Source organism: Pinus tabuliformis, chromosome 2_1 (assembly GCF_031772625.1).
Source record: "Pinus tabuliformis cultivar Carrire ecotype Pingquan chromosome 2_1, CPIR1, whole genome shotgun sequence".
NCBI lineage: Eukaryota > Viridiplantae > Streptophyta > Pinopsida > Pinales > Pinaceae > Pinus > Pinus tabuliformis.
Window position 1 is genome coordinate 833,571,110 of NC_142299.1, and position 144,179 is coordinate 833,715,288.

At 35.8% G+C, this 144,179-nt stretch overlaps 2 pseudogenes; both read left to right on the forward strand.

The window, feature by feature from the left end:
- The first annotated feature begins 23,943 nt into the window (after positions 1 to 23,943).
- LOC149203230 (stearoyl-[acyl-carrier-protein] 9-desaturase, chloroplastic-like) lies at positions 23,944 to 73,518 on the forward strand (annotated as a pseudogene).
- A 93-nt stretch (positions 73,519 to 73,611) lies between these two features.
- On the forward strand, positions 73,612 to 119,790 carry LOC149203231 (stearoyl-[acyl-carrier-protein] 9-desaturase, chloroplastic-like; annotated as a pseudogene).
- Positions 119,791 to 144,179: the final 24,389 nt, after the last annotated feature.

Genomic DNA, 144,179 nt, shown 5'->3' on the forward strand with positions numbered 1-144,179 from the left:
GGTGGGCGGGCAGATGTTTTAATGAATGTTTTTTTAACAATGCATATATAATATACAAACGCACTAGTGCTTTATTATACACATAAGCATTGGTTCGTTATATAACTTGTTGCACCATGGAAAATTTATTTTTTTTAAATAAAAAAATGGTGCACTAAATAAAAAAACAACACTAGTGCATATACTACTTGATAACACCATGAAAAGGGTTAAATTTACAAAAATGTTCGTCGTAAAATTTATTTTTCCTAGTATGGTGCTATACTATGACGATGACTCGGTGCTAAACTTGTACTCTAATGCCTTGGTGTGTACACAGTATAGCGCACCATCAAAGTGTTATTTAAAACAATGGTGCACCACCTATATATAACGCATTATTACTTACACTACTAGATAGCACTGAATAAATGTTAAATTTAAAAAATGTGGTTCTTGAAATTATTTTCACCATGTCGGTGCTATATCCACCCGAAGCACCAATGTTGTTGTTGTATTAAAATGCTTCGACGCATACATAAAAGATCACTATTATAGTATTTTTAATTTAAAATAAAAATGTGGTGCTTTATTCCAATGAAGAACTGGTGCTATTCATGTATTAAAATACCTTGGTCCATCTTAAAAGGAGCACCGTTATGGGGTTTTCAATTTAAGAAAATGTGGTGCTATATTCCCATGAAGCACTAGTATTGTTCATGTATTAAAATGTCCTAGTGCATCTTAACAAGAGAACTGCTATAGGGTTTTTATTTTTTTTAAATGCAGTGCTATCGCCCCATGAAGCAACAATGTTGTTCTTGTATTAAAAAACCTAAGTGTGTCCTCGAAAGAGCACCACTAGTCAGTTTTATTTATTTTTAAATGTGGTGCTATATTCCCATAAAGCACCAATGTGGTTCATGTATTCATATGCCCCGGTGCATTGTAATAAGAGCACCAATATAGGGTTTTTAATTAAAGAAAAAAAGGTGGCGCTCTTGGAGATAGTAGGCACCGATGCGGTTATTATAACACATCAAAACAAGGTTAAATAAAAAAAAAAACCTACTAGCAATAAATTTATTTTTATGATCTACAATGTTGTAGATATCTAAAGCATCGATGTCAGCCTTACCTGACGCAAGCACCATGTTGTTGATGCTTCTCTTGCTCACCATCCTTCCATACCGTGCTCAGTGCGTGGCTTTCCAATTTTCTCAAATGGTGGTGATTTTTTTTTTCTCAAGTACGTGTCAACAATGCCTCCCCAACATCCAAATGTCTAGGTAGTGTCTATGTTTCTCTCTAATTTAATTTTTTAGTAGATTAGAATTGCAAAATAGGTAAAAAAATCCATTGTTTTTTAATTTGTTTTCCTTGCATGGTGCATTCGATAGGTTCGGATTGCGCCGATAATGATGCACCCTGTAAATTTACAGGGTGCAACACAATTTGGTGCGTGAACCTAACACGTTGTGGTATTTGTGATGCATTTTATAAATTAAGACACACCAGAAAAAGCTATAAATTGTATGCTCGTGCGTATATTTTTAGGTTATGCCTAGTGATCCAAATTTAAATAGGAAAACAAATTATAGATATAACCATAAACACAAAGATGCAGTAGAAATAACACATCATTTAATTTAATATCAAATACTGAAATATGCTTACAAAAAAAATGGAAATAAGACTAGCTCTGGTGATGGTAAGTTATCTCTTAGAAGAGATGTGGCAGCTACATGCCTCTAAACTGTGTTACAATGAGGCTTAGGGGCCTATTTATTATTGGAAAACATGAGAAAACCTTAAACAATCAAAACCCTAACCCCAAGAGATGTAATGCTAAGAGTTTGTGGGCCCCGTTGCGGTTAGTTGGGAAGCCAACTTCTTGGGGTCATAACTTGGTCATATCATCTCAGTTTGGCGTGTACAATACTTTGTTGGAAAGGTCTCCCTCAGTACTACAGGTTTTACCATAGACCCTTGCCTATGGCTATGGGCCTACTACATACCTAAAAAATTTCCATTTAGGGGGGTCAAAATTGCTCCGGGAGTTCAAGACTCGAAAAACTACTAAAAGTAGTAAATGCTTAAATAAACAAGGAAACAAATGAAATTGATTAGAGGTCTAGGACGTGGATCATTCTTCCCCCTTAGGAAGAAATGGTCCCCATTGCATGCAGAGTCTCCATGAAGTGAAGAAGTGAAGAAATTTTTGTTGAACCTGGTCCCTAGTCAACCACTTGTCTTAGTGCAAGAGTTGGACAGCTTTGACAACCTGATATAGTTGGATCTTCTGTTGGTGAGTGTTCTTGACCTTTGTGTCCATAATATGATCAGTTGTGGCCTGTTTCATGGAGTCTCCATTTAACTCTATTGATGTGAGTTGTTCTGCAATATCTGGTATATCCAATAATAATAAGAAGCATAGTCGAAAACAATATCTACTTAAAAAAATAAACCATCCTAATATCTAACTCCAATGCCCACTGCCTTTATAAATAATCCTTTGACCATAATACAAATGGATGATCCCAAATAATGCAAAACAAAACAATAAAATAAAATAATGGTTTTTATTTTTTGTATTGATGCATATCAGCATCTACTAATTTAATTTATATAACTGCGTTTTTATTTTAAACTTAAACACACATCTCATCCCGCAAGAAAATAACATTTTTAGTTTTCTGGTCTAAAACGAAATGCTAGCAGCAAAGAGCTATCAAATAGCCGTCTAGAATTTCATCCCTCAATCATCGGATTTCTAACCACTATATAATAAAATAGTGAAACTATGGAGTCATTTCGTGAGTGATTTCTAATGCCTATAATTAGACTATTCAATATGAAGACAATGCAATTTAAGCAATTTCTACAACTTTGAACTAACAGTAACTCAATACTTTTGCTACAGCTCTTTACTCTTTTAATATCTCTTACATTTTTGTGCATGGTTGGCATGGAGGGGGTTGACGATTTTCTCGCACCCCACCCGTCATTGAATCTCGTCTATGTGTTGCTGCGCGGTCAGTCATATGCTGGAGTTAAATTGTGATCTGATTGACAGTCGATATGACATTTGGTGTGTACAAACTCAGGCCTAATAAAAGCTTCTGCAGCAACTGCCCCTTTTTTCAGATTTATTCATATGTCATTTGATAAATGTTAAAAAATTTGATCAAATTGCCCCCTTTTTTTCAGATTTATTCATATGTCATTTGATAAATGTTAAAAAATTTGATCAAATTGTGTGGGTGCATCTTTTAAGATATTCATCCATCTTTAATCAGAATAATATATAATAATCCAACAGTTAAGTTCCAACAGCTAGTGATATGGTTGCTTAACCATTGTGAAATAAAGAGATGATAGCCACCACCTTTTAGCGTTTTCATTATTAAACGAGCATAATAAATCAGTTAAGAAATTGGCACTACACAGCGTTTCAATTCAGATTTATGTATGGAACAAACTGTCTTTACTTTAATCATAACAAGTTATTATCCGGGAGGGGGCACTAAGGAGCGCTGGAGCAAAACCGGAATGCTACGCGTCGCCTTCCATGGAACCTCCCTGCCGCACCCACAACCAATCCACTCTCTGCAAGTAGCTTTCTCCACCGACCACTTGGCGCCCATGCGCATTTGACGTCCAGCCTACAAGAACTCTCCGCCACCTTCGCATGCAGGTTTTGGCCCTCCGCAAAATGAACGTCGTCACTTCCATCTCTGTGCCTCTGCTCCTGCACCAACTGGACCACCTGCAGTTCCTTCCCTGAATACATTTTGTTTATACTCTGAACTCACGCCTAAGCTTGCCTGCAATTTCTTTCCCTGAATACATTTCGTTTATACTCTGATCTCTGGCCTCCTGCGCAACGGTTTCTCCGGTTCATGGGGTGCGTGCGGTTCGTGCATATGGGTTTCTGCTCCAGGTAAGACTCTGCAATCGTTTGCTTGCATTCTCTTTTTCATTTTTCTGTCTGTCACAGATTTTTACAATTTCTGCTATCGTATGCTATCGCCTAGCGGGTATGCGTAGACTCTAGTATCCCTCCCAGAAGCTTTTCACAGGCTTTTCTATGTTTTCGTATGGTGCTTCCCTAGCCAGTTTGCATAGACTCTAGGTATTTACAAGTTCTGCTTTCGTATGGGCTTTTGCCTAGTGGATATACATACCCTCTAGCTTTCTCCCATCCTGCCAGTAGGATGTTGAAATCTTTCCTCTGCAAGCTTCGGAACCACTTCATTATTTACAAGCCCTGCAACGATTTTCGCTTTAAAATTGGATATTGGTGGTGCATTGTAAAAGTCTACTGCTGCTGCATCCTTTGTGATGAACAGCCTCAGTAATTCTGCTCCCTGCAGCCTTAGTTCTCTGCTCTTCCTCTGCAAGCTCCCTTGGAGCGATTCGAACTAGGGTCCCCTGAAAATTTTTCCGATCGTCGCTTCTGGCCGATTTCCGTTTTCCGATGCCTGCTGCATCCAGGCATTACTCTCCGCAGCTACCCTCTGCCTGATCGATCCGTTTCTGGATTTCGATTTGTCCTTCGTACAATCAAAATCTGTCTTCCCTCGTCCTTTCTTCCAATTCACTTGCTGGAACATTCATTCCTTCCATACGTTGGAAGTGATTGGTAGCTGAGCCTTGTCAGAACCTTCCACTTGGTCCATTTCTTTTTTCTCCTCCTTTGTACTTTTTCCTCGGTTATGCCCATTTTGGCGGTGCATGGAGGAAGCATACGGCTCCATTCCATCAGAGGACCTCATCAATGCCACCGTCAATGCGGAGAACGCGTGGTCATCTGCCACCTTGGCAACTATGAATAGCCTGCTTGTCAATCCATCTCTGGCCAAAGCAGCTCCACGTCACAAGTATATGGATCACGGGCCCAAAAGGCAGCACAAGGCAGTGAACACCTCCTCCCCTCCACGTGCGATTCGGATTGACATCGCACAGCTGGATGAAAGACTAGAAAGTCTTCAGCAAAACGCTCTTGTGGGGAAATGGCATTTCCCGGAAATGACCGACGCCGAAATGAGGACCTGGATTGCCAAATATTGGAAACCGGTCATTGGATATGTCCCGGTTATTTCTAGTCTCATGTGTGACTGGTATTGTTTTCATTTCCTCACAACTGAAGATGCAAGCACAATCCTTGGTCGGCCCTGGGTTTATAAGCGCAGCTTCCTTGCTTTGCACAGGTGGTTCATGGGTTTTAATCCGCTGAAGAACACCCCGGTTAACAACCTAATCTGGGTTAAATGCCCAAATCTACCTCTCGAATTATGGTCTCCGGAATCCCTTCAGATGATCGGCAACGCTATTGGCCGATTTATTTATGTCGACCCCTGGTGCCTTGGCGAACGAGATAAACGCATCGCCTGGATTCTTATCCAGCGAACATATAAGGGGGGATTCCCCGACCATATTGAAATCAACTGGAAGGATCAATCCATCTCCCAAAGATTGGATTTTTGGGGAATCCCATTCCGTTGTGCTGCTTGCAAAAAGACAGGTCATCTTGTAAGGAATTGCCCCAGCGCCAAGTTATATGCAAACAGGAAAGGCCTCAGGAAATCTTTCCTCAATGGCAGCAATTCGCCCCCTTCCTCCCCTGTCAAATCCGGGGCCCATAGTAATACTCCCCCCCGCCCGACTCAAGCTCCCCCCTATGTCATGCAATCCCCTCCATTCACTGAACCCCTCGACGACCCCCCTGTCCCTTCTCCGCAACCGGTGGACCCAAAGAATTTCTCCCCCGCCCCCCAGCATATACCTCCGCTCCAAAAGGATTTTTCTGTTGGAACAATTCCCATTCCCATCTCCTCTTCGTCCCCGGGGGCCAGGCCAGATAAAGGGAAGGAGAAAGTGCAGTCTGTCGGTCCCACCCCTCCAAACTCCCCTTTCTCCTCCCCTGTCAATCTATTTGACAGCGACCTCGACCTCTCGCAAACCAGGGCTTCTCTTCAGCTTGTTCCCCTGACGATTCATAAACCTGGGCCTTGCTCGCCTGTAATCAGTCCGGCATCGGCCAAGAATATCACGGTCCGGAAGAGGGGTCGAGGCAGCTCTCGTCACTTCAGAGGTAGAACCATTGTAACAAACGAAGGCATCCGAAATCTTTCTCTTGTTGAAGTCCCTGTTCTTGATGATACATCTTCACAGCCCCTTAGAGCATGCAAGGCTGCCAATTCTCCAAAATGATCTCTGTTTTATCTTTCAACATTCGCGGTCTTGGCGTGGACCCAAAATTCAACACGCTAAAGAATTTTTTCTTCCATTCCAGGGCCTCAATTATTCTTATACAGGAAACGATGCATGGGAAGGAAGACTCTCTGTCATATTTTCGTAAGATGTTGCCCTCCTGGCACATGGCTGCTACAGAAGCGACCGGTCTTTCGGGTGGCATGATCTCCCTCTGGGATCCGACAAAGGTCAAGGCAAAGGCCTACAGTTGCTTTGCTGGAATTCTAATAACAGTTTCAATCCGGGGTATAGATCTTCCTATCAACATTCTCAATCTATATGCCCCGTATAAGTCCCGTATCTCTTTCTGGCACAGGGTTTTTGCCTCTGACCTCTTCAATCTAAACAGTCTAATCATTGCGGGAGATACAAATGTTGTTTTGTCTTCAAACGAGGTTTGGGGTATGGGCAAGATAAACAGCACCTTGGCGGATCTCATCTACACTGAACTGATAAACAGGAACATGATCGACATCAACCCTGCCCGGAACAGGCCGACATGGTCTAATGGTAGAGTTGGAAAGGCCTACATCGCCAAACGATTGGACAGGGTTTTCATTCATTTCAGCCTCATTGACAAATTTGGCCTTCCAAAACTGTCTGTGGAGAATGTCATGATCTCTGATCACTTCCCCATCCTTTTATCATGGCCAGACAAGATCTTCAAAAGGGGCTACTCATTCAAGTTTGATAACAGCCTTCTCCTGGACCCTGCCTTCAATCTCTTTATTCAGACAGCATGGAAAGATATAAAGATCCGGGAGCAATCGAATTTCATTTTCTCCACTTTCAGAGAAAAATTATCTGAGCTCAGGGACCTGGTGAAAAAATGGCAGTTCAAACGACACCAGGAAGATAGGGCGGCCCTTAATCGGGTTCAACTGGAAATACAGTCCATTATGGACTCCACTGATTTTTCCTCCTGCTCTCTCGAAAAGAAAGCTTGCATCAGGGATCTAGAGAAGCGAAGATCTTGCTTACTAAAGCAGGACGAGGCAAAATGGCGGCTCAAAAGCCGTGCCACTTGGCTTGAATTGGGGGACAAAAACACAAAATTTTTCCACAAGTTCGCCAATGCTCGCAGAGAGAGGAATTTCATTTGGAAGATCAAGGATGAACTGGGGAATGAGGCTATCTCGCAGGGAGACATCACTCGGCTTGCGGTAAGTTTTTTTAACAAACAGTACAGCAGATCAAATGATATTACTTTCAGTGATATTCGATGGGGGATTGATCCTATGCCTGTGATGTTTGATCATGATATGAATGAGGAAATTCTCCGTCCTGTTGATGAGGATGAACTCCTTTGCACCATGAAAACTTTCAAAAAGGACAAAGCCCCCGGCCCGGATGGCTGGACTATTGGATTCCTCACCCACTTTTTTTATCTCTTTAAAAATGATCTGCTAAGTATGGTCTACGCCTCCAAACAAACTGGTCAAATCCACAGCCATACTTCCTCCACTCTCATAGCCCTCATTCCGAAGAAGGATGAACCCGAAGCTTTCTCTGATTTCCGCCCTATCTCCCTTTGCAATATCTCCTTCAAGATCATCACAAAAATCATTGCGCTCAGAATTAAGGATACTCTGGCCCGCCACCTCTCTCCAAACCAGCATGCTTTCCTCAAAGGTCGTAACATCCATGATGCTGTCGCCTCCACTCAGGAATGCCTTCACTCCATCGCTGTCAATAACACCAAAGCTGCCATCCTAAAAATTGATTTACAGCGGGCTTTTGATGTTATCGATTGGAGATACCTTCAATGTCTCCTCGCCAAAATTGGTTTATCTCCCGCTGTCATCCGCTGGATTATGGGATGCATTGAAAATGTAAATTATGCGATCCTGGTGAATGGTCAACCTTCCCCTTTTTTCAAGGCTGAGAGGGGCCTTCGGCAAGGATGCCCTCTGTCCCCCCTCCTCTTTATCCTTGCAATCGACGCCATGAGTCTCCATATCAACCGTGCGGTGGCCCTGAAAGAATTCATTCCGATAAGGATCTGCAAGAACATCAAGATGTCTCACAACCTCTTCGTCGACGACGTGCTCATCTTTGCTATGCTCTCCATGGCTACCTGGATATGCATCAAATCCATCCTCGATCGATTTCACAGAGCTTCCGGACTGGCCATGAACAAAGCAAAAACAATCCTATACCATAATGGAGCCGATGAACTCCTCATCTGCCGGATCGCCCAAATTTTCGACATTCATCATATGCCACTTTCAGATGGAATCAAGTATCTTGGTTTCAGTTTAAAGGGTCGCTCCTACAAGTCGACGGACTGGCGCTGGCTCGTAGATCGCTTCCACAACAAGCTCGCTCTTTGGAGCTTCCGCACCCTCTCTTTAGGAGGCAGGGTTGTTCTGGTCAAATCCGTCCTCTCTCAACTCTCTGTCTTCTGGGGTCACCTTTTCCTTCTCCCCACTTGCATTATACATGCAATCAACATAATTATTTCCTCTTTCATATGGGGAGCAAAGGCTGGGCGGTACAAAATCCATCTTGCAAAGCTGGACTCTCTCTCACTGCCGAAAAATTCTGATGGATGGGGCATTCTGAACATTAAATTTTTTGGCGCTGCTCTTATCTGTAAATCCCTGTGGAGGGGTATTTATGGAACTAACCTGTGGAGCGACATCGTCCGACAAAAATATCAAAGAGGCAAGGGAATGGAATTCTGGTTCAGATTCGATACAATCGGCATCAAACGAGGCTCCGCAATCTGGTACAGTTTTCGAAGGGTTCAACATTACTTCCTCAGCAATCTAAAATGGAAAATTTATACAGGTAGCAAGATTTTCATTGGGCTGGACTCTTTCGCTGGATACAGGGGAACTTTACAGGTTCCTCCTCCTCTTCTTTTCTTCCTCCGCAGATCTGGCTTGTTCACATGGAATCGAATCATAAAGGAATGGAATGGTTCTCTGCCCGTGCTTCGGGATGCTGATGATATTCGCCTCCCAATCGATCTCATCCCTCTTTGGTCCGATCTGTCTTCCTCTCTCCAGCGGGGTGGCTTTCTGCGTTCCACTGTTGATGACCATCTGATCTGGTCCCTTCCTTTCTCTGCTCCGCATGCAATAGTAAAGGACATATACTCTGATCTCATTTCTGTTAACGCACCAGCAAATAGGCGCTTTCCAGTCTTCTGGTGGAAGCTTCGATGCCCCCTTAAGATTATCTTGTTCTCCTGGTTGGTGCTTTTCAACAAGAACTTAACTTGGGACTCCTTGAGGCGGCGGTCATGGCACGGCCCCAGCAGATGTGCTCTCTGCAAGATGGATGAGGAAACAAACTTCCATCTCTTCTTCAAATGCTCTGTCGCCCAACAAATCTGGTATGACCTTGCACAATTTTTCTCTTTTCAACATCTAAATTTCATCTCTGTGGATGCAGCTTTTGCCTGGTGGGGGCGCCAAAAATCTCTCCGACCCATTCTGCCCATCACCATCTGGTCACTTTGGAGGTGGCGGAATCTGAAAATTTTTGAAGACTCTTCTCTTTCTGCTAAATTTGTCCTATCATCTGTGTCTGCTCTTTACCTCCCGATCAGCTGAATGTTTCCTATGGGTTTTGTTATTCTTCTCAAAATACTGTTAAACAGGTTCATGTTTTCATGATGGTTATCTGCTACATGGTTTTTCAGATGCTTATCTGCTACATGTTTTCATGTTGGTTATCTGCTACATGGTTTTTTCAGATGATGGTTATCTGAACTTTTTGTTTGTATATCTCCTCAATATAATATCAAGATTTTCTTTCTAGAAAAAAAACAAGTTATTATCCACAATTCATTATTTATTTAGTGAACGTGATGGGTGCGCTAAGAGTTTAAATTTATTAAACGATGAAGTGTGAGAAAAATAAATTTTCATATATATAGAATTTTAAAACAATGAAAAAACAAATCAAATCAATTGTTGCAGTAATTCGTAATTCTTTGACATGAAGTAAAAACAAGGTACACATATAACCTCTAAATTTAGAGTAAAGTGTTGTGATTAAGGTGGAAGACTCAAATCAAAACAAACTGTGGTTCCGCGGGTTGCTGGATATGATAAGAAAGATGTCCATTAAAAATAAAAGACAGTAGTCATGTTGATGGTATTTGGGACCGTTGCTATTATTTCTGCAATGTTTGCTGTAAGCAGTCGAATTTCTTGGTGTGGCCCTTAATTCTAAGAGTGGAGAGGTATCGAGCTAGGCATAGCACTTTTTCGGATTTTTGTTATATTTATTAAATTTTAATTCTTGGATCTTTGTTATTTTTATTAAATTTTAATTTCAAATTTATTTAGGTATATGTGTGAGGAAATTGTGAGTGGCTTTCATTGTGGGGAGTGCAGATGTGAGGAGAAAATTAAAGAGAAAGTTAAAGTTTAATGAAAGCTGTGGAGGTGGTTTTCATTGTGTGAACTGTCGAAAAAGCACGTGAAAATGCAGGGATAATGATATATCACAGAGATAATTGTGGAAAGAAAGCACTTTTGAAAAAGATAAAATGTGAATCTCGTATTGTCTTAATCAATTAATTAATGGTAAAAGTTATAAAGAAAAAGAAATAATAAAAGTTATAAGGAAAAAGAAATAATAAAAGTTGTGCAGAAATAGACTTCATTGTCTCAAGTATAAATGTATGTGTGGAGGCAAGAATAACAATAAATTGTAAGTGTCGAATATGAATGCATGTGTAAAGACAAGAATAACAATAAATCGTAGAGACGATTAGACCAACAAAACGACACTAATTTATTTAATTAATTAATAATAAAGAGAAAGACTAAGTTGAGTTACCCCTATTAATCTTGTTTTTTATACTATTTGATAAACATTAAATACATGCACTAAATATATGGAGTTAGCTAAAACTTTATTTGCCAGTGAGTACATGCACTAATATATATGGAGTTAGTTAAAACGTTATTCGCCAATATTTGTGTAATATAAGAAAACCTTACGATAAAAAAGGCCAAATTTTGTTAGTGTGTAGGACTTTTGAACATTAAAACATTATATGATAAAGATGAGGAATAACATTAAAACATTATATGATAAAGATGAGGAAGCCTAAAACATTGGGGCATGAAAGAAAACAAATTTTCATGTAAAGGAATTGGAGAAATATTAGTGAAAAGACAGGGCACGTTATCATAAAGGTGAAGTTACACCTGTGATGTTGTAGCTTGTATTGGTATCGCTGCAAGTTAATCATGTGATGTTCTTTTTTTTCTTTTTCAGGTGGTTAGAGTAATGACACCCACACGTGAACATTGATAATTATCTTTTATTTTTATTTTTTGAGGTGGTTAGAGTAATGACATATAGATCAGCATAGCATGGCATTTAGAGTTAAATGTAATATGGATTAAATTATTAGAGTGATTATGATATTAACTTTAATGTTTATGGTACAAGATAAAGTCGATTGTTATATTTTTTTATATTATTTTAGAAATAATAAAAAATTAATTAAATATTAAGTATAGATTTAATATGATGTAAGAGATTAAATTTTTTTAGATGTAAATTTATTTTAGAGTGTAAAAATAATATATAATTTTTCATTATTTAAATTGTATTTTTGAATGTTATAGAGATTATATAACTTAAACTTGTAAATCTAAAAAAAATTGTTTAACCATGAAAACTTATTTTTCTCAATGACCCTATATATATATATAGATAGATAGATAGATAGATATATTAAAACAATATATAAAATATTTTACATAATATGTATATTTAGCCATTTTATGAGATATATTAAAACGATTTTTTTTATTAATATATTTTAGGGATACTTCAATATTAATTAATATTAAAATATTGTTCATTCATAACTCACATTGGATATTTTATTATATACAAAATTAAAATATTTTCTATATATATATATATATATATATATATAGGTTCGTGTCAATTTCAAATTTAGCACAGACATACTTACATATCGACTTCACACTCGGTTGTAAAATAAGTCTCTCTACTCAATTACATAAAATGGCTATTAGGGAAATATTTAATTATATATATATATATATATATATATATATATATATATCTCAATTAAGACTAACCTAAGTACCCACAGGGAATTTGAACCGGTAACCTATCGCAAGGAGTGCCTTAACAGTGCACCCAATCACCATCAATCCAAAGCCCCGTGGGCGTTATATATATATATATATATATATATATATATATATATATATATATATCATTTTAAGATTAATTAATTTATTAAATTATTATACTTAGGTTTTTTTTAAATTATAATTAAATGAGTGTCTTTTCACCAAAAATATAATAAAAATACTACCTAAATTTGAAGTATGAATAAAATTATATTACTTAATCAATTAAATTTCAAAATATTCTCATTAAAGTAATTTATATAGGTTATTTTTTTAATCTTTTTATTAAAAATTAGATGACACAATTCTTTATGAGATTATTATGTTTTATTACATAAATTATATTTTTGAATTCAAAAATATAATTTAGTATTTTTGGAAAAAATTTAGAGCACTTAAATTGTGCAAATATGACAACTTAAACTATAATTATTCCAATTTTTAATATAAAATATCTTTAAAATGTAAAAAATCACCTAATTACACACTATACCCTTACACACTTAAAGTAAGAAATTTTTTTATAAAATGCAAAAAAATAATTTCCTTTTTAACAACAACAAATCTAATAAAAATATAATATAAATCTCAAATATTAAAAAAAATTACTGTTACATTTAATTTTCAAAAATCAATTAAAGGTTAAGAGAATGCTTATGGAATAATTATTTATATATGACTTTTAAAGTTTTCAAAAATCAATTAAGGGTTGTAGAGAATGCTTATGAAACAATTATTTATATATGACTTTTAAAGTTTGGTAAAACTTGTAAGGGAAAAAATATTTTTAATTACAAATATGAAAATAACCTGACATAAATATCAAATATAAAACACATTTATCATTCACTCAATCAAAATTGGAATTTTAATCTTTTGAGTTACAAGTTGTAAAAGAGCAAATCATTAAGAGGGAATTAACATTAATATTTATTTATGAGAAAAGTGCCTTATATTTTGATGTAGGAGCATAACTCTCTCCCCAAATCAAATATGATATTCAAGAGCTCGTAAAAGGCACATCAAACTAGGAGTGGAGACCCCCTGGCCCCCTCTGTTAATGTCACGGAGGGAGGGGCCCACATTACACACTTGTTGGTGATCTCATTTGCTTGATCATGACCGTCGATTTGAGAGGGTCAATGCATTAGAGGACTTGAACCTATTTTCGATCGTCGATTGGTTTGCGCGGTCGGTCCCGAGCCCGTGGTCAAATGAAGGTTGGAACACAGGGGGAGTGGGGTCTCTCAATCAGTATAGAAGTCGAGTCAGCTGGATTCTATTAGAGCGTGGTACCGTCCGTTGGTTAGCTAGTGCTGGCATGATAGAACCTTGATGTTTGGGTTTGCAAACTTCATAGCTGCTAAGTTCTGTTCATGAATTGAACCATAAGGGGTTTAAGATGATAGACCTCTATAATTGGTTTTCATCACATTTTGACTTTTTACTTTTTGTACAAATAGATGGAAAGAGCTAACCAGCCATATATTGGGTATTTAATGCCGAAATATATGCACGCAAGTTAACGCGATAACACGGGAGCGGGCAATTTCGGCATTAAATAATATTTGCCCCCTCCCGTGTTATCGGGCTAACTTGCGCGCATATATTTCGGCATTAAATATCCAATATATGGCTGGTTAGCTCTTTCCCAAATAGATGGTGGCGATGGCGTTTCAAGGAATATACTTCGTCTGAGTCTGGAACATGGAGCGATGGCATAGACTTACATCGTGGCGAAAGGTGAAGCGTTTCAAATTCAATGTTCGTAGTCGAAGAGGCCGTGCAAGAAAACGGTTTGGACTCGTGCTCCTCTATCTGGCCAAGGATTTCTTTGGAAGTTAAGCATATTTGTTTGCATTTTTTTCATGGTCTTCAATTTTATCATGATTTCTACTTATATTTGATTGCTTGCATTAGATGTATTGGTTTTAGTGTAGATATTGATTTCTATTTCTATTTGATTGCTTGTACAGGATGCATTGGTTTTAGTGTAGATATTGATTTCTAATTCTATTTAATCTCTTGCATTAGATGCATTGATTTTAGTGTAGATGTCAATTTCTAATCATATTTGATACCTTAAACTAGATGTGATGCATTGATTTCAATGTAGATGTTGATTTCTATTCATATTTGATTGAATGCAAACAAATATACCTAACTTCTAAAGCTAACCTCCACCAGATAGAGGAGCATGAGTCCAAACTGTTTTCTTGCACACTCTCTTCGACCACAAACATTGAATTTGAAATGCTTCACCTTTTGCCACAATGTAAGTCTATGTCGTTGCTTCATTTTCCACACTCAGAGAAAGGATATTCCTTCAAATGTTAATGCTTATTTTAGAAAGGCAGTAAAATGTATTTAACTTCCTTGAATTATTGTGTAAATTTAGGGAAGAAGAAATACATAAAGAGAGAAAGATGTAAAGAGAGGGTGACAAGGGAGAGATGGACAGAGTGTGAGGGAGAGAGTAGAGCGAGAGGGAAGAGAGATAGATCCAACCTACATATGATATGTGTGTATGCATCCATCTTAACCATGAATCTATCAAGTGTTGAAAGGGATAAAATTTCTTTTCACTTTAAAAGAGGTTTGTATCTCAAGAGATTTGATCACTCTCGGCATCCATCTTAACCCCGAATCTATCAAGTGTTGAAAGGGATAAAATCTATTTTCACTTTAAAAGAGGTTTGTATCTCAAGAGATTTGATCACTCTCGACGCTTGTTAGATCCGGGGTTAAGATGGATCTAGGTTCATTATTTTTTAATTGAACCAGCATATAAATGTTAAATGTTCTCTTTTCACTTTAAAAGAGGTTTGTATCTCAAGAGATTTGATCACTCTCAGCCCTTAATAGATCCTGGGTTAAGATAGATCTAGGATGGTTATTTTTTAATTGAACCAACATATAAATGTTAAATGTTAAACATTTAGGCCTACACATCTACTTCTGTATAGATTTTTAATTAGGGGAGACATTGACATTAGATCAAATTTGTTAAATGTTAAATTTGATAATGTTAAATCTTAAACATTTAAGCTTGACATCTATCTTATACTGGGTTGTAGAGTGCCTCTTAGCGCAATAACATAGGCTTTAGATGGCATTTTTAATTAACAAAATTTCTTAGATGGCACTGGGTTGTAGAGTGCCTCTTAGCGCAATGACATAAGTTTTAGATGACATTTTTAATTAGCAAAATTTCTTAGATGGAACTGGGTTTTAAAGCGCCTCTTGACCCAATGACTTAGCTTTTAGATGACATTCTTAATCAACAAAATTTCTTAGATGACACTTTTAGTTAGTTAACAAAGTTTGCACGACTTATTACATAATATTATGGATAAACTCTAGTGTAATGGAAACCATTTCAAATCTCATTTCTTAGAGAGTGGGGAAAATCCATGAAACATTAAATTTTTACATAATATGAAATTGAAGGCCTTTTTTTACTTTGATTTGTCAATTTCTTTACCCACCATTACCTACATAATTAATAGAGATTAAACTACAAACAAATAATTACATGCTTTCATGATGTTATTTCTAATTGTAACCATAGAAACCAAGAAAACAAAACATTATTGAGATTATTAAAACATTATTGAGATTTTAATAATGGTTGGTTTAAATTTAAGTCTCAACAATATATAAAATTTTAATATTATAGTTTTGTTAATTTTAATTTAAATGGGATATTTATATATATATATTTTTTTTTTACTAGCAATTTATTTAATAAGATTATTATTGTTATTTCTGCTTTTTAACAAATAAATTTTCATAATATAATTTTTTTTTTATAATTGTAACATTTTAATTGTACTTTTCCTTTTTATAAATTATATTTTTTTTAGTCATATTAACGATAATTTCTCTATTAATAATTTCCATAATCACGTAAGTTTCCTTTTAATGAATAATAATTTCCTTACTTTGTCTAGAAATAATTGGCACTTTAATGCTTTTTATCTTTATAAGACCACAAAATTTCTCACAAAATAAATTGAAACATAGTTTATTAAAGATGCGGAATATAAATGGTCTCTTCCACTGTATTTGTATTTGGTAAGGTTCATTGTCATAAATAATGCACTTAAATAAATGTTTTATATCAACATGTCAACTTATTAATTTTATATCTTATTACTTAAAGATAATTGTTATATTTAATTTTTATATCAACTTTTCAACTTATTAATTTTGTATCTTTTTACTTAACAATAATTGTTATATTTGATGAGTAAGAAATTATGTTTTGAAATTGATATGGTTAAAATTTTAAAATTAATAAATTATAAAGAATTACTTTATATAAAATATTATATTACATATATAACTTTTTAAATTATTTTTAAATTACATATAAAACAATAAGATTATTTTCAAATTGTATATACCAGTTTAAATCTCTCAAGGTGAAAACTTATTTTTTGAGTGCAAAATTTGAGGAAAGGTTTGCACCTCGAGAGATTTGATCCCTCTCGACACTTGATAGATCCAGTGTTAAGATGGATCTAGGTTGGTTTCATTCGGTGCAATCATACAAAATTTGTTGAACATCTAATTATTTTGATCATTTTAAATATGCTAAATATGTCTAAGATTAATTTGGTCAATTTAATTTAAAATTTGCTTAGCTACCTCAGTTTGTTGAGATGAGAGAGACTATTAGTAACTTAATGATGAATAGAGATGAAATTCAAATTTTGAGTGAAAAGTGTCAATGTAACAATTTTGATAGATAAAAAATGTGAATACAAAGAATATAGTCAATTACAAGAAATCTTCATTGTAATCAATCTGAAACTATTTTCTTCTATTGTTCCTATTGTCACACCTATTAGTTTTTCCATTTTCTCATATTGATCAGATGAAAAAAGTAGTTGGAATTATAGGCCGTTCAAATATTTAACTCGAGCTACTATAGTAAACAACATACCTTGTGTCTCACCTATTAGTTTTTCCATTTTCTCATATCAATCATATGAAAAGAGTAGTTGGAATCATAGACCATTCAAATATTTAACTCGAGCTACTGTAGTAAAAAACATACCTTGTGTCTCACCTATTAGTTTTTCCATTTTCTCATATCGATCATATGAAAAGAGTAGTTGAAATCATAGACGATTGAAATATTTAACTCGAGCCACTGTAGCCAACAACATACCCTGTGTCTGTTGCTCTCGAATATTAATAGTAGTTTTCTCTAAAGTCAATCATTGTGACTTATGGAGTGTTAAACCCAAAATAATTTTCAATGGTAGTTATTTTCTATTATTGTGTTTGAATGCAAAGTAATTAACAATGCTAAATTATGGAAAATGGGAAAAGTAAGAATGTACCCAATTATAAATAGTTTATAGTTTCAAGAAGCAAACATTTGGGGTAAGAAGACAATTTATTTAGGATGAAAACTCAAGTATTGTATTTATGGTTGAATAATTTTTATGTGCTTACATTGAAAGAGTGTGTGTGTGATTTTGGGGTGAGAAGGAGAGGCAAGGGGAGATAGAGATATAGATGGGGGGGCGGGGATGGAAAGAAGAGAGAGGAAAATACAGGGAGGGAGGAAGAGATATATATATGGAGAGAGAAATGTTAGAGAGAGAGAGAGAAGGGGAAGAGAGAGAAAGGGAGGGGAAAAGGAGGGGAAAGGGAGGGAGAGAGAGAGTGTGTGTGTATGTTTAGGGGTTGAGATAGAGAGATAGTGAAGGAGAGACAATAGATGGAGGAGGTAGAGATGTGCTTACTCTGAAATCAATGCACATTATTAATCTAATTACTTTGAGATTAACGTACATCATACATCTTGTTGCATCAAATCAAAAATCAACATCTACACTAAAATCAATGCATCTAGTGCAAACAATCAAATAGGATTAGAAATCAACATCTATACTGAAATCAATGCATCTAGTGCAAGAAATAAAATAGGATTAGAAATCAATATCTACACTGAAACCAATGCATCTAATGCAAGAAATCAAATATGAGTATAAATCAACATCTACGTTGAAATCAATGCATCTAGTGTAAGGTATTAAATATGATTAGAAATCGGCATCTACACTGGAATCAATGCATCTAGTGTAAGCAATTAAATAGGATTAGAAATAAATATCAACAGTGAAACCAATGCATCTTGTGCAAGCAATCAAATAGGAGTAGAAATCAATATCTACATTGAAACCAATGCGTCTATTGCAAGAAATCAAATATGAGTAGAAATCAATATCTACGTTGAAATCAATGCATCTAATGTAAGGTATTAAATATGATTATAAATTGATATCTACACTAAAATCAATGCATCTAGTGCAAGCAATCAAATAGGATTAGAAATCAATATCTACACTGAAACCAATGCATCCTATGCAAGAATCAAATACGAGTAGAAATCAACATCGACATTGAAATCAATGCATCTAATGTAAGGTATTAAATAGAATTATAAATCGACATCTACATTAAAATCAATGCATATAGTGCAAGTGATCAAATAGGATTAGAAATCAACAACTACATTGAAATCAATACATCTATTTCAGTGAAAATCTAAAAAAATTATGACTTTCTAGATCTAACTTCTTATCTGTATTTGTCTCTGTGAGACTCTTTCTTATTTCCTCTCTCTCTATCTTCCATTTTGTGTCTATCTACCTCCCCCTATCCATCTCTCTCTTCCCCTCCCTCTCTCCTCCGTCTCACTCTATCTTCCCCTCCTTAACTTTATCTATCTTTCTCTTATTTCCTCTCTCCCCCTGCCATCTATATTTATACCTCCCTCCATCTCTCCTTATTTGTCTCTCTATCTAAACCCCCTGATCATATGTCACAATCTCTCTCACTCTCCCCATATCTATCTATCTATCCACCTATCTGTCCCTCTTCCTTTCCCTCTCTATCTCTTCCCCTTCTCTCTCTCTCTCTCTCTCTCTCTCTCTCTCTCTCTCTAACCCCTCCATCTATATCTCTATCTCCCATCTATCCCTCTTCCTCCCTCCCTCTCTTTGCCTCTCTCTTCTACCCCCACTTCTGCCCCCACCCCATATATATCTCTATCCTCCATTGTCTCTCCTTCTCACCCCCAAAACATACACACTCTCTCTCCATATCTATCTATCTATCTATCTTTCTCTCTATCTCTCTCTCACACACACACTCTTCATCTCTCCCTTGCCACTCCCTCTCCACTTTTCTCTCTCTATGTCTTTCTTCTCCTTCTAACTCCATCTCTTTCTCCCCCCGTCTCTCTCCTCTCTCTCAAGTCATCTCTATTTTTCCTTCCTCTCTCTCCCCTTCTCTCCCACCTCCCTCCGTCTCTCCCCCCATCATACACACTCTCTCTCTCCACCCTCCAACTCTGTCATAATCTCCCTCCCTCTCTCCTTCTCTCTCTCCCCCCTCCATATGTATGTCTCTCTGTCTCTCTCTTCCTCTTCTTTCTCTATATTTATCCTCTCCTTTTCTCTCTCTTCCCTCATCTCCTCTATCCCTCATTCCATCTTCATCTCTCCCTTGACAATCCCTCTCTTTCCCCCTCCAAATCCATCTCTCTCCTTCCCTCTCTCCCTCTCCTCTCTCTCTTCATTTCTCTCTCTCACTGTGACTCTCACCTCTATGTCTCGCTCCCATACTCTATTCCCCATTCTGTCTCACTCTCTTTCTTAAATATGATCCCATTGCATTGTATTTAAGAAAGTATCTAAATTAATAAAAATTGTAATTGGTTGTAAAATATTAAACCTATATCTTGGATCAATCAAGTTAAAGAAAATACGATAATAAAAAAATTAAAAGAATCACGCACTATCTTTCCTCTATCATTGTTAATCACTTTTCTTTCTCACTTCGCTTGGATCCTTGGTTAAGATGCATCTATCCTAGTTCATTATAATATTATTTATACTATATAAATTTCACATGTTTATATATAAAAATATTCTCATTTTTTAATTTATTAAAACCTCCATTTAATCTCTATGAAAATATTATTAGTAGTCATGAGGATGGAGTTTATTAAAACCTCCATTTAATCTCTATGAAAATATTATTAATAGTAGTGAGAATGGAGGGTTTAGATATACCTCAAAAGTAATTATAACATTTTTGCTCTTAGATTTTATTAAAAAATGTTATAACATTACATTAAAATAAAATATTTGTAAAATATTTTTATTTTTAAATACGTTATTGTTTTTGGGCATGATAAGACATGGTGTTGACCCATGGTATTGTAACAAAAGAAGTCCTAGATCCATAACATAATAATAAAAAATCTAGATGGCTCATAGTATTAATAAACCATGGTAGTAGCCCATGGTATTATAATTTTCTTCCCTCCTCTCTCTCTATCTTTGTATTGGCCCATGGTATTGTAAAAAACCTACTTAGAAGTTAATAATATCCATGGTAAATATTCATGATTAAAAGTCTTGTCATATTGTAAATATTAAGTTTTTATCCGCTTATTAATTAAATATATAGATGGAACACATCTATATTAATTGTTACAAATATATTGATTACATAAAATATAATATACAATATTCTATGTTACCCAGTATTTATAACCACCCCCACCTAATAAATAGTGGCTAGGGGTGGGGAGAAATACTAATTTAAATGTAATATTATTAAAATTTACCTAATATTTCACGTCACACCCCACCCTGAATGTTACATTCTACTCAATATTTTCCTTCATTCCTACTAATTTTATTGAGCACCTTCCATGATATTCAGTTTACCTTCCTACAATCGAAAACCTAAAATTTACCTGATTATTATTATTATAGTATTACAAAAATCACACAACAGAAAACTTAAATGGAACAAAATATAAATTTATCATGTTATTATTATTACAGAAATTACACAACAGAAAACCTAAACATTTTTTTATTTAATTAATTTTTTAAAGTAACGTTACACATATCTTCAACATATACAATATATATTAGCCGAAAGAAATATTATTATTATTACAAAAATCACACAAGAGAAAACCTAAATATTTTTTTATTTAATTAATTTTTTAAAGTAACGTTACACATATCTTCAACCTATACAATATGTACATATTTTTTAATATTTTTAACTTAACATATATATAGTAACATTACACATATCTTCAACATATACAATATATATTAGCCAACACATATATCTTTTTAATATTTTTTTAATGTAACCTTACGTGACAACATATGTCTCATATTTTTTTAATAATTTTTAATCTAACGTTACTTTCGGTGGCAACATCTACCTCATATTTTTTAAATTTTTTTAATGTAACTAACATCTGCCTCATATTTTTTCAATATTTTTTAATGTAACATTACCTTAGGTGGGAACATCTACCTCATATTTTTTTAATTTTTTTAATGTAACGTTAGTTACGTCACATCTCCCTCATTGGGGTACAGCGCAATTAGCCGACACATATATTTTTTTTAATATTTTTTTTAATGTAAAAGTTAAGTGACAACATCTCCCTCATATTTTACGTGACAACATGTCCTTCATATTTTTTTAGCTGACACGTATGTTTTTTTAAATGTAACGTTACCTGACAACATCTCCCTCATGTACATCGCTTTAGAGAGCAATTAGCCAACACATATTTTTTTTGTAGTGTTACCTTATGTGACAACATCTTCCTCATATTTTTTTAATATTTTATAACATCTCCCTTATATACTGGGTTGTAGAGCGCTTATTGGTTCAATTAACAGACATATATATTTTTGACAATATCTCTTTTATATTTATAATGTAATGTTATGTGACAACATCTTCTTCATATACTGGATTGTAAAGCGCCTATTGACACAATTAACTGACATATATATTTTTATAATATTACGTTACTTTACAATATCTCCCTCATATACTAAATTGTAGAGAACCTATAGTCGCAATTACATTTTCAATTATTTTAAATTACATATTCTAGAGAAGTTCAATAAATAAATTTAATCTCTCAATATAAAATATAGAGTTACCCTTCAAAATTTGATCTCTAGGCAACACAGACCTGGGATTTGATTTTAACTCGTAAATATAAAAAAGTTAAATAAATTTAATCCTCCCATATAAAATATAGAGTTACCCTTCAAATTTTATACCTGTTGGCCTCGGATTTGATTGATCAACAATTACATATAAGGCTCTTGCGCAGGTGGCTCATTCCATGCAACCTGAGAAGGTTGAGATCTTTAAATCTCTGGAGGAGTGGGCAGAGAAAAATATACTGATTCATTTAAAGCCTTTTGAAAATTCTTGGTAGCCACAAGACTTTTTACCTGATCCTTCTTCTGAGGGCTTCATTGACCAACTTATAGAGTTGCGGTCCCTTGAATTACCGGATGACTATCACTGAAGAAGCATTGCCTACTTAACAGACTCAGATAAACTCATGAAACCAGTCTCACTTCATGGGCAACATGGACACGTATGTGGACAGCGGAGGAGAACAGACATGGTGATCTTCTTCATAAATATCTTTACTTGTCTGGTAGAGTGGACATGAGACAGATTGAAAAAACCATACAGTATCTTACGGGGTTTGGAATGGTAGAGGGTCTTAACGTTGAAACCATTTTGTCAAAGTATTTTATTATGTTTACTCTGGGTAGCAACCAGGTGTGGGATTCCTGGGATTCCATAAATATATATTAGATGTGGTTATTTTATGTTGATTATAGATTCTAAAAATATTTCGAGATTTTAGAGAAATGAGTTAGGTTTATGAGATCTGTAATAATATGCTGAAAATAAACTCAAAATGCTAGCAAGTTTATGAAGAATATTTTAATTTTGAATAAAAGTTTTCTGAGATTAACTGTTCAGTATCTAGATACAGAAAATAGTCCCTATCTTGGATTCATATACACTTCCTTCCCAGAAAGAACAACATTCATATCACATATATACACTTCCTTCCCAGAAAGAGCAACATTCATATCACATGGCAACACTGCAGGATTTTGCTAAAAGATATGGGGACCTGAAATTCGCCCAAACATGTGGAACTATTGCTGCAGACGAGAAGCCCCATGAGGCTGCATACACAAAGATTGTTGAGAAGTTGTTTGAGATTGATCCTGACACCACAATGCTAGCTTTCGAAGATTTGATGTGGAAAAATGTTATAACACTTGCACATTCAATGCATGATGGGCATGATAGTAATCTGTTTAACTATTTTTCTTTGTGTTGCTCAGAGATTAGGTGTGTACACAGCAGGGGACTATGCTGACATCTTAGAATTCTTGGTTGAGAGATGGAATGTGAAAAAATAGGTGGTCATTCTGGTAAAGGAAGGCAGGCTCAGGATTATGTTTGCATGTTGGCACCTCGTATCAAAAAGCTAAATGAGCGAGCTCGAGAAAGGGCAAAACAAGGACGAAGGTGTGGTTTTAGTTGGATATTCAACAAACAAGTCGTGCTCTAGAAACTTTCATGTCCTTCATCTTAAGACAACTGTTGTAGTACGTTCTTTATGTGTTTGCATACTTTGTAATAAAATTATGTGTGTGTCTGTAAAATGATATTCTCTGTACAGGAAGCTAGAGACCTTAGTGGATTTGTTGGATTGACAGCGTTACTGAGTTTATTGGATTGGAAAATTCGAGTTGCACTTAATGAGTTTATTGGATTGGAAAAAGTAGGAAGGCTACTTTTTCTTTTACGATGTGTTTTGTGGAGTTAATATAATATAATAATAACTGCGTCTTTTACGATGTTTGAATCATTGTCTTTTGAGCCCTTTTGCTGTCGCTTACATGGGTATGAGGGAGCATAAGAATCCTGCGGATGTGAATCCAGTATCTCACGGATGGAGACTGGAGTAGTTGTCTTTTTGAGTTTTTATTCTCGATAGTTTCTTGTTTATAAAAGTCTTCATCGTGTTTGACATGTTATTCATTTCCAAATTAAATGTTATTTAATTACTTTAGATAAATATTTATAAATTTAGAATATTATACTATTAAGAATACAAATAAAACATAAAATACAACTCCAACAAAATTGAAAAAAAAAATGGTATAAAATACAAGTAATTTAGTAAATTTATAATTGGATAAAAAAACATTTTTTTTAATTAAATTTTAAAATTAAACCTAAAATCTATAATTAAAAAACTTTAATTTTCCTTTTAATCTAAATACAGCCTATACTTTTCCAAAAGCTTTCATTTTCGTCACTCTTAAAATATATTTTTGCATCTAAACCACATGTATCCATACATATGGTGAGCCTTCACTATGAATTTCTCGTAACGCTTTGTCAGATTTGATTAAGAAGTACAAACATCCGTGTAGTGAATCCTGTGAATAAATTTCGTAACGCTTTGTCAGATTTGATTAAGAAGTGCAGACATCCGTGTAGAGTGAATAAATTTCAGGCAGCTATGTACACCATTGTAAAATAAAACAAGATAGGCTGCACGGCAGCTAGTCCCTGCACTAAAGTATTTATGGGATGGAACTAAGTCTTTGCAGATAGAGATGGAGATTGAGTTCCACCCGTAGAAGCAAAGGCAAAGGTAGCAGAAGCAGAGATAGCAGCATAACAACCAACAATTTCAGTAGCAACAGAGAAAGCAGCACAACCGGCAGAGGCAGTTGTTTCATCCGTTGACCCTAGCACTAGAGGAAAAAGTGGGGAAATAAAAAAGGATAACAAGAGTAAGGGCAGTACTAGCAGGAAAGACATATCTACGTGCCCTAGGGCCTATACTATGCTCTATCAACAATTGATTAGCCTAGTTTCACTAGGGATATCAGTAGCAAAGCTAACCAGCCAAAGCCAGCCAAGCCAGAAAGCTACTACTACCTTTCCCAATAAAAATTATCACATAGATATACCTTATTTCCTACAACCATGAAAAATTATCACATAGATATACCTTAATTTCAATAAAGAACTAATCATTGTATTCATAACTCACAATTAATAGCACATACCTGACATCTAGAAATTGTTGAAACTAAAGGCAGTGTTAGTGTCAGTCTTTACAGCCTTCCTCCAGTGATAAAACATGCTCTTACAAAGTGATTTTAATGTGTCAAGATCAAATTTTGTCATTTCAGTGAGTCTTCAAGCAAAATTTGGTCACTAGGCATTGGGTCTAGGGTTTGATTTTACCCTTGTTGAAGTTGTCCAAATGTTGGTCCATGTCACAGTTCAGCTGAGTGTACCATCATTCAGAGAGTTTTCATTATCATGTCAAGTCCCACTTGGTCATTTTACACCTTGTTCATGCTTCAGTTGCGCCTAGGCAAGGTTCATTTCCCTCTCCTAGGGTTTTGAAGCTAATTTCTCTTGGATGGTCAAATCATCATAAAAACTTGTATCCTAATATTCATACGCCTTCCCCTATCCAGAATGTACGTTATCAAACACTTCCCATCACTGAGATCCCCCAAATTCCTCATTTTCGCACAAACCCTAGTTTCTTGCTACAACCTGGGAATCTTCTAGGTTGGGCCTGTGTTGTGCCTTTTTAGACCCCTTCCCCTCACTCAATCTTCGAAATTCCACTTTCCCCTGCTTCCTAACATCCCTCCCTACTTCCCAAAATTTCCGGAAGAATTTAGAAGCTCCCTATCCCCTTCATTTCGCTTCATTTCGAAAAATCCCTTGTTCCACACATCGGGGTAGGTTTCACTCAAATGATGTTTCTAAGAAATCAAAGATGAATTTTGGAAAACTAAGAGAGGTTTTTGTCCAAAACATTCCAAGGAAGAAAAAAATCCTTCACTTTTTACACAGGTGTCATGGTTTTGGATAAATCCCAAAAATATAGTTGCCTCGGGAGAATTGATGCACCTCTGAAGTGATCTTGGGAAAATAAAATTTTCTCCTAGCTCAATTGGCCACATGACTTGCTTGATAAGTAAAATGATACCTAGACACACATAGCTTTCCAATGAGCTATCATGAGCTCAATTTGGAGTTGAGGAAGGCATTCAAAAGTTGACTGTAACAGCACTTTGCCTTTAGGCAGCCTCATTTGGCACATTTTGACCAGTCTTGGGAGATTTGATTTTTGATAGGGAAAATGAACTCAAAATTAAAACATACTGGTTGGGTTGGAAAGTAGACTCAAAGACTTTTCCAAAGAGCTATCCTGCGCCCAATTTTGACACCAGGAAGGCCTCCAAAAGTCACCTGGAAAAGAGAATGACGCATAGAGGGAGTGCGGTGCACTGGGAGAGGTTTTCCAGTGTAAAATTTACACTGGCGCGGTGCACACAGAGAGCGCGACACACAAGGAAAAAAGGGCCTGAAATTGTGCCAAATTGCCTCAAATTTCTTTTGAAGCCCATCAAATTGCAAGGTATGGCCTTATGACACCTCTTGTCCATCAAATTTGTCAATGATATGGTGTTCATGAGATGTTTAAATGTCACCCAAAAGCATAAGGTCGACCATGAAAAAATCACCAAGAAAACGATGGCTGGGGTTGAAAAAATGTGAGGATGCCACCAAGGTTCTACTCCCCTCCCTTTGTCCCCTCACTCCTCATCACTCTCACCCCCATTCCATCATGTCTCCTAAGAAAACCCCCTAAAAACGCCACTAAGACCCTACCCCCGGTTTTCCAAGCAAATTGGTGTCATTTTACAATGCGCGGGGCACTCAGGGCGCGCGGCGCACTGGGAGCCCGGCCATAGTGTTAATATTACACTGGCACGGCGCATACCCGGCGCGCGGCGCACTGGGCAAAGTGCGTGGCGCACAGGCCTATGAGCCTAAAAAACCACCAAATCACCCTAATTTTTATGTATGGCCCTCAAATTTGGAGAAGTGGCCCTAATACCTTCATCATTGACACTTAATTCAAAGAGAAACATGATTTTGGTGACCATAAATCAAATGCAATTTTTTTTTAAAAGCAAACAAACATGACACAAAAAGGATCAAAAAAGCTAGGGTTTTGCTACAGTGACCTTATTGCTAAAGCATGCTCTTACCCTACCCTTATCAAACTAATTCCCCTGTAGCACTTTCCCTAATAATCACCCGAGCTCCACTGTGATCATATTCATTTGTTCCCCCTATTCCTACCTCAAAAATACCCAAACCCTACCTCAATAATATCCAAACCCTATCTCATCAAAACTATACCCAAAATACTCCTAAATCCCTGATAACTTTCTCCTCTTAAATCCCTATTCCCCTTTCATCATTCCCCTCCTAACACTCCCCATTTTATTGTCCCCTTGGTGACAGATTCTCAGGGAAACCACCAGTTTCATTGGATTCAGAGGGCAGCAAAGGAAAACTCAGGGTGCACACAGCAGTAATGGCATCAGGAATTTCATCAGATTATGAGGGGGATACCCACAGTGACACAGCTTGAGGAGAAAGATGCTAAGATCAAAGAGCTTAGGGACAATGTTTCTGAGGCCCATTTCATGGTTTGATTCCTAGAGTAGGATAATAAGCAATTGAAGGTGATTCAGATGAGCATCAAGAGCAAGTGACAAGGACGAATCCAAAGACTAGAGGACTCAAAAGGGAACTTCAGCAACAAAGGGAGCAGATGTCTTCAGTTGACCTAATTGCAGGAGAAATCAATAAAGACCAGGAGTCCAACCTTGAGAGGGTCAACATGCATTTGTAGAGGCTGTTGGACAAAGAAAACAGGGAGAAAGACATGCTGAGGTGAATGACTCATCACTACCAGGCCCACAACATGACTTCCAAAGCAAGAATCAGGAGCCTAAAGGCAAAATTGAGCAAAGCGAGAAAAGAGGCAAAAGAGGCAAAAGGGGAAAAAGAGTAAGATAGACTTAGAATCTTTGCTGAGGCTTCCTTGGCTTAGCATGGCACCCCATAGAGGACCTCCAGCGCAAATTTCAAAAAATTTGGGACAATTTTGTGTTTTTGGAAATTTTTGTGCAAAAAACAGGGTTTTTCTCCCTGTGCGTCGCGCAAGGCGCACGGCGCTAAACTTATAGAACTCAGATCAAGGAATGGCTTGCATATTTGGATTCAACATCAAAAAATACGTCTACTGGTGTCCGGGCAAGAAATTTTGACAAGTTTTGGGTCTCCTAAAGGTCAAAAAACACCCAAAAATGGCCTCTTTGCCACTTTTTGGACACACAGAAAGCACTCGTGGGAGAATGAAGATTTGGAGGGAAAAATGAGCACCAAATTAAGAAATTCTAGTCAGATTAGAAAGTATATAGGCCAAGCTTTCCAACAAGCCCACTTGGGCACATTTTGGACACCTGCAAGTTCCCCAAAACAGGCCCCAAAGTAGCGCGACGCACAGAGAAAAGCGCGCGGCGCACAGAGGAAATTTTGCCCAGTTTGCTCCCGTTTCGCGAAATTTCGGGTCGCGACTTCTCCAAGTGGGCCCGGTCATCCATTCTTTAGTTTTTTGGCACCAAAGGTGGCTTTTGAAGAGTTTTCTCTCCAGGTGGGCATCTATCCAAGTGGCGAAGAATGCAAAGGGTCACCACAGCCAAATGTCATGCTTGAGAGCGTTGCACCTGTAGCTGATGGTTGGCTCTCCATCTCCATTTCGAAATGATTTGAGTAACTGCCCAACCCCTGGGCATTCCATCTCTTCTCTACACTTTCTATATATTGTATGTATTTCATTTGCAAAGGGTTGGCTGGATTGTAACTTCTGAGAGACTGTGGGAAAGAAACTCTGTTTCTGCACTGTGTATTTTTGACAGAGAGTTTAATGAAAGGCAGCGGCTCTATTTCATGAGATTCTTGTGGTCGTGAGTGTAGCAAATGTGTTCTTATGTTCCATATGTATCTTGTTATGTTTCTTAATTCATTTCATGTTTCATTTCAGTGAAATTTTCTAAGTGAGATTAGGTAGAATTCAATTTATATTGCTCTGCCTGTGGGAAAATTTCATATGCAGTGTTATTCTTCTGTTGAAAAGGATTCATGCGACCATGCCCTTTTCACCATCTTCAGCAATCTTTCCATTCCGCATCACCTTAAGTTGAAATTGCTGCACTTCCCGCCTACATTGCCTCATGGAATAATCTGTGCCTTCATTCTCAATTCTCTGTTCTTTACTAAGCGCCAGTCCCATATACATCTCAGAAGTTGAATCACTTCGAAAATCTTTTCCAAAATCCCTTTTCACTTACTAGCCTAAGGAAAATATTGCATTGCAAGTCATCTCAGACCATTTTGCTTATCCATTCACTGAGTGTGACTTGGAGAGAGCCCTCTCCTGCTCTCGTAGGGCTAGCTACGAGACTGAGCGTGGTTTGTGGTTACCCTAATTTTTGCCTTCCTTCAGCCTAAGGCAGATTTAGGTGCTAACATAGTGGCTACCATACTCAGGACGAATTGGTTTACTTGTAGATTGTTTTTCCCCCGTACATTTCTCAAGTTCAGAGCTGATTGTTGATAGTGAACAACAATCGGACATAAGAAGACGACTGAAATCATTGACCTGGCGACTCCATTCACTGAAGAATCCATGCAATCAGTCCTTCATGGTGACTCCACTGCAGAGGGATCAGTAGCTTTGAGATTTCTTAGGATGGATCGGATTGCAAGAAGATACGCTCCCATGAGCTGAGATCACATCCCAGGTTTTCCAAATAAAATGCCCAAGGTAGATTGGTTAAAGAATTTGCCTGTGTTCAGAAATGTGGAAGGTAATGATGCTGCTCTTCATCTAGTGAAATTTCACATTCACGTGCATAAATTAAAGATTGATTTTCCTGAAGACTGTTTGTTGAAATTGTTTATGGCTACTCTGGAAGACGAAGACCGATCTTGGTATGAAAGTTTGCCACCTGCTTCCATTTATTGTCTAAAGGATTTTCATTCAATATTCTTTGAGAAGTATAAAGAATCTTATCCATCATTAAATCTAGTTCATGATTGTTGCAAACATGCTTCTACTTTTATTAAAATCCTTGAAAAATACTATGAGGATGATAATTTTATGGATTATGAGATCATGGAAGCCTTGTACGAGAATCCATTTCGGCAAAATGAAGAGAAACTAGAGGAGTCCCATCAAGATGCTCAGGAAACTTTGCAGTATGATCAAGAAGGTGGTGGTGGATCTTCCTCCTCTTTCGAAAATGATGGCAGTCCTGTAAGCAGCTTCATAGATCAGCAGGTTGAAGATTTCCATATGGCTGGAAATGAGGAAAGAAGAAGTTTTATTTCAGGTCTGGTGGAAATAAAGGATGATATGCAAGAAAACAATGTTCCAATCTCAGATAATGGGGATGATAAATTAGATCAAGAGACAGATTGTGATGAGGAAAGAGAGAGTTGCATGGTTGAGGTTGCCTCAAATGGAGAAAACATAGTTACAGACCTAACTATCCTTATCTCACCAGAACTAGATCTTCATGAGGAGGTAGCTCATTCCCTCTATCAACAGCAAGATGAGATCTTTGTTCAAGTAAGTGAAAAAGTTTCCTTGGATGAATTTATGGTAGATGATATAAATGATTGTGTTGGGTTTCAAGAATCACTTGAAGTTTCTTTTCTCATGATTGATGGATGCAAAGACAATCTGCCTATCTTGTCATATGAAGATGACCTACAATACATTCAGGCTACCGAAGAGCAGAACATTCAGAATTGTCTTTCAGACTCTTCCTCATATTCTTCATGTTTTGAAGTGTTCTTTGAAGAGGAAATCCGCTCATCTGCTTGCTCAGAATTTTTTGAGGACCAGGAACATACCTTTTCTGAAGTACATTATGAAGGAAGATCAGTATCAAAAGAAAAAGACACCTTGCTCTTTTAGCAGGAGGTAAATCTTCATGTTTTTCATGATCCAATGGAAAATCTGTTATAGTCAGCCATGAAGGTGATTATTGCAGTATTCAGTGATGAAGGAGATCAGGGTCAATTAGTTTTTTGGATGCCCAATTACAAGTATCTATGGTTGACCAGAAGATCTGATCAGGAGAATCAATCAAGGAGGCATCTACTTGATTGGTTACATTGGAAGACACATTACACATGATTTTACATATTGCATTAGTACGCAGGTGGCTGTCATCTTGATTTGAAACCCTCGAATCTTGATGGACTGCTGCCATTGAACAAGCTTTGTAAATACTTGTTTTAGTTAAGTCAGTCATGAGTCATTTCCTTTTGCATAGAGTCAAGTTTTTCAGTCATTTCAGTTCGCATTGAGTCAATTTGAGTCAAGTTTCAGTCAATAAATTGAGTCATGTTGGTTTGTCAGAATAATGGACTCCATAGCCCAATGGACGAAGGCACTGTTTGCTCACCCAAAGATCTGCAGTTCTTGGCACCTCCAAGGAGCTGCCATCCCTATTGGAGCCAATGTTAGTGTCAGTCTTTATAGCCTTCCTCCAGTGATCAAACATGCTCTTACAAAGTGATTTTAATGTGTCAAGGTCAAATTTTTTCATTTCAGTGAGTCTTCAAGCAAAATTTGGTCACTAGGCATTGGGTCTAGGGTTTGATTTTACCCTTGTCAAAGTTGTCCAAATTTCAGTCCATGTCACAGTTCAGCTGAGTGTACCATCATTCAGAGAGTTTTCATTATCATTTCAAGTCCCACTGGGTCATTTTACACCTTGTTCATGCTTCAGTTGCGCCTAGGCAAGGTTCATTTCCCTCTCCTAGGGTTTTGAAGCTAATTTCTCTTGGATGGTCAAATCATCATAAAAACTTGTATCCTGATGTTCATACACCTTCCCCTATCCAGAATGTACCTAATCAAACACTTCCCATCACTGAGATCCCCCAAATTCCTCATTTTCGCACAAACCCTAGTTTCTTGCTACAACCTGGCAATCTTCTAGGTTGGGCCTGTGTTGTGCCTTTTTGGACTCCTTCCCGTCACTCAATCTTCGAAATTCCACTTTCCCCTGCTTCCTAACATCCCTCCCTACTTCCCAAAATTTCGGGGAGAATTTAGAAGCTCCCTATCCCCTTCATTTCGCTTCATTTCGACAAATCCCTTGTTCCACACATCGGGGTAGGTTTCACTCAAATGATGTATCTGAGAAATCAAAGATGAATTTGAGACAAATGAGAGAGGTTTTTGTCCAAAACATTCCAAGCAAGAAAAACCTCCTTCACTTTTTACACAGGTGTCATGGTTTTGGAAAAATATCATAAATATAGTTGCCTCGAGAGAATTGATGCACCTCTGAAGTGATCTTGGGAAAGTAAAATTTTCTCCTAGCACAGTTGGCCAAATGACTTGCTTGATGAGTCAAATGATAACTAGACACACAGATATTTCCAATGAGCTATCATGAGCTCAATTTGGAGTTGAGGAAGGCATTCAAAAGTTGACTGTAACAACACTCTACCTTTATGCAGTCTCATTTGGCACATTTTGACCAGTCTTGGGAGATTTCATTTTTTATAGAGCAAATGAACTCCAAATTGACAACTTCGGGTTGGGTTGGAAATTAGACTCAAATACCTTTCCAACGAGCTATCCTACACCCAATTTGGACACCGGGAAGGCCTCCAAATGTCACCTGGAAAAGAGCATGACGCACAGAGGGGGCACAACGCACTGGGAGAGGTTTTCCAGTGTAAAATTTACACTGGCGCGGCGCACACAGAGAGCGGGGCGCATAGGGAAAAAGGGGCCTGAAATTGTGCCAAATTGCCTCAAATTTCTTGTGAAGCCCATCAAATTGCAAGGTATGGCCTTATGACACCTCTTGTCCATCAAATTTGTCAATGATATGGTGTTTATGAGATGTTTAAATGTCACCCAAAAGCATAAGGTCGACCATGAAAAAGTCACCAAGAAAACGATGGCTGGGGTTGCAAAAATGTGAGGATGCCACCAAGGTTCTACTTCCCTCCCTTTGTCCCCTCACTCCTCATCACTCTCACCCCCATTCCATTATGTCTCCTAAGAAAACCCCCTAAAAACGCCACTAAGACCCTACCCCTAGTTTTCCAAGCAAATTGGTGTCATTTTACAGTGCGTGGCGCACACAAAAGGTGGCACGGCGCACTCAGGGTGCGTAGCGCACTGGGAGCTCGGCCATAGTGTTAATATTACACTGGCGCGGCACATACCCGACGCGCGGCGCACTGGGCAAAGCGCGCGGCGCACAGGCCTATGAGCCTAAAAAACCACCAAATCGCCCTAATTTTTATGTATGGACCTCAAATTTGGAGACGTGGCCCTAATACCTTCATCATTGACATTTAATTCAAAGAGAAACATGATTTTGGTGACCATAAATCAAATGCAAATTTTTTTTAAAAAGCAAACAAACATGACACAAAAAGGGTCAAAAAAGCTAGGGTTTTGCTACAGTGACCTTATTGCTAAAGCATGCTCTTACCCTACCCTTATCAAACTAATTCCCCTGTAGCACTTTCCCTAATAATCACCCTAGCTCCACTGTGATCATATTCATTTGTTCCCCCTATTCCTACCTCAAGAATACCCAAACCCTACCTCAATAATATCCAAACCCTATCCCATCAAAACTATACCCAAAATACTCCTAAATCCCTGATAACTTTCTCCTCTTAAATCCCTATTCCCCTTTCATCATTCCTCTCCTAACACTCCCCATTTTATTGTCCCCTTGGTGACAGATTCTCAGGGCAACCACCAGTTTCATTGGATTCAGAGGGCAGCAAAGGAAAACTCAGGGTACACACAGCAGTAATGGCATCAGGAATTTCATCAGATTATGAGGGGGACACTCACAGTGACACAGCTTGAGGAGAAAGATGCTAAGATCAAAGAGCTTAGGGACAATGTTTCTAAGGCCCATTTCATGGTTTGATTCCTAGAGTAGGATAATAAACAATTGAAGGTGATTCAGATGAGCATCAAGAGAAAGTGACAAGGAAGAATCCAAAGACTAGAGGACTCAAAAGGGAACTTCAGCAACAAAGGGAGCAGATGTCTTCAGTTGACCTAATTGCAAGAGAAATCAATAAAGACTAGGAGTCCAACCTTGAGAGGGTCAAAATGCATTTGGAGAGGCTATTGGACAAAGAAAACAGGGAGAAAGACATGCTGAGGCGCATGACTCATCACTACCAGGCCCGCAACATGAGTTCCAAAGCAAGAATCAGGAGCCTAAAGGCAAAATTGAGCAAAGCGAGAAAAGAGGCAAAAGGGGCAAAAGAGTAAGATAGACTTAGAATCTTGGCTGAGGCTTCCTTGGCTCAGCATGGCACCCCATAGAGGACCTCCAGCCCAAGTTTCAAAAAATTTGGGACAATTTTTTGTTTTTGGAAATTTTTGTGCAAAAAACAGGGTTTTTCTCCCTGTGCGTCGGTCAAGGCACGCGGTGCTAAAATTCTAGAACTCATATCAAGGAACGACTTGCATATTTGGATTCAGCATCAAAAAATACGTCTACTGGTGTCAAGGCAAGAAATTTTGACAAGTTTTGGGTCTCCTAAAGGTCAAAAAACACCCAAAAATGTCCTCTCTGCCACTTTTTTGATACACAGAAAGCAATCTTGGGAGAATGAAGATTTGGAGGGGCAAATGAGCACCAAATTCAGAAATTCTAGTGGGGTTAGAAAGTAGACAGGCAAAGCTTTCGAAAAATTCCACTTGGGCACATTTTGGACACCTGCAAGTGCTCCAAAACAGGCCCCAATGTAGAATGACGCACAGAGAAAAGCTCGCGGCGCACAGAGGAAATTTTGCCCAATTTGCTCCTGTTTCGTGAAATTTCGGGTCGCGACTTCTCCAAGTGGGCCCAGTCATCCATTCTTCGGTTTTTTTGCACAAAAGGTAGCTTTTGAAGAGTTTTCTCTCCAGGTGGGCATCTATCCAAGTGGCGAAGAATGCAAAGGGTCACCACAGTCGAATGTCATGCTTGAGAGCACTGCACCTGTAGCTGATGGTTGGCTCTCCATCTCCATTTCGAAATGATTTGAGTAACTGCCCAACCCCTGGGCGTTCCATCTCTTCTCTACACTTTCTATATATTGTATGTATTTCATTTGCAAAGGGTTGGCTCGCTTGTAACTTCTGAGAGATTGTGGGAAAGAAACTCTGTTTCTGCACTGTGTATTTTTGACAGAGAGTTTAATGAAAGGCAGCGGCTCTGTTTCATGAGATTCTTATGGTTGTGAGTGTAGAAGATGTGTTCTTATGTTCCATATGTATCTTGTTATGTTTCTTAATTCATTTCATGTTTCATTTCAGTGAAATTTTCTAAGTGAGATTAGGTAGAATTCAATTTATATTGCTTTGCCTGTGGGAAAATTTCATATGCAGTGTTATTCTTCTGTTGAAAAGGATTCATGCGACCATGCCCTTTTCACCATCTTCAGCAATATTTCCATTCCGCGTCACCTTAAGTTGAAATTGCTGCGCTTCCCGCCTACCTTGCCTCACGGAATAATCGGTGCCTTCATTCTCAATTCTCTGTTCTTTGCTAAGCGTGAGTCCCATATACACTTCAGAAGTTCAGTCACTTTGAAAATCTTTTCCAAAATCCCTTTTCACTTACTAGCCTAAGGCAAATATTGCATTGCAAGTCATCTCAGACCATTTTTCTTATCCATTCGCTGAGTGTGACTCGGAGAGAGCCCTCTCCTGCTCTCGTAGGGCTAGCTACAAGACTTAGTGTGGTTTGTGGTTACCCTAATTTTTGCATTCCTTCAGCCTAAGGCAGATTTAGGTGCTAATAGGTGGGACCTTGATTTTCCACCCAACCATAGAGTAGCTGCAACCTCTATTTTCTACGATAGTCACTCTCGATCCAGATCAATGATATAAGGGGATTCTTCATGAAAAATCAGTTGGAAGTCATGATCAACACTAGGAGTATGGGATTTTTTGTTACAGGTGGTTTATCAACCAAAAAATCCAATTTTGTCCTTCATCCAATTTCTTGCATTCCCATTAGAGAGCCTTTTCTTTTGTTGTTCAAATGCCATTTTATCATTTTTTGTGTGTGTCTCTTCATGTTCCTCATGGAATATTCTTCAAGATATTTCTTGATAGCTGCACATTTGATTAAGAAATGGTGCCAACTAACACCACTTAGGTTCTTCTTTCGTTTCCCCTATAGATCATAGATTTGTCGTACCACTTATTAGGCCATTCAAATAAATTTATAATAATTTATAGTCAAAATATAATTTCATATAGTTAGATGGATTATACCATGGGTGTTACAAACACCACCCCATTAACGGGAACACTGTCCTAAGTGTTCATAGAAGAAAAATACTAAAACAAAATTGAGCTTTATAAACAGATCTTACATCCATTTATTCAACAAAAAATGATGGGTACAACACCCTTATTTTGTTAGCCATCTCCCAGGTGTCTTCATTAGGTCGAAAGTTTTTCCACTGCAATTTGAACTTCTCTATTACTCGATTCTGGAGTGCAATTTGCCTCCAATTTCTAGCCATACCATTCACTCTTCTTAGTCCTCCTTCAGGAAACAATTTCATCTCATTAATTTTTGAGACACACCCATGCACTCCTAATCCAAATCAGTATGTACATAATTCTAAAAAACCAATTCATATTTTGATTTATGGCATCCCCTTCTTTGTTACATAAGTCCCTTATGTGATTTGTTTCTTCTTCTATGTATTCACTCACCTTCCAAGTTCATGCTTCCCCTTATCTTCTTCCTCTATCCACCGAGTAATACATCCATTGGTAAGGCTTCCTCATATAGGAAGAATTCTATCAACCAAGGTATCCCTTTGATCAGAATCTGGATTAGGGGCAAAAATTTTCTCAACCATCAAAGTGCTCAGAATCGCTCAAAAACTAAACGACCGCATCTGTCTCAGCGATATGATCCCAACACAAGTCGTTTCACTCAAAACAGAGCTCGTATGAGAAATATTGAGACTTATGTCCACTTTGCCAAACAAAACAAAAAAATTGCAAAGAAAAAAATCAGTCACTGCCCAGTTAGTAATCTGTACTGCTGACGTGGCAGGTGACTGTGCAAGTCAAAGTTTGGTCAATAGTGAATGAGGTCACGCCAAGTGTCGCTTTATGAATGGTCGACAGTTTGATGTGTTGGTTGTTTTTTATTAGCCATCGAAGGACCAATGAGAAGGTGACATGTGGCAAGCCTGGAGGCCACCACATGTCTCTCCCCAAGGGCCTAGTACGTTGGCACAATGTAAAAGGTTATTTGGAAGGCCAACGGAGTCGAACACGCGACCTTGCCCACACAAACACCAAGCTTTACCACTATGCTGCAACAATGTTTCTTATGAAACTACAGGCGTGCTTGCTATTTAAAGAGTAACACATGGCAGATTGGGGGAGGAGATGGCCAACCCCGTGGGCCAGCCCCCTCTGCATACGACTGACACCACAAAACCTGGAGCCAACGCTAACGCTAACTGTGCTAATTAATGTGATAAGTGGGGATTAGTGCTAATCCAAATAGGCTAATCCCTTAATTAATTTTGGATTAAGTTGGCGGCAGTTTTAGCAGGCCCGATAAATTTGACGTTGTTCCAATTTTGGCAATGCTAATTGGAGTTTCTCTAGATTTGGTGGAGTTTTCCTAGGGAAAACTGAAGAGACCATAACTTATGCAATTTTTGACCAATTTTGGCTAAAAAAGAGTCATTCCTAGATGATTTGGATGCTTTGAACACAATAAAATAGGTTTCAAAGGTAGAAAGGCACTTCTTTATGTCATCTTTCTACCTTGAAGTTTAAGCAAGCCTAGGGCCACCAAGAGAGGAGGTCAAGACTAGATCAACTGAAGTCCAACTACAAAGCTTGGATAGTCATTTATGGAGTTTTTGGGTCTTCTGAATCCAATGGAGTAGGTTGCAAAGCCATTGGAGCACTGTAGGTGCATGTAATTAGAGAATTGGCCATTAATTGAAAAAGGGCCTAGCCATTGAAGTAGGTCCAAGGAGATGTAGCGCAGGAGGAGTGAAATCCTTTATCAACTTTGTGTTATGAGTTGTTACGTTTTACTTCTCCATATTTTACTTGTTGTATATGTGTTTTAAACAACTAATTAACCTCATAAACTACTCATAAAAGACACTCAACACTTGACACATAATTCCTCACATTTTGGTTAATTTGAGACGATCCTAAAAATATTTTTTTTAATATTAATAAGGGAGCTTGCATAGCATTAACAAGTTTTCACAACATTTAGATCAAGTTGGTATCAGAGCCAGGTTAGCTGATTTTAACCCTGAGATGGTTTTCCAAGGTTAGCTAGAAAATTAGCTATTAGTTTTGTATTTGTGCAAGGAGAATTTAACTGTGTGCAAGTTTATGTGTGTAAGCTGAAGAAGGGAGATGCTCTAAGATTCTTCTTTGTTGAGAAACTTTTTGAAGCTTTGTGAAGATTTTTGATGCATTACAAGTGTGATGGGGGCTTCAAAAAGTGATGTTTCTAATCCATCTTCCTTAGCAAGACTCTTCAATTTAGAGATGTTGCAAGATCTTATCATCATGAGAGATATGGTGCAAGAGATGAATCCAGATAGGAAGGAGAACAATATACTTCAAGAGGAGTTGATGGCCATGAAGGAGGGGAAGCAAGAGATTCTTGAAAAGATACATGAGATGGAGATTCAACTCCATGATGCCAAGGAAACCCTAGCCAAGTATGTGCATGAAAATGAGGTATGCAATTCAAGTTTATCTTCAATTTCCTCTCAAAATGAATGTTTTGGTTCTTTTGAAAGATACACTAGAGGAATAGGGTCCAACTTATTGATGAAGATGGGTTATGAAGGTAAAGGGTTAGGAAAACATGCACAAGGCATAGTTGATCTAGGTGGATATTGGTGGCCACTCACCAATTCCACTTGGACCCCCACCATTGTTTCTTTCAACTTTTCAGTTTCTTTAATTGTAGCACAATTTACTATTTTTAGCAGTTTTTCGGGTCATGAACTTCTGGAGCCTTTTTGAGGCCCTAAACAACCTTTTTTGCGAAACCTAGGAGCAACATGGGTCCATGTACCATTGTTACTCTTCCTAAAGTTGTATTCCTCAGATAGATCTTTCTAATGAGGTACAGTGCACGTCAAACGGAGATCATATGCCAAAGTTACGACCCTGGGAAGTTGATGTACCAATTTACCCAAAACGAGGCCCATAGTTTGGCACTTCATCTCCTAGGGTTAGGTTTTTGGATGTTTAGGGTTTCCATTGTTTCTCAACAATAAATAGGCCTTCGAGCCTCATTGTAAGACAGTTCAGAGGCATGTAGCCACCACATCTCTTCTTAGAGATAAGCTACCATCTCCCTAGCTAGTTTGCTTCCATTTCTGTTTGTAAGCATCTTTAAGTATTTTATAGTAATGAAATGAAGTATTATTTCTGCTGTATCTCTGTATGTATGGTTATATCTATAATTTGTTGCATTCCTGTTTAACTTTGGATTAGTAGTATCAAAGCAGTCTGCTCTTTCTCTGTCTTTCTTTGCATGTCCCCAATGAGGTAGGGATATAAGGAGTTAAGGCTTGAACTAGTCGAACCTTTGCAAGACCAACCTTGAAAATCCCGATGGACTCCCATGGTGGATGAAAATAAAGACGAGGGGGTAGGAGATCCTATCAAAATCTTGCTCGAAGAGGCCCTCAAGTGACAAGGGAATGCAATGATGGACAACTTTGCCCAGATCCTTCAGTGGCTACCCAGGAGCAACACATCTACTTCCAAAAACTACTCTGGAAGCCCCACACCCTTTAAGGTACAAGTTAACTTTGATATTCCCATATTTTAGGGTCAAATAGATGCAAACGTCGTAGATAAATGGTTAAATCTGCTAGAAGGGTATTTTTCTATTCTTGATTTTTCCGTCCGGGAAAAGATTACTTTCACTCTTCTCAAAGCCGCCCCCCACATCAAGGACTGGTGGGAAACCTACTGTGAGAAGAAGGATGAAAGTATGGCCTCACTGTTTTCAGCTGCACCCACTTGGAATTCATTCTGGGTTGTCATCAAGGAGCAGTGCTACCCTGTCGGAAGCTATGAGGATCATTACATAAAGTGGACCACACTGCGGCAGGGAAGAGACCAAGACGTGCCTGAGTTTACTAATATTTTCCATACCCTTCGCACAAAGTTGGGTATCAAGGATTCAGAGCAAAATTTGGTACTCAAATTTCGTGGCTTCCTACATAAGTACATCCAGGAAGAAATAGAATTCCTAAACATCTCCTCACTCGGCACGACATACCGATATGCCGTCAAGATCGAGAAAAAGTTTAAACAGAAGAAGGGAGACTTTGGATCTGCTAATCCGAAGCAAGGGAAAGGTGCCCCCAAACTGCAGAACAAAGGATAAAGCCAAGGTGTGGCGGCCCAAGACAACTCGCCAAAGCTGCAAGAAAAGAACAACGCCACGAGGACAAAAAAGGACATGAGAAAGTGGTGTGAGTTCCATAAGAGCTCCACTCACAACACAAGTTAGTGTTGGGCCAAGCAGTCACCGACGGCTGAGCTAAAGGTTTCAGAATCAGATGCATGTTCTGACTCTGAGTCAGAACCCAACAAGGGAAATTACAATGGGAAGTAGATTATCGATGCGGAGCCCAACACCACCATTACCACCATGAAGATCTAGAAGGAGGAACCTGAAGATCCAGAGGAGGAGGGGCACCTCTTCCACTCCCAGATGTGGGTAAAGGGGTCCCCGCTATAGTTCATTGTCGACAACGGGAGCCAAAAGAACCTCATTTCGGCAGAGGTCGTGAAGCGGTTGGGCTTACCAACCACAACACATCCACAACAGTACACCATCGAGTGGCTTCACCAAGGATGGGATCTTCGCATGAGCCAGCAATGTCGCCTTCCATACAACATCAAGCCCTTCATGGATGAGGTATTTTGTGATGTTGCTCCCCTTGATGTTTGTGATGTATTATTAGGCCAACCATACTTGTGGAAGCGACATGTTGTGTATGAATTAAGGCCTTGTGTTGTTATTGTTACTTTGGGAAATAAGTTGTACAGGATACCGGAGGTAGCACCGCCTATTGCCATCTCTTTGGTTACTACAAAACAATGAGGTAAGCTCATTTTCAAAACCGAGAAATTTGTTTTCCTGATGATACGCCCTCAAGGAAATAAGAATACAATCGCCACGACCTCCAGACAGGGCCCATTTGCACGACAACTACAGATGGACAAGGTCGTGGAGGAGTACAAGGACATCTTCACCTCCCCCGTAGGGGTTCCTCTGCACTATCAGGTCATGCACTCCATGGATCTGACCCCAAGTGCACCGCTGCCCAATGGACCAATCTATCGATGCTCTGTTCTGGAGAACAATGAAATCAAGAGGTAGATTTAGGAGCTGTTGCAGAATGGTCACATTTATCCGAGTTCATCGCCCTGTGGGAGCCCGATCATGTTGGTACAGAAGAAGGATGGGACTTGGAGACTCTGTATTGACTATTGGGCACTGAACAAGATCACTGTCCGTCATAGGTACCTGATCCCACGAATTGATGATCTCTTGGACCAACTGAAGGGGGGGAAATATTTTATCAAGATTAATTTGAATTCAGGATATCACCAGGTACCAATCGAACCCTTTGATGTGTGGAAGACTGCCTTCAAAGCCAAGGAGGGCCTTTTTGAATGGTTGTTTATGCCATTCGAATTGACGAATGCTCCTACAACATTCATGAGGCTAATGGATGACATCTTACAACCATTCATCAACTCATTTGTAGTGGTATACTTGGATGACATCCTGATCTTCAGCCAGAGTTGGGAAGAGCACCTCCACCACATCCAACAGGTTCTCCAAACACTGTAGCAACACAAGTTATGTGCCAATTTGGAGAAATGAACTTTTGCATGACCCAGGTTCAGTATCTGGGATACATTATTGATGAACGCGGGGTGCATGTGGATCCAACCAATATCCAAGTCATTTAGGATTGGCCATCTCCAACCACTCTGATAGAGCTCCGCATCTTTCTGGGTCTTGCCAACTTCTACTGCAGGTTCGTGTTGGGATTTTCTCATATCACTTGGCCCTTGAGTCAAGTCACCAAGGGAGGAGCGAAAGAAAAAATATTTTGGTCTGAATCTCAACAGAAGGCATTCACAGAGTTGAAAGATCACCTCTGCTCAGCACCAGTGCTCACATTACCGGACTTGCAACAACCATTTGAGGTCAAGACAAATGCCTTTGACTATGCTATTGGGGCAGTCCTTACTTAATATGGGCATCAAGTGGCATATCACAATGAGACACTTTCAGACATAGTCTGAAAGTATCCCACTTATGACAAAGAGATGTATTCCATTGTGCAGGCCTACTGACAATGGAAGCATTACATTTGGGGGAAGGAAACGGTCATCCACACAAACCACCGAACCCTGCAGTTCATATAGACCCAAGGGAAATTGTACAATGATTACCATGAGAAGTGGTGCACATACTGACAACTATTCCATTTGAATATCAAGTATAAGAAGGTAAACATAAATAATGTTGCAGATTGCCTCAGTCAACCACCGATCGTGGCGTTAACCACCATGCTCAACTCTTATGGGCATGAAACTTATGATTGGCCACTTCTCTACAAAAGTGACCTAGAATTTGGCCACACATACTAGACACTCTTGGAGGGTCAACATGTTCTAGATTTTCACATCCAGGATGCCCTGTTATGCCACCCAGGTCACCTTTGTGTTCCTTCAAGCGAGCGTGCCAAGATGATTTGGGAAGCACACTACAGTCGGGCTGCTAGGCATTTCGAGGTCGAGAAAATGATGGAAGTATTGCATAAGTACTTCTATTGGCTGAATCTTCGACAGGATGTCGGGAAGTATAACAGATCATGTAATGCTTGTGCCATTTCCAAACCGACCATCAAGAAGCAAGGCCTCTATACCCCACTACCTACCCCTAGTCGAACTTGGGAATCCATCTCCATGGATTACATGTTGGGCCTTCCTTCTACTAAGCATGGAAACAACTGTGTTTTTGTGGTCGTCGACAGGTTCTCGAAAATGGCCATTATGGCAGCCTGCGAGAAGAATATCACAGCAGAAGCCACTGCTAAACTCTTCTTTGAACGAGTGTGGGTACACTTTGGGATCCCACAATCTATCATCTCATATCAGGAAAATAGGTTCCTTAGTACATTTTGGTCTAGTTGTTGGTCGATGCTGGACAGCAAACTCACTAAGTCCACAACCTTCCATCCCCAAACTGATGGCGAGCCAGAGGTTGTCAACAAGATGATCATACACATTCTGCGCGTGTACAACTCAAAGCGTCCACACACATGGGATGAGAGCCTCCCCTATGTTCAGGACAGCTATAACTGGGCTCTCCATAGATTGACTGGCCACAACCCTTTTCAAGTGGACTTGTGATTCCAGCCACTATGTCCCATTGATGTGGCCATGCCATTTGCAGCTACTTAGGCAGATTCGGCTCATGTACAATCTAAAACAGCTAAGGCAAATAGCTTCATTGAGCACATCCAACATATTTTCCAGAAGGTCCACAACATTTTGGAGAAATCAAATGCCAGGTACAAGCAACGACATGATCAACGTCGGGTGCCACACAAGTTTCAGGTGAGCGACAAAGTCTGGTTGCATTTACAAAAGGAACGCCTTACCGGAGCCTATAAGAAACTTAGACCACTCGGATATGGTCCTTACACCATTACCAAGGCTATGGGAGATAATGCATTTGAGCTCAACATTCCCCCATTCCTTGGCCTGCACCCAGTGTTCAATGTGGACTGCCTTCGGCCATACTTTCCACCATTACTAGACACATCCGACATTGCATAACAACTCACACACACAGAGTTAAATCTAGATTGCATGGAACAAGATACAACTGATCGAATCATGGACACACAGATCAAGCACACTCACTAGCAAAATATCCAACTGTATCGAGTTGTCAAAGCAGGCCAACTCCTTTGCTAGGGCAGGTGGCTCATAGGGACCAAGTTCAGCAGAAGTTTCCTCATCTCATGGAGGAACTCAATGCAATGGGGACCATTGCTTCCTAAGGGGGGAGGAATGATCCAAGTGGATATTGGTGGCCACCGGCCAATTCCACTTAGACCCCCACCATTGTTTCTTTCAACTTTTCAGTTTCCTTAATTGTAAGACAGTTTACTATTTCTAACTGTTTTTCGGGTCCTGAACTTCCAAAGCCATTTCGAGGCCCTAAACGACATTTTTTTGGAACACTGGGAGCAACATGGGTCCATGGACCGATGTTACTCTTCCAAAAGTTGTAGTCATCAGATAGATCTTTCTAACGAGGTATTGTGCACGTCAAACAGAGATCATATGCCAAAGTTACGCCCCTGGGAAATTGATGTACCAATTTACCCAAAATGGGGCACATAGTTTGGCACTTCATCTCCTAGGGTTAGGTTTTTGGATGTTTAGGGTTTTCCATTGTTTCTCAACAATAAATAGGCCTTCAAGCCTCATTGTAAGACAGTTCAGAGGCATGTAGCAGCCACATCTCTTCTCAAAGATAAGCTACCATCGCCATAGCTAGTTTATTTCCATTTCTGTTTGTAAGCATATTTCAATATTTTACAGTAATGAAATGAAGTATTATTTCTGCTGCATCTTTGTATATATGGTTATATCTGTAATTTGTTGCATTCCTGTTTAAATCCAGATTAGTAGTTGAGCCAATTTTTGTTGAGGAAAAGCCTAGGTATTTGGGTCTTGGTTATGGACAAGATGATGGAGAATGCTCCAAAGCCAAGGAGGCACATGAAGGTGTTCCAAGAAGGACTTTCATTACATGTTCATTACCTCAAGCTTGTGAAGTTTGTGTTCATGAGGAATGAAAATATTTTATACCCACTTTGCAAAAAGATGCTCATAAGCATGCAACTAGTGGAAATGGAAAACAAGAGGATGTTGAAAGCTCTAAGGTCATTGAAACCATTGTTGGTATTCCAAAGAGAGCCACTACCTCATCAAATTCACCTCCTCAAGAAGGTGAAAAAGGTGAATGTGCAAGGTATAAATATGCCTTTAATCAAGTTTCTTTTGATTATGATAAACATGGTAAATCTTCACATAAGCTTTGGAGAAAATTTACATGTTCCTTTTGTGGTTTGAATAACCATACTATTTCAAGATGTTGGAAGAGGATAGCCATACACAGGAAAATTTCAAAACAAAAGATATAGAAAGCCAAAGGTCCATTGGATAATGGAAACCATGTTGAAAGGAAGATGCAATTATTTTGCACTCATTGCCATAAGGAAGGTCAATTATTTTGTAGACAAGTGTTGGACTTTGCATCCAGCAAGTCATCCCCAACATTTGAAGAAGGTGGAGAGAGATTTTGGAAAGAATGGAAAGGAGGATTCCATAATTGGTTTGGGTCAGAAGGATACACATGATGAAGTGCAGTTGAAAGAAGTGTCATTGAAATGGTTTGGTAAGAGATGGTTAGATTTCTTAACCAATTAAGGCCTTGCATTTCTTTTGATAATTCATGCAAATCTTGCCTTATTGATGCATTTCCTTTTTATTTGGATGCATTTCTTTTCTCCTGAAAGTACGCTGCATATTGCATGAATCAAGATGTTGGAAAAGTAGAGCTATGTTGAATCACTTAGATGCAGCAAAGATGGCAATTTGCAACTACAAATTTGCATGCATGTTGCATTCTTGAACTTGCATGTTATACCAGGAAGGTGTTCGAAGGTGGAGTATGTTGACTCACTTTATTGCAGCAAATTTGGTCATTTCATCTCTTTAAGTACTCATACATACCAATGGGATTATTGTACTTGTGAGAGAGTTGAGAATTGTTATAAATGGATGAGAGTTTGTGTGTGTGAACAGTGGAATTTTTAATAGTTTCATTGTGCTTGAACATGCATGAGTGATTAACTTGTGTTGGTTGATTTCTTTGTTAACATGTATGTTGTCAAATTGAGAATGTTGATCATTTGCACATGCATGCGTGTCGGCTTGTGTGGTTGATTTATTTTTACATGTATGTTATATTGACTTGGAAGAGTTGATTTTGTCTCCAAAAATGAAAGGGAGATGTGACAAATTGTTTCATGAGAATGTGGAATTCTTGTTGTAAATCATCAAGTTGTTGTACATGCTTTTGCTTGACTTGAAAGTCAGTTGTTTGAAGAAGCATGTTTTGTCGACTTGTGTTTAGTCGATGGTTTATACACCAATATGTAAGAGTACATGGCGATGTTCACATGATGTGACATTTGTTGCTTTGAAGAAGCAAAAGGAAGAGGTCGTCAAGTTATATTCTTGCATGAGTGTTTTTCAAGGTTAATGGTGTTTCTTGTGATAAGATGTCATGGGATTTTGGAAGGTCCACGCTTGAGAAAGAGGCTCATGATTAGCCTTCATTCTCAAATCATGACATGAGAAGCATGTTAATACTGGAGGATGATGGAATCAAGAAGCGAAAGTGGACAAAAATGCCAAAAAAAAATTGCAGCCGTTATAGACCATTTGATGTGTTGATGCCAAGAAGAGAAATAGATGGCAAATGCATTCTTCCAAATGTGGAATTTGGAACCATGGACGTAAAAGAATGGTCATTTATTTTCTTGTTCTTACTGATTCTGGAACTCATTATTGTAATTCACTCAAATGGGCCTAGCTTGGAAAAGTGGTTTCCAAGGACAAACTTGCATCACATGCATGTGTTGCAAAGGAGGATCATGATTCTCAGTGGGAAGGCCATCAATCAGCTTTCCAAGAACCGAAGGATTGCTTTGGTACAGCAGGGTGTTTAATCAACAAGAAACCAGGAAGTGTTGGATTGGGTCAGTAGAAAAAGGAGAACATTGGTTGAAGTGCCAAGCCATTTGCAAGGCAAGGTATGTCAGTGAACCCAAGTGGTTGTCATGGAGATTTTCCCAAGTAGAATCAATTGATAGAACTGGGGAAGGAGAATATTATTCAACTCTCATAAGATAACAAGATTTTGTGAGTCCAAAAGCCTATCAGTGGGAAGGAGTGAACAGAATCTGGATTAGGGGCAAAAATTTTCTCAAACATCAAAGTGCTCAGAATCCTTCAAAAATTGAACGACCATGTTTGTATCTGTGATAAAATCCCAACACAACTCGTTTCACTCAAAACAGAGCTCGTATGAGTAAAATAGAGACTTCTGTCTGCTTTTCCAAACAGAAGAATTTTGTAAAAAAAAAAATTACAGTCACTGTCGAGTCACCAGTTTGTACTGCTAACATGGCAGATGACTGTGTAGGTCAAAGTTTGGTCAACAGTGAATGAGGTCACGCCAAGTGGATCTTTATGAATGATCGATAGTTTGATGCGTTGGTTTTTTTATTGGCCATCAGAGGACCAATGAGAAGGTGACATGTGGCAATCCCAGAGTCCACCATGTTTCCCTCCTCAAGGGCCTAGCAGGTTGGCGCAGTGTAAAAGGTTATTTGGAAGGCCAGTGGAGTCGAACCCGTGACCTCGCCCACACAAACCCCAAGCTTTATGACTATGCCGCAATAATTTTTCTTAACAAACTATGGGCATGCTTGCTATTTAAAGAGTAACACGTGCCAGATTAGGGGAGGAGAGGGCCAACTCCCTCTACATATGACCGACACCACAAAACCCAGAGCTAGCACTAACACTAACTGCAGTAATTAACGTGATAAGTGGGAATTAGCGCTAATCCAAACATGCTTATCCCTTAATTAATTGTGGATTAATTTGGCGGTAGTTTTAGTAGGCCTGATAAATCTAGCGCTGCTCCAATTTTGGCATGGCTAACTGGAGTTTCTCCAGATTTGGTGGAGTTTTCCTAGGGAAAACTAAAGAGACCATAAATTTTGCAATATTCGACCAATTTTGGCTAAAAAAATAGTCATTCCTAGATGATTTGGATGCTCTGAACACAATGGAATAGGTTTTAGAGGAAAAAAGGCACTTTTGTTTGTGATTTTTCTACATTGACTAGGGCCACGAAGAGAGAAGAGGTCAAGTCTAGATTAGCTGAAGTCCAATTGTAGAGCTTGGATAGTCATTTTCATGGTTTTTGGGTCTTCTAAATCCAATGGAGCAGGTTGAAAAGCCATTGGAGCACTGTAGGTGAATGTAATCAGAGAATTGAACATTAATCCAAAGAGGGCCTACCTATTGAAGCAGGTCCAAGGAGATGTAGCCCAGGAGGGGTGAACTCCTTTATCAACTTTGTGTTATGAGTTGATGTGTTTTAATTCTCTGAATTTTACTTGCTGTCAAGCAGTAAAAAGGGTTGTTTTTACCTCTATTTACCCTACATTAATTGTCAATCCAGGAATGATTTGTTATTTGAAAGAGTGTACTCAGTTTGAGGCGGTCATTTGTCAGAGAAATCTTGGTAGTATAGTGCTCTCAATACAAGAGTAAACGGATGCTTAGAATGAAACTTATTTGCAAAAATAAACCTAGGATTCAAATAATGCATTCAGAAAATTAATCAGTCAAGGGTACAGTAATAGTAACTCTTTCCTTTGTAAACTGATACAATCAAAAAGGCACTCAAAGGAAGGATCGTCAAACTGGGAACTAGACAGCGTATGTCAATGTTCGCTACAGTCTCAGTCCTTCTTCACACCAAAGTAATGGTAATATTCACTTGACAGGAAATAGAAAAACAACTATCTCTATTTAACCGGATTGAACAGCAAACCCTTAATCTACGGAAATGAATGCAGCAAGAATTATAATCTAGAGAAATTAAGTAACAGCTTTCGAGATGAACAACAAATAGAAATGGAACAGTAGACTGTTAGAAATAAAGTATGGAATAGAAACTCGAATCTGAATGTACAAAAACCCAAATTAAACATGCAACACACTTAACATCAAGGAGAACAGTAATCTGAGCTTCGATACAGTACGCATGAATCATAGTTATAAAGTAACAGTAATTATAATGTAACAGTAGTTGTAACGAAACAACAATTCTAAATGAACAATAGTCACAATTTAAGAATAAATCATACGGTAGTACCAATTTAGGAACATACAACACTGTTGAACTATAATTGAATGGCAATCTATAAGGAACAACAGTGTTAGATCAATTGTCAAAAGGAACAACAATGTGATACAATGCTAGAACGATAACATAGCATTCTTGTTACAGATAACAATAGTATTTAACCAAGTACATATAACAGAGCTGATATGTAAAACAGTAAAGCAAATCAGATTACTGAATAGAGTAAATGAAAGAAATCAAACCACACATGAATTAGAAATATGATACAGGAGTGAGTGATCCACCAGGGCTGGGCCCTTAGCCTCCGGGGACACACCGCTTGAAATTACTCTAGAATCAGAGATAGAATGGCAACCAGATTTACATTAAAACGTCAAAACAGAGTTATAGTGGATCAATCTTCAACGAGAATCGATGATCAAAGTTCCAAATACAAATAAAAGTTACATAAAATAACAATCAGTCCCCCTCGGGCTAGCGGTGCTACCCCTTCTTATAACAGCCGAACGACGATACCAACAATACAGAGAATTGTTAAGATAGCGATCCCTCAGGATCCTTCGATCCTGAGCGATTCGCCAATCTGTTAATTTGCAGTTATCCTTCTGTTCTCTTGCACCGATTGGAGATTCCCTTTTCCTTTTTCTGGCTGTTACGCTCCAATTTGGATCGCCTTGTTTGAACGCAGTTCCCTACTGAAAGGACAACAGTTAACTTGGTCTCGTTCTTTCTTTTGGGATGATGGTCTTCCGTTTTCTCCTTTTTCTGCCTAGAAAAAGGTAATTATTAGCTATTTCATATTACATATAAATCTTCTAGATTCTATCATATTCTTGTGTCATATGCCTAGCTCATGATGTGAAAAGGTTGCGAGTTTTGAAGAAAAGATAACATAGTAAATGAAAATAGCATACCTTCTCCAGTGCCCAAAACTTGCTATATATGTGTTTTAAAAAACTAATTAACCTAATAAATTGCTCATAAAAGACACTCAACACTTGACACATAATTCCTCACATTTTGGTTAATTTGAGATGATCCTAAACACAATTTTTTTTTAATATTGATGAGGGAGCTCGCATAGCATTAACAAGTTTTCCCAACTTTCAGATCACCCTTTGGCTTGCTTTAATAACACAAAACATGTTTCATAGCACACCTCATGAAAATTAATGTATATCACAAGGTTCCAATGTCACCACAATGGCCTAGTTTCTAAAGTCTTTAGCTACATTATGCTATTGCACACTTTGATGTCATTAAGTTAATGTTGTTTACCTTGTAGTCAACCTCATATACATGTGTTGGGCACTCCAATGATTCTCATACATGAAAAACATATGAATTTGATGAGATTCAATCATAAAAAAGTTTAAATCGTATTAAATAATAATTTAAATTGAAATCTCTTTTAAAATGATGATTGATACTTATCTCTGTGGATTCCTCTTTTCTTCTGATCTGTTTGGTTTATCAGTTGAAACAGGAACCTAATGTTGTGTGTGCGCCACAAAATTTTTAGCTAAGTTTGTCTTCAACTCTAAGTCACTTAGTGGTTCTCATCCCTAAGGAAAGCACACAGCAATGGTCACATTTCTCCCCACATTACTTTTGTATATCTCCCAACAGGCTTCCTCATGCTCACGTCCTAGAGAGAATAGGCATATTTATTTTCACAATATATACTCACCTTTATGGGCCTAGGAAATACCATTCCGAGTAGTCTACCTGGCGAAAGGCTTTCTTAGATGGGCCCCATTAGTCACTCACCCTTTTGGGCCCAGGAAATTCCCATTCTGAGTAGTCCACCAGTCCAAGGGATTTCTTGCATGACCCCCCTTCCAGTCACTCAATCTTCCTAGCCCAAGAAACCCCCATTCCACGTAGTCTACTTATGCAAGGGATTTCCAGTGTGGGGTATCCATTATATCATTACAACATAGTAGCCATTTTTCATTCTCTATTGACATGTGCATGGATTCTTAATGCCAAGTCACAGTTTCGTGTGCCTCCCTCCACTACTCATGGAGTCTTATAGTCAAGGTCCCGATTATGACTTACTCCCATGGGTTAAACAAGGTGCCACATGCGGTCCTAGCTCCATCAGGCCACCTATATCAAAATATTTAATTTATTTCATGACGTATACTCAGAATATCAACCCATAAATTTTAATTTCCAAATCCTTGCTTCATCCAGAAGGCTAATCTCATAATTATGAGAGTATTAATCGTGTTATTGGGCTCCTTTGTTGGTGGTTTTAATCTATCATGGTGGCTTTGATTTACCACCATTAAAACACTTTTCCTACAACCGAATGTTTCAATCATCCAATAGTTGTCAATGTTCCTACATACATATATAATTACATAAATTCACAACAACCATAAGTGATTTTGAAATTGTTACACCCACAACAATTCTACCACTTTGGTTCAAATAAATTGAAATGGTACTATACATGTGCATCACATTTATTTCAATAACTTCATTATTTAATTTAATATTCATTCCAATATATGAATACTTTATGTCCAAGAAATGCATATATCTCAATTCATCATCACTTTAATTCACCATTTGAATCAGCAAACATTACAAAAGCCATTGCAATATTTCATAGCAAAGGCTCCCTTCCTTCACCATACCACTTCCTAAGTATCCATTCAATCATGAATAATTTGGAAGCAAAATTTTTTCAAAATTTGAAGGAATTCCTACCCAATTCCTTCATTTCTACCTCTTTACCTAGGCTCACCACTCACTTCATTTACTTGGATGTCATTCCTAGTGTTTTCAGCTAAAACCTTTTGAAGGGTCCAACTAGCTTATGATCTTCCTACTATCCACAATGCTCATTAGTTGTTGAAATGGTTTCAATATCACACATATTAATCATAATTTCATCAACTTAGCTATTTATGAATTTCAATGAATGCTCCATAAAGGAATTTTCATTTGCATTCACTTCCAACGTGCCCTCATCCATGCTAAACACATATTGTCAATTTCTAGCCTTTATTATTTTCATTCATGCACGCAACAAAGGTCAGAAGCATCAACATAAGCACAATGACAATTGTAGTTAACAAAAACATGTCACTTTGTATACCAACCCAATGGATATCCCATGTGGCATGGAATTCATTAAAAAACTTCACTATGCTACCCACAACATATAAAATACAAATTCCATTTTCACACCATTCACATAGTGATAATATTTTAAATATTAACCACTTATCTTGTCATTATGACGGTTATCAACCAAATAATTTTTGAACCAAAAGGTATCATTATAATTTCATTGCATTTTCTCTTTTTCATAAAACAAAGAATGCATATAACGACGATGTACAATTTTGGTTAAGAGAACTCCCTTCTTATGCCATTTTCAAGGTTGTTACATTGTTTGCCATTTTGTTCAAGAAGACTCATCCAAGTCCATTTTATTTGTTTTTTCATCTTCTTTTGTCTCCTTACTTCCATTTATCTTATGCACAAGGTATAGCAAAGGTCCTCCACTTCCAATTGCTTTTGTTTGCTATCTAACTCTTCTCCAGAGCTCTTTTTTCTTTTACTTCTCACACCCAACCAACCCCCAATAACAAACCAAAAAAGGAAAGAAGAAAGAATGACAAAAACCAAAAGCACAATGGAAACACAAGGGAAAAAAAGGCAACATGGCCATGCTCAAGGTCAATAGTTAAAACACTAAAGAAAATATGAAGTCAATCTATAAAACACAAAATGTATAGAACATTCATTAACCCATAACAACTCAATCCCATGAGTTCCAGTGTTCAATGTTTCCATCACCACCATGTGTGTATATATATATATATATATATATATATATATATATATATATATATATATATATATATATATATATCAAACTGAGTCTTCTCTAAGGTTTTATGCAACCTTAAATTTTTAACATCCTTTGAAATAACTCCTGGAGGGACTTTCTCTTTTAGGGGAGCTTCCTCTTGCTTGTTCATGATGGACTTAGTCCATGATATGATGCCATTGTCTATGCTTTTACTTCTTGCTACAATTGAGTCTTCTTATATGTTGTCACACACACCCAACTATGAGTTATATCAACATAAACAAATCATCTATTACATTTCCATTCTAATACCATTCCTATTGATCTATAACTATATACACATATAGAATTCATGTCAGCCACATGTTCCAAGAATCAAGAATACATATTAGCATGTTTATAGCCATTTAATCAAAAGATTGGAAATCAACCTTTTACTAAGACTAGCATCATCAAAATTTTAAATCAGCCTTTTACCAAGGCTAGCAGCCATGACATAGTCTACAATCAACTCATAGTCATTAGCCATAGTGCTACAACTAGCACACTTGCACTCCTGTGCATATAAGTTGTCTCAACACACATTATATTAGTGACATTTTTTTGAAACGTGATCATTCCTTCATGCAATCTCATAGGTAAAAAATCATATCATGCACTTAATCAAGCATTCCAATAGGACTTTAATTGTGCATAAAATTCAAGAATCATAATCGCTAATTTTTAGAACACTTGTCTAGAGAATACCACTTACTGGAAGAAAACCTCTTATTATTGTATTGATCACATTATCAAAATATACATATCAATAGGCATAGGTCTCACCTTTGTCAAGCTCTCATCAACACCTTATTTTCCATATCCTTGGTTCCCTAAGGTTACATGCAACACTTTCACTAGCTTCCCATTTTTGCTATCAACCTGCTCCTAGTTACATGCTTATCATTAACCACTATTAGTCATATGAATCATGTTATTAAAATAGATTACTCAGAGTCTTTATGCCTGCACACCCATTATTGTATGCACCTAGCATACCTTCATGCATCTAGCATATCATTATTTAATAACTATTTGATGGACATGCCTCTCTAAACTATTTCACCTCTTGCATTTTATCATGCCTATGCTAGAATTAATCAACTTATGATAACTTCTGAAAACATCTAAGAAAAGTATAAACTAGTAAGAAATAAGTTAAGAGATTCCCCCTCGTAATTTTGACTGCATTATTTAGTCATGAACTTTAGTAGTCTTATTGGACTGTGTTAGGGAATCTAGTCAACATTCTTCATGTTTATCTTGATGCATCAACTAAAATTAGTATTTAAGTAACATCATTGTATTCATATATACAGTAAAATAATTGCATATAAACATGTATGCATGTAGTACACAATCACCAACGAAATTCAACAAAAAAAAAACACTTGCACCTAACAAACAATCATTGTTTTAAAATAAAAAAATGTTCCAAATTTTAATCTCCAAAGATTTAGTATAACACCTTTTCTTTTGATTTCACATATCCTAGAGCCCATCTAGTCGAAGTGTTGAACCTAGAAGCTTTAATACCACTTTGTAACATACCCAGTTCCCTCAATAACATACAAAGGTTACAAGGTACCCAAAATTTTATGTTTTCCTTTTACTAGCTTGAAAAAAATCTTTGATACCATTTTATCACATAACCCTACTAAATTTATCCTAAACTGCTATAAGGAAAGGACCCTCTAGCAGAGGTTTTTGTGGAAGCCCCTATAAAAATAGCCCAAAAATCCAGTTGTAGTGGAGGTCACTAGCAGAGGTGGGCGGGCAGATGTTTTAATGAATGTTTTTTTAACAGTGCATATATAATATACAAACGCATTGGTGCTTTATTATACACATAAGCATTGGTTCCTTATATAACTTGTTGCACCATGGAAAATTTATTTTTTTTAAATAAAAAAATGGTGCACTAAATAAAAAAACAACACTAGTGCATATACTACTTGATAACACCATGAAAAGGGTTAAATTTACAAAAATGTTCGTCGTAAAATTTATTTTTCCTAGTATGGTGCTATACTATGACGATGACTCGGTGCTAAACTTGTACTCTAATGCCCTGGTGTGTACACAGTATAGCGCACCATCAAAGTGTTATTTAAAACAATGGTGCACCACCTATATATAATGCATTATTACTTACACTACTAGATAGCACCGAATAAATGTTAAATTTAAAAAATGCGGTTCTTAAAATTATTTTCACCATGTCGGTGCTATATCCACCCGAAGCACCAATGTTGTTGTTGTATTAAAATGCTTTGACGCATACATAAAAGATCACTATTATAGTATTTTTAATTTAAAATAAAAATGTGGTGCTTTATTCCAATGAAGAACTGGTGCTATTCATGTATTAAAATACCTTGGTCCATCTTAAAAAGAGCACCGTTATGGGGTTTTCAATTTAAGAAAATGTGGTGCTATATTCCCATGAAGCACTAGTATTGTTCATGTATTAAAATGTCCTAGTGCATCTTAACAAGAGAACTGCTATAGGGTTTTTATTTTTTTTAAATGCGGTGCTATCGTCCCATGAAGCAACAATGTTGTTCTTGTATTAAAAAACCTAAGTGTGTCCTCGAAAGAGCACCACTAGTCAGTTTTATTTATTTTTAAATGTGGTGCTATATTCCCATAAAGCACCAATGTGGTTCATGTATTCATATGCCCCAGTGCATTGTAATAAGAGCACCAATATAGGGTTTTTAATTAAAGAAAAAAAAAAGTGGCGCTCTTGGAGATAGTAGGCACCGATGCGGTTATTATAACACATCAAAACAAGGTTAAATAAAAAAAAAACCTACTAGCAATAAATTTATTTTTATGATCTACAATGTTGTAGATATCTAAAGCATCGATGTCAGCCTTACCTGACGCAAGCACCCTGTTGTTGATGCTTCTCTTGCTCACCATCCTTCCATACCGTGCTCAGTGCGTGGCTTTCCAATTTTCTCAAATGGTGGTGATTTTTTTTTTCTCAAGTACGTGTCAACAATGCCTCCCCAACATCCAAATGTCTAGGTAGTGTCTATGTTTCTCTCTAATTTAATTTTTTAGTAGATTAGAATTGCAAAATAGGTAAAAAAATCCATTGTTTTTTAATTTGTTTTCCTTGCATGGTGCATTCGATAGGTTCGGATTGCGCCGATAACGATGCACCCTGTAAATTTACAGGGTGCAACACAATTTGGTGCGTGAACCTAACACGTTGTGGTATTTGTGATGCATTTTATAAATTAAAACACACCAGAAAAAGCTATAAATTGTATGCTCATGCGTATATTTTTAGGTTATGCCTAGTGATCCAAATTTAAATAGGAAAACAAATTACAAATATAACCATAAACACAAAGATGCAATAGAAATAACACATCATTTAATTTAATATCAAATACTGAAATATGCTTACAAAAAAAATGGAAATAAGACTAGCTTGGGTGATGGTAAGTTATCTCTTAGAAGAGATGTGGCAGCTACATGCCTCTAAACTGTGTTACAATGAGGCTTAGGGGCCTATTTATTATTGGAAAACATGAGAAAACCTTAAACAATCAAAACCCTAACCCCAAGAGATGTAATGCTAAGAGTTTGTGGGCCCCGTTGCGGTTAGTTGGGAAGCCAACTTCTTGGGGTCATAACTTGGTCATATTATCTCAGTTTGGCGTGTACAATACTTTGTTGGAAAGGTCTCCCTGAGTACTACAGGTTTTACCATAGACCCTTGCCTATGGCTATGGGCCTACTACATACCTTAAGAATTTCCATTTAGGGGGGTCAAAACTGCTCCGAGAGTTCAAGACTCGAAAAACTGCTAAAAGTAGTAAATGCTTAAATAAACAAGGAAACAATTGAAATTGATTAGAGGTCTAGGACGTGGATCATTCTTCCCCCTTAGGAAGAAATGGTCCCCATTGCATGCAGAGTCTCCATGAAGTGAAGAAGTGAAGAAATTTTTGTTGAACCTGGTCCCTAGTCAACCACTTGCCTTAGTGCAAGAGTTGGACAGCTTTGACAACCTGATATAGTTGGATCTTCTGTTGGTGAGTGTTCTTGACCTTTGTGTCCATAATATGATCAGTTGTGGCCTGTTTCATGGAGTCTCCATTTAACTCTGTTGATGTGAGTTGTTCTGCAATATCTGGTGTATCCAATAATAATAAGAAGCATGGTCGAAAACAATATCTACTTAAAAAAATAAACCATCCTAATATCTAACTCCAATGCCCACTGCCTTTATAAATAATCCTTTGACCATAATACAAATGGATGATCCCAAATAATGCAAAACAAAACAATAAAATAAAATAATGGTTTTTATTTTTTGTATTGATGCATATCAGCATCTACTAATTTAATTTATATAACTGCGTTTTTATTTTAAACTTAAACACACATCTCATCCCGCAAGAAAATAACATTTTTAGTTTTCTGGTCTAAAACGAAATGCTAGCAGCAAAGAGCTATCAAATAGCCGTCTAGAATTTCATCCCTCAATCATCGGATTTCTAACCACTATATAATAAAATAGTGAAACTATGGAGTCATTTCGTGAGTGATCTCTAATGCTTATAATTAGACTATTCAATATGAAGACAATGCAATTTAAGCAATTTCTACAACTTTGAACTAACAGTAACTCAATACTTTTGCTACAGCTCTTTACACTTTTAATATCTCTTACATTTTTGTGCATGGTTGGCGTGGTGGGAGTTGACGACTTTCTCGCACCCCACCCGTCATTGAATCTCGTCTATGTGTTGCTGCGCGATCAGTCATATGCTGGAGTTAAATTGTGATCTGATTGACAGTCGATATGACGTTTGGTGTGTACAAAATCAGGCCTAATAACTTCTGCAGCAACTTCCTTTTTTCAGATTTATTCATATGTCATTTGATAAATGTTAAAAAATTTGATCAAATTGCCCCCTTTTTTTCAGATTTATTCATATCTCATTTGATAAATGTTAGAAAAATTGATCAAATTGTGTGGGTGCATCTTTTAAGATATTCATCCATCTTTAACCAGAATAATATATAATAATCCAACAGTTAAGTTCCAACAGCTAGTGATATGGTTGCTTAACGATTGTGAAATAAAGAGATGATAGCCACCACCTTTTAGCGTTTTTATTATTATACGAGCGTAATAAATCAGTTAAGAAATTGGCACTACACAGCGTTTCAATTCAGATTTATGTATGGAACAAACTGTCTTTACTTTAATCATAACAAGTTATTATCCACAATTCATTATTTATTGTGTGAACGTGATGAGTGCACTAAGAGCTTAAATTTATTAAACGATGAAGTGTGAGAAAAATAAATTTTCATATATATAGAATTTTAAAACAATGAAAAAACAAATCAAATCAATTGTTGCAGTAATTCGTAATTCTTTGACATGAAGTAACAACAAGGTACACATATAACCTCTAAATTTAGAGTAAAGTGTTGTGATTAAGGTGGAAGACTCAAATCAAAACAAACTGTGGTTCCGCGGGTTGCTGGATATGATAAGAAAGATGTCCATTAAAAATAAAAAAGACAGTAGTGATGTTGATGGTATTTGGGACCGTTGCTATTATTTCTGCAATGTTTGCTGTAAGCAGTCGAATTTCTTTGGTGTGGCCCTTAATTCTAAGAGTGGGGAGGTATCGAGCTAGGCATAGCACTTTTTCGGATTTTTTTATATTTATTGAATTTTAATTCTTGGATTTTTGTTATTTTTATTAAATTTTAATTTTATATTTATTTAGGTATATGTGTGCAGGAAATTGTGAGGTGGCTTTCATTGTGGGGAGTGCAGATGTGAGGAGAAAGTTAAAGAGAAAGTTAAAGTTTAATGAAAGTTGTAGAGGTGGTTTTCATGAACCATAGTTACCAAATTCGGCCGAATCGGGCTGAAGAATTCGAAAATTCGGCAATTCGGTCCGATTCGGCCATTAATACGCTGAAATTCGGTTCGGACACAGTCTCCCAAATTTATTTTTAAAATTTTCTTTGATTTGTGTTCTTCAAGAAGTTCCTACTCCATTTTCCGTGGCTTAGTTTTGGCATGCAGTTGTATATATTGAACTGTTAGAACGTAATTCTCCGTTTATATAGATGTTTAAAACTATTGAGCCTTTAAAAACTTAATTTTCGTTGTTTGTTCAGCGATGGTCTTGTGATTAATGATTAAAAAAATTCGGCGTTCTATTTATATCAAAGTTATTTTGATGCGTTAGAAAATTTGATTTGTTATTAATCTTTACATTGTTTGTTTAATTTTTATATTAAAAATAATAAAGTTCTCTAAAAATATGTATAAAAATTAAATAAATAGTTTTTATATTAAATTTTTATTTTCACAATTATATATATATATATATTTATTTCTTTCTTATTTTCACAATAAAATATTTTTTTCTCTTCTTTTTAATTTTAATCTTTTTCTTATAATTCTTTGATGAGTGAGTAATGTAATTGGAATTATTTATTCATAATAAAATTGGTTGTAACTTAGTTTTTTAAATTGGTTGTAATTTAGTTTTTTCTTTTAAGAAATTTGTAAAGAAAATATAGTATGGTTTCTAAATCTTTTAAACAATTAGGAAAACAGCAAGATAGTTCTAATTTGATGATTCTTGATAATTCTAATTTAATGATATTTTATCTATATTTTATTCAGTTAGTAATTAGGAAATTGTCTAAATATTTGTCATTAAAAATTAAAGCATTAGTTACTATCTTTTGGTACAATTAGGAAAATAGCAAAATATTTCTAATTTGATGATTCTTGATAGTTCTAATTTAATGATTTTTTATCTATATTTTATTTAGTTAGTAATTAGGAAGTTGTCTAAATATTGATCATTAGTTACTATCTTTTGATTGACAAAGAGGAATTGTTTCTACTAATTCCTATATCTCATTCACTTCTATTTGAACATTAGGAAAAGAACAAGAATTCTAATTGATGATTCTTGATAGTTCTAACTTGATGATTTTTAATTTATATTTTACTTTAGTAATTAAGAAATTGCCTAAATATTTATCATTAGAAACTACAACATTAATTACTATCTTTTGATTGACCAACTTACAATTTTAAAGGTTCTTTTTTTCAATGTTAAAGAGTTTGTTCCCCCATTGTATCTTATTCACTTCCATTGAAGAGGAGTTGTTTCTACTAATTTCCATATGTCATTCACTTCCATTCAAGAATAATTGTTTCTACTAATTTCAATGTCTAATTTTATTTGCAACTTCTATAATATAATTAAATTGTTAATTTAGATTATTCAAAATTTAAGAAGAAATGTTATTAATAATAGTGTAAGATGTATATTGACGAATAGTGTAAGATGTATATTGGCGAATTTTTTCCGTATTGAATTTTAAGGAGTCGAACTTTTTTCGTATCGAATCGAATTCGTATTCGAATTCGAATTCGAACTTGGTAACTATGGTGTGAACTGCCAAAGAAGCACGTGCAAATGCAGGGATAATGATATATCACAGAGATAATTGTGGAAAGAAAGCACTTTTGAAAAAGATAAAATGTGAATCCCGCATTGTCTTAATCAATTACTTAATAGTAATAGTGGAGAGAAATAATAAAAGTTATACGGAAAAAGAAATAATAAAAGTTGTGCAGAAATAGACTTCATTGTCTCGAGTATGAATGTATGTGTGGAGACAATAATAACATTGTCTCGAGTATGAATGTATGTGTGGAGGCAAGAATAACAATAAATTGTAAGTGTCGAATATGAATGCATGTGTAAAGATAAGAATAACAATAAATCGTAGAGACGATTAGACCAACAAAGCGACACTAATTTATTTAATTAATTAATAATAAAGAGAAAGACTAAGTTGAGTTACCCCTATTAAACTTGTTTTTTATATAATATTTGATAAACATTAAATACATGCACTAAATATATGGAGTTAGCTAAAATATACTGACTTAGCTAAAACTTTATTTGCCAGTGAGTGCATGCACTAATATATATGGAGTTAGTTAAAACGTTATTCGCCAATATTTGTGTAATATAAGAAAACCTTACGATAAAAAAGGCCAAATTTTGTTAGTGTGTAAGACTTTTGAACATTAAAACATTATATGATAAAGATGAGGAAGCCTAAAACATTGAGGCATGAAAGAAAACAAATTTTCATGTAAAGGAATTGGAAAAATATTAGTGAAAAGACAGGGCACGTTATCATAAAGGTGAAGTTACGCCTGTGATGTTGTAGCTTGTATTGGTATCGCTGCAAGTTAATCATGTGATGTTCTTTTTTTTCTTTTTCAGGTGGTTAGAGTAATGACACCCATACGTGAACATTGATAATTATCTTTTATTTTTATTTTTTGAGGTGGTTAGAGTAATGACACATATAGATCAGCATAGCATGGCATTTAGAGTTAAATGTAATATGGATTAAATTATTAGAGTGATTATGATATTAACTTTAATGTTTATGGTACAAGATAAAGTCGATTGTTATATTTTTTTATATTATTCAAGAAATAACAAAAAAATAATTAAATATTAAGTATAGATTTAATATGAGGTAAGAGATTAAATTTCTTCAGATGTAAAATTATTTTAGAGTGTAAAAACAATATATAATTTTTCATTATTTAAATTGTATTTTTAAATGTTATAGAGATTATATAACTTAAACTTGTAAATCCAAAAAAAAATTGTTTAACCATGAAAACTTATTTTTCTCAATGACCCTTTATATATATATATATATATATATATATATATATATATAGATAGATAGATAGATAGATAGATATATTAAAACAATATATAAAATATTTTACATAATATGTATATTTAGCCATTTTATGAGATATATTAAAATGATTTTTTTTATTAATATATTTTAGGGATACTTCAATATTAATTAATATTAAAATATTGTTCATTCATAACTCACATTGGATATTTTATTATATACAAAATTAAAATATTTTATATATATATAGGTTCGTGTCAATTTCAAATTTAGCACAGACATACTTACATATCGACTTCACATTCGGTTGTAAATTAAGTCTCTCTACTCAATTACATAAAATGGCTATTAGTAAAATAATTGATTATATATATATATATATATTATTATTATTTTAAGATTAATTAATTTATTAAATTATTATACTTAGGTTTTTTTTAATTATAATTAAATGAGTGTCTTTTCACCAAAAATATAATAAAAATACTACCTAAATTTGAAGTATGAATAAAATTATATTACTTAATCAATTAAATTTCAAAATATTCTCATTGAAGTAATTTATATAGATTATTTTTTTAACCTTTTTATTAAAAATTAGATGACACAATTCTTTCTGAGATTATTATGTTTTATTACTTAAATTATATTTTTGAATTCAAAAATATAATTTAGTACTTTTGAAAAAAATTTAGAGCACTTAAATTGTGCAAATATGACAACTTAAACTATAATTATTCCAATTTTTAACTAAATTTTGAAGAAAAAAGAATATAAAAGATCTTTAAAATGTAAAAAAAATCACCTCGTTACACTATACCCTTAAAATAAGAAATTTCTTATAAAATGCAAAAAAATAATTTTTTTTAACAACAACAAATCTAATAAAAATATAATATAAATCTCAAATATTAAAAAAAATTACTGTTACATTTAATTTTCAAAAATCAATTAAAGGTTATAGAGAATGCTTATGAAATAATTATTTATATATGACTTTTAAAGTTTTCACAAATCAATTAAGGGTTGTAGAGAATGCTTATGAAACAATTATTTATATATGACTTTTAAAGTTTGGTAAAACTTCTGGTAAGGAAATAAGTATTTTTAATTACAAATATGAAAATAACCTGACATAAATATCAAATATAAAAAAACATTTATCATTCACTCAATCAAAATTGGAATTTTAATCTTTGGAGTTATAAGTTGTAAAAGAGCAAATCATTAAGAGCGAATTAACCATAAATATTTATTTATGAGAAAAGTGCCTTATATTTTGATGTAGGAGCCTAACTCTCTTCCCAAATCAAATATGATATTCAAGAGCTTGTAAAAGGCACATCAAACTAGGAGTTGGAGAAGCCCTGGCCCCCTCTGTTAACGTCACGGGGGAGGGGCCCACATTACACACCTGTTAGTGATCTCATTTGCTTGATCATGACCGTCGATTTGAGAGGGTCAATGCATTAGAGGACTTGAACCTATTTTCGATCGTCGATTGGTTTGCGCGGTCGGTCCCGAGCCCGTGGTCAAATGAAGGTTGGAACACAGGGGGAGTGGGGTCTCTCAATCAGTATAGAAGTCGAGTCAGCTGGATTCTATTAGAGCGTGGTACTGTCCGTTGGTTAGCTAGTGCTGGCATGATAGAACCTTGATGTTTGGGTTTGCAAACCTCATAGCTGCTAGGTTCTGTTCATGAATTGAACCATAAGGGGTTTAAGATGATAGACCTCTATAATTGGTCTTCATCACATGTTGACTTTTTACTTTTTATACAAATAGATGGTGGCGATGGTGTTTCAAGGAATATCCTTCGTATGAGTCTGGAACATGGAGCGAAGGCATAGACTTACATCGTGGCGAAAGGTGAAGCGTTTCAAATTCAATGTTCGTAGTCGAAGAGGCCGTGCAAGAAAACGGTTTGGACTCGTGCTCCTCTATCTGGGCAAGGATTTCTTTGGAAGTTAAGCATATTTGTTTGCATTTTTTTCATGGTCTTCAATTTTATCATGATTTCTATTTATATTTGATTGCTTGCATTAGATGTATTGGTTTTAGTGTAGATATTGATTTCTATTTTTATTTGATTGCTTGTACAGGATGCATTGGTTTTAGTGTAGATATTGATTTCTAATTCTATTTAATCTCTTGCATTAGATGCATTGATTTTAGTGTAGATGTCGATTTCTAATCATATTTGATACCTTAAACTAGATGTGATGCATTGATTTCAATGTAGATGTTGATTTCTATTCATATTTGATTGAATGCAAACAAATATACCTAACTTCTAAAGCTAACCTCCACTAGATAGAGGAGCATGAGTCCAAACTGTTTTCTTGCACACTCTCTTCGACCACAAACATTGAATTTGAAATGCTTCACCTTTTGCCACAATGTAAGTCTATGTCGTTGCTTCATTTTCCACACCCAGAGAAAGGATATTCCTTCAAATGTTAATGCTTATTTTAGAAAAGCAGTAAAATGTATTTAACTTCCTTGAATTATTGTGTAAATTTAGGGAAGAAGAAATACATAAAGAGAGAAAGATGTAAAGAGAGGGTGACAAGGGAGAGATGGACAGAGTGTGAGGGAGAGAGTAGAGCCAGAGGGAAGAGAGATAGATCCAACCTACATATGATATGTGTGTATGCATCCATCTTAACCATGAATCTATCAAGTGTTGAAAGGGATAAAATTTCTTTTCACTTTAAAAGAGGTTTGTATCTCAAGAGATTTGATCACTCTCGGCATCCATCTTAACCCCGAATCTATCAAGTGTTGAAAGGGATAAAATCTATTTTCACTTTAAAAGAGGTTTGTATCTCAAGAGATTTGATCACTCTCGACGCTTGTTAGATCCGGGGTTAAGATGGATCTAGGTTCGTTATTTTTTAATTGAACCAGCATATAAATGTTAAATGTTCTCTTTTCACTTTAAAAGAGGTTTGTATCTCAAGAGATTTGATCACTCTCAGCCCTTAATAGATCCTGGGTTAAGATAGATATAGGATGGTTATTTTTTAATTGAACCAACATATAAATGTTAAATGTTAAACATTTAGGCCTACACATCTACTTCTGTATAGATTTTTAATTAGGGGAGACATTGACATTAGATCAAATTTGTTAAATGTTAAATTTGATAATGTCAAATCTTAAACATTTAAGCTTGACATCTATCTTATACTGGATTGTAGAGTGCCTTTTAGCGCAATAACATAGGCTTTAGATGGCATTTTTAATTAACAAAATTTCTTAGATGGCAATGGGTTGTAGAGTGCCTCTTAGCGCAATGACATAAGTTTTAGATGACATTTTTAATTAGCAAAATTTCTTAGATGGCACTGGGTTTTAAAGCGCCTCTTGACCCAATGACTTAGCTTTTAGATGACATTCTTAATCAACAAAATTTCTTAGATGACACTTTTAGTTAGTTAACAAAGTTTGCATGACTTATTACATAATATTATGGATAAAATCTAGTGTAATGGAAACCATTTCAAATCTCATTTCTTAGAGAGTGGGGAAAATCCATGAAACATTAAATTTTTACATAATATGAAATTGAAAGCCTTTTTTTACTTTGATTTGTCAATTTCTTTACCCACCATTACCAACATAATTACTAGAGATTAAACTACAAACAAATAATTACATGCTTTCATGATGTTATTTCTAATTGTAACCATAGAAACCAAGAAAACAAAACATTATTGAGATTTTAATAATGGTTGGTTTAAATTTAAGTCTCAACAATATATAAAATTTTAATATTATAGTTTTGTTAATTTTAATTTAAATGGGATATTTATATTATTATTTTTTTTTACTAGCAATTTATTTAATAAGATTATTATTGTTATTTCTACTTTTTAACAAATAAATTTTCATAATATAATTTTTTTTTTTATAATTGTAACATTTTAATTGTACTTTTCCTTTTTATAAATTATATTTTTTTTAGTCATATTAAGGATAATTTCTCTATTTTCTCTATTAATAATTTCCATAATCACGTAAGTTTCCTTTTAATGAATAATAATTTCCTTACTTTGTCTAGAAATAATTGGCACTTTAATGTTTTTTATCTTTATAAAGACCACAAAATTTCTCACAAAATAAATTAAAACATAGTTTATTAAAGATGCGGAATATAAATGGTCTCTTCCACTGTATTTGTATTTGGTAAGGTTCATTGTCATAAATAATGCACTTAAATAAATGTTTTATATCAACATGTCAACTTATTAATTTTATATCTTATTACTTAAAGATAATTGTTATATTTAATTTTTATATCAACTTTTCAACTTATTAATTTTGTATCTTTTTACTTAACAATAATTGTTATATTTGATGAGTAAGAAATTATGTTTTGAAATTGATATGGTTAAAATTTTAAAATTAATAAATTATAAAGAATTACTTTATATAAAATATTATATTACATATATAACTTTTTAAATTATTTTTAAATTACATATAAAACAATAAGATTATTTTCAAATTGTATATACCAGTTTAAATCTCTCAAGGTGAAAACTTATTTTTTGAGTGCAAAATTTGAGGAAAGGTTTGCACCTCGAGAGATTTGATCCCTCTCGACACTTGATAGATCCAGTGTTAAGATGGATCTAGGTTGGTTTCATTCGGTGCAATCATACAAAATTTGTTGAACATCTAATTATTTTGATCATTTTAAATATGCTAAATATGTCTAAGATTAATTTGGTCAATTTAATTTAAAATTTGCTTAGCTACCTCAGTTTGTTGAGATGAGAGAGACTATTAGTAACTTAATGATGAATAGAGATGAAATTCAAATTTTGAGTGACAAGTGTCAATGTAACAATTTTGATAGATAAAAAATGTGAATACAAAGAATATAGTCAATTACAAGAAATCTTCATTGTAATCAATCTGAAACTATTTTCTTCTATTGTTCCTATTGTCACACCTATTAGTTTTTCCATTTTCTCATATTGATCAGATGAAAAAAGTAGTTGGAATTATAGGCCGTTCAAATATTTAACTCGAGCTACTATAGTAAACAACATACATTGTGTCTCACCTATTAGTTTTTCCATTTTCTCATATCAATCATATGAAAAGAGTAGTTGGAATCATAGACCATTCAAATATTTAACTCGAGCTACTGTAGTAAAAAACATACCTTGTGTCTCACCTATTAGTTTTTCCATTTTCTCATATCGATCATATGAAAAGAGTAGTTGAAATCATAGACCATTGAAATATTTAACTCGAGCCACTGTAGCCAACAACATACCCTGTGTCTGTTGCTCTCGAATATTAATAGTAGTTTTCTCTAAAGTCAATCATTGTGACTTATGGAGTGTTAAACCCAAAATAATTTTCAATGGTAGTTATTTTCTATTATTGTGTTTGAATGCAAAGTAATTAACAATGCTAAATGATGGAAAATGGGAAAAGTAAGAATGTACCCAATTATAAATAGTTTATAGTTTCAAGAAGCAAACATTTGGGGTAAGAAGACAATTTATTTAGGATGAAAACTCAAGTATTGTATTTATGGTTGAATAATTTTTATGTGCTTACATTGAAAGAGAGTGTGTGTGATTTTGGGGTGAGAAGGAGAGGCAAGGGGAGATAGAGATATAGATGGGGGGGTGGGGTTGGAAAGAAGAGAGAGGAAAATACAGGGAGGGAGGAAGAGATATATATATGGAGAGAGAAATGTTAGAGAGAGAGAGAGAAGGGGAAGAGAGAGAAAGGGAGGGGAAAAGGAGGGGAAAGGGAGGGAGAGAGAGAGTGTGTGTGTATGTTTAGGGGTTGAGATAGAGAGATAGTGAAGGAGAGACAATAGATGGAGGAGGTAGAGATGTGCTTACTCTGAAATCAATGCACACTATTAATCTAATTACTTTGAGATTAACGTACATCATACATCTTGTTGCATCAAATCAAAAATCAACATCTACACTAAAATCAATGCATCTAGTGCAAACAATCAAATAGGATTAGAAATCAACATCTATACTGAAATCAATGCATCTAGTGCAAGAAATAAAATAGGATTAGAAATCAATATCTACACTGAAACCAATGCATCTAATGCAAGAAATCAAATATGAGTATAAATCAACATCTACGTTGAAATCAATGCATCTAGTGTAAGGTATTAAATATGATTAGAAATCGGCATCTACACTGGAATCAATGCATCTAGTGTAAGCAATTAAATAGGATTAGAAATAAATATCAACACTGAAACCAATGCATCTTGTGCAAGCAATCAAATAGGAGTAGAAATCAATATCTACATTGAAACCAATGCGTCTATTGCAAGAAATCAAATATGAGTAGAAATCAATATCTACGTTGAAATCAATGCATCTAATGTAAGGTATTAAATATGATTATAAATTGATATCTACACTAAAATCAATGCATCTAGTGCAAGCAATCAAATAGGATTAGAAATCAATATCTACACTGAAACCAATGCATCCTATGCAAGAATCAAATACGAGTAGAAATCAACATCGACATTGAAATCAATGCATCTAATGTAAGGTATTAAATAGAATTATAAATCGACATCTATATTAAAATCAATGCATATAGTGCAAGTGATCAAATAGGATTAGAAATCAACAACTACATTGAAATCAATACATCTATTTCAGTGAAAATCTAAAAAAATTATGACTTTCTAGATCTAACTTCTTATCTGTATTTGTCTCTGTGAGACTCTTTCTTATTTCCTCTCTCTCTATCTTCCATTTTGTGTCTATCTACCTCCCCCTATCCATCTCTCTCTTCCCCTCCCTCTCTCTTTCGTCTCACTCTATCTTCCCCTCCCTAACTTTATCTATCTTTCTCTTATTTCCTCTCTCCCCCTGCCATCTATATTTATACCTCCCTCCATCTCTCCTTATTTGTCTCTCTATCTAAACCCCCTGATCATATGTCACAATCTCTCTCACTCTCCCAATATCTATCTATCTATCCACCTATATGTCCCTCTTCCTTTCCCTCTCTATCTCTTCCCCTTCTCTCTCTCTCTCTCTCTCTCTCTCTCTCTAACCCCTCCATCTATATCTCTATCTCCCATCTATCCCTCTTCCTCCCTCCCTCTCTTTGCCTCTCTCTTCTACCCCCACTTCTTCCACCACCCCATATATATCTCTATCCTCCATTGTCTCTCCTTCTCACCCCCAAAACATACACACTCTCTCTCCATATCTATCTATCTATCTATCTATCTTTCTCTCTATCTCTCTCTCACACACACACTCTTCATCTCTCCCTTGCCACTCCCTCTCCACTTTTCTCTCTCTATGTCTTTCTTCTCCTTCTAACTCCATCTCTTTCTCCCCCCGTCTCTCTCCTCTCTCTCAAGTCATCTCTATTTTTCCTTCCTCTCTCTCCCCTTCTCTCCCACCTCCCTCCGTCTCTCCCCCCATCATACACACTCTCTCTCTCCACCCTCCAACTCTGTCATAATCTCCCTCCCTCTCTCCTTCTCTCTCTCCCCCCTCCATATGTATGTCTCTCTGTCTCTCTCTTCCTCTTCTTTCCCTATCTTTATCCTCTCCTTTTCTCTCTCTTCCCTCATCTCCTCTATCCCTCATTCTATCTTCATCTCTCCCTTGACAATCCCTCTCTTTCCCCCTCCAAATCCATCTCTCTCCTTCCCTCTCTCCCTCTCCTCTCTCTCTTCATTTCTCTCTCTCACTGTGACTCTCACCTCTATGTCTCGCTCCCATACTCTATTCCCCATTCTGTCTCACTCTCTTTCTTAAATATGATCCCATTGCATTGTATTTAAGAAAGTATCTAAATTAATAAAAAATGTAATTGGTTGTAAAATATTAAGCCTATATCTTGGATCAATCAAGTTAAAGAAAATACGATAATAAAAAAATTAAAATAATCACGCACTATCTTTCCTCTATCATTGTTAATCACTTTTCTTTCTCACTTCGCTTGGATCCTTGGTTAAGATGCATCTATCCTAGTTCATTATAATATTATTTATACTATATAAATTTCACATATTTATATATAAAAATATTCTCATTTTTTAATTTATTAAAACCTCCATTTAATCTCTATGAAAATATTATTAGTAGTCATGAGGATGGAGTTTATTAAAACCTCCATTTAATCTCTATGAAAATATTATTAATAGTAGTGAGAATGGAGGGTTTAGATATACCTCAAAAGTAATTATAACATTTTTGCTCTTAGATTTTATTAAAAAATGTTATAACATTAAATTAAAATAAAATATTTGTAAAATATTTTTATTTTTAAATACGTTATTGTTTTTGGGCATGATAAGACATGGTGTTGACCCATGGTATTGTAACAAAAAAAGTCCTAGATCCATAACATAATAATAAAAAATCTAGATGGCTCATAGTATTAATAAACCATGGTAGTAGCCCATGGTATTATAATTTTCTTCCCTCCTCTCTCTCTATCTTTGTATTGGCCCATGGTATTGTAAAAAACCTACTTAGAAGTTAATAATATCCATGGTAAATATTCATGATTAAAAGTCTTGTCATATTGTAAATATTAAGTTTTTATCCGCTTATTAATTAAATATATAGATGGAACACATCTATATTAATTGTTACAAATATATTGATTACATAAAATATAATATACAATATTCTATGTTACCCAGTATTTATAACCACCCCCACCTAATAAATAGTGGCTAGGGGTGGGGAGAAATACTAATTTAAATGTAATATTATTAAAATTTACCTAATATTTCATGTCACACCCCACCCTGAATGTTACATTCTACTCTATATTTTCCTTCATTCCTACTAATTTTATTGAGCACCTTCCATGATATTCAGTTTACCTTCCTACAATCGAAAACCTGAAATTTACCTGATTATTATTATTATAGTATTACAAAAATCACACAACAGAAAACTTAAAGGGAACAAAATATAAATTTATCATGTTATTATTATTACAAAAATTACACAACAGAAAACCTAAACATTTTTTTATTTAATTAATTTTTTAAAGTAACGTTACACATATCTTCAACATATACAATATATATTAGCCGAAAGAAATATTATTATTATTACAAAAATCACACAACAGAAAACCTAAATATTTTTTTATTTAATTAATTTTTTAAAGTAACGTTACACATATCTTCAACCTATACAATATGTACATATTTTTTAATATTTTTAACGTAACATATATATAGTAACATTACACATATCTTCAACATATACAATATATATTAGCCAACACATATATCTTTTTAATATTTTTTTAATGTAACCTTACGTGACAACATATGTCTCATATTTTTTTAATAATTTTTAATGTAACGTTACTTTCGGTGGCAACATCTACCTCATATTTTTTTAATTTTTTTAATGTAACTAACATCTGCCTCATATTTTTTCAATATTTTTTAATGTAACATTACCTTAGGTGGGAACATCTACCTCATATTTTTTTTATTTTTTTAATGTAACGTTAGTTACGTCACATCTCCCTCATTGGGGTACAGCGCAATTAGCCGACACATATATTTTTTTTAATATTTTTTTTAATGTAAAAGTTAAGTGACAACATCTCCCTCATATTTTACGTGACAACATGTCCTTCATATTTTTTTAGCTGACACGTATGCTTTTTTAAATGTAACGTTACCTGACAACATCTCCCTCATGTACAGCGCTTTAGAGAGCAATTAGCCAACACATATTTTTTTTGTAGTGTTACCTTATGTGACAACATCTTCCTCATATTTTTTTAATATTTTATAACATCTCCCTTATATACTGGGTTGTAGAGCGCTTATTGGTTCAATTAACAGACATATATATTTTTGACAATATCTCTTTTATATTTATAATGTAATGTTATGTGACAACATCTTCTTCATATACTGGATTGTAAATCGCCTATTGACACAATTAACTGACATATATATTTTTATAATATTACGTTACTTTACAATATCTCCCTCATATACTAAATTGTAGAGAACCTATAGTCGCAATTACATTTTCAATTATTTTAAATTACATATTCTAGAGAAGTTCAATAAATAAATTTAATCTCTCAATATAAAACATAGAGTTACCCTTCAAAATTTGATCTCTAGGCAACACAGACCTGGGATTTGATTTTAACTCGTAAATATAAAAAAGTTAAATAAATTTAATCCTCCCATATAAAATATAGAGTTACCCTTCAAATTTTATACCTGTTGGCCTCGGATTTGATTGATCAACAATTACATAGAAGGCTCTTGCGCAGGTGGCTCATTCCATGCAACCTGAGAAGGTTGAGATCTTTAAATCTCTGGAGGAGTGGGCAGAGAAAAATATACTGATTCATTTAAAGCCTTTTGAAAAGTCTTGGCAGCCACAAGACTTTTTACCTAATCCTTCTTCTGAGGGCTTCATTGACCAACTTATAGAGTTGTGGTCCCTTGAATTACCGGATGACTATCACTGAAGAAGCATTGCCTACTTAAAAGACTCAGATAAACTCATATGATGGTGTAAGAGATGAAACCAGTCTCACTTCATGGGCAACATGGACACGTATGTGGACAGCGGAGGAGAACAGACATGGTGATCTTCTTCATAAATATCTTTACTTGTCTGGCAGAGTGGACATGAGACAGATTGAAAAAACCATACAGTATCTTACGGGGTTTGGAATGGTAGAGGGTCTTAACGTTGAAACCATTTTGTCAAAGTATTTTATTATGTTTACTCTGGGTAGCAACTAGATGTGGGATTCCTGGGATTCCATAAATATATATTAGATGTGGTTATTTTATGTTGATTATAGATTCTAAAAATATTTCGAGATTTTAGAGAAATGAGTTAGGTTTATGAGATCTGTAATAATATGCTGAAAATAAACTCAAAATGCTAGCAATTTTACGCAGAATATTTTAATTTTGAATAAAAGTTTTCTGAGATTAACTGTTCAGTATCTAGATAAAGAAAATAGTCCCTATCTTGGATTCATATACACTTCCTTCCCAGAAAGAGCAACATTCATATCACATGGCAACACTGCAGGATTTTGCTAAAAGATATGGGGACCTGAAATTCGCCCAAACATGTGGAACTATTGCTGCAGACGAGAAGCCCCATGAGGCTACATACACAAAGATTGTTGAGAAGTTGTTTGAGATTGATCCTGACACCACAATGCTAGCTTTAAAGATTTGATGTGGAAAAATGTTATAACGCCTGCACATTCAATGAATGATGGGCATGATAGTAATCTGTTTAACTATTTTTCTTTGTGTTGCTCAGACATTAGGTGTGTACACAGCAGGGGACTATGCTGACATCTTAGAATTCTTGGTTGAGAGATGGAATGTGAAAAAATAGGTGGTCATTCTGGTAAAGGAAGGCAGGCTCAGGATTATGTTTCCATGTTGGCACCTCGTATCAAAAAGCTAAATGAGCGAGCTCGAGAAAGGGAAAAACAAGGATGAAGGTGTGGTTTTAGTTGGATATTCAACAAACAAGTCGTGCTCTAGAAACTTTCATGTCCTTCATCTTAAGACAACTGTTGTAGTACGTTCTTTATGTGTCTGCGTACTTTGTAATAAAATTATGTGTCTGTCTGTAAAATGATATTCTCTATACAGGAAGCCAGAGACCTTAATGGATTTGTTGGATTGATAGCGTTACTGAGTTTATTGGATTGGAAAATTCGAGTTGCACTTAATGAGTTTATTGGATTGGAAAAAGTAGGAAGGCTACTTTTTCTCCATGTTTTTCAATAGCTGGCATCGGCCAAAATATAAAATGTGTTTTGTGGAGTTAATATAATATAATAATAACTGCGTCTTTTACGATGTTTGAATCGCTGTCTTTTGAGCCCTTTTGCTGTCGCTTACATGGGTATGAGGGAGCATAAGAATTTAGAAGCTCCCTATCCCCTTCATTTCGCTTCATTTCGAAAAATCCCTTGTTCCACACATCGGGGTAGGTTTCACTCAAATGATGTTTCTAAGAAATCAAAGATGAATTTGGGAAAACTGAGAGAGGCTTTTGTCCAAAACATGCCAAGGAAGAAAAATCCTTCACTTTTTACACAGGTGTCATGGTTTTGGATAAATCCCAAAAATATAGTTGCCTCGGGAGAATTGATGCACCTCTGAAGTGATCTTGGGAAAATAAAATTTTCTCCTAACTCAATTGGCCACATGACTTGCTTGATAAGTAAAATGATACCTAGACACACATAGCTTTCCAATGAGCTATCATGAGCTAAATTTGGAGTTGAGGAAGGCATTCAAAAGTTGACTGTAACAGCACTTTGCCTTTAGGCAGCCTCATTTGGCATATTTTGACCAGTCTTGGGAGATTTGATTTTTGATAGGGAAAATGAACTCAAATTAAAACATACTGGTTGGGTTGGAAAGTAGACTCAAAGACTTTTCCAAAGAGCTATCCTGCGCCCAATTTTGACACCAAGAAGGGCTCCAAAAGTCACCTGGAAAAGAGAATGACGCATAGAGGGAGTGCGGTGCATTGGGAGAGGTTTTCCAGTGTAAAATTTACACTGGCGCGACGCACACAGAGAGCGCGACGCACAGGGAAAAAAGGGCCTAAAATTGTGCCAAATTGCCTCAAATTTCTTTTGAAGCCCATCAAATTGCAAGGTATGGCCTTATGACACCTCTTCTCCATCAAATTTGTCTATGATATGGTGTTCATGAGATGTTTAAATGTCACCCAAAAGCATAAGGTCGACCATGAAAAAATCACCAAGAAAACGATGGCTGCGGTTGCAAAAATGTGAGGATGCCACCAAGGTTCTACTCCCCTCCCTTTGTCCCCTCACTCCTCATCACTCTCACCCCCATTCCATCATGTCTCCTAAGAAAACCCCCTAAAAACACCACTAAGACCCTACCCCCGGTTTTCCAAGCAAATTGGTGTCATTTTACAATGCGCGGGGCACTCAGGGCGCGCGACGCACTGGGAGCCCGGCCATAGTTTAATATTACACTGGCACGGCGCATACCCGGAGCGCGGCGCACTGGGCAAAGTGCGTGGCGCATAGGCCTATGAGCCTAAAAAACCACCAAATCACCCTAATTTTTATGTATGGCCCTCAAATTTGGAGAAGTGGCCCTAATACCTTCATCATTGACACTTAATTCAAAGAGAAACATGATTTTGGTGACCATAAATCAAATGCAATTTTTTTTTAAAAAGCAAACAAATATGACACAAAAAGGATCAAAAAATCTAGGGTTTTGCTACAGTGACCTTATTGCTAAAGCATGCTCTTACCCTACCCTTATCAAACTAATTCCCCTGTAGCACTTTCCCTAATAATCACTCGAGCTCCACTATGATCATATTCATTTGTTCCCCCTATTCCTACCTCAAAAATACCCAAACCCTACCTCAATAATATCCAAACCCTATCCCATCAAAACTATACCCAAAATACTCCTAAATCCCTGATAACTTTCTCCTCTTAAATCCCTATTCCCCTTTCATCATTCCCCTCCTAACACTCTCCATTTTATTGTCCCCTTGGTGACAGATTCTCAGGGCAACCACCAGTTTCATTGGATTCAGAGGGCAGCAAAGGAAAACTCAGGGTGCACATAGCAGTAATGGCATCAGGAATTTCATCAGATTATGAGGGGGATACCCACAGTGACACAGCTTGAGGAGAAAGATGCTAAGATCAAAGAGCTTAGGGACAATGTTTCTGAGGCCCATTTCATGGTTTGATTCCTAGAGTAGGATAATAAGAAATTGAAGGTGATTCAGATGAGCATCAAGAGCAAGTGACAAGGACGAATCCAAAGACTAGAGGACTCAAAAGGGAACTTCAGCAACAAAGGGAGCAGATGTCTTCAGTTGACCTAATTGCAGGAGAAATCAATAAAGACCAGGAGTCCAACCTTGAAAGGGTCAACATGCATTTGTAGAGGCTGTTGGACAAAGCAAACAGGGAGAAAGACATGCTGAGGTGAATGACTCATCACTACCAGGCCCACAACATGAGTTCCAAAGCAAGAATCAGGAGCCTAAAGGCAAAATTGAGCAAAGCGAGAAAAGAGGCAAAAGAGGCAAAAGGGGAAAAAGCGTAAGATAGACTTAGAATCTTGGCTGAGGCTTCCTTGGCTCAGCATGGCACCCCATAGAGGACCTCCAGCGCAAATTTCAAAAAATTTGGGACAATTTTGTGTTTTTGGAAATTTTTGTGCAAAAAACAGGGTTTTTCTCCCTGTGCGTCGCGCAAGGCGCACGGCGCTAAACTTATAGAACTCAGATCGAGGAATGGCTTGCATATTTGGATTCAACATCAAAAAATATGTCTACTGGTGTCCGGGCAAGAAATTTTGACAAGTTTTGGGTCTCCTAAAGGTCAAAAAACACCCAAAAATGGCCTCTTTGCCACTTTTTGGACACACAGAAAGCACTCGTGGGAGAATGAAGATTTGGAGGGGCAAATGAGCACCAAATTAAGAAATTCCAGTTAGGTTAGAAAGTATACAGGCCAAGCTTTCCAACAAGCCCACTTGGGCACATTTTTGACACATGCAAGTTCCCCAAAACAGGCCCCAAAGTAGCGCGACGCACAGAGAAAAGCGTGCGGCGCACACAGGAAATTTTGCCCAGTTTGCTCCCGTTTCGCAAAATTTCGGGCCGCGACTTCTCCAAGTGGGCCCGGTCATCCATTCTTTAGTTTTTTGGCACCAAAGGTGGCTTTTGAAGAGTTTTCTCTCCAGGTGGGCATCTATCCAAGTGGCGAAGAATGCAAAGGGTCACCACAGCCAAATGTCATGCTTGAGAGCGTTGCACCTGTAGCTGATGGTTGGCTCTCCATCTCCATTTCGAAATGATTTGAGTAACTACCCAACCCCTAGGCATTCCATCTCTTCTCTACACTTTCTATATATTGTATGTATTTCATTTGCAAAGGGTTGGCTGGATTGTAACTTCTGAGAGACTGTGGGAAAGAAACTCTGTTTCTGCACTGTGTATTTTTGACAGAGAGTTTGATGAAAGGCAGCGGCTCTGTTTCATGAGATTCTTGTGGTCGTGAGTGTAGCAAATGTGTTCTTATGTTCCATATGTATCTTGTTATGTTTCTTAATTCATTTCATGTTTCATTTCAGTGAAATTTTCTAAGTGAGATTAGGTAGAATTCAATTTATATTGCTCTGCCTGTGGGAAAATTTCATATGCAGTGTTATTCTTCTGTTGAAAAGGATTCATGCGACCATGCCCTTTTCACCATCTTCAGCAATCTTTCCATTCCGCATCACCTTAAGTTGAAATTGCTGCACTTCCCGCCTACATTGCCTCATGGAATAATCTGTGCCTTCATTCTCAATTCTCTGTTCTTTACTAAGCGCCAGTCCCATATACATCTCAGAAGTTCAATCACTTCGAAAATCTTTTCCAAAATCCCTTTTCACTTACTAGCCTAAGGAAAATATTGCATTGCAAGTCATCTCAGACCATTTTGCTTATCCATTCACTGAGTGTGACTTGGAGAGAGCCCTCTCCTGCTCTCGTAGGGCTAGCTACGAGACTGAGCGTGGTTTGTGGTTACCCTAATTTTTGCCTTCCTTCAGCCTAAGGCAGATTTAGGTGCTAACATAGTGGCTACCATACTCAGGACGAATTGGTTTACTTGTAGATTGTTTTTCCCCTGTACATTTCTCAAGTTCAGAACTGATTGTTGATAGTGAACAACAATCGGACATAAGAAGACGACTGAAATCATTGACCTGGTGACTCCATTCACTGAAGAATCCATGCAATCAGTCCTTCATGGTGACTCCACTGCAGAGGGATCAATAGCTTTGAGATTTCTTAGGATGGATCGGATTGCAAGAAGATACGCTCCCATGAGCTGAGATCACATCCCAGGTTTTCCAAATAAAATGCCCAAGGTAGATTGGTTAAAGAATTTGCCTGTGTTCAGAAATGTGGAAGGTAATGATGCTGCTCTTCATCTAGTGAAATTTCACATTCACGTGCATAAATTAAAGATTGATTTTCCTGAAGACTATTTGTTGAAATTGTTTATGGCTACTCTGGAAGACGAAGCCCGATCTTGGTATGAAAGTTTGCCACCTGCTTCCATTTATTGTCTAAAGGATTTTCATTCAATATTCTTTGAGAAGTATAAAGAATCTTATCCATCATTAAATCTAGTTCATGATTGTTGCAAACATGCTTCTACTTTTATTAAAATCCTTGAAAAATACTATGAGGATGATAATTTTATGGATTATGAGATCATGGAAGCCTTGTACGAGAATCCATTTCGGCAACATGAAGAGAAACTAGAGGAGTCCCATCAAGATGCTCAGGAAACTTTGCAGTATGATCAAGAAGGTGGTGGTGGATCTTCCTCCTCTTTTGAAAATGATGGCAGTCCTGTAAGCAACTTCATAGATCAGCAGGTTGAAGATTTCCATATGGCTGGAAATGAGGAAAGAAGAAGTTTTATTTCAGGTCTGGTGGAAATAAAGGATGATATGCAAGAAAACAATGTTCCAATCTCAGATAATGGGGATGATAAATTAGATCAAGAGACAGATTGTGATGAGGAAAGAGAGAGTTGCATGGTTGAGGTTGCCTCAAATGGAGAAAACATAGTTATAGACCTAACTATCCTTATCTCACCAAAACTAGATCTTCATGAGGAGGTAGCTCATTCCCTCTATCAACAGCAAGATGAGATCTTTGTTCAAGTAAGTGAAAAAGTTTCCTTGGATGAATTTATGGTAGATGATATAAATTATTGTGTTGGGTTTCAAGAATCACTTGAAGTTTCTTTTCTCATGATTGATGGATGCAAAGACAATCTGCCTATCTTGTCATATGAAGATGACCTACAATACATTCAGGCTACCGAAGAGCAGAACATTCAGAATTGTCTTTCAGACTCTTCCTCATATTCTTCATGTTTTGAAGTGTTCTTTGAAGAGGAAATCCACTCATCTGCTTGCTCAGAATTTTTTGAGGACCAGGAACATACCTTTTCTGAAGTACATTATGAAGGAAGATCAGTATCAAAAGAAAAAGACACCTTGCTCTTTTAGCAGGAGGTAAATCTTCATGTTTTTCATGATCCAATGACAAATCTGTTATAGTCAGCCATGAAGGTGATTATTGCAGTATTCAGTGATGAAGGAGATCAGGGTCAATTAGTTTTTTGGATGCCCAATTACAAGTATCTATGGTTGACCAGAAGATCTGATCAGGAGAATCAATCAAGGAGGCATCTACTTGATTGGTTACATTGGAAGACACATTACACATGATTTTACATATTGCATTAGTACGCAGGTGGCTGTCATCTTGATTTGAAACCCTCGAATCTTGATGGACTACTGCCATTGAACAAGCTTTGTAAATACTTGTTTTAGTTAAGTCAGTCATGAGTCATTTCCTTTTGCATAGAGTCAAGTTTTTCAGTCATTTCAGTTCGCATTGAGTCAATTTGAGTCAAGTTTCAGTCAATAAATTGAGTCATGTTGGTTTGTCAGAATAATGGACTCCATAGCCCAATGGACGAAGGCACTGTTTGCTCACCCAAAGATCTGCAGTTCTTGGCACCTCCAAGGAGCTGCCATCCCTATTGGAGCCAATGTTAGTGTCAGTCTTTATAGCCTTCCTCCAGTGATCAAACATGCTCTTACAAAGTGATTTTAATGTGTCAAGGTCAAATTTTTTCATTTCAGTGAGTCTTCAAGCAAAATTTGGTCACTAGGCATTGGGTCTAGGGTTTGATTTTACCCCTGTCAAAGTTGTCCAAATTTCAGTCCATGTCACAGTTCAGCTGAGTGTACCATCATTCAGAGAGTTTTTATTATCATTTCAAGTCCCACTGGGTCATTTTACACCTTGTTCATGCTTCAGTTGCGCCTAGGCAAGGTTCATTTCCCTCTCCTAGGGTTTTGAAGCTAATTTCTCTTGGATGGTCAAATCATCATAAAAACTTGTATCCTGATGTTCATACACCTTCCCCTATCCAGAATATACCTAATCAAACACTTCCCATCACTGAGATCCCCCAAATTCCTCATTTTCGCACAAACCCTAGTTTCTTGCTACAACCTGGCAATCTTCTAGGTTGGGCCTGTGTTGTGCCTTTTTGGACTCCCTCCCCTCATTCAATCTTTGAAATTCCACTTTCCCCTGCTTCCTAACATCCCTCCCTACTTCCCAAAATTTCCGGGAGAATTTAGAAGCTCCCTATCCCCTTCATTTCGCTTCATTTCGACAAATCCCTTGTTCCACACATCGGGGTAGGTTTCACTCAAATGATGTATCTGAGAAATCAAAGATGAATTTGAGACAAATGAGAGAGGTTTTTGTCCAAAACATTCCAAGCAAGAAAAAACTCCTTCACTTTTTACACAGGTGTCATGGTTTTGGAAAAATATCAGAAATATAGTTGCCTCGAGAGAATTGATGCACCTCTGAAGTGATCTTGGGAAAGTCAAATTTTCTCCTAGCTCAGTTGGCCAAATGACTTGCTTGATGAGTCAAATGATAACTAGACACACAGATATTTCCAATGAGCTATCATGAGCTCAATTTGGAGTTGAGGAAGGCATTCAAAAGTTGACTTTAACAGCACTCTACCTTTATGCAGTCTCATTTGGCACATTTTGAGCAGTCTTGGGAGATTTCATTTTTTATACAGCAAATGAACTCGAAATTGACAAATTCTGGTTGGGTTGGAAATTAGACTCAAATACCTTTCCAACGAGCTATCCTACACCCAATTTGGACACCGGGAAGGCCTCCAAATGTCACCTGGAAAAGATCATGACGCACAAAGGGAGCACAACGCACTGGGAGAGGTTTTCCAGTGTAAAATTTACACTGGCGCGACGCACACAGAGAGCGGGGCGCACAGGGAAAAAGGGGCCTGAAATTGTGCCAAATTTCCTCAAATTTCTTGTGAAGCCCATCAAATTGCAAGGTATGGCCTTATGACACCTCTTGTCCATCAAATTTGTCAATGATATGGTGTTTATGAGATGTTTAAATGTCACCCAAAAGCATAAGGTCGACCATGAAAAAGTCACCAAGAAAACGATGGCTGGGGTTGCAAAAATGTGAGGATGCCACCAAGGTTCTACTTCCCTCCCTTTGTCCCCTCACTCCTCATCACTCTCACCCCCATTCCATTATGTCTCCTAAGAAAACCCCCTAAAAACGCCACTAAGACCCTACCCCTAGTTTTCCAAGCAAATTGTTGTCATTTTACAGTGCGTGGCGCACACAAAAGGTGGCGCGGCGCACTCAGGGTGCGTAGCACACTGGGAGCTCGGCCATAGTGTTAATATTACACTGGCGCGGCACATACCCGGCGCGCGGCGCACTGGGCAAAGCGCGCGGCGCACAAGCCTATGAGCCTTAAAAACCACCAAATCGCCCTAATTTTTATGTATGGACCTCAAATTTGGAGAAGTGGCCCTAATACCTTCATCATTGACATTTAATTCAAAGAGAAACATGATTTTGGTAACCATAAATCAAATGCAAATTTTTTTTAAAAGCAAACAAACATGACACAAAAAGGGTCAAAAAAGCTAGGGTTTTGCTACAGTGACCTTATTGCTAAAGCATGCTCTTACCATACCCTTATCAAACTAATTCCCCTGTAGCACTTTCCCTAATAATCACCCTAGCTCCACTGTGATCATATTCATTTGTTCCCCCTATTCCTACCTCAAGAATACCCAAACCCTACCTCAATAATATCCAAACCCTATCCCATCAAAACTATACCCAAAATACTCCTAAATCCTTGATAACTTTCTCCTCTTAAATCCCTATTCCCCTTTCATCATTCCTCTCCTAACACTCCCCATTTTATTGTCCCCTTGGTGACAGATTCTCAGGGAAACCACCAGTTTCATTGGATTCAGAGGGCAGCAAAGGAAAACTCAGGGTACACACAGCAGTAATGGCATCAGGAATTTCATCAGATTATGAGGGGGACACTCACAGTGACACAGCTTGAGGAGAAAGATGCTAAGATCAAAGAGCTTAGGGACAATGTTTCTAAGGCCCATTTCATGGTTTGATTCCTAGAGTAGGATAATAAACAATTGAAGGTGATTCAGATGAGCATCAAGAGAAAGTGACAAGGAAGAATCCAAAGACTAGAGGACTCCAAAGGGAACTTCAGCAACAAAGGGAGCAGATGTCTTCAGTTGACCTAATTGCAAGAGAAATCAATAAAGACCAGGAGTCCAACCTTGAGAGGGTCAAAATGCATTTGGAGAGGCTATTGGACTAAGCAAATAGGGAGAAAGACATGCTGAGGCGCATGACTCATCACTACCAGGCCCGCAACATGAGTTCCAAAGCAAGAATCAGGAGCCTAAAGGCAAAATTGAGCAAAGCGAGAAAAGAGGCAAAAGAGGTAAAAGAGTAAGATAGACTTAGAATCTTGGCTGAGGCTTCCTTGGCTCAGCATGGTACCCCATAGAGGACCTCCAGCCCAAGTTTCAAAAAATTTGGGACAATTTTTTGTTTTTGGAAATTTTTGTGCAAAAAACAGGGTTTTTCTCCCTGTGCGTCGCGCAAGGCACGCGGTGCTAAAATTCTAGAACTCAGATCAAGGAACGGCTTGCATATTTGGATTCAGCATCGAAAAATACGTCTACTGGTGTCAAGGCAAGAAATTTTGACAAGTTTTGGGTCTCCTAAAGGTCAAAAAACACCCAAAAATGGCCTCTCTGCCACTTTTTTGATACACAGAAAGCAGTCTTGGGAGAATGAAGATTTGGAGGGGCAAATGAGCACCAAATTCAGAAATTCTAGTGGGGTTAGAAAGTAGACAGGCAAAGCTTTCGAAAAATTCCACTTGGGCACATTTTGGACACCTGCAAGTGCCCCAAAATAGGCCCCAATGTAGAATGACGCACAGAGAAAAGCACGCGGCGCACAGAGGAAATTTTGCCCAATTTGCTCCTGTTTCGTGAAATTTCGGGTCGCGACTTCTCCAAGTGGGCCCAGTCATCCATTCTTCGGTTTTTTGGCACAAAAGGTAGCTTTTGAAGAGTTTTCTCTCTAGGTGGGCATCTATCCAAGTGGCGAAGAATGCAAAGGGTCACCACAGCCGAATGTCATGCTTGAGAGCGCTGCACCTGTAGCTGATGGTTGGCTCTCCATCTCCATTTCGAAATGATTTGAGTAACTGCCCAACCCCTGGGTGTTCCATCTCTTCTCTACACTTTCTATATATTGTATGTATTTCATTTGCAAAGGGTTGGCTCGCTTGTAACTTCTGAGAGATTGTGGGAAAGAAACTCTGTTTCTGCACTGTGTATTTTTGACAGAGAGTTTAATGAAAGGCAGCGGCTCTGTTTCATGATATTCTTATGGTTGTGAGTGTAGAAGATGTGTTCTTATGTTCCATATGTATCTTGTTATGTTTCTTAATTCATTTCATGTTTCATTTCAGTGAAATTTTCTAAGTGAGATTAGGTAGAATTCAATTTATATTGCTTTGCCTGTGGGAAAATTTCATATGCAGTGTTATTCTTCTGTTGAAAAGGATTCATGCGACCATGCCCTTTTCACCATCTTCAGCAATATTTCCATTCCGCGTCACCTTAAGTTGAAATTGCTGCGCTTCCCGCCTACCTTGCCTCACGGAATAATCGGTGCCTTCATTCTCAATTCTCTGTTCTTTGCTAAGCGCGAGTCCCATATACATCTCAGAAGTTCAGTCACTTCGAAAATCTTTTCCAAAATCCCTTTTCACTTACTAGCCTAAGGCAAATATCGCATTGCAAGTCATCTCAGACCATTTTTCTTATCCATTCGCTGAGTGTGACTCGGAGAGAGCCCTCTCCTGCTCTCGTAGGGCTAGCTACGAGACTTAGTGTGGTTTGTGGTTACCCTAATTTTTGCATTCCTTCAGCCTAAGGCAGATTTAGGTGCTAATAGGTGGGACCTTGATTTTCCACCCAACCATAGAGTAGTTGCAACCTCTATTTTCTACGATAGTCACTCTCGATCCAGATCAATGATATAAGGGGATTCTTCATGAAAAATCAGTTGGAAGTCATGATCAACACTAGGAGTATGGGATTTTTTGTTACAGGTGGTTTATCAACCAAAAAATCCAATTTTGTCCTTCATCTAATTTCTTGCATTCCCATTAGACAGCCTTTTCTTTTGTTGTTCAAATGTCATTTTATCATTTTTTGTGTGTGTCTCTTCATGTTCCTCATGGAATATTCTTCAAGATATTTCTTGATAGCTGCACATTTGATTAAGAAATGGTGCCAACTAACACCACTTAGGTTCTTCTTTCGTTTCCCCTATAGATCATAGATTTGTGGTACCACTTATTAGGCCATTCAAATAAATTTATAATAATTTATAGTCAAAATATAATTTCATATAGTTAGATGGATTATACCATGGGTGTTACAAACACCACCCCATTAAGGGGAACACTGTCCTAAGTGTTCATAGAAGAAAAATACTAAAACAAAATTGAGCTTTATAAACAGATCTTACATCCATTTATTCAACAAAAAATGATGGGTACAACACCCTTATTTTGTTAGCCATCTCCTAGGTGTCTTCATTAGGTCGAAAGTGTTTCCACTGCAATTTGAACTTCTCTATTACTCGATTCTAGAGTGCAATTTGCCTCCAATTTCTAGCCATACCATTCACTCTACTTAGTCCTCCTTCAGGAAACAATTTCATCTCATTAATTTTTGAGACACACCCATGCACTCCTAATCCAAATCAGTATGTACATAATTCTAAAAAACCAATTCATATTTTGATTTATGGCATCCCCTTCTTTGTTACATAAGTCCCTTATGTGATTTGTTTCTTCTTCTATGTATTCACTCACCTTCCAAGTTCATGCTTCCCCTTATCTTCTTCCTCTATCCACCGAGTAATACATCCATTGGTAAGGCTTCCTCATATAGGAAGAATTCTATCAACCAAGGTATCCCTTTGATCAGAATCTGGATTAGGGGCAAAAATTTTCTCAACCATCAAAGTGCTCAGAATCTCTCAAAAACTGAACGACCGCATCTGTCTCAGCGATATGATCCCAACACAAGTCGTTTCACTCAAAACAAAGCTCGTATGAGAAATATTGAGACTTATGTCCACTTTGCCAAACAAAACAAAAAAATTGCAAAGAAAAAAATCAGTCACTGCCCAATTAGTAATCTGTACTGCTGACGTGGCAGGTGACTGTGCAAGTCAAAGTTTGGTCAATAGTGAATGAGGTCACGCCAAGTGTCGCTTTATGAATGGTCGACAGTTTGATGTGTTGGTTGTTTTTTATTAGCCATCGAAGGACCAATGAGAAGGTGACATGTGGCAAGCCTGGAGGCCACCACATGTCTCTCCCCAAGGGCCTAGTACGTTGGCACAATGTAAAAGGTTATTTGGAAGGCCAACGGAGTCGAACACGCGACCTTGCCCACACAAACACCAAGCTTTACCACTATGCTGCAACAATGTTTCTTATGAAACTACAGGCGTGCTTGCTATTTAAAGAGTAACACATGGCAGATTGGGGGAGGAGATGGCCAACCCCATGGGCCAGCCCCCTCTGCATACGACTGACACCACAAAACCTGGAGCCAGCGCTAACGCTAACTGCGCTAATTAATGTGATAAGTGGGGATTAGTGCTAATCCAAATAGGCTAATCCCTTAATTAATTTTGGATTAAGTTGGCAGCATTTTTAGCAGGCCCGATAAATTTGACGTTGTTCCAATTTTGGCAATGCTAATTGGAGTTTCTCTAGATTTGGTGGAGTTTTCCTAGGGAAAACTGAAGAGACCATAACTTTTGCAATTTTTGACCAATTTTGGCTAAAAAAGAGTCATTCCTAGATGATTTGGATGCTTTGAACACAATAAAATAGGTTTCAAAGGTAGAAAGGCACTTCTTTATGTCATCTTTCTACCTTGAAGTTTAAGCAAGCCTAGGGCCACCAAGAGAGGAGGTCAAGACTAGATCAACTGAAGTCCAACTACAAAGCTTGGATAGTCATTTATGGAGTTTTTGGGTCTTCTGAATCCAATGGAGTAGGTTGCAAAGCCATTGGAGCACTGTAGGTGCATGTAATTAGAGAATTGACCATTAATTGAAAAAGGGCCTAGCCATTGAAGTAGGTCCAAGGAGATGTAGCGCAGGAGGAGTGAAATCCTTTATCAACTTTGTGTTATGAGTTGTTACGTTTTACTTCTCCATATTTTACTTGTTGTATATGTGTTTTAAACAACTAATTAACCTCATAAACTACTCATAAAAGACACTCAACACTTGACACATAATTCCTCACATTTTGGTTAATTTGAGACGATCCTAAACATATTTTTTTTAATATTAATAAGGGAGCTTGCATAGCATTAACAAGTTTTCACAACATTTAGATCAAGTTGGTATCAGAGCCAGGTTAGCTGATTTTAACCTTGAGATGGTTTTCCAAGGTTAGCTAGAAAATTAACTATTAGTTTTGTATTTGTGCAAGGAGAATTTAACTGTGTGCAAGTTTATGTGTGTAAGCTGAAGAAGGGAGATGCTCTAAGATTCTTCTTTGTTGAGAAACTTTTTGAAGCTTTGTGAAGATTTTTGATGCATTACAAGTGTGATGGGGGCTTCAAAAAGTGATGTTTCTAATCCATCTTCCTTAGCAAGACTCTTTGATTTAGAGATGTTGCAAGATCTTATCATCATGAGAGATATGGTGCAAGAGATGAATCCAGATAGGAAGGAGAACAATATACTTCAAGAGGAGTTGATGGCCATGAAGGAGGGGAAGCAAGAGATTCTTGAAAAGATACATGAGATGGAGATTCAACTCCATGATGCCAAGGAAACCCTAGCCAAGTATTTGCATGAAAATGAGGTATGCAATTCAAGTTTATCTTCAATTTCCTCTCAAAATGAATGTTTTGGTTCTTTTGAAAGATACACTAGAGGAATAGGGTCCAACTTATTGATGAAGATGGGTTATGAAGGTAAAGGGTTAGGAAAACATGCACAAGGCATAGTTGATCTAGGTGGATATTGGTGGCCACTCACCAATTCCACTTGGACCCCCACCATTGTTTCTTTCAACTTTTCAGTTTCTTTAATTGTAGCACAATTTACTATTTTTAGCAGTTTTTCGGGTCATGAACTTCTGGAGCCTTTTTGAGGCCCTAAACAACCTTTTTTGCGAAACCTAGGAGCAACATGGGTCCATGTACCATTGTTACTCTTCCTAAAGTTGTATTCCTCAGATAGATCTTTCTAATGAGGTACAGTGCACGTCAAACGGAGATCATATGCCAAAGTTACGACCCTGGGAAGTTGATGTACCAATTTACCCAAAACGAGGCCCATAGTTTGGCACTTCATCTCCTAGGGTTAGGTTTTTGGATGTTTAGGGTTTCCATTGTTTCTCAACAATAAATAGACCTTCGAGCCTCATTGTAAGACAGTTCAGAGGCATGTAGCCACCACATCTCTTCTTAGAGATAAGCTACCATCGCCCTAGCTAGTTTGCTTCCATTTCTGTTTGTAAGCATCTTTAAGTATTTTATAGTAATGAAATGAAGTATTATTTCTATTGTATCTCTGTATGTATGGTTATATCTATAATTTGTTGCATTCCTGTTTAACTTTGGATTAGTAGTATCAAAGCAGTCTGCTCTTTCTCTGTCTTTCTTTGCATGTCCCCAATGAGGTAGGGATATAAGGAGTTAAGGCTTGAACTAGTCGAACCTTTGCAAGACCAACCTTGAAAATCCCGATGGACTCCCATGGTGGATGAAAATAAAGACGAGGGGGTAGGAGATCCTATCAAAATCTTGCTCGAAGAGGCCCTCAAGTGACAAGGGAATGCAATGATGGACAACTTTACCCAGATCCTTCAGTGGCTACCCAGGAGCAACACATCTACTTCCAAAAACTACTCTGGAAGCCCCACACCCTCTAAGATACAAGTTAACTTTGACATTCCCATATTTTAGGGTCAAATAGATGCAAACGTCGTAGATAAATGGTTAAATCTGCTAGAAGGGTATTTTTCTATTCTTGATTTTTCCGTCCGGGAAAAGATTACTTTCACTCTTCTCAAAGCCGCCCCCCACATCAAGGACTGGTGGGAAACCTACTGTGAGAAGAAGGATGAAAGAATGGCCTCACTGTTTTCAGCTGCACCCACTTGGAATTCATTCTGTGTTGTCATCAAGGAGCAGTGCTACCCTGTCGGAAGCTATGAGGATCATTACATAAAGTGGACCACACTGCGGCAGGGAAGAGACCAAGACGTGCCTGAGTTTACTAATATTTTCCATACCCTTCGCACAAAGTTGGGTATCAAGGATTCAGAGCAAAATTTGGTACTCAAATTTCGTGGCTTCCTACATAAGTACATCCAGGAAGAAATAGAATTCCTAAACATCTCCTCACTCGGCACGACATACCGATATGCCGTCAAGATCGAGAAAAAGTTTAAACAGAAGAAGGGAGACTTTGGATCTGCTAATCCAAAGCAAGGGAAAGGTGCCCCCAAACTGCAGAACAAAGGATAAAGCCAAGGTGGGACGGCCCAAGACAACTCGCCAAAGCTGCAAGCAAAGAACAACGCCACGAGGACAAAAAAGGACATGAGAAAGTGGTGTGAGTTCCATAAGAGCTCCACTCACAACACAAGTTAGTGTTGGGCCAAGCAGTCACCGGCGGCTGAGCTAAAGGTTTCAGAATCAGATGCATGTTCTGACTCTGAGTCAGAACCCAACAAGGGAAATTACAATGGGAAGTAGATTATCGATGCGGAGCCCAACACCACCATTACCACCATGAAGATCTAGAAGGAGGAACCTGAAGATCCAGAGGAGGAGGGGCACCTCTTCCACTCCCAGATGTGGGTAAAGGGGTCCCCGCTATAGTTCATTGTCAACAACGGGAGCCAAAAGAACCTCATTTCGGCAGAGGTCGTGAAGCAGTTGGGCTTACCAACCACAACAGTACACCATCGAGTGGCTTCACCAAGGATGGGATCTTCGCATGAGCCAGCAGTGTCGCCTTCCATACAACATCAAGCCCTTCATGGATGAGGTATTTTGTGATGTTGCTCCCCTTGATGTTTGTGATGTATTATTAGGCCAACCATACTTGTGGAAGCGACATGTTGTGTATGAATTAAGGCCTTGTGCTGTTATTGTTACTTTGGGAAATAAGTTGTACAGGATACCGGAGGTAGCACCGCCTACTGCCATCTCTTTGGTTACTACAAAACAATGAGGTAAGCTCATTTTCAAAACCGAGAAATTTGTTTTCCTGATGATACGCCCTCAAGGAAATAAGAATACAATGGCCACGACCTCCAGACAGGGCCCATTTGCACGACAACTACAGATGGACAAGGTCGTGGAGGAGTACAAGGACATCTTCACCTCCCCCGTAGGGGTTCCTCTGCACTATCAGGTCATGCGCTCCATGGATCTGACCCCAAGTGCACCGCTGCCCAATGGACCAATCTATCGATGCTCTGTTCTGGAGAACAATGAAATCAAGAGGTAGATTTAGGAGCTGTTGCAGAATGGTCACATTTATCCGAGTTCATCGCCCTGTGCGAGCCCGATCATGTTGGTACAGAAGAAGGATGGGACTTGGAGACTCTGTATTGACTATTGGGCACTGAACAAGATCACTGTCCGTAATAGGTACCTGATCCCACGAATTGATGATCTCTTGGACCAACTGAAGGGGGGAAAATATTTTATCAAGATTAGTTTGAATTCAGGATATCACCAGGTACCAATCGAACCCTTTGATGTGTGGAAGACTGCCTTCAAAGCCAAGGAGGGCCTTTTCGAATGGTTGGTTATGCCATTCGAATTGACGAATGCTCCTGCAACATTCATGAGGCTAATGGATGACATCTTACAACCATTCATCAACTCATTTGTAGTGGTATACTTGGATGACATCCTGATCTTCAGCCAGAGTTGGGAAGAGCACCTCCACCACATCCAATAGGTTCTCCAAACACCATAGCAACACAAGTTATGTGCCAATTTGGAGAAATGAACTTTTGCATGACCCAGGTTCAGTATCTGGGATACATTATTGATGAACGCGGGGTGCATGTGGATCCAACCAAGATCCAAGTCATTTAGGATTGGCCATCTCCAACCACTCTGATAGAGCTCCGCATCTTTCTGGGTCTTGCCAACTTCTACTGCAGGTTCGTGTTGGGATTTTCTCATATCACTTGGCCCTTGAGTCAAGTCACCAAGGGAGGAGCAAAAGAAAAAATATTTTGGTCTGAATCTCAACAGAAGGCATTCACAGAGTTGAAAGATCACCTCTGCTCGGCACCAGTGCTCACATTACCGAACTTGCAACAACCATTTGAGGTCAAGACAAATGCCTTTGACTATGCTATTGGGGCAGTCCTTACTTAATATGGGCATCAAGTGGCATATCACAATGAGACACTTTCAGACATAGTATGAAAGTATCCCACTTATGACAAAGAGATGTATTCCATTGTGCAGGCCTGCTGACAATGGAAGCATTACATTTGGGGGAAGGAAACGGTCATCCACACAAACCACCGAACCCTGCAGTTCATATAGACCCAAGGGAAATTGTACAATGATTACCATGAGAAGTGGTGCACATACTGACAACTATTCCATTTGAATATCAAGTATAAGAAGGTAAACATAAATAATGTTGCAGATTGCCTCAGTCAACCACCGATCGTGGCGTTAACCACCATGCTCAACTCTTATGGGCATGAAACTTATGATTGGCCACTTCTCTACAAAAGTGACCTAGAATTTGGCCACACATACTAGACACTCTTGGAGGGTCAACATGTTCCAGATTTTCACATCCAGGATGCCCTGTTATGCCACCCAGGTCACCTTTGTGTTCCTTCAAGCGAGCGTGCCAAGATGATTTGGGAAGCACACTATAGTCGGGCTGCTAGGCATTTCGAGGTCGATAAAATGATGGAAGTATTGCATAAGTACTTCTATTGGCTGAATCTTCGACAGGATGTCGGGAAGTATAACAGATCATGTAATGCTTGTGCCATTTCCAAACCGACCATCAAGAAGCAAGGCCTCTATACCCCACTACCTACCCCTAGTCGAACTTGGGAATCCATCTCCATGGATTACATGTTGGGCCTTCCTTCTACTAAGCATGGAAACAACTGTGTTTTTGTGGTCGTCGACAGGTTCTCGAAAATGGCCATTATGGTAGCCAGCGAGAAGAATATCACAGCAGAAGCCACTGCTAAACTCTTCTTTGAACGAGTGTGGGTACACTTTGGGATCCCACAATCTATCATCTCACATCAGGAAAATAGGTTCCTTAGTACATTTTGGTCTAGTCGTTGGTCGATGCTGGACAGCAAACTCACTAAGTCCACAACCTTCCATCCCCAAACTAATGGCGAGCCAGAGGTTGTCAACAAGATGATCATACACATTCTGCGCGTGTACAACTCAAAGCGTCCACACACATGGGATGAGAGCCTCCCCTATGTTCAGGACAGCTATAACTGGGCTCTCCATAGATTGACTGGCCACAACCCTTTTCAAGTGGACTTGTGATTCCAGCCACTATGTCCCATTGATGTGGCCATGCCATTTGCAGCTACTTAGGCAGATTCGGCTCATGTACAATCTAAAACAGGTAAGGCAAATAGCTTCATTGAGCACATCCAACATATTTTCCAGAAGGTCCACAACATTTTGGAGAAATCAAATGCCAGGTACAAGCAACGACATGATCAACGTCGGGTGCCACACAAGTTTCAGGTGAGCGACAAAGTCTGGTTGCATTTACAAAAGGAACGCCTTATCGGAGCCTATAAGAAACTTAGACCACTCCGATATGGTCCTTACACCATTACCAAGGCTATGGGAGATAATGCATTTGAGCTCAACATTCCCCCATTCCTTGGCCTGCACCCAGTGTTCAATGTGGACTGCCTTCGGCCATACTTTCCACCATTACTAGACACATCCGACATTGCATAACAACTCACACCCATAGAGTTAAATCTAGATTGCATGGAACAAGATACAACTGATCGAATCATGGACACACAGATCAAGCACACTCACTAGCAAAATATCCAACTGTATCGAGTTGTCAAAGCAGGCCAACTCCTTTGCTAGGGCAGGTGGCTCATAGGGACCAAGTTCAGCAGAAGTTTCCTCATCTCATGGAGGAACTCAATGCAATGGGGGCCATTGCTTCCTAAGGGGGGAGGAATGATCCAGGTGGATATTGGTGGCCACCAGCCAATTCCACTTAGACCCCCACCATTGTTTCTTTCAACTTTTCAGTTTCCTTAATTGTAAGACAGTTTACTATTTTTAGCAGTTTTTCGGGTCCTGAACTTCCAGAGCCATTTCGAGGCCCTAAACGACATTTTTTTGGAACACTGGGAGCAACATGGGTCCATGGACCGATGTTACTCTTCCAAAAGTTGTAGTCATCAGATAGATCTTTCTAACGAGGTATTGTGCACGTCAAACAGAGATCATATGCCAAAGTTACGCCCCTGGGAAATTGATGTACCAATTTACCCAAAATGGGGCACATAGTTTGGCACTTCATCTCCTAGGGTTAGGTTTTTGGATGTTTAGGGTTTTCCATTGTATCTCAACAATAAATAGGCCTTCAAGCCTCATTGTAAGACAGTTCAGAGGCATGTAGCAGCCACATCTCTTCTCAAAGATAAGCTACCATCGCCATAGCTAGTTTATTTCCATTTCTGTTTGTAAGCATATTTCAATATTTTACAGTAATGAAATGAAGTATTATTTCTGTTGCATCTTTGTATATATGGTTATATCTGTAATTTGTTGCATTCCTGTTTAAATCCAGATTAGTAGTTGAGCCAATTTTTGTTGAGGAAAAGCCTAGGTATTTGGGTCTTGGTTATGGACAAGATGATGGAGAATGCTCCAAAGCCAAGGAGGCACATGAAGGTGTTCCAAGAAGGACTTTCATTACATGTTCATTACCTCAAGCTTGTGAAGTTTGTGTTCATGAGGAATAAAAATATTTTATACCCACTTTGCGAAAAGATGCTCATAAGCATGCAACTAGTGGAAATGGAAAACAAGAGGATGTTGAAAGCTCTAAGGTCATTGAAACCATTGTTGGTATTCCAAAGAGAGCCACTACCTCATCAAATTCACCTCCTCAAGAAGGTGAAAAAGGTGAATGTGCAAGGTATAAATATGCCTTTAATCAAGTTTCTTTTGATTATGATAAACATGGTAAATCTTCACATAAGCTTTGGAGAAAATTTACATGTTCCTTTTGTGGTTTGAATAACCATACTATTTCAAGATGTTGGAAGAGGATAGCCATACACAGGAAAATTTCAAAACAAAAGATATAGAAAGCCAAGGTCCATTGGATAATGGAAACCATGTTGAAAGGAAGATGCAATTATTTTGCACTCATTGCCATAAGGAAGGTCAATTATTTTGTAGACAAGTGTTGGACTTTGCATCCAGCAAGTCATCCCCAACATTTGAAGAAGGTGGAGAGAGATTTTGGAAAGAATGGAAAGGAGGATTCCATAATTGGTTTGGGTCAGAAGGATACACATGATGAAGTTCAGTTGAAAGAAGTGTCATTGAAATGGTTTGGTAAGAGATGGTTAGATTTCTTAACCAATTAAGGCCTTGCATTTCTTTTGATAATTCATGCAAATCTTTCCTTATTGATGCATTTCCTTTTTATTTGGATGCATTTCTTTTCTCCTGAAAGTACACTGCATATTGCATGAATCAAGATGTTGGAAAAGTAGAGCTATGTTGAATCACTTAGATGCAACAAAGATGGCAATTTGCAACTACAAATTTGCATGCATGTTGCACTCTTGAACTTGCATGTTATACCAGGAAGGTGTTCGAAGGTGGAGTATGTTGACTCACTTTATTGCAGCAAATTTGGTCATTTCATCTTTTTAAGTACTCATACATACCAATGGGATTATTGTACTTGTGAGAGAGTTGAGAATTGTTATAAATGGATGAGAGTTTGTGTGTGTGAACAGTGGAATTTTTAATAGTTTCATTGTGCTTGAACATGCATGAGTGATTAACTTGTGTTGGTTGATTTCTTTGTTATCATGTATGTTGTCAAATTGAGAATGTTGATCATTTGCACATGCATGTGTGTCGGCTTGTGTGGTTGATTTATTTTTACATGTATGTTATATTGACTTGGAAGAGTTGATTTTGTCTCCAAAAATGAAAGGGAGATGTGACAAATTGTTTCATGAGAATGTGGAATTCTTGTTGTAAATCATCAAGTTGTTGTACATGCTTTTGCTTGACTTGAAAGTCAGTTGTTTGAAGAAGCATGTTTTGTCGACTTGTGTTTAGTCGATGGTTTATACACCAATATGTAAGAGTACATGGCGATGTTCACATGATGTGACATTTGTTGCTTTGAAGAAGCAAAAGGAAGAGGTCGTCAAGTTATATTCTTGCATGAGTGATTTTCAATGTTAATGGTGTTTCTTGTGATAAGATGTCATGGGATTTTGGAAGGTCTACGCTTGAGAAAGAGGCTGACATGATTAGCCTTCATTCTCAAATCATGACATGAGAAGCATGTTAATACTGGAGGATGATGGAATCAAGAAGCGAAAGTGGACAAAAATGCCAAAAAAAAAATTGCAGCCGTTATAGACCATTTGATGTGTTGATGCCAAGAAGTGAAATAGATGGCAAATGCATTCTTCCAAATGTGGAATTTGGAACCATGGACGTAAAAGAATGGTCATTTATTTTCTTGTTCTTACTGATTCTGGAACTCATTATTGTAATTCACTCAAATGGCCCTAGCTTGGAAAAGTGGTTTCCAAGGAGAAACTTGCATCACATGCATGTGTTGCAAAGGAGGATCATGATTCTCAGTGGGAAGGCCATCAATCAGCTTTCCAAGAACCGAAGGATTGCTTTGGTATAGCAGGGTGTTTAATTAGCAAGAAACCAGGAAGTGTTGGATTGGGTCAGTAGAAAAAGGAGAACATTGGTTGAAGTGCCAAGCCATTTGCAAGGCAAGGTATGTCAGTGAACCCAAGTGGTTGTCATGGAGATTTTCCCAAGTAGAATCAATTGATAGAACTGGGGAAGGAGAATATTATTCAACTCTCATAAGATAACAAGATTTTGTGAGTCCAAAAGCCTATCAGTGGGAAGGAGTGAACAGAATCTGGATTAGGGGCAAAAATTTTCTCAAACATCAAAGTGCTCAGAATCCTTCAAAAATTGAACGACCGTGTTTGTATCTATGATACAATCCCAACACAACTCGTTTCACTCAAAACAGAGCTCGTATGAGTAAAATAGAGACTTCTGTCTGCTTTTCCAAACAGAAGAATTTTGTAAAAAAAAAATTACAGTCACTGTCGAGTCACCAGTTTGTACTGCTAACATGGCAGATGACTGTGTAGGTCAAAGTTTGGTCAACAGTGAATGAGGTCACGCCAAGTGGATCTTTATGAATGATCGATAGTTTGATGTGTTGGTTTTTTTATTGGCCATCAGAGGACCAATGAGAAGGTGACATGTGGCAATCCCAGAGTCCACCATGTTTCCCTCCTCAAGGGCCTAGCAGGTTGGCGTAGTGTAAAAGGTTATTTGGAAGGCCAGTGGAGTTGAACCCGTGACCTCGCCCACACAAACCCCAAGCTTTATGACTATAACGCAATAATTTCTCTTAACAAACTATGGGCATGCTTGCTATTTAAAGAGTAACACATGCCAGATTAGGGGAGGAGAGGGCCAACCCCCTCTACATATGATCGACACCACAAAACCCAGAGCTAGCACTAACACTAACTGCAGTAATTAACGTGATAAGTGGGAATTAGCGCTAATCCAAACATGCTTATCCCTTAATTAATTGCGGATTAATTTGGCGGTAGTTTTAGCAGGCCCGATAAATCTAGCGCTGCTCCAATTTTGGCATGGCTAACTGGAGTTTCTCCAGATTTGGTGGAGTTTTCCTAGGGAAAACTAAAGAGACCATAAATTTTGCAATATTCAACCAATTTTGGCTAAAAAATAGTCATTCCTAGATGATTTGGATGCTCTGAACACAATGGAATAGGTTTTAGAGGAAAAAAGGCACTTTTGTTTGTGATTTTTCTACATTGACTAGGGCCACGAAGAGAGAGGAGGTCAAGTCTAGATTAGCTGAAGTCAAATTGTAGAGCTTGGATAGTCATTTTCATGGTTTTTGGGTCTTCTAAATCCAATGGAGCAGGTTGAAAAGCCATTGGAGCACTGTAGGTGAATGTAATCAGAGAATTGAACATTAATCCAAAGAGGGCCTACCTATTGAAGCAGGTCCAAGGAGATGTAGCCCAGGAGGGGTGAACTCCTTTATCAACTTTGTGTTATGAGTTGATGTGTTTTAATTCTCTGAATTTTACTTGCTGTCAAGCAGTAAAAAGGGTTGTTTTTACCTCTATTTACCCTACATTAATTGTCAATCCAGGAATGATTTGTTATTTCAAAGAGTGTACTCAGTTTGAGGCAGTCATTTGTCAGAGAATTCTTGGTAGTATAGTGCTCTCAATACAAGAGTAAACGGATGCTTAGAATGAAACTTATTTGCAAAAAGAAACCTAGGATTCAAATAATGCATTCAGAAAATTAATCAGTCAAGGGTACAATAATAGTAACTCTTTCCTTTGTAAACTGATACAATCAAAAAGGCACTCAAAGGAAGGATCGTCAAACTGGGAACTAGACAGCGTATGTCAATGTTCACTACAGTCTCAGTCCTTCTTCACACCAAAGTAATGGTAATCTTCACTTGGAAATAGAAAAACAACTATCTCTATTTAACCGGATTGAACAGCAAACCCTTAATCTACGGAAATGAATGCAGCAAGAATTATAATCTAGAGAAATTAAGTAACAGCTTTCGAGATGAACAACAAATAGAAATGGAACAGTAGACTGTTAGAAATAAAGTATGGAATAGCAACTCGAATCTAAATGTACAACAACCCAAATTAAACACGCAACACACTTAACATCAAGGAGAACAGTAATCTGAGCTTCGATACAGTACGCATGAATCATAGTTATAAAGTAACAGTAATTATAATGTAACAGTAGTTGTAACGAAACAACAATTCTAAATGAACAACAGTCACAATTTAAGAATAAATCATACGGTAGTACCAATTTAGGAACATACAACACTGTTGAACTATAATTGAATGGCAATCTATAAGGAACAACAGTGTTAGATCAATTGTCAAAAGGAACAACAATGTGATACAATGCTAGAACGATAACATAGCATTCTTGTTACAGATAACAATAGTATTTAACCAAGTACATATAACAGAGCTGATATGTAAAACAGTAAAGCAAATCAGATTACTGAATAGAGTAAATGAAAGAAATCAAACCACACATGAATTAGAAATATGATACAGGAGTGAGTGATCCACCAGGGCTGGGCCCTTAGCCTCCGGGGACACACCGCTTGAAATTACTCTAGAATCAGAGATAGAATGGCAACCAGATTTACATTAAAACGTCAAAACAGAGTTATAGTGGATCGATCTTCAACGAGAATCGATGATCAAAGTTCCAAATACAAATAAAAGTTACATAAAATAACAATCAGTCCCCCTCGGGCTAGCGGTGCTACCCCTTCTTATAACAGTCGAACGACGATACCAACAATACAGAGAATTGTTAATATAGCGATCCCTCAGGATCCTTCGATCCTGAGCGATTCGCCAATCTGTTAATTTGCAGTTATCCTTCTGTTCTATTGCACCGATTGGAGATTCCCTTTTCCTTCTTCTGGCTGTTACGCTCCAATTTGGATCGCCTTGTTTGAACGCAGTTCCCTACTGAAAGGACAACAGTTAACTTGGTCTCGTTCTTTCTTTTGGGATGATGGTCTTCCGTTTTCTCCTTTTTCTGCCTAGAAAAAGGTAATTATTAGCTATTTCATATTACATATAAATCTTCTAGATTCTATCATATTCTTGTGTCATATGCCTAGCTCATGATGTGAAAAGGTTGCGAGTTTTGAAGAAAAGATAACAAAGTAAATGAAAATAGCATACCTTCTCCAGTGCCCAAAACTTGCTATATATGTGTTTTAAAAAACTAATTAACCTAAAAAATTGCTCATAAAAGACACTCAACACTTGACACATAATTCCTCACATTTTGGTTAATTTGAGATGATCCTAAACACAATTTTTTTTTAATATTGATGAGGGAGCTCGCATAGCATTAACAAGTTTTCCCAACTTTCAGATCACCCTTTGGCTTGCTTTAATAACAAAAAACATGTTTCATAGCACACCTCATGAAAATTAATGTATATCACAAGGTTCCAATGTCACCACAATGGCCTAGTTTCTAAAGTCTTTAGCTACATTATGCTATTGCACACTTTGATGTCATTAAGTTAATGTTGTTTACCTTGTAGTCAACCTCATATACATGTGTTGGGCACTCCAATGATTCTCATATATGAAAAACATATGAATTTGATGAGATTCAATCATAAAAAAGTTTAAATCGTATTAAATAATAATTTAAATTGAAATCTCTTTTAAAATGATGATTGATACTTATCTCTGTGGATTCCTCTTTTCTTCTGATCTGTTTGGTTTATCAGTTGAAACAGGAACCTAATGTTGTGTGTGCGCCACAAAATTTTTAGCTAAGTTTGTCTTCAACTCTAAGTCACTTAGTGGTTCTCATCCCTAAGGAAAGCACACAGCAGTGGTCACATTTCTCCCCACATTACTTTTGTATATCTCCCAACAGGCTTCCTCATGCTCACCTCCTAGAGAGAATAGGCATATTTATTTTCACAATATATACTCACCTTTATGGGCCTAGGAAATACCATTCTGAGTAGTCTACCTGGCGAAAGGCTTTCTTAGATGGGCCCCATTAGTCACTCACCCTTTTGGGCCCAGGAAATTCCCATTCTGAGTAGTCTACCAGTCCAAGGGATTTCTTGCATGACCCCCCTTCCAGTCACTCAATCTTCCTAGCCCAAGAAACCCCCATTTCACGTAGTCTACTTATGCAAGGGATTTCCAGTGTGGGGTATCCATTATATCATTACAACATAGTAGCCATTTTTCATTCTCTATTGACATGTGCATGGATTCTTAATGCCAAGTCACAGTTTCGTGTGCCTCCCTCCACTACTCATGGAGTCTTATAGTCAAGGTCCCGATTATGACTTACTCCCATGGGTTAAACAAGGTGCCACATGCGGTCCTAGCTCCATCAAGCCACCTATATCAAAATATTTAATTTATTTCATGACGTATACTCAGAATATCAACCCATAAATTTTAATTTCCAAATCCTTGCTTCATCCATAAGGCTAATCTCATAATTATGAGAGTATTAATCGTGTTATTGGGCTCCTTTGTTGGTGGTTTTAATCTATCATGGTGGCTTTGATTTACCACCATTCAAACACTTTTCCTACAACCGAATGTTTCAATCATCCAATAGTTGTCAATGTTCCTACATACATATATAATTACATAAATTCACAACAACCATAAGTGATTTTGAAATTGTTACACCCACAACAATTCTACCACTTTGGTTCAAATAAATTGAAATGGTACTATACATGTGCATCACATTTATTTCAATAACTTCATTATTTAATTTAATATTCATTCCAATATATGAATACTTTATGTCCAAGAAATGCATATATCTCAATTCATCATCACTTTCATTCACCATTTGAATCAGCAAACATTACAAAAGCCATTGCAATATTTCATAGCAAAGGCTCCCTTCCTTCACCATACCACTTCCTAAGTATCCATGCAGTCATGAATAATTTGGAAGAAATTTTTTTTCAAAATTTGAAGGAATTCCTACCCAATTCCTTCATTTCTACCTCTTTACCTAGGCTCACCACTCACTTCATTTACTTGGATGTCATTCCTAGTGTTTTCAGCTAAAACCTTTTGAAGGGTCCAACTAGCTTATGATCTTCCTACTATCCACAATGCTCATTAGTTGTTGAAATGGTTTCAATATCACACATATTAATCATAATTTCATCAACTTAGCTATTTATGAATTTCAATGAATGCTCCATAAATGAATTTTCATTTGCATTCACTTCCAACGTGCCCTCATCCATGCTAAACACATATTGTCAATTTCTAGCCTTTATTATTTTCATTCATGCACGCAACAAAGGTCAGAAGCATCAACATAAGCACAATGACAATTGTAGTTAACAAAAACATGTCACTTTGTATACCAACCCAATGGATATCCCATGTGGCATGGAATTCATTAAAAAACTTCACTATGCTACCCACAACATATAAAATACAAATTCCATTTTCACACCATTCACATAGTGATAATATTTTAAATATTAACCACTTATCTTGTCATTATGACGGTTATCAACCAAATAATTTTTGAACCAAAAGGTATCATTATAATTTCATTGCATTTTCTCTTTTTCATAAAACAAAGAATGCATATAACGACGATGTACAATTTTGGTTAAGAGAACTCCCTTCTTATGCCATTTTCAAGGTTGTTACATTGTTTACCATTTTGTTCAAGAAGACTCATCCAAGTCCATTTTATTTGTTTTTTCATCTTCTTTTGTCTCCTTACTTCCATTTATCTTATGCACAAGGTATAGCAAAGGTCCTCCACTTCCAATTGCTTTTGTTTGCTATCTAACTCTTCTCCAGAGCTCTTTTTTCTTTTACTTCTCACACCCAACCAACCCCCAATAACAAACCACAAAAGGAAAGAAGAAAGAATGACAAAAACCAAAAGCACAATGGAAACACAAGGGAAAAAAAGGCAACATGGCCATGCTCAAGGTCAATAGTTAAAACACTAAAGAAAATATGAAGTCAATCTATAAAACACAAAATGTATAGAACATTCATTAACCCATAACAACTCAATCCCATGAGTTCCAGTGTTCAATGTTTCCATCACCACCATGTGTATATATATATATATATATATATATATATATATATATATATATATATATATATATATATATATATATATATATATATCAAACTGAGTCTTCTCTAAGGTTTTATGCAACCTTAAATTTTTTACATCCTTTGAAATAACTCCTGGAGGGACTTTCTCTTTTAGGGGAGCTTCCTCTTGCTTGTTCATGATGGACTTAGTCCATGATATGATGCCATTGTCTATGCTTTTACTTCTTGCTACAATTGAGTCTTCTTATATGTTGTCACACACACCCAACTATGAGTTATATCAACATAAACAAATCATCTATTACATTTCCATTCTAATACCATTCCTATTGATCTATAACTATATACACATATAGAATTCATGTCAGCCACATGTTCCAAGAATCAAGAATACATATTAGCATGTTTATAGCCATTTAATCAAAAGATTGGAAATCAACCTTTTACTAAGACTAGCATCATCAAAATTTTAAGTTAGCCTTTTACCAAGGCTAGCAGCCATGACATAGTCTACAATCAACTCATAGTCATTAGCCATAGTGCTACAACTAGCACACTTGCACTCCTGTGCATATAAGTTGTCTCAACACACATTATATTAGTGACATTTTTTTGAAACGTGATCATTCCTTCATGCAATCTCATAGGTAAAAAATCATATCATGCACTTAATCAAGCATTCCAATAGGACTTTAATTGTGCATAAAATTCAAGAATCATAATCGCTAATTTTTAGAACACTTGTCTAGAGAATACCACTTACTGGAAGAAAACCTCTTATTATTGTATTGATCACATTATCAAAATATACATATCAATAGGCATAGGTCTCACCTTTGTCAAGCTCTCATCAACACCTTATTTTCCATATCCTTGGTTCCCTAAGGTTACATGCAACACTTTCACTAGCTTCCCATTTTTGCTATCAACCTGCTCCTAGTTACATGCTTATCATTAACCACTATTAATCATATGAATCATGTTATTAAAATAGATTACTCAGAGTCTTTATGCCTGCACACCCATTATTGTATGCACCTAGCATACCTTCATGCATCTAGCATATCATTATTTAATAACTATTTGATGGACATGCCTCTCTAAACTATTTCACCTCTTGCATTTTATCATGCCTATGCTAGAATTAATCAACTTATGATAACTTCTGAAAACATCTAAGAAAAGTATAAACTAGTAAGAAATAAGTTAAGAGATTCCCCCTTGTAATTTTGACTGCATTATTTACTCATGAACTTTAGTAGTCTTATTGGACTGCATTAGGGAATCTAGTCAACATTCTTCATGTTTATCTTGATGCATCAACTAAAATTAGTATTTAAGTAACATCATTGTATTCATATATACAGTAAAATAATTGCATATAAACATGTATGCATGTAGTACACAATCACCAACAAAATTCAACAAAAAAAAAACACTTGCACCTAACAAACAATCATTGTTTTAAAATAAAAAAATGTTCCAAATTTTAATCTCCAAAGATTTAGTATAACACCTTTTCTTTTGATTTCACATATCCTAGAGCCCATCTAGTCGAAGTGTTGAACCTAGAAGCTTTAATACCACTTTGTAACATACCCAGTTCCCTCAATAACATACAAAGGTTACAAGGTACCCAAAATTTTATGTTTTCCTTTTACTAGCTTGAAAAAAATCTTTGATACCATTTTATCACATAACCCTACTAAATTTATCCTAAACTGCTATAAGGAAAGGACCCTCTAGCAGAGGTTTTTGTGGAAGCCCCTATAAAAATAGCCCAAAAATCCAGTTGTAGTGGAGGTCACTAGCAGAGGTGGGCGGGCAGATGTTTTAATGAATGTTTTTTTAACAGTGCATATATAATATACAAACGCACTGGTGCTTTATTATACACATAAGCATTGGTTCCTTATATAACTTGTTGCACCATGGAAAATTTATTTTTTTTAAATAAAAAAATGGTGCACTAAATAAAAAAACAACACTAGTGCATATACTACTTGATAACACCATGAAAAGGGTTAAATTTACAAAAATGTTCGTCGTAAAATTTATTTTTCCTAGTATGGTGCTATACTATGACGATGACTCGGTGCTAAACTTGTACTCTAATGCCCTGGTGTGTACACAGTATAGCGCACCATCAAAGTGTTATTTAAAACAATGGTGCACCACCTATATATAATGCATTATTACTTACACTACTAGATAGCACCGAATAAATGTTAAATTTAAAAAATGCGGTTCTTAAAATTATTTTCACCATGTCGGTGCTATATCCACCCGAAGCACCAATGTTGTTGTTGTATTAAAATGCTTCGACGCATACATAAAAGATCACTATTATAGTATTTTTAATTTAAAATAAAAATGTGGTGCTTTATTCCAATGAAGAACTGGTGCTATTCATGTATTAAAATACCTTGGTCCATCTTAAAAAGAGCACCGTTATGGGGTTTTCAATTTAAGAAAATGTGGTGCTATATTCCCATGAAGCACTAGTATTGTTCATGTATTAAAATGTCCTAGTGCATCTTAACAAGAGAACTGCTATAGGGTTTTTATTTTTTTTAAATGCGGTGCTATCGTCCCATGAAGCAACAATGTTGTTCTTGTATTAAAAAACCTAAGTGTGTCCTCGAAAGAGCACCACTAGTCAGTTTTATTTATTTTTAAATGTGGTGCTATATTCCCATAAAGCACCAATGTGGTTCATGTATTCATATGCCCCAGTGCATTGTAATAAGAGCACCAATATAGGGTTTTTAATTAAAGAAAAAAAAGTGGTGCTCTTGGAGATAGTAGGCACCGATGCGGTTATTATAACACATCAAAACAAGGTTAAATAAAAAAAAAACCTACTAGCAATAAATTTATTTTTATGATCTACAATGTTGTAGATATCTAAAGCATCGATGTCAACCTTACCTGACGCAAGCACCCTGTTGTTGATGCTTCTCTTGCTCACCATCCTTCCATACCGTGCTCAGTGCGTGGCTTTCCAATTTTCTCAAATGGTGGTGATTTTTTTTTTCTCAAGTACGTGTCAACAATGCCTCCCCAACATCCAAATGTCTAGGTAGTGTCTATGTTTCTCTCTAATTTAATTTTTTAGTAGATTAGAATTGCAAAATAGGTAAAAAAATCCATTGTTTTATAATTTGTTTTCCTTGCATGGTGCATTCGATAGGTTCGGATTGCGCCGATAACGATGCACCCTGTAAATTTACAGGGTGCAACACAATTTGGTGCGTGAACCTAACACGTTGTGGTATTTGTGATGCATTTTATAAATTAAAACACACCAGAAAAAGCTATAAATTGTATGCTCGTGCGTATATTTTTAGGTTATGCCTAGTGATCCAAATTTAAATAGGAAAACAAATTACAGATATAACCATAAACACAAAGATGCAGTAGAAATAACACATGATTTAATTTAATATCAAATACTGAAATATGCTTACAAAAAAAATGGAAATAAGACTAGCTCGGGTGATGGTAAGTTATCTCTTAGAAGAGATGTGGCAGCTACATGCCTCTAAACTGTGTTACAATGAGGCTTAGGGGCCTATTTATTATTGGAAAACATGAGAAAACCTTAAACAATCAAAACCCTAACCCCAAGAGATGTAATGCTAAGAGTTTGTGGGCCCCGTTGCGGTTAGTTGGGAAGCCAACTTCTTGGGGTCATAACTTGGTCATATTATCTCAGTTTGGCGTGTACAATACTTTGTTGGAAAGGTCTCCCTGAGTACTACAGGTTTTACCATAGACCCTTGCCTATGGCTATGGGCCTACTACATACCTAAAAAATTTCCATTTAGGGGGATCAAAACTGCTCCGAGAGTTCAAGACTCGAAAAACTGCTAAAAGTAGTAAATGCTTAAATAAACAAGGAAACAAATGAAATTGATTAGAGATCTAGGACGTGGATCATTCTTCCCCCTTAGGAAGAAATGGTCCCCATTGCATGCAGAGTCTCCATGAAGTGAAGAAGTGAAGAAATTTTTGTTGAACCTAGTCCCTAGTCAACCACTTGCCTTAGTGCAAGAGTTGGACAGCTTTGACAACCTGATATAGTTGGATCTTCTGTTGGTGAGTGTTCTTGACCTTTGTGTCCATAATATGATCAGTTGTGGCCTGTTTCATGGAGTCTCCATTTAACTCTGTTGATGTGAGTTGTTTTGCAATATCTGGTGTATCCAATAATAATAAGAAGCATGGTCGAAAACAATATCTACTTAAAAAAATAAACCATCCTAATATCTAACTCCAATGCCAAACCATCCTAATATCTAACTCCAATGCCCACTGCCTTTATAAATAATCCTTTGACCATAATACAAATGGATGATCCCAAATAATGCAAAACAAAACAATAAAATAAAATAATGGTTTTTATTTTTTGTATTGATGCATATCAGCATCTACTAATTTAATTTATATAACTGCGTTTTTATTTTAAACTTAAACACACATCTCATCCCGCAAGAAAATAACATTTTTAGTTTTCTGGTCTAAAACGAAATGCTAGCAGCAAAGAGCTATCAAATAGCCGTCTAGAATTTCATCCCTCAATCATCGGATTTCTAACCACTATATAATAAAATAGTGAAACTATGGAGTCATTTCGTGAGTGATCTCTAATGCTTATAATTAGACTATTCAATATGAAGACAATGCAATTTAAGCAATTTCTACAACTTTGAACTAACAGTAACTCAATACTTTTGCTACAGCTCTTTACACTTTTAATATCTCTTATATTTTTGTGCATGGTTGGCGTGGTGGGGGTTGACGACTTTCTCGCACCCCACCCGTTATTGAATCTCGTCTATGTGTTGCTGCGCAGTCAGTCATATGCTGGAGTTAAATTGTGATCTGATTGACAGTCGATATGACGTTTGGTGTGTACAAAATCAGGCCTAATAAAAGCTTCTGTCTTTTTTTTCAGATTTATTCATATGTAATTTGATAAATGTTAAAAGATTTGATCAAATTGCCCCCTTTTTTCAGATTTATTCATATGTCATTTGATAAATGTTAAAAAAATTGATCAAATTGTGTGGGTGCATCTTTTAAGATATTCATCCATCTTTAACCAGAATAATATATAATAATCCAACAGTTAAGTTCCAACAGCTAGTGATATGGTTGCTTAACGATTGTGAAATAAAGAGATGATAGCCACCACCTTTTAGCGTTTTTATTATTAAACGAGCGTAATAAATCAGTTAAGAAATTGGCACTACACAGCGTTTCAATTCAGATTTATGTATGGAACAAACTGTCTTTACTTTAATCATAACAAGTTATTATCCACAATTCATTATTTATTTAGTGAACGTGATGGGTGCGCTAAGAGTTTAAATTTATTAAACGATGAAGTGTGAGAAAAATAAATTTTCATATATATAGAATTTTAAAACAATGAAAAAACAAATCAAATCAATTGTTGCAGTAATTCGTAATTCTTTGACATGAAGTAAAAACAACAGTAAAGTGTTGTGATTCAAATCAAAACAAACTGTGGTTCCGCGGGTTGCTGGATATGATAAGAAAGATGTCCATTAAAAAAAAAAGACAGTAGTCATGTTGATGGTATTTGGGACCGTTGCTATTATTTCTGCAATGTTTGCTGTAAGCAGTCGAATTTCTTGGTGTGGCCCTTAATTCTAAGAGTGGGGAGGTATCGAGCTAGGCATAGCACTTTTTCGGATTTTTGTTATATTTATTAAATTTTAATTCTTGGATTTTTGTTATTTTTATTAAATTTTAATTTTAAATTTATTTAGGTATATGTGTGGAGGAAATTGTGAGCTGGCTTTCATTGTGGGGAGTGCAGATGTGAGGAGAAAGTTAAAGAGAAAGTTAAAGTTTAATGAAAGTTGTGGAGGTGGTTTTCATTGTGTGAACTGCCGAAGAAGCATTGTGCAAATGCAGGAATAATGATATATCACAGAGATAATTGTGGAAAGAAAGCACTTTTGAAAAAGATAAAATGTGAATCCCGCATTGTCTTAATCAATTAATTAATAGTAAAAGTAAGCTTTTGTGTGGGAGAGAAATAATAAAAGTTATACAGAAAAAGAAATAATAAAGTTGTGCAGAATAGACTTCATTGTCTCGAGTATGAATGTATGTGTGGAGGCAAGAATAACAATAAATTGTAAGTGTCGAATATGAATGCATGTGTAAAGACAAGAATAACAATAAATCGTAGAGACGATTAGACCAACAAAGCGACACTAATTTATTTAATTAATTAATAATAAAGAGAAAGACTAAGTTGAGTTACCCCTATTAATCTTGTTTTTTATAATATTTGATAAACATTAAATATATGCACTAAATATATGGAGTTAGCTAAAACTTTATTTGCCAGTGAGTACATGCACTAATATATATGGAGTTAGCTAAAACGTTATTCGCCAATATTTGTGTAATATAAGAAAACCTTACGATAAAAAAGGCCGAATTTTGTTAATGTGTAGGACTTTTGAACATTAAAACATTATATGATAAAGATGAGGAATAACATTAAAACATTATATGATAAAGATGAGGAAGCCTAAAACATTGGGGCATGAAAGAAAACAAATTTTCATGTAAAGGAATTGGAGAAATATTAGTGAAAAGACAGGGCACGTTATCATAAAGGTGAAGTTACGCCTGTGATGTTGTAGCTTGTATTGGTATCGCTGCAAGTTAATCATGTGATGTTCTTTTTTTTCTTTTTCAGGTGGTTAGAGTAATGACACCCACACGTGAACATTGATAATTATCTTTTATTTTTATTTTTTGAGGTGGTTAGAGTAATGACACATATAGATCAGCATAGCATGGCATTTAGAGTTAAATGTAATATGGATTAAATTATTAGAGTGATTATGATATTAACTTTAATGTTTATGGTACAAGATAAAGTCGATTGTTATATTTTTTTATATTATTCAAGATATACCAAAAAAATAATTAAATATTAAGTATAGATTTAATATGAGGTAAGAGATTAAATTTCTTCAGATGTAAATTTATTTTAGAGTGTAAAAATAATATATAATTTTTCATTATTTAAATTGTATTTTTGAATGTTATAGAGATTATATAACTTAAACTTATAAATCCAAAAAAAAATTGTTTAATCATGAAAACTTATTTTTCTCAATGACCCTTTATATATATATAGATAGATAGATAGATAGATATATTAAAACAATATATAAAATATTTTACATAATATGTATATTTAGCCATTTTATGAGATATATTAAAACGATTTTTTTATTAATATATTTTAGGGATACTTCAATATTAGTTAATATTAAAATATTGTTCATTCATAACTCACATTGGATATTTTATTATATACAACATTAAAATATTTTCTATATATATATATATATATATATATATATATATATATATATATATATATATATATGTATAGGTTTGTGTCAATTTCAAAATTAGCACAGACATACTTACATACTTACATATCGACTTCACACTCGGTTGTAAAATAAGTCTCTCTACTCAATTACGTAAAATGGTTATTAGTGAAATATTTAATTATATATATATATATATATATATATATATATATATATATATTTTTTAAGATTAATTAAATTACTAAATTATTATACTTAGGTTTTTTTTAAATTATAATTAAATGAGTGTCTTTTCACCAAAAATATAATAAAAATACTACCTAAATTTGAAGTATGAATAAAATTATATTACTTAATCAATTAAATTTCAAAATATTCTCATTGAAGTAATTTATATAGGTTATTTTTTTAATCTTTTTATTAAAAATTAGATGACACAATTCTTTATGAGATTATTATGTTTTATTACATAAATTATATTTTTGAATTCAAAAATATAATTTAGTACTTTTGGAAAAAATTTAGAGCACTTAAATTGTGCAAATATGACAACTTAAACTATAATTATTCCAATTTTTAACTAAATTTTGAAGAAAAACGAATATAAAATATCTTTAAAATGTAAAAAAAATCACCTGATTACACACTATACCCTTATACCCTTAAAGTAAGAAATTTTTTATAAAATGCAAAAAAATAATTTCTTTTTAACAACAACAAATCTAATAAAAATATAATATAAATCTCAAATAAGGTTATAGAGAATGCTTATGGAATAATTATTTATATATGACTTTTAAAGTTTTCAAAAATCAATTAAGGGTTGTAGAGAATGCTTATGAAACAATTATTTATATATGACTTTTAAAGTTTGGTAAAACTTCTGGTAAGGAAATAAGTATTTTTAATTACAAATATAAAAATAACCTGACAAAAATATCAAATATAAAAAAACATTTATCATTCACTCAATCAAAATTGGAATTTTAATCTTTGGAGTTATAAGTTGTAAAAGAGCAAATTGGAATTTTAATCTTTGGAGTTATAAGTTGTAAAAGAGCAAATCATTAAGAGCGAATTAACCATAAATATTTATTTATTGGAAAAGTGCCTTATATTTTGATGTAGGAGCCTAACTCTCTCCCCAAATCAAATATGATATTCAAGAGCTTGTAAAAGGCACATCAAACTAGGAGTTGGAGACCCCCTGGCCCCCTCTGTTAACGTCACGGGGGGAGGGGCCCACATTACACACCTGTTGGTGATCTCATTTGCTTGATCATGACCGTCGATTTGAGAGGGTCAATGCATTAGAGCACTTGAACCTATTTTCGGTCCCGAGCCCGTGGTCAAATGAAGGTTGGAACACAGGGGGAGTGGAGTCTCTCTATCAGTATAGAAGTCGAGTCAGCTGGATTCTATTAGAGCGTGGTACTGTCCGTTGGTTAGCTAGTGCTGGCATGATAGAACCTTGATGTTTGGGTTTGCAAACCTCATAGCTGCTAAGTTCTGTTCATGAATTGAACCATAAGGGGTTTAAGATGATAGACCTCTATAATTGGTCTTCATCACATGTTGACTTTTTACTTTTTATACAAATAGATGGTGGCCATGGTGTTTCAAGGAATATCCTTCGTATGAGTCTAGAACATGGAGCGAAGTCATAGACTTACATCGTGGCGAAAAGTGAAGCGTTTCAAATTCAATGTTCGTAGTCGAAGAGGCCGTGCAAGAAACGGTTTGGACTCGTGCTTCTCTATCTGGCCGAGGATTTCTTTCGAAGTTAGGCATATTTGTTTGCATTTTTTCCATCGTCTTCAATTTTATTATGATTTTTACTCATATTTGATTGCTTGCATTAGATGTATTGGTTTTAGTGTATATATTGATTTCTATTTCTATTTGATTGCTTGTACATGATGCATTGGTTTTAGTGTAGATATTGATTTCTAATTCTATTTAATCACTTGCACTAGATGCATTGATTTTAGTGTAGACGTCGATTTCTAATCATATTTGATACTTTAAACTAGATGCATTGATTTCAATGTAGATGTTGATTTCTACTCATATTTGATTGAATGCAAACAAATATACCTAACTTCTAAAGCTAACCTCCGCCAGATAGAGGAGCATGAGTCCAAACTGTTTTCTTGCACACCCTCTTCGCCCACAAACATTGAATTTGAAATGCTTCACCTTTCGGCACAATGTAAGTCTATACCGTTGCTTCATTTTCCACACTCAGACGAAGGATATTCCTTCAAATGTTAATGCTTATTTTAGAAAGGCAGTAAAATGTATTTAGCTTCCTTGAATTATTGTGTAAATTTAGGGAAGAAGAAATACATAAAGAGAGAAAGATGTAAAGAGAGGGTGACAAGGGAGAGATGGACAGAGTGTGAGGGAGAGAGTAGAGCGAGAGGGAAGAGAGATAGATCCAACCTACATATGATATGTGTGTATGCATCCATCTTAACCATGAATCTATCAAGCGTTGAAAGGGATAAAATTTCTTTTCACTTTAAAAGAGGTTTGTATCTCAAGAGATTTGATCACTCTCGCCATCCATCTTAACCCCGAATCTATCAAGTGTTGAAAGGGATAAAATTTATTTTCACTTTAAAAGAGGTTTGTATCTCAAGAGATTTGATCACTCTCGACGCTTGTTAGATCCGGGGTTAAGATGGATCTAGGTTCGTTATTTTTTAATTGAACCAGCATATAAATGTTAAATGTTCTCTTTTCACTTTAAAAGAGGTTTGTATCTCAAGAGATTTGATCACTCTCAGCCCTTAATAGATCCTGGGTTAAGATAGATCTAGGATGGTTATTTTTTAATTGAACCAACATATAAATGTTAAATGTTAAACATTTAGGCCTACACATCTACTTCTGTATAGATTTTTAATTAGGGGAGACATTGACATTAGATCAAATTTGTTAAATGTTAAATTTGATAATGTTAAATCTTAAACATTTAAGCTTGACATCTATCTTATACTGGGTTGTAGAGTGCTTCTTAGCGCAATAACATAGGCTTTAGATGGCATTTTTAATTAACAAAATTTCTTAGATGGCACTGGGTTGTAGAGTGCCTCTTAGCGCAATGACATAGGTTTTAGATGGCATTTTTAATTAGCAAAATTTCTTAGATGGCACTGGGTTTTAAAGCGCCTCTTGACCCAATGACTTAGCTTTTAGATGACATTCTTAATCAACAAAATTTCTTAGATGATACTTTTAGTTAGTTAACAAAGTTTACACGACTTATTACATAATATTATGGATAAACTCTAGTGTAATGGAAACCATTTCAAATCTCATTTCTTAGAGAGTGGGGAAAATCCATGAAACATTAAATTTTTACATAATATGAAATTGAAGACCTTTTTTTACTTTGATTTGTCAATTTCTTTACCCACCATTACCAACATAATTACTAGAGATTAAACTACAAACAAATAATTACATGCTTTCATGATGTTATTTCTAATTGTAACCATAGAAACTAAGAAAAAAAAACATTATTGAGATTTTAATAATGGTTGGTTTAAATTTAAGTCTCAACAATATATAAAATTTTAATATTATAGTTTTGTTAATTTTAATTTAAATGGGATATTTATATTATTATTATTATAAAATTTTAATATTATAGTTTTGTTAATTTTAATTTAAATGGGATATTTATATTATTTTTTTTCTTTTACTAGCAATTTATTTAATAAGATTATTATTGTTATTTCTACTTTTTAACAAATAAAATTTCATAATAAAATTTTTTTTGTATAATTGTAACATTTTAATTGTACTTTTCCTTTTTATAAATTATAATTTTTTTAGTCATATTAAGGATAATTTCTCTATTAATAATTTCCATAATCACGTAAGTTTCCTTTTAATGAATAATAATTTCCTTACTTTGTCTAGAAATAATTGGCACTTTAATGTTTTTTATCTTTATAAACACCACAAAATTTCTCACAGAATAAATTAAAACATAGTTTATTAAAGATGCGGAATATAAATGGTCTCTTCCACTGTATTTGTATTTGGTAAAGTTCATTGTCATAAATAATACACTTAAGTAAATGTTTTATATCAACATGTCAACTTATTAATTTTATATCTTTTTACTTAAAGATAATTGTTATATTTAATTTTTATATCAACTTTTCAACTTATTAATTTTGTATCTTTTTACTTAACAATAATTGTTATATTTGATGAGTAAGAAATTATGTTTTGAAATTGATATGGTTAACATTTTAAAATTAATAAATTATAAAGAATTACTTTATATAAAATATTATATTATATATATATAACTTTTTAAATTATTTTTAAATTACATATAAAACAATAAGATTATTTTCAAATTGTATATACCAGTTTAGATCTATCTTAACGCTAGATCTATAAGTGTCGAGATGGATCAAATCTCTCAAGGTGAAAACTTATTTTTTGAGTGCAAAATTTGAGGAAAGGTTTGCACCTCGAGAGATTTGATCCCTCTTGACACTTGATAGATCCAGTGTTAAGATGGATCTAGGTTGGTTTCATTCGGTGCAATCATACAAAATTTGTTGAACATCTAATTATTTTGATCATTTTAAATATGCTAAATATGTCTAAGATTAATTTGGTCAATATAATTTAAAATTTGCTTAGCTACCTCAATTTGTTGAGATGAGAGAGACTATTAGTAACTTAATGATGAATAGAGATGAAATTCAAATTTTGAGTGAAAAGTGTCAATGTAACAATTTTGATAGATAAAAAATGTGAATACAAAGAATATAGTCAATTACAAGAAATCCTCATTGTAATCAATCTGAAACTATTTTCTTCTATTGTTCCTATTGTCACACCTATTAGTTTTTCCATTTTCTCATATTGATCATATAAAAAAAGTAGTTGGAATTATAGGCCGTTCAAATATTTAACTCGAGCTACTATAGTAAACAACATACCTTGTGTCTCACCTATTAGTTTTTCCATTTTCTCATATCAATCATATGAAAAGAGTAGTTGGAATAATAGACCATTCAAATATTTAACTCGAGCTACTGTAGTAAAAAACATACCTTCTGTCTCACCTATTAGTTTTTCCATTTTCTCATATCGATCATATGAAAAGAGTAGTTGAAATCATAGACCATTGAAATATTTAACTCGAGCCACTGTAGCCAACAACATACCCTGTGTCTGTTGCTCTCCAATATTAATAGCAGTTTTCTCTAAAGTCAATCATTGTGACTTATGGAGTGTTAAACCCAAAATAATTTTCAATGGTAGTTATTTTCTATTATTGTGTTTGAATGCAAAGTAATTAAAAATGCTAAATGATGGAAAATGGGAAAAGTAAGAATGTACCCAATTATAAATAGTTTATAGTTTCAAGAAGCAAACATTTGGGGTAAGAAGACAATTTATTTAGGATGAAAACTCAAGTATTGTATTTATGGTTGAATAATTTTTATGTGCTTACATTGAAAGAGAGTGTGTGTGATTTTGGGGTGAGAAGGAGAGGCAAGGGGAGATAGAGATATAGATGGGGGGCGGGGTTGGAAAGAAGAGAGAGGAAAATACAGGGAGGGAGGAAGAGATATATATATGGAGAGAGAAATGTTAGAGAGAGAGAGAGAAGGGGAAGAGAGAGAAAGGGAGGGGAAAAGGAGGGGAAAGGGAGGGAGAGAGAGAGTGTGTGTGTATGTTTAGGGGTTGAGATAGAGAGATAGTGAAGGAGAGACAATAGATGGAGGAGGTAGAGATGTGCTTACTCTGAAATCAATGCACACTATTAATCTAATTACTTTGAAATTAATGTACATCATACATCTTGTTGCATCAAATCAGAAATCAACATCTACACTAAAATCAATGCATCTAGTGCAAACAATCAAATAGGATTAGAAATCAACATCTATACTGAAATCAATGCATCTAGTGCAAGAAATAAAATAGGATTAGAAATCAATATCTACACTGAAACCAATGCATCTAATGCAAGAAATCAAATATGAGTATAAATCAACATCTACGTTGAAATCAATGCATCTAGTGTAAGGTATTAAATATGATTAGAAATCGGCATCTACACTGGAATCAATGCATCTAGTGTAAGCAATTAAATAGGATTAGAAATAAATATCAACACTGAAACCAATGCATCTTGTGCAAGCAATCAAATAGGAGTAGAAATCAATATCTACATTGAAACCAATGCGTCTATTGCAAGAAATCAAATATGAGTAGAAATCAATATCTACGTTGAAATCAATGCATCTAATGTAAGGTATTAAATATGATTATAAATTGATATCTACACTAAAATCAATGCATCTAGTGCAAGCAATCAAATAGGATTAGAAATCAATATCTACACTGAAACCAATGCATCCTATGCAAGAATCAAATAGGAGTAGAAATCAACATCGACATTGAAATCAATGCATCTAATGTAAGGTATTAAATAGAATTATAAATCGACATCTACATTAAAATCAATGCATATAGTGCAAGTGATCAAATAGGATTAGAAATCAACAACTACATTGAAATCAATACATCTATTTCAGTGAAAATCTAAAAAAATTATGACTTTCTAGATCTAACTTCTTATCTGTATTTGTCTCTGTGAGACTCTTTCTTATTTCCTCTCTCTCTATCTTCCATTTTGTGTCTATCTACCTCCCCCTATCCATCTCTCTCTTCCCCTCCCTCTCTCCTTCGTCTCACTCTATCTTCCCCTCCCTAACTTTATCTATCTTTCTCTTATTTCCTCTCTCCCCCTGCCATCTATATTTATACCTCCCTCCATCTCTCCTTATTTGTCTCCCTATCTAAACCCCCTGATCATATGTCACAATCTCTCTCACTCTCCCCATATCTATCTATCTATCCACCTATCTGTCCCTCTTCATTTCCCTCTCTATCTCTTCCCCTTCTCTCTCTCTCTCTCTAACCCCTCCATCTATATCTCTATCTCCCATCTATCCCTCTTCCTCCCTCCCTCTCTTTGCCTCTCTCTTCTACCCCCACTTCTGCCCCCACCCCATATATATCTCTATCCTCCATTGTCTCTCCTTCTCACCCCCAAAACATACACACTCTCTCTCCATATCTATCTATCTATCTATCTTTCTCTCTATCTCTCTCTCACACACACACTCTTCATCTCTCCCTTGCCACTCCCTCTCCACTTTTCTCTCTCTATGTCTTTCTTCTCCTTCTAACTCCATCTCTTTCTCCCCCCGTCTCTCTCCTCTCTCTCAAGTCATCTCTATTTTTCCTTCCTCTCTCTCCCCTTCTCTCCCACCTCCCTCCGTCTCTCCCCCCATCATACACACTCTCTCTCTCCACCCTCCAACTCTGTCATAATCTCCCTCCCTCTCTCCTTCTCTCTCTCCCCCCTCCATATGTATGTCTCTCTGTCTCTCTCTTCCTCTTCTTTCCCTATCTTTATCCTCTCCTTTTCTCTCTCTTCCCTCATCTCCTCTATCCCTCATTCCATCTTCATCTCTCCCTTGACAATCCCTCTCCTTCCCCCTCCAAATCCATCTCTCTCCTTCCCTCTCTCCCTCTCCTCTCTCTCTTCATTTCTCTCTCTCACTGTGACTCTCACCTCTATGTCTCGCTCCCATACTCTATTCCCCATTCCGTCTCACTCTCTTTCTTAAATATGATCCCATTGCATTGTATTTAAGAAAGTATCTAAATTAATAAAAAACGTAATTGGTTGTAAAATATTAAACCTATATCTTGGATCAATCAAGTTAAAGAAAATACGATAATAAAAAAATTAAAAGAATCACGCACTATCTTTCCTCTATCATTGTTAATCACTTTTCTTTCTCACTTCGCTTGGCTCCTTGGTTAAGATGCATCTAGTTCATTATAATATTATTTATACTATATAAATTTCACATATTTATATATAAAAATATTCTCATTTTTTAATTTATTAAAACCTCCATTTAATCTCTATGAAAATATTATTAGTAGTCATGAGGATGGAGTTTATTAAAACCTCCATTTAATCTCTATGAAAATATTATTAATAGTAGTGAGAATGGAGGGTTTAGATATACCTCAAAAGTAATTATAACATTTTTGCTCTTAGATTTTATTAAAAAATGTTATAACATTAAATTAAAATAAAATATTTGTAAAATATTTTTATTTTTAAATACGTTATTGTTTTTGGGCATGATAAGACATGGTGTTGACCCATGGTATTGTAACAAAAAAAGTCCTAGATCCATAACATAATAATAAAAAATCTAGATGGCCCATGGTATTAATAAACCATAGTAGTAGCCCATGGTATTATAATTTTCTTCCCTCCTCTCTCTCTTTGTATTGGCCCATGGTATTGTAAAAAACCTACTTAGAAGTTAATAATATCCATGGTAAATATTCATGATTAAAAGTCTTGTCATATTGTAAATATTAAGTTTTTATCTGCTTATTAATTAAATTTATAGATGGAACACATCTATATTAATTGTTACAAATATATTGATTACATAAATATAATATACAATATTCTATGTTACCCAGTATTTATAACCACCCCCACCTAATAAATAGTGGCTAGGGGTGGGGAGAAATACTAATTTAAATGTAATATTATTAAAATTTACCTAATATTTCACGTCACACCCCACCCTGAATGTTACATTCTACTCAATATTTTCCTTCATTCCTACTAATTTTATTGAGCACCTTCCATGATATTCAGTTTACCTTCCTACAATCGAAAACCTGAAATTTACGTGATTATTATTACTAATTTTATTGAGCACCTTCCATGATATTCAGTTTACCTTCCTACAATCGAAAACCTGAAATTTACGTGATTATTATTATTATAGTATTACAAAAATCACACAACAGAAAACTTAAACGGAACAAAATATAAATTTATCATGTTATTATTATTACAGAAATTACACAACAGAAAACCTAAACATTTTTTTATTTAATTAATTTTTTAAAGTAACGTTACACATATCTTCAACATATACAATATATATTAGCCAACACATATATCTTTTTAATATTTTTTTAATGTAACCTTACGTGACAACATATGTCTCATATTTTTTTAATAATTTTTAATGTAATGTTACTTTCGGTGGCAACATCTACCTCATATTTTTTAAATTTTTTTAATGTAACTAACATCTGCCTCATATTTTTTCAATATTTTTTAATGTAACATTACCTTAGGTGGGAACATCTACCTCATATTTTTTTAATTTTTTTAATGTAACGTTAGTTACGTGACATCTCCCTCATTGGGGTAGAGCGCAATTAGCCGACACATATATTTTTTTTAATATTTTTTTTAATGTAAAAGTTAAGTGACAACATCTCCCTCATATTTTACGTGACAACATGTCCCTCATATTTTTTTAGTTGACACGTATGTTTTTTTAAATGTAACGTTACCTGACAACATCTCCCTCATGTACAGCGCTTTAGAGAGCAATTAGCCAACACATATTTTTTTTGTAGTGTTACCTTATGTGACAACATCTTCCTCATATTTTTTTAATATTTTATAACATCTCCCTTATATACTGGGTTATAGAGCGCCTATTGGTTCAATTAACAGACATATATATTTTTGACAATATCTCTTTTATATTTATAATGTAATGTTATGTGACAACATCTTCTTCATATAGTGGATTGTAAAGCGCCTATTGACACAATTAACTGACATATATATTTTTATAATATTACGTTACTTTACAATATCTCTCTCATATACTAAATTGTAGAGAACCTATAGTCGCAATTACATTTTCAATTATTTTAAATTACATATTCTAGTATCAAAATAGAGAAGTTCAATAAATAAATTTAATCTCTCAATATAAAATATAGAGTTACCCTTCAAAATTTGATCTCTAGGCAACACAGACCTGGGATTTGATTTTAACTCGTAAATATAAAAAAGTTAAATAAATTTAATCCTCCCATATAAAATATAGAGTTACCCTTCAAATTTTATACCTGTTGAGATCTTTAAATCTCTGGAGGAGTGGGCAGAGAAATATATACTGATTCATTTAAAGCCTTTTGAAAAGTCTTGGCAGCCACAAGACTTTTTACCTGATCCTTCTTCTGAGGGCTTCATTGACCAACTTATAGAGTTGCGGTCCCTTGAATTACCGGATGACTATCACTGAAGAAGCATTGCCTACTTAACAGACTCAGATAAACTCATATGATGGTGTAAGAGATGAAACCAGTCTCACTTCATGGGCAACATGGACACGTATGTGGACAGCGGAGGAGAACAGACATGGTGATCTTCTTCATAAATATCTTTACTTGTCTGGCAGAGTGGACATGAGACAGATTGAAAAAACGATACAGTATCTTACGGGGTTTGGAATGGTAGAGGGTCTTAACGTTGAAACCATTTTGTCAAAGTATTTTATTATGTTTACTCTGGGTAGCAACCAGATGTGGGATTCCTGGGATTCCATAAATATATATTAGATGTGGTTATTTTATGTTGATTATAGATTCTAAAAATATTTCGAGATTTTAGAGAAATGAGTTAGGTTTATGAGATCTGTAATAATATGCTGAAAATAAACTCAAAATGCTAGCAAGTTTATGCAGAATATTTTAATTTTGAATAAAAGTTTTCTGAGATTAACTGTTCAGTATCTAGATACAGAAAATAGTCCCCATCTTGGATTCATATACACTTCCTTCCCAGAAAGAGCAACATTCATATCACATGGCAACACTGCAGGATTTTGCTAAAAGATATGGGGACCTGAAATTCGCCCAAACATGTGTATTGCTGCAGACGAGAAGCCCCATGAGACTGCATACACAAAGATTGTTGAGAAGTTGTTTGAGATTGATCCTGACACCACAATGCTAGCTTTCGAAGATTTGATGTGGAAAAATGTTATAATGCCTGCACATTCAATGCATGATGGGCATGATAGTAATCTGTTTAACTATTTTTCTTTGTGTTGCTCAGAGATTAGGTGTGTACACATCAGGGGACTATGCTGACATCTTAGAATTCTTGGTTTTTTTCTTTGTGTTGCTCAGAGATTAGGTGTGTACACATCAGGGGACTATGCTGACATCTTAGAATTCTTGGTTGAGAGATGGAATGTGAAAAAATAGGTGGTCATTCTGGTAAAGGAAGGCAGGCTCAGGATTATGTTTGCATGTTGGCACCTCGTATCAAAAAGCTAAATGAGCGAGCTCGAGAAAGGGCAAAACAAGGACGAAGGTGTGGTTTTAGTTGGATATTCAACAAACAAGTCGTGCTCTAGAAACTTTCATGTCCTTCATCTTAAGACTAACTGTTGTAGTACGTTCTTTATGTGTCTGCGTACTTTGTAATAAAATTATGTGTGTGTCTGTAAAATGATAATCTCTGTACAGGAAGCCAGAGACCTTAGTGGATTTGTTGGATTGATAGTGTTACTGAGTTTATTGGATTGGAAAATTCGAGTTGCACTTAATGAGTTTATTGGATTGGAAAAAGTAGGAAGGCTACTTTTTCTCCCTGTTTTTCAATAGCTGGCATCGGCCAAAATATAAAATGTGTTTTGTGGAGTTAATATAATATAATAATAACTTCGTCTTTTACGATGTTTGAATCGCTGTCTTTTGAGCCCTTTTGCTGTCGCTTGCATGGGTATGATGGAGCATAAGAATCCTGCGTATTGTGAATCCAGTATCTTACGGATGGAGACTGGAGTAGTTGTCTGTAATTTGTATTATAGTCTTTTTAATTTTTTATTCTCGATAGTTTCTTGTTTATAAAAGTCTTCATCTTGTTTTACATGTCATTCATTTCTAAATTAGAGGTTATTTAATTACTTTAGATAAATTTATAATTTTAGATAAATATTTATAAATTTAGAATATTATATTATTAAAAATACAAATAAAAAATAAAATACAACTGTAACAAAATTGAAAAAAAAAAATGATATAAAATACAAGTAATTTAGTAAATTTATAATTGGATAAAAAAAACATTTTTTTTAATTAAATTTTGAAATTAAACCTAAAATCTATAATTAAAAAACTTTAATTTTCTTTTTAATCTAAATACAGCCTGTACTTTTCCAAAAGCTTTTATTTTCATCACTCTTAAAATATATTTTTGCATCTAAACCACATGTATCCATACATATGGTGAACCTTCGCTATGAATTTCTCGTAACGCTTTGTCAGATTTGATTAAGAAGTACAAACATCCGTGTAGTGAATCCTGTGAATAAATTTCGTAACGGTTTGTCAGATTTGATTAAGAAGTATAAACATCCGTGTAGTGTGAATAAATTTCAGGCAGCTATGTACACCATTGTAAAATAAAACAAGATAGGCTGCGCGGCAGCTAGTCCCTGCACTAAAGTATTTACGGTATGGAACTAAGTCTTTGCAGATAGAGATGGAGACTGAGTTCCACCGGTATAAGTAAAGGCACAGAAGCAGAGATAGCAGCATGACAACCAACAATTTCAGTAGCAATAGAGAAAGCAGCACAACGGGCAGAGGCAGTTGTTTCATCCGTTGACCTTAGCACTAGAGGCAAAAGTGGGGAAATAAACAAGGATAGCAAGAGTAAGGGCAGTACCAGCAGGAAAGACATATCTACGCGCCCTATACTATGCTCTATCAACAATTGATTAGCCTAGTTTCACTACGGATATCAGTAGCAAAGCTAACCAGCCAAAGCCAGCCAAGCCAGAAAGCTACTACTACCTTTCCCAGGCAGTCGGACAAAGCCAGCCAAGAGTAGCGGGGAAGGAAGCAGCTATAGAGGCACAAAGGGCACACGGAAGCAACAAGGACAGAGAAAAGGGTAGCTAGTTTCATACCCAGTTCCAGTAGTTCCATACCTACCAATTGATCCAGTTGATCCAGTAGATTCTGCCCCTTGAAATGGTTATGCAGATCGAGATCGAAAGCCAGTAGTAGTTGATCCAGCAACAAAGCAAGCACCATAAACAACACCAGCAACAAATGGTGATAAAGTCGATTCTGGTGATTGTGCTTTATATGAAGCATCAATAGTACCCATATCAGTTTCAGCTCCATATACAAATGAACCAGTAAAATAAGCATCCCTACCTGTTCCGAGTTTTTGCACATCCCATCGATAGCGTGTTCCGGGTTTTCGTACATCTATCGGAGCACTCGTTGTTAAAGAACGTATTGTTCCTGTTGATTCTGGTGATGTATATGAAGCACCCGTTGAAGAAGCAGTTGATTCGGTTGATCCTCCAGGTGTTTCGACTTTTGGTATCTTCCCTGGTGTTCCACGCGATCGCTTGGCTTGAAAACGAACGCTCATCTCCTTACCAGTAGGAGAAACAAATAACCCGAGAAGCATAGCCCGCTACATACCTTCGCTAGGTTCCATAAAGTTTAAACCATAGTATCCCTTCCATATCGAGTTACAGTGCCACGTTCAGACAATCGAGGTCCACATTCTGTCTTTCGAGAGCGAGAGGAAGGAGCTCCTGTTCGTGATAGAGATCTAGCGATAGGTCCCACCACTCCTGTGCCACTCCCTGATACGGGTGATTGAGATGATGACGTTGAACCAGAACCAACACCTATGGTAAGGAAAGCACCACCTGGAGCAGATCCAGTACCAGTATGGGCAAAGGTCAAGGCTACGGTACCTAAAGCAGCAGTATACCTCTTTATGGTGTGTTTCCTAACATATACTTAGCCACCTCTTGTAAATCCGTTTAACTCTAATTATACTTCCATTTATTAATAATTATCAGTTGTCAGTTTTGAGGTAAAGAAAATTGTAATTCAAGCATAGCCCAATTGATAAAAAGAGTGAATCCTTTAACTCTAGCAATACTCTCATTTACTAATAACGGTGAGTTTTGACGTAAGTGAAATAGTGATTCCAACATAACCGGACATGGATAGGTAGAGATTGTGAAAGGGATAAGTAGGGAAGTTGGGCCCTCTAGATCACCTTTCACTCACAGCACCCAATCCAATTGGGCCCGGCCTCCTTGAGATTTCCATTTCCCTTCTGATATTTTTTTCCCTCGGTGCGCGTACTGTCAGACAAGTGGTGAGCACATATGTTTAACCACAGAATTCGTTGCCCATGTCCTTCCAAAACAGGAAACATATATTATCGTTGTAGTCTATATTATGGGTTGTAGCTGTCAATGGTCCTGATCATTTCTATTCGAATAAGAATAAGAAAAACAAAAGTGAGTCTATACAAATATAAAATTTGAGCCTTGTTAATGTGTTTGTTAAAGACCGATAGGTTATATTGGCCCGGATTCTGTCGCCATGCCGCTGATGAAGATTCTGCAATATCATCTTTTGTAATAATGAAAGAAATCAGAGACGGTAGGGGCTCCCACCTCGCATACTGCAACGCCTACCTGTAGTGCATTAAATTGCGCCGCCCCAATACACTTACTCGATGCATACCCTGTCCAAAAGGCGGGCGAGGCAGCGCCTTCAGATATAGAGAGACTACTAGGGGATTGCTCATTATACAATGGTATGAGGCCCAGAATCATCTCTTAATCTTTTTCTGCACAATCGCTCGGCTTTGCTTCGACAGATGACCTAATTAGGTTTCATTCTCCGTGCACCAATCACGTTACTGTTCTGTTTGATTAGACCTTGTGTTTCTGTAACATAGATATGATTACTCTTATCTGTACTCTCTGTTTTATTTTGTTTCTCCGGGAGGGAAGTTCAACTCTATTGGACTATGTGAAGATGAAGCGTCGATTGAAAAGAATATGGAGGTGTTGGCGTCGACGACAGAAGATAGAGAGCACATCCGCTCACATGCCGGGACCCTGCATTTGAGGTGTATGTGCTCTCCATGATTTTGTCATCAAATTAAGCCTTCAGCTTGGTAAGTATTCCATATCTGAAGTTCCTTACCTGGATCGCTTCAGCTTGCTATCTGAAGTTCCTTACCTGGATCGCTTTTGCTCACATATTATTATCAGCACATAAAAATTTATCTATACCCAGGAGTAGGCCCAGTTACAGATCCATTACCTAAATAGGCACAAGTTGGGGTAGCTGGAGCATTAGCAACAGGAGTTTGACCGGTTTAAGCACCACCAGTAGCACTTGTAGAGCCAGCAGCAGTAGAGCTTCCAGTTCCTGATCGAGACCCATTTCTTGTTCGGGCGAATAGGTAGAGGCAGAGGCAGAGGCAAAGCTAGCAGCATTTAAACCAGTTAGAGAGCCGGTTGAAGCACGCGTTGAATCTCCTGGAAAGGAGTCTGCTAGGCCAGCGGCAGAGACAACATAAGTAGATGCAGGGGTGACAAAAGCCATTGCAATTTCTCTAAAGCCATAAGCGGGCACGCAACTGTTTGCCAGATTGAGAAAATAGATACTAATCATCTAATCAGAGGAAATAAAAGGTGTCAAACACTGGCGTACGCAGGACTAGTGCACTTGTTCCTTTTACTCAATTTACACAAATGCTATATATCAAAGTGGCTTGGTGACTACATAACCACGGTGTTGAAGCAGCACACGTCTACCCAAGATAAAAATAAATATTGGGTGTCAGTGGAGAATCCCCGACTTATCTATATCACTTAGCTGTAAATGGTGTATTTATCGGTTAACCATTTTATTGCTCCAAAAAAATTCTTACTAATCGTGACATGAAATAATCATATGCCTTTGCAATTTGTGTCTACTTAAATCTAAAACAAATTCCAGTTTTCCCTGTATCGATTATCACAGCCGTGGGTATAAGCTATCAATCCAAAAGCCTCAAACAGTTGGATCATATATTAATTTATCCAAAGAAAACTAAACGAAAAGTAAACACCGTCTATTGAGCGTGTTATTTTTCAACCAAATAATTTATTATATTTAAACATAAATTGAAGTCAACAAAAATAATTCGTAAAGTGAATATGCTGTTAGAAAAATGAATATGACAGGCCGCCAAATGTTGCATGCACAAAGCAAATGTGGCGACATGAAAGTGGTATAGTGGACATACAGGTCGAAAAACATGTAACCTTTTCTACACCTTACTGCCTGATAGATATCATCTTCTTGCTCAGTACCTTCGAACTTATGCATGCTTCTCCAGCCTACTTAGACCTTGCCGTTGATAGTCTATCTCGCACAGTCACTCTCTGGGGCCGATCCGCAAGAAAAGCTCAAGTCATGTTGGCTCCTGTAGGAGCGACTATGCAGAAGGGACTCAATTAGGTCGAAGCAGGTAGGCGGGAGAAGGCAACAAGATATATCCTCTCAGGCAGTTCGTCAGGTCGAAGCTGTAAGTTCGATGAAGGCAGACGGAAATATATCTCACGCCAGCAGGGAGGTGTCGAAGGGCCGAGCCCGAGTTTATTCTCCCAGCCCAGCCTTCCACTGTTTCTTTCTCTCTACCAGCTCTTGGATCCTCTCCCAGCCAGCAAGCCACCCATACCCATTGGATTTAGTCCATCCTCCCAGCGCAGGGAATGCTTACACTCGACTAACAACGGACATAATGCTATCAGAGTGATAAGGCAACCATGCAGACAAGCAAGCCGGGACTTGCTTCCTACCATTGGATTCAATGCATGCACTACACACAAGGCATGCAATAAAAAATGGATGGTGTGTTATTACATTTATAACACACACCTCCAGCCTCGATCTGCCGAAGAGCTTTACTTTTCATTGTTTTTGGATGAGCTATCTCTCTTCTGAAGATAGCTAAACTATACTTCTAGCTAACTTTCACAGAAACCATGTTAACAAACTCCAGGTATGCCAATGACAACCGAGCTAGCTAAACTATACTTCTAGCAACCTCCACAAAAACCATGTTAACAAACTCCAGGTATGACAATGACAACTGGATTTGGTGGATTCCATGTAAAAATAATCATATTTTTATAGTAGTTAATTTAAAATGAAACGCTTTGTCCATTCGATTTGAAACGACAGTCTGTACCTTTAGTACCCATCCTCCCACATGGAGCGTTGTATGGACACAGGGTGACCTTTCCCATCCTTGTGTCAAATCAATTGTTTTTTGAAAAACCCTCAACTCTGCAAATGACATTGGTTGCCGGACAAATTTGTTTGAATAAGGAGCAGGGTTTGAACGCCCATATGGGAGATGGAATACTTTTAGATCTGGTAATGGCCAAATAGACATGCTTTCATAGGAATACTAGGATGGGAGAGGATGTTCTCTTATAACTTACACAGTTTCGATTGCACAGGTTCATTTGCATTATAGTGTAGTGTTTGCTTTACAATTTCTTGCTTTCTAGGTTTGATAGCTTTCTTTACGGGTTTTAATCACATAACCAATTTCTTGCTTTATAGGATCTATTGTATTTGCATTTCGACAGCAATTATATGAAGGTGATGACAAAGGAGAAGTAGAACAGTTTCTTCTCTATTTCGTTGATGCTACTTACGATTTATGTAAACGATGCAAAGCCAAATTGGATTCTTGTTTATGTAGACGATGCAAGGCCAAACTGGGTTCTTGTCAAAGCCGCCTGCGAGAAATTCGCAGCTTCTTCCATCTCTAGCTTGCAGCTTCTTCCATCTCTAGACGATGCAAGGCCGAACTGGATGCCTCTAGATGCGTGGCAAGAAACAAAGTAAACTGCCAACAAAGCCAGCGGAACAACATCATTTACCAGGTGACCAGGAAGGTGAAGCAAAGGGAGGCCAGGTTTAGAACAAGGAAGACCATGGCCAAATCAGGTTCTCAAGCGAACAACAATTGTCAATCTTGCACCATAGGGTTCTCATGGAAGCTGCAAATTTGACATAGAAGCTGCAATTTTGACACGTCAGACATTCTAGCTTGTTTCTCATACATGATACTTGTTACTATAGACATTTAATGTCTATAAATTAATGCTAACATTAAACGAGCGTTCATTTATATGAACAGTTTCACTTATTACTCTTTAAAACTAAGAATGCCTCGATTTGAGGCCAAATAAGACTATGATTCCTTTGATTGGTTAAAAGGAAAGATTTAATTTCAATTTCTTAGAAGAAAAAATAATTTCATTACTATAGACAAACTTCCTTTGGTTAAAAGGAAAAAAAAAAGTCATTGGTTTAAGTGTGGTACTATAAACACATTTTGGTTAAAAGGGAAAAAAAGTGATTGGTTTAAGCATCGCACTGTAAACAAACTTTGGTTAAAAGGGAAAAAAAAGTCATTGGTTTCAGTGTCGCACTAATGCATATCCAGAAAACTGATTAATATAGTCCCTGCTAGCCCTTTGGGTAAGGACTAATAAGGATCAATATATAATCAATTAGTCATTCTTTCTCACTACCAAACATTAGCCAAGGTTAGATATCAAACTCTAGGCACTACCTTTAAAATTTCCATGTCTTTATACCTCACTGATGTTATTAGTCCCTGCCATCTGGCAATGGCCAGGGACTATAGTAATTGAAAACGATGTAGTTAACATTACTTCAGCTGCTTGCTCCGCCTGTTTCTCGGGTATAAACAAAGTTTTTTAGTACATAGTGATTTACGGTCTTATTTGGCCTCTTCCCGAGGTAGAGGCACTGAAAGCATATATTATCTCGCATTTGTCTGGTTCTTTCTCGTTCATTTTTTGGAGCTGTTGATTAATGCTAACATTAATCTAGTAGTATGAAATGCTAGCTCCCGGCTCCGAGATATTGTTTATGCGGGACTGATGGGCTTTCTTTGAAGTTGCCAGCAACAATGTCTCTGAAATTGCCACCTGTTGCAATGTGTCTACGGAACAGATGTTTTGCATGCTGCTGTGGTGTCTTTACGAAAGAGATGTTGTTGGATGGTTGCTTTTGCTGTTGCTGGCTTTTGTCATGCTTTGCTGTTGTTGCCTATGTATCTCATAGTAGCAGTGCAGGGAAGGGCTGAGAGTCAGGGAGGTAATGGTGCCGCAACTAATCTCGGTCCAGCTAGCTAATGAAGGACAATCCTACCTTGGCACTCTCTGAACAGGCAGTGGAACTGACTATGTATCTCATAGTAACAGCGTAGGGAAGTGTTGGCAGTGGCACTGACTATGTATCTCATAGTAACAGCGTAAGGAAGCACGGCAGTCAAGGAGGTTAGATTGTTAAATAGCCAACAGGGCATCCTTGGCACCATGGGCTGCTTGAGGAGGTGGGTTGGAAGAAGAAATGAACTGGCACTGGAAGAAGCTAGTCTGTGCTGAGATCTAAATGAGGGCAGAAAAAATGAAACCTAAGCGATGACAGGCTTACAGTTTCATACTTCGCAAGGATGGTCCAGCAGCAAATCCCGATCCAGCTAATGAAGGACAACCCTACAAGGCATGGAGCTTAGATGGTTAAACAACGTAGACGAAGGACAATCTTACCTTGGACTTGCCTAACTAAGTTCTCTGGGCTTGCTTTCCTTTCCAGCATCCATATCTGTCAGGCTCCTTCAATATTCAGGTCATCTCCTCTTAACCTTTCACATTTTGGAACTCGGTTCTTCTGTATTTCAGAACTTGGTTCTTATGTGCTATCTTCAGATTCAGAATTCTTTGCAGAATCCTACTTCCCTGCAAAAAAACTGCCAAGATGAGCCGCCAAAACCTACTTCCCTGCAAAGAAACCTGCCAAGATGAGCAAAGGAAACCAAAAGAGAGAGCAAGACCAACAGACTCAAATCAGGAAATGTATGCACTGTGACACAACAAAGACACCTCAATGGAGAAACTTGTTACCTTTTCCTCCATCTTCAGGTGAGACAGGGCACTAAAATGGCTATTTTATAGGTTTCTACCTCACCTGCTAAGAACCCTCTCTCTATTGACCGCTCCTTGAAGTCACCTGCTATCCGCTCTTTAAGGATGAAGGGGAGCAGTAAGGAAGGGGAAAGGCTCATTCTCTCGTAAAGTGAAGCTTTGTGTTATCTAATGAAGGAGGGAGATAAGCATAAACCCTTGGGAAGGTTATACCTGAGCATAGCGAAAGAACGGGGAAGGACCAGCAGCAGACCCAGAGAATAGATGACTTGTAGATGAATCAATGTCTTGTGTACTCTGAAATGCCCTGCTACCTTGGAGCTGTGGGCATCTTGCAGCATTGCTAATCGTCTCTCTTAATGGTTGACCTGGTATCAGTTACATAGAAAGCATAGCCAGTAGAGGGTTAAAGTGGACGTTGTCAAGGTAGAGCGCTCCACTTGTGGACCCAACTGATGCAGGATATGTACACAAGCACTTGAAGCTTCCAGCAACATATGTTAATCTGAACAAAATTGGTAAGGTGCCAACCAGTTCTCATTTCGGCATTGGTGCTAACCAATTCTCATTTCGGCATTGTTCCAGGATTGTACATAACTGTGTTCGGCATTGTTCTAGGATTGTACATAACTGTGGATGGCAGAGCTCAAGCACTTCAGAACCATAGCTTCTCTGCTGGATGCGCAGATAATCATGAAGCAAATAAGCCTCCAGCGTTGAGAGTTGAGATTTAAAATTGTGTTAGAGAAGCAAGTGGCTGCATGCAAACTTTAGCGTGTCGATATCTGATTTTATTTATTATTAACACTATTTTATTTTTATTATTAAAATATATAATTTTTATTTCAAATATTAAAATGAGAAATATGACATTCGTTGTGCATGATGACACCATGCAGCTCTGCAAACTTTAGCGTTTCGATATCTGATTTTATTTATTATTAACACTATTTTATTTTTATTATTAGAATATATAATTTTTATTTCAAATATTAAAATGAGAAATATGACATTCGTTGTGCATGATGACACCATGCAGCTCTAGGAAGTTCCAACGGAGGTCTTTTCTTGTATTTCTTTATGGATGTGGCGCCTTTAATAATGAGAGATGTGAGAGCGGGTGTGCATGGATGGCAGGTGTAGCTCCAGTAGCAGCAGATTCCTCTACCATAACCTTTGCGGAGACTGTCAGCGGCAATTCCTCTATGGACGGAAAGAGCTTCAAAGGGTACAATGTTCTGAAAACTGATGCAAACAATAATGGTCATCTCTGTGTTCTGGTAAGTACGAATTACTAACTTCATTTCTGCATATAGTATTCAGTTTAACTTTGGGTAATGCATGATGTTAGCCTTGCCATTTGTTTTTCCTCTCAAAACTCTTCTTGAAAAATTTGGACTGGGTTTATTCTGTTTAAAGTGTATTTAAATCCAATCCTTTTCTTGAGTAATCTTGAATGGGTTCTAACTTTCTTCTGTTTAATGTGCATTTCAAATTTTCAATAGAATCCTCTTCTTGAAAAATTTGGAATGGGTTTTTTTATGTTTAAGGTTTATTCCAACTTGTCAATTCAGTTCTCTTTTTGAGGAATTTGGAATGGGTTTCTTCTGTTTAAGGTCTGTTACACATTGTGAACCATGTTCATAGGTTGGGCACGAATTGGACAAAGAATAGTTCATGGGCTTGAGTGCATTTTATATCTAATTGCTAATAAATCACCAAATGAGAGGGTTTTATGTTTTGGGAATATATTTTCATGGATGATGATATGTTTGCTGAGATGGGTTTTTGTTCTTTATGTAACAGTGCGATGATCTGGCAGAGCTAGAATGGATTTCCAATTTCGTGGAGGACTCATTTTCAACCGAACAAGTCGTTGGTGTCTCGAGAGAGTTGGGGGAGGTTCCTTAAGTTGGAAGAAGAGTAGCAATCTCAGGATTTCTAGAAAGTTGTGTTCTCTTACCAGAGCCTTCAATGGTAATATATCTCTTCCACTCAGGGTATGGAAATACTAATTTTTGGTGAATGGCTTCTCCAGATTCATTTCATGCTCGCAATGGCCGCAACACCATTTTTTAATTTGCATTGTATTAAACGAAGCCCAAAAAAAATGCCAGATAATTTGAAATAAATTAAATTAGTGTTTCATTCGATTATTTGTCACTTGGAATTTGCATTGCATTCTGGTAATGGCATCTTCACACAGCCACTGTAATTTTATTTTAGTTAATATTTTCATGTCAACTGTGCCTTCGTTACCCGAATTCATGAATTGCAAATAAAACCATTATCCAAAGCTTATATTTTTTCATTGTCTATGCAAAGGAATATAGGTAATTTTACTTTAACTATGCCAGACCGAATTGGTATGTCAAGTAGGGAAAATTCAGTTGTTTTGCCATTTGGCCACCATTCCGAATGTCTCTGGGTGTTTTTGAGGAAGTTATTTAGCTTAACCAGCTATCATGGGTCTATATGAGACTCTAAATAGTATTGCATTGCTTCTATTTACCTGTCCCCTCTATCTTTACTTTTGTTACATTTATTTTTTGCATTGCTTCTATTTACGTGTCCCCTCTATCTCTGCTTTTGTTACATTTATTTTTCGGATCCAGCTTTTGTTACATTTATTTTTCAGATCCATGGAACCTTACTATAGCTATGTTGGTACTGGCGCTCAATCCAGCTGATGGGCTGTGAAGTTTGTAATGGCTCTAGGTGTTTCACAGGAAATATGAAGTGCTTAATAATTGATGTAGGAAGCTGATCTGTTAATGCAGGAGAGAAAAGAGGAGAACTTGGTGCTATTTGGACGATTTGGGGGCTATCATGTGAGAAGCTATTCATGCCCACAAATATTTTGAGGCAACGAGCTTGGGATCAGATTGCAGAAAGAGATTCAAAGATTTACAAATGTTTGTCAATTATGATAATGCATTTTACAATTTTCTCTATGCTTTTGCAGGTTGCTGTATGTTTGAGATAACCGCTCATCGACCTGCATTCAGAGCATTTGTAAGCTTCTTCCCTCTGTATATGGTTTGTGGGTGCTTGATATTTTCTTGATAAAAGGACTGAAATTATAGATGATCATGTGGTGTGGAGTGTTTTTGTCTTTTATGAGATGAACTTCCCAGCTGCAAATCCTTCGTTCTTTTAGCATCCTTTTCCACATCCCATTAACTGTGTTCTCCACAGTTATTTTAGTATAGTATACATGAATGTTTGCATCTTTCTTAACTGAAATAAAGATTAACATGGATGACTGCATTGACCTTGCACACTCTGCATTAATAGCATCTTCAACGATTCTTTCTTTTTGCATTTTATGTTGGCAACTAAATGGAGAAAATTAAAAAGCAATGTTCTGTCTTTGTTTTATTTTTTATTTTACAGGATATGGGGGATCGAGAAGGGGAGCCAAGGTAAAATCCCTTGTTTCTGCTTTTATCATATATAAATCTAAATGACTGTGTGCTCAACTCCTCCTCTTCTCCAAAGTCTATGGGGATTCAAATTTGACGGAAGCAAGAGATGATCTCATTTCTGGTTCTTACAGTTATCCAGGGAAGAAACCAAGCCTTTTGGTGTCTGTGTCCTCAATCTGAACTCTGGGACCAAGCAACAAGGTGGGATCTTGCAGTTCAGTATGTCATGATACTCAGAATCTCTTCACAATTGTAAGTTGGACTTTTTCTTATCCGATCTACAAAAGCTAATCATGATGGCATGATACTCAGCATGTAATATTTGCACCTTTCGCACCTCCATATGCTTATTACTAATCTGAAAATTGTACACTTCTGCTTTCTATGCTACTTGTGCCTATGTCTATGCCTTCGATAATTCTACTGATGGATCAACTGGTTCAAGCTCAACAATTAGTGACATTGTTGGTTCAAACACTCTTATTAATCTAGGCAGGGTAGAGCATGTGAGCTCTGTTACTATATATTATTACCTAAATTTGTTGTGCAAGACTTGGTAAGTTTGCTTTTTGCTATTGCTATATTTGTTCAGCCAATGTTTATTAGTTTTCCTAGATCCTGATGTTAGCTTATTGGAAGTTTCCTATTATAATACGGGAGTCAAGAGTATTGCAGTGGGAATTATTTGCCAGACTTATGTGCAGTAGGGTTTATTGTCTCTTTTATCTATGTTGATTGTTTTAACAGTTTCTGTGATTGACACAACAATGTATCAATAGTTTTTCAATCTTATTTTTCTTGGATACATTTGTTTGTTGATCTTAAGAAAATTGTTTTCTTTCCTGCAAAAGACTCTGTGAAAGATAATCATGTCTTTTATTTGCTTTTCAGTGCTGGGCAGCAGCTGAATCTCTGAAATACAACATTGATCTGGAAAATCTCTTGAACTTGCCAATGTACATCTGAATTTTGAGTGCAAGAGGGTGGAGTTTGATTCGGTGTACTTAAAATTAAGAGAACAGTGCTTGAATTTAAGCAGATATATTCCTAGATCCTGATGTTAGCTTATTGGAAGCTGCCTAAGTATGTATATGAATTTGGAGCATCATTTTAAGCTCACTACATACATTTTTTTCTATTTATGACAGAATACACGAACCAGAGTTTAGTTTGACAGAATACACGAGAAGATACACTACATTACTTCAGGAAGAGGATTACACATTTGCACAAAAAAAAGATTCTTGAAACAAACTTTATGAAAGTCGATATGAATCGACGCATTGCTGAAACATTTAATAAAGTTGTTGAAAACATGTAGGTTAGTTTTCAGGTATCTATCTCAAACACAAGCTTTCTCTCCCAACTGATTAGCGAAATATTGTAGCATCTTTTCACTGTTCTTTCTGAGCAGAAAGAAAATTCAAAGGCTTTGTCAGCTTACTTAACTCGAAGCTAATCCCACCCTTTCCATTCTTACGAGACTTCCACGTACAGAGCAGTTTTCTGTTGGATAGTTCAGACGTCATTGTGCACACAGATTGACATATTTTACCCTACATGCAGGAGCTATTGCGAACTTTCTCCCAGTACCAAAGTGTCATGAGTCACAAGGGCCAGAGGATGTATTTTCAACACCCTCTGTTGAACCCTCGGATCATGAAGGACCCTCTTGCCTAGACTTGGAGATAGAATTTCCTGTTGTACTGTACTCGATGAAGTGCCAACTGGTTACCAAGGAGGTGAACCTAGTTCATCCAAGCATTCTACCATACTCAATGCAGGGACTTGCTGCCTTTCAGCTTCCCTTGTTCATTCAAATAATCCTTTCCTTAGGATGGGATGGCAATGGATCATATCAAAGCTAGTTCAATTTTATTTTCATTATTTGGGATGGAAATGGATCATATCAAAGCGTGCTAGTTCAATTTCAATGCAGGGACTTGCTGCCTCGCAGGTTCCCTTGTTCATTCAAATAATCCTTTCCTTAGGATGGGATGGCAATGGATCATATCAAAGCTAGTTCAATTTTATTATCATTATTTGGGATGGAAATGGATCATATCAAAGCGCGCTAGTTCAATTTTACTTCTAATATTTGTGGGAACATAAATACTATTAATTTGTGGGAACATGTGGTAGTGCACAAGAATTTGTGACCACTTCATTGCTCTATTATATGAGTTGATTTTTTTGGTAAGCCAACACCAAGACTATGAGGAATTTATATGTTATAATTATGATAAGATCTTGTTATGTGAATGAATAAAGATAAAGTATACCACAAAATAAATGTACAATTTTAATCTTATAATTTATTGCCAAAATTTATTTTAAATAAGCAGGTATTGATGGAAATATCTTACATGGCTATTCTCCATGAGATTGCATGGACAAACCAATTTTATGTTTTCAAGAATGGAAACTGAACCATGAATAATTATAAGTATGAAAATGAGATGTTGAAAAGACATTATGCAAAGAAAGTGGTTTCCTACCATGCAACTCATTTGACCATCATTTAGCCTTATATTAATGAGGAGTGGAAGGGGAAGAAATAAATAGAAGAGTCTTGTTTTTTTATGTGGTACAAATTAGAATGCAACATTATGATAAATAAAAACAAAAGCATAAAAGAATAAAAAAGAGGTGAAAATGAATTGGAAAGTTGATGAAGAACTATTAACACAACAAAAAACTAAATTCAAATCTTATGTAAATGGAGCAAGCAAAGTAGTTGAGGAAGACATAAAAAGGGAGAAGTTAGTAGAAGAGACCTACTCAGATATTTTAGTTAGTAATTCATGAGGACTTAAGCTCGTGAAATCATTAGCTCTCCTCTATTCATTATTATGGGCATATATGACCATTTTTCATTTGTTACTAGACATTCCATATCATTTAGCATATTTTCTATTCATTGTTATGGGCATATATGATCGCTTTTCATTTGCTACTAGACATTCCCTATCATTTAACACATTTTCTATTTTTAAGGTTTTTTATTTTTAGCAGGTCTATTTTTTGTGGGAATCCCACCTAACATGACATGTGATGTGGAATAGTCACTAGTTGGAGGATTAGATGACTATTTACACTCCATTAATGTTCATTCCACCATCCATAGGCCTCCCTATTGTGGATGGAAAATTCCTCCCTACATTTTAGCAATTACCCACCATTTTTCTCTCTACTCCACTTGGTAGTTGAATTTTAATCCTATTTTGGAGTTTAAATGAGTCTAATTCATTATTTTTTGCATATGAGGTTATAAATTGGTTAAACTAGTTTATAACTCCATTTGTTTTCAATTCACTCAATTATTCGATATTGTGCTAATTTTGGGTGTCTTGGTCTAATTTTGAGTTACTTGTTAGGTAGAAAAATTGCTTTTGTAGTGAATTGAGTGCATGCTCTTGGGATACCAACACAATTCAAATTGGTTCTTCATCCTTAAGAGTCTTTATATCATTCTCATATTCAAAAATAATGTAAAATCAGGTTTGATGTGTAATTCAAATTATCTCCTCGTTCATTAGTCAATTTCTTAGCATTTTTGTTCTATGAGTCTTTCATGTTTTCCAAGTAGTTAGTCTAGTATTTTTCACACCTAGAATGTTTCATTGTGCTTAAAATCCAATAAGACTCAAGCACACTATAAGTTGAGGTAAAAAAAAAGTAGATGAGGAAGAGGAAGCAAAGAGATTGGCAATAGAAGAAAAGAAATGAAAAATAAGTTTGAAGTAAATGTTGAGATAGAAAGGAAAGGAATAGAGGAAGAAAAATAAAGAAAGGAAAAGAAGAAAAATGAAATAGTAAAATAATATACGGGGGTCATCGGAAAACATGTACATACTCCAAAATGTTTTTCCTAGATGTCTTCAAGTATACTAGTATAGATCCATGTTAACCAAGGATCTAGCAAGTTCCAAGAGGGTCAAATATCTTCATGTGAAAATTAATTTTAGATTGCAAAACTTGTAAAAGGTTTTGCACATAGAGAGATATGATCCCTATGGATGTTTTGAAAATCTCCTTGGACACTTGGATTGTATAGAGTACATAGCTTAAATTTACAATTCCAACAACAATTATTGAAAACAAAAACAATACAAAAAAATATATGAATATTTAATTAATAACTCACATTTATTTTTTAATTATTATTTATATTTTTTGAATAAATTAATATTATATTAAGAACTTAATGATTTGTGTATCTCCCTCTTACTATTTTTTACTATTTTTATTAAGAAATATTTCAATTTCTTAAGGAGATATTTTATTATGGTCAATATTAAAATAATTTTATTTTTTGAAATAAATTAGTTAGCATGGATAAATTTTCTCTGAAGTTCAAATAAAATAATGTTACTTCGCATGGACAATGAAATATTTGAGAGTGAGTGAAATATTTTTCCCACATCTCCTTATTAGATTGTAATTTCAACAAAAAACCTAGAGAACATCAAGTTATTGATATTTTATAATTATTTTTATCAACACTAACCAAAATGTATATATATATATATATATATATATATATATATATATATATATATATATATATATATATATATATATATATATAAATACAACAAATATTGTTTATTTATTTTTATTTTAAAAGGGACATGTGTCAATTCTACATTTAGCAAGGACATAATCACACATCGCCCTCATAGTGGGTTGTAGAATGTGCCTCTTGGTGTAATTAATTATAGGAGGAGATATGCCACTTCCTAGGCCCATTGATGAGGTTTCTAATTTGTAGATGTATTTTTTCAACAAGAAATAAAAAAAAAATAGATACTCAAGTGAACATTTTTCTCTCTACTCCCCTTAGTTGAATTTTAGTCCTATTTTGGAGTTTAAATGAGTTTAATTCGTTCTTTTTTGAATATGGGGTTATAAATTATTTAAATGGATTTATAACTCCATTTAGTTTCAATTCACTCAATTATTGGATATTTTGCTAATTTTGGGTCTCTTGTTCTAATTTTGAGTTACTTGCCCAATAGCAAAATTGCTTTTGTAGTGAATTGAGTGCATGCTCTTGGAATCCAAACATAATTCAAATTTCTTCTTCCTCCTAAAGAGTATTTTTATTGTTCTCATCTTCAACAATAATGTAACATCAAGTTTGATGTGTAATTCAAATTATCTCCTTGGTTCATTAGTCAATTTCTTAACAGTTTTGTTCCATGAGTCTTTCATGTTTTGCAAGTAGCTAGTCTAGTATCCCTTCACACTTAGAACTTTTCCTTTCTGCCAAAAATCCAACAAGCCGAAGCAAAGTAGAATTTGAGCTAGAAAAAATAAATAAAAGTAGATGAGGAAGAGGAAGCAACGAGATTGGAAATAGAAGAAGTTGAATGAAAAAGAAGGTTGAAGTAAATGTTGAGATAGAAAGGAAAACAATAGAGGAAGAAAAATAAAGAAAGACAAAGAAGAACAATGAAATAATAAAATATTATGGGGGGGTCATATAAACAACATGTACATACTCCTAAAATCTTTTCCAGGATGTCTTCAAGTATAGTAGTATAGATTCATCTTAACCAAGGATCTAACAAGTGCCAAGAGGGATCAAATCTCTTATGTGCAAATCAGTTTTAGAGTGCAAAACTTGAAAACAAATTTCACATTGAGAGATATGATCCCTATGGATGCATTGAAAATCTCCTTGGACATTTGGACTGTATAGACCACATTGCTTAAACTTACAATTCCAAAATTTTTTATTGAAAACAAAAATAATAGAAAAAATATACTTGAAAAGGGGCCAAAATATGAAATAGTAAGATTACTTGAAATCTTATAACCATGGGAATTAAAATTTTTCAATTAATTTATATAACATATACATTGTTCTCTTAACCATATATAATATATACATAGTTGAAATTGAAATATTTTATTAAAAATCACATTATCCATATTAAGGAAAAAAAAATGGTCAATGTATTTTAAATACATATCAATATTACTTAACTTTATGAATATTTAATTTATGACTCACATTTATTTTTTAGTTATTATTTATATTTTAAATACATATCAGTATTACTTAATGAATATTTAATTAATGAGTCACATTATTATTTTTATTTTTTGAATGAATTAATTTTATATTAAGAACTTAAAGAATTGTGTATGTCCCTTTTATTATCTTTTATTATTTTTATTCAGACATATTTCAATTTCTTAACTCTCAATTACTTTTTTTTTCTTTATGTAAAGAAATATTGTATTATTGTCAACATTGAAATAATTGATTTTTTGAAATAAATTAGTTAACATGGATAACTTGTCTCTAACGCTGAAATAAAATAATGTTACTTCACATGGACATTGAAATATTTGAGAGTGAGTGAAATAATTTTGCCACATCTCCTTCATATTAGATTGTAATATTAACAAAAAATTGAGAGAACATGAGGTTATTGATATTTTATAATTCTTTTAATCCACGCTAACCAAATATATGTTTTCATTTTTTTTTTTAATACAACAGACATTGTTTATTTATTTTTAGATAATATTTTATTTTTATTTTAAAAGGGAAATGTATCAACTCTACATTTAGCAAGGACATAATCACACATCGTCCTCATACTGGGTTGTATAATGTGGCTCACGGTGTAATTAATCATAGGAGGAGATATGCCACTTCCTAGGCCCATTGATGAAGTTACTAATTTGTAGATGTGTTTTTTCAACAAGAACGAAAAAAAATAGATAATAAGGTGAACATTTTTCTTACTCCCCTTGTTAGTTGAATTTTAGTCCTATTATGGAGTTTAAATGAGTTTAATTCATTCTTTTTGCATATGAGGTTATAAATTTGTTAAACTGATTTATAACTCCATTTATTTTCAATTCACTCAATTATTGGATATTTTTCTAATTTTCGGTCTCTTCGTCTAATTTTGAGTTAATTGTCAAGTAGTGAATTGAGTGCATGCTCTTGGAATCCCAACATAATTCAAATTGCTTCTTCCTCCTAAATAGTCTTTATATTGTTCTTATCTTCAACAATAATGTAACATCAAGTTTGATGTGAATTCAAAATATCTCCTTGGTTCATTAGTCAATTTCTTAGCACTTTTGTTCTACGAGTCTTTCATGTTTTCCAAGTAGCAGGTCTAGCATTTTTTCACACTTAGAATGTTTCATTGTTCTTAAAATCCAACAATAAAAGTAAATGAGGAAGAGGAAGCAAAGAGATCAGTAAAAGAAGAAGAAATGAAAAATAAGGTTGAAGTAAATATTGAGATACAAAGGAAAAAAAAGGAAGAAAAATAATGAAAGAAAAAAGAAGAAAATTGAAATAGTAAAATAATATATGGGGATTAGAGCTTTTCCAAGATGTTTTCAAGTATACTAGTATAGATCTGTCTTAACCAAGGATCTAGCAAGTGCTAAGAGGGATCAAATCTCTCGATGTGCAAATCAACTTTAGAGTGCAAAATTTGAAAAACGAATTGCACATGGAGATATAGGATCCATATGGATCCTAGAAAATCTCTTTGGACACATGGATTGTATAGAGTACATAGCTTAAACTTACAATTCCAACAAATATTATTCGAAACAAATATAATAGAAAACATATACTTGAAAAGGGGCCAAAATATGGAATAGTAAGATTACTTGAAATCTTATAACCATGACAATTTAATTTTTTCAATTACTTTATATAACATATACATAGATTTCTTAACAATATATAATATATACATAGTTGAAATTGAAATATTATATTTATAAATCACATTATCCACATTAAAATATTTTTTTAGTTGTCAGTGTATTTTAAATACATATCAATATTACTTAACTCTATGAATACTTAATTAATGACTCACATTTATTTGTTAATTATTATTTATAGTTTTTGAATGAAGTAATTTTATAATAAGAACTTAATTAACTATGTATCTCCCTCTTATTATTTTTTATTAAGAAATAATTCAATATCTTAACTTTCAATTACTTCTTTTATTTATGAATAGAAATAATTTATTATGGTCAACATTAGAATAGTTTTATTTTTTGAAATAAATTAGTTAGAATGGATAACTTTTCTCTAAAGTTGAAATAAAATAATTTTACTTCACGTGGACATTGAAATATATGTTGTTTATTTATTTTTAGATAATATTTTACTTTTATTTTTAAAGGGACATGTGTCATCTCTAAATTTAGTAAGGACACAATCACACATTGCCATCATACTGGGTTGTAGAATGTGCCTCTTAGTGTAATTAATTATAGGAGGAGATATGCCACTTACTAGGCCCATTGATGAAGTTGTTAATTTGTAGATGTGTTTTTCAACAAAAAAGAAAAAAATAGATAGTCAGGTGAACATATGACAAAAGAAAACTCACTATTCACCAAGGACTTGTAGTCACTACATAATATGCTATGTTGGATACCAAAAAAAATAGACCTGATAACCTCTAGTAGAGTATCTTTTGAGAAAACTAATGTGTTGAAAGAAAGAGATAATAATCAAAGAGGTTAAAGACTCTAACGCATAATTGGAAATTGTAGAAAATCAAGTAAATTATTATTATAGGGAGAAGTAAGAGAATATCACCAAATTTTTTAATATGTATTTGAAATCCATGATCAGTTAAACACGCATAGAGACATTTCTATACAACAAGTTCAATACTTCCTAAGGACAATGTTAAAATGTACTTGATATTTACAATTAAACATAAAAATGGAAAAAAACAACAAGAAAGAAGGTGGATTCAATTTGACTTAGCAAAAAATACCAAGCTAATGTTAGAAACATGGTATATAAAGTTGTTCATATAAATGAAAATGATATCTTTAAGGTTAAAATTGGTTTCAAACCTTAAAATAAATATTTCCAAAAGGCATGGAGGGACATTCAAGTAGAATTTGTGGATTGTGTGAAACCAAGCCAAGTGACACAACGACTTTTAGATAAATATAATCACCCATTCTATGGTCCAATTGGTACTTTCTACCGTCGAGAGGAGGTTACAAAAGATTTAGAGGATAGAGTTCAATAAGAAAAATGTGCCATTTGATGTATCCCTAAAATATATAGAGCATGAGTGAAAGACTATATAAAAACTATAAGTAAACAGATAACTTTAATAAAATAATTTATTTCTAAAGTTAAAGAGAAGTGTATACAAGGCTCAGTGAAACATTTCCTTAATTAAAGATCAATAGAACACACATTATTTAAGGAGCTCACAATATTGAAAAGACTTGTGAGGCTTGGAATATTATGCGAAGAAATATGTAAAAAAAAAAAAAAATCCAAAAGTTAGGTAGAGAATGTGAAGGGTTAAGAAGTTGAAATAACTAGGCTTCCTCTATCACATCTTTGTATGAATAGGATGAAAGTTACTTATAATGATTTTTATATTATTTTACTATTAAAATATTAATTGAGAAATTGGTTGGCCATATTTTTGAGATTTATATTGGTATATGATTTTGATTGAGATCATTTTTTGTTGTTCACATAAATTCTTTGTTCCTCATCTAGATATCCAATCTTCTTTATATTGGTATATGATTTTGATTGAGATCATTTTTTGTTGTTCACATAAATTCTTTGTTCCTCATCTAGATATCCAATCTTCTCATTGTATTAGCTAATATTACATTTTCCAAATTAATTAGTTTATCCTTTTGCACTAATTTCCATACACACCATATCTCATAGGGTGGTTCAACAAAATTATGAAGTACTTTCGTAAAGTTCCTTCATAATCTGTTAGCTTCTGAAAAAATCCAAAATCCTTTGAATTAAGTTCCTTGAACCTAGAATCCTACTCCACCTTCAAGCTATTCAAATTCTTGTTTTAAGATTGTTTTAACATTGAATCTACTGAACAATGCAATGCCCCAAAATATTATGGTTAGAATTGAAACTAGATACAACAATCTACCAGGCTAGCCAAAAATTATTTGCCTTTGATAAAATAACTTCACGATTTGCTTATATTGATGCCTAAATTTTATCTAAATAAATCAAGTCCCTTGAAAACCATATTAAGAAAATTATTGTAGTTGTTTTAACGATGAATTTGTAGAATGAAGATGGTGGCATGTTGTATTTTCCTTATGCCTTTAAAAACAAAAACTCTACCTGGTACTTCAATTTACCTATTGGGGCTAACAAATCGGGTCTATATTTGGTGATGAGAGAAACCCAACAAAACTAATATTGGAATTCTCAAGAATTAAGGTGGACAGTGAATAATGTGTTAAATATTTCATTAAAGATTCACCACCATTCTAAATAAATTCCTAATAGATTTTAAGCTTGCATAGGATCTTCAAGTAGAATTTTACTCTAAAACATTTCCATCACGTGTTTCTATGTTTGTAAAAAGAGTGGGGAAAACTGAGGTGGCTGAAAATTCAAAGAATCGAAGAAGGTAGAAGAGCAAATGATTAATGTAAAAGTAATTTTGTTGCGAGATACTAAACCAGACTATTAATATAAACAAATGATTGGTTTTAATAAATTATTATAGATTTAATATTTTGAAATGTGTTTCCTCAAAAACTTTGGCATGTATCAATGTTTCGATCATTGTTTAAATTTAAATGTGTAAATTTTAAATGGATTTAATATCTTGAAAACTGTTTGGGACATTTGAATTGTGTATTATACATAATTTGAATTTAAAAATTTTAGAAATATTTGATAGATTTAAAAAAAAAAAAAATGACCAAAAAATATACGTGAAAAAGGCAAAAACGGTAAGAGTATTTGAAATGTTTCAACCATAAGAATTATTTCTCTCTCTCTCTATATATATATATATATATATATATATATACAACATTGAAATATTTTACTCAATATGAGTAGTGAAATGTTTGTTTTATGACCCACATTATTCATCCTAAAATGTTTTTTATTATTATTATATTTTTAAATACATGTTAATATTACTTAACCCCAGATATTAATTTTTTTTATTCAATAGCCTATATTATTGTTATTAATATTTAAATGCCACATACTAATTTTAAATTAAAAATTTGAATAAATCACACATCTCCCTTTTATTTATCTTATCAAGAAATTGATCTTTTTACTTTCAATTACTTTTTCTCTTTGAGGATTGAAATATTTCAATTACTTCTTCTCTTTGTATATATATATATATATATATATGAAATATTTCTATACAAAACTTAAATATTTCCATATATATATATTTTATTTAAGTTTTGTATTGAAATATTTTAAAAAGGAAGAAAAATGTATATTTTTAACACTCAAAAGAGAAAATATAAGATTTTCTTTTTATTATTGTATTTTTCTTTAAATTTGATATAAAATTATGTTACTTCATATGAATATCTAAATGTATGTTTATGTTTGAGAATGGTATTTTTACATCTCTTTCATATTTGGTTGTAAAATCAACTAGAACTAATTAAAAGTAACCAAACATATACTCATTACTATTTATAGCTTACTTTATATTTTTCTTTATAAAATATTTCATTTACTATAAAAAAGACAAATGTCAATTTCACTTTAAGCACAGATGAAATCACACATCACCCTCGTATTAAATTGTACAATAAACCTGTTAGAACAACCATAACCTATAACTAAAATAAAAAATACAACAATCATTAAAAAAAATTGCAATCCATTATTATGCAATTGTGCAATAAAATAATTAACCCCTAAATTAATTCTAAGTAAGGAAATTGTTCACATAAATCCTATAAACGTTATTGGGAAAAGTCAATGCAAAACCAACAAAATCGTACACAACAAATACAACTCTAAATTAAATAATAATAATAAAAAAGTTGCTATGGATAACTTTTGAATATCACACCATATAAGCGAGCAGAGAAAGTGTTAACATGATGGATCTCTTTATAAATGGAGGTTATAAAAGTGAGGATAAATACATTATTTATTGTGGAAAAGACATCAAATATGCAGTGACAAGTCCATAATTTTGATCACTATCTTTCGCAAAATTAATTTTGTGAATTATATAACAAAAAATTCACTTTGTAATAATTTTGTGAACTATATAACAAAAAATTCACTTTGTAAATATGATAAATAAAGGTTTAAATTGTAATTGTGATTTATGAATAATGTTTAAATTATATGATGAATTTGTAGACCATGTATAGAAGAATAAGAAATAGAAGAGAAAAGAGAGAGGCTAGGGATTAATCGAGAGATTCATAGAGATATTATAAAGATAGTTATAGAGATGATTTGAACTGAATATCTAATTAATTTTATATAAAGGGACCAATGGTATAACACAAACACATGCAAGAATGATTGGCTAAGAGAATTTCCCATTCGAATGTTGCTTAAGCATAATTTCTTGGTGTGGTTTCGGGTTCCTCCAGGGTTTCTAGTATTTGATTGTTGTACAACACAACTCCCTCTTGATTTAACTCTGTGTACTCTTAAACACTTACTCTTGAACTTCACATTGATCCTTCAATCAGATT